This window comes from Acanthochromis polyacanthus, chromosome 5 (assembly GCF_021347895.1).
Source record: "Acanthochromis polyacanthus isolate Apoly-LR-REF ecotype Palm Island chromosome 5, KAUST_Apoly_ChrSc, whole genome shotgun sequence".
Classification (NCBI taxonomy): Eukaryota; Metazoa; Chordata; class Actinopteri; family Pomacentridae; genus Acanthochromis; species Acanthochromis polyacanthus.
This window is the reverse complement of record NC_067117.1, coordinates 840,994-980,942: the sequence shown is the minus strand read 5'-3', so window position 1 is coordinate 980,942 and position 139,949 is coordinate 840,994. Positions and strand designations below refer to the sequence as shown.

General features: G+C 42.7%; 8 protein-coding genes and 6 long non-coding RNA genes across 31 annotated transcripts in view; 9 read left to right on the top strand and 5 right to left on the bottom strand.

The window, feature by feature from the left end:
• Window positions 1-20,137, bottom strand: part of LOC110970621 (DDB1- and CUL4-associated factor 1-like) — a 33,012-nt gene extending 12,875 nt beyond the window's left edge. Inside the window, 17 exon segments of the mRNA XM_051948556.1 lie at window positions 422-577; window positions 659-823; window positions 947-1,023; window positions 2,072-2,196; window positions 2,285-2,454; window positions 3,070-3,169; window positions 4,553-4,662; window positions 5,570-5,749; window positions 8,069-8,227; window positions 9,676-9,777; window positions 11,890-12,276; window positions 12,589-12,726; window positions 13,497-13,610; window positions 13,780-13,853; window positions 14,452-14,528; window positions 14,600-14,778; window positions 19,948-20,137. Coding sequence (XP_051804516.1) covers window positions 422-577; window positions 659-823; window positions 947-1,023; window positions 2,072-2,196; window positions 2,285-2,454; window positions 3,070-3,169; window positions 4,553-4,662; window positions 5,570-5,749; window positions 8,069-8,227; window positions 9,676-9,777; window positions 11,890-12,276; window positions 12,589-12,726; window positions 13,497-13,610; window positions 13,780-13,853; window positions 14,452-14,528; window positions 14,600-14,778; window positions 19,948-19,980 — 2,346 coding nt within the window. The 5' untranslated portion in view covers window positions 19,981-20,137.
• LOC127534125 (uncharacterized) lies at window positions 5,776-8,058 on the top strand. Of its 8 annotated transcripts, none has more exons than XR_007942109.1 (3): window positions 5,776-6,070; window positions 6,102-6,163; window positions 7,652-8,058. It is a non-coding gene; the product is annotated as an uncharacterized LOC127534125 (long non-coding RNA). The 8 variants fall into 8 exon arrangements; XR_007942111.1 differs by lacking the exon at window positions 7,652-8,058 and adding an exon at window positions 7,466-7,497; XR_007942112.1 differs by lacking the exon at window positions 7,652-8,058 and adding an exon at window positions 7,249-7,280.
• On the top strand, window positions 14,803-20,410 carry LOC127534123 (uncharacterized). Of its 5 annotated transcripts, none has more exons than XM_051948558.1 (4): window positions 14,803-15,193; window positions 15,278-15,445; window positions 15,488-15,655; window positions 20,264-20,410. In XM_051948558.1, exons 1-4 carry the CDS (start codon window positions 14,811-14,813, stop codon window positions 20,316-20,318), a joined length of 774 nt encoding a protein of 257 aa, XP_051804518.1. In that variant the 5' UTR covers window positions 14,803-14,810; the 3' UTR covers window positions 20,319-20,410. The 5 variants fall into 5 exon arrangements, with proteins under 5 accessions (XP_051804518.1, XP_051804519.1, XP_051804517.1 ...); XM_051948559.1 differs by lacking the exon at window positions 20,264-20,410 and adding an exon at window positions 17,042-17,631; XM_051948557.1 differs by lacking the exon at window positions 20,264-20,410 and adding an exon at window positions 17,000-17,631.
• A 912-nt stretch (window positions 20,411-21,322) lies between these two features.
• LOC110970623 (butyrophilin-like protein 2) lies at window positions 21,323-31,074 on the bottom strand. Of its 2 annotated transcripts, XM_022220922.2 has the most exons (6): window positions 30,790-31,074; window positions 28,113-28,451; window positions 27,667-27,702; window positions 25,516-25,788; window positions 25,208-25,369; window positions 21,323-24,308 (listed from the first exon to the last, which is right to left on the bottom strand). In XM_022220922.2, exons 1-6 carry the CDS (start codon window positions 30,860-30,862, stop codon window positions 24,235-24,237), a joined length of 957 nt encoding a protein of 318 aa, XP_022076614.2. In that variant the 5' UTR covers window positions 30,863-31,074; the 3' UTR covers window positions 21,323-24,234. The 2 variants fall into 2 exon arrangements, with proteins under 2 accessions (XP_022076614.2, XP_022076615.2); XM_022220923.2 differs by lacking the exon at window positions 27,667-27,702 and having other exon boundaries at window positions 30,790-31,073.
• Window positions 31,075-41,235: 10,161 nt separating this feature from the next.
• Window positions 41,236-41,979, top strand: LOC127534228 (uncharacterized). Its single transcript, XR_007942270.1, has 3 exons — window positions 41,236-41,399; window positions 41,579-41,667; window positions 41,807-41,979. It is a non-coding gene; the product is annotated as an uncharacterized LOC127534228 (long non-coding RNA).
• Window positions 41,980-55,763: 13,784 nt separating this feature from the next.
• Window positions 55,764-58,580, top strand: LOC127534142 (uncharacterized). Its single transcript, XR_007942139.1, has 3 exons — window positions 55,764-55,833; window positions 57,949-58,083; window positions 58,489-58,580. It is a non-coding gene; the product is annotated as an uncharacterized LOC127534142 (long non-coding RNA).
• Window positions 58,581-66,281: 7,701 nt separating this feature from the next.
• rbbp5 (retinoblastoma binding protein 5) lies at window positions 66,282-79,347 on the bottom strand. Of its 2 annotated transcripts, none has more exons than XM_022216242.2 (14): window positions 79,136-79,347; window positions 78,246-78,271; window positions 76,848-77,020; window positions 76,611-76,751; window positions 75,530-75,692; window positions 74,864-74,973; window positions 74,202-74,321; window positions 73,382-73,535; window positions 73,209-73,280; window positions 72,923-73,040; window positions 71,749-71,818; window positions 71,161-71,396; window positions 69,029-69,256; window positions 66,282-66,484 (listed from the first exon to the last, which is right to left on the bottom strand). In XM_022216242.2, exons 1-14 carry the CDS (start codon window positions 79,152-79,154, stop codon window positions 66,432-66,434), a joined length of 1,683 nt encoding a protein of 560 aa, XP_022071934.1. In that variant the 5' UTR covers window positions 79,155-79,347; the 3' UTR covers window positions 66,282-66,431. The 2 variants fall into 2 exon arrangements, with proteins under 2 accessions (XP_022071934.1, XP_022071935.1); XM_022216243.2 differs by having other exon boundaries at window positions 69,179-69,256.
• Window positions 66,885-69,022, bottom strand: LOC127534041 (uncharacterized). Its single transcript, XR_007941971.1, has 2 exons — window positions 67,808-69,022; window positions 66,885-67,711 (listed from the first exon to the last, which is right to left on the bottom strand). It is a non-coding gene; the product is annotated as an uncharacterized LOC127534041 (long non-coding RNA).
• On the top strand, window positions 77,451-77,913 carry LOC127534040 (uncharacterized). Its single transcript, XR_007941970.1, has 3 exons — window positions 77,451-77,554; window positions 77,687-77,762; window positions 77,862-77,913. It is a non-coding gene; the product is annotated as an uncharacterized LOC127534040 (long non-coding RNA).
• A 2,137-nt stretch (window positions 79,348-81,484) lies between the features above and the next one.
• Window positions 81,485-87,350, top strand: zgc:153675 (uncharacterized protein LOC768179 homolog). Its single transcript, XM_022216246.2, has 3 exons — window positions 81,485-81,708; window positions 83,669-83,756; window positions 86,507-87,350. The coding sequence occupies exons 1-3, from the start codon at window positions 81,700-81,702 to the stop codon at window positions 86,794-86,796; spliced, it is 387 nt and encodes a 128-aa protein (XP_022071938.2). The 5' UTR covers window positions 81,485-81,699; the 3' UTR covers window positions 86,797-87,350.
• Window positions 83,779-86,500, top strand: LOC127534038 (uncharacterized). The gene is made up of 3 exons (XR_007941968.1): window positions 83,779-85,885; window positions 86,056-86,157; window positions 86,192-86,500. It is a non-coding gene; the product is annotated as an uncharacterized LOC127534038 (long non-coding RNA).
• A 1,352-nt stretch (window positions 87,351-88,702) lies between the features above and the next one.
• Window positions 88,703-95,734, top strand: hgh1 (HGH1 homolog (S. cerevisiae)). Its single transcript, XM_022216245.2, has 10 exons — window positions 88,703-88,838; window positions 89,918-90,043; window positions 90,716-90,854; window positions 90,939-91,076; window positions 92,497-92,648; window positions 92,812-92,912; window positions 93,673-93,771; window positions 93,999-94,090; window positions 94,161-94,283; window positions 94,802-95,734. The coding sequence occupies exons 2-10, from the start codon at window positions 89,934-89,936 to the stop codon at window positions 95,033-95,035; spliced, it is 1,188 nt and encodes a 395-aa protein (XP_022071937.2). The 5' UTR covers window positions 88,703-88,838; window positions 89,918-89,933; the 3' UTR covers window positions 95,036-95,734.
• Window positions 95,735-106,146: 10,412 nt separating this feature from the next.
• LOC127534035 (coiled-coil domain-containing glutamate-rich protein 1-like) lies at window positions 106,147-108,319 on the bottom strand. Its single transcript, XM_051948278.1, has one exon. It carries the CDS (start codon window positions 108,003-108,005, stop codon window positions 107,436-107,438), a length of 570 nt encoding a protein of 189 aa, XP_051804238.1. The 5' UTR covers window positions 108,006-108,319; the 3' UTR covers window positions 106,147-107,435.
• Window positions 108,320-109,929: 1,610 nt separating this feature from the next.
• Window positions 109,930-137,380, top strand: nisch (nischarin). 5 transcript variants are annotated; one of them, XM_051948264.1, is made up of 28 exons: window positions 109,930-110,162; window positions 111,809-111,892; window positions 112,987-113,169; window positions 113,548-113,596; window positions 113,957-114,120; window positions 114,257-114,352; window positions 114,651-114,746; window positions 114,988-115,140; window positions 116,419-116,487; window positions 116,713-116,898; window positions 117,108-117,236; window positions 117,315-117,428; window positions 119,416-119,539; window positions 122,504-122,616; window positions 122,916-122,992; window positions 126,844-127,080; window positions 128,413-128,723; window positions 129,554-129,765; window positions 129,855-130,246; window positions 130,554-130,732; window positions 130,812-130,860; window positions 131,536-131,674; window positions 131,944-132,094; window positions 132,177-132,296; window positions 132,482-132,643; window positions 133,246-133,406; window positions 133,979-134,124; window positions 135,083-137,380. In XM_051948264.1, exons 1-28 carry the CDS (start codon window positions 110,082-110,084, stop codon window positions 135,408-135,410), a joined length of 4,305 nt encoding a protein of 1,434 aa, XP_051804224.1. In that variant the 5' UTR covers window positions 109,930-110,081; the 3' UTR covers window positions 135,411-137,380. The 5 variants fall into 5 exon arrangements, with proteins under 5 accessions (XP_051804224.1, XP_051804226.1, XP_051804225.1 ...); XM_051948266.1 differs by lacking the exons at window positions 122,916-122,992; window positions 126,844-127,080; window positions 128,413-128,723; ... (9 more) ...; window positions 133,979-134,124; window positions 135,083-137,380 and having other exon boundaries at window positions 109,931-110,162; window positions 119,416-119,547; window positions 122,507-122,611; XM_051948265.1 differs by lacking the exons at window positions 122,916-122,992; window positions 126,844-127,080; window positions 128,413-128,723; ... (9 more) ...; window positions 133,979-134,124; window positions 135,083-137,380 and having other exon boundaries at window positions 109,931-110,162; window positions 119,416-119,547; window positions 122,504-122,610.
• The last annotated feature ends 2,569 nt before the right edge of the window (window positions 137,381-139,949 follow it).

Genomic DNA, 139,949 nt, shown 5'->3' with positions numbered 1-139,949 from the left:
TCTTGAGCTTTGTGGAAAAAAACTTGCTGTTATTATTAACAGAAAAGCATTAAACCGAAGGGAAAATTAAACATCAGAAAGCACAAAACCTTTCCGGATTAAAAAACGTTTTTAACCTCTAAACTAGTTTTTGATGTAGTATAAAGACTCCTGAACCTCTAGCAGTTTTTTAAATAAAAGTGATTTTGCCGAAATACTCTATTATTCCAGATGGAACTCTAGATCACATAGGAGGCGTTTGACAACCATCAGAAAGTTGAAAATTCAGTGGCTTTTTTTATAAGATAAAACATGTTTTTGAGTTTCAGAGGGCTGCTGTGTGCTGGAGAAAAATACAAACCAAAATGCACACATAAAGCAGCAGATAACAGAGAAAGACTGGACCCGTTCAGGCTAGTTTAGCATAATTCGGAGTTCAGACCTGCTGAATGTGTCCGCTGGTGAAGAGCGGCAGCTTGCTGATGATCTGTCGGATGGCGGAGCTGCGAGCGAGTCCAACCAGAGCTTTACAGGCCAGAGCCCGGATCAGGTCTGCATCGGTGATGGGCGTCTTCACCGACAGCAGCGACAGAAGAACCTGGAGGATGCCACAAACACAGCGTCTGTCCTCTCATGTTCAGCTTACATCAGTTTCCTAGAACTAATCGTCTGTTGCTACCTTGATGCCGTTGTTGTTCTGCACGACCCGCCACATGTGGGCCAGAACCCGGTTGTGGGGGGTGGAGGGCTGCTGGGGGTGGAGGGTCGGTCTGAGGGGGGTCACAGGAAAAGCAGCCACGGTGTTCAGGTTCTGGTCCGGAGCGCAGACACAGTTGGTTATGACCTGGATGGAACACAAGGAGTCAGACGGGTTTCATTCTACAGCATCAGGTCATTGGTTCATTTTAAGGCTTTTTGGTTTTTATCCAAAGACTTCTTCAGACAAAAACACGGAGTATCTTCTCACCTGCAGCGCCGACTTCTGGATCTCAGCGTCGTTGGTGAACACTTCGCCCTCGGCGACGCCCAGAACGATGCTCATTCCTGTGGAGACGACAAAGAAACTCCAAAATGACAAAACTCTTGAGTCGAGCTGGATTTAAAAGCTGCGTCCCGATTCAGAGGCTGCATCTGAGCGTTTGTTAAACGAGGCAGTCAAACGTAGGACGGACTTCTTGTTTCCATAACCTAGCAACCTGGACCGCCAAACTTCCATCCCGAGGATGACGACATGGTTTAAATTTTATCAGTCAAGTTGTGAGCAGTTAAAACTCCAGCTGTTGATCGAACTGTCACTGATGAATCCTGGGAGATGTTTGGCTGCATCGAACACCAACCCTACCATCAAGCATGGTGGTGGCAGCATCATGCTCTGTGGAACTGGAGCTTTACACAAAGTAAATGGAATAATGAAGAAGGGAGATGTTAGGCTGCGAAGGACGGACCTGATGCATGTCAAAATTTTATCAAGTTGAGAAGCTGAGGAGGAAGCATCTGATGCTGTCTAACAGACGGGATGTTGGTCTGCTTCAGGACTTCCTTTGGGACTGGTTTATGTTTGGTTCCAGTCTTGGTTCTCCTGGTTCTGGATGTGATTTAAAGTTGGTTTAGGATTTATTTTACTCAGGATGAGGACTGGTTTCAGACGGTCTTGAACTATTTTAGGAGTAGTTTAGGTTTGGTTTTGGTCCAGATTTTGTACTGGTTTTTGATTTTTTATGACTGGTTTTTACCATTTTTGGACAGGTTTAGGATTAATGTTGGTCCCGGTTTTAGACTTTTTTAGGACTGGTTTAGGACTGTCTTGGGCGGGTCTTTTTGAATTCCAAGAACACCAAACCTACCATCAAGCATGGTGGTGGCGGTATCATGCTCTGTGGAACTGCAGCTTTACACAAAGTAAATGGAACAACAAGGAAGGAATTGGTGACGGTTCGATCAACAGCTGGAGTTTTGATTCAGGAAAAGAAGGACGCACTGGTCGTCATTTGAAGGAGATGGAAAACCTTCGTTGTGACGCATTCAGCCTTTAAAGGACACAGCCTCTGCTCTGGGACGCCGCTAAAGCTAAAAGTGGAAGACTTTTACTGACCCACGGTGGAAACAGGCGACCGGTTTTCATCCAGGACGATGACGGTGTCGGCCAGAACCAGCTGGACTTTAGGAACCACGGTCAGGACGGCCAGGATGTCCAACGCATAACGCACCGTGTCACTCCTAGAGAAGATAAACATCATAGAGCTGTTCATAAAGCCTCAGGAAGACGAGCAGAAGAAACCGGAAACGGCATCTGAAGTCGACTTACCTGCCGTAGTACGTCCTCCAGTCGCAGGCGGTGGAAATGAGCTGCAGCATTAAAGGAATGCAAGATAGTTTGTAGAAAACCTCAACGGGCTCCCAGCGGAGGTGAGGAGGTCCACACTCGATGAGGAACTCCATCATCTCAATGATCTGCTCTCTGCTGTATGAATACGCCTGAAAAAAACACACATACGAGCATCTCACTGAGAAAAACTACTGGAAACTCTTTACCTGAACATATGGGCTACACATCATCACTAAAAGCAACATTTATTAACAAACCACTCTCCATTAGACGTTAATAAACTCATATCTGTTCCTAGATACATCACAGTGTTATAAATACTTCATTCAATATTCATACAGTTGACATAAACTCTAAAAAAGCTGCTACATGAGATGTTCTAATCATCAAAAAGAGAGATTTACACAAAAGCAGGACATATTATCAACAGCAGTATCAACAAAAAACACTCCTTAAAGTGCAAAAAAGCAGGAAAAGGATGTATTTATTCACTGTATTGTGATGTGTGTGTATTATACTAATCAATGAACTCTCTGATGTACGGTCTTTAAAAAAATAACCACCAACACAATCAGCAAGAAGCTGTAAAAACAGAAAAAGTTGTTGGGTTTTCAAGTTTCCTTCAATCCTTGCATGCCATTTGGTTCCACAGGAGAAAAGGAACCAAATCTGAGCTTAACATTGTGATTTTTCATCAAAACAAATCCTTTGCTGCTTGGAGTTGGTAGAATTAAAGGTGTGATGAAGAAAACTCCAGCAGGTACCTTGTAAAACGGCTGCTGGGGAATAATGGTGCCTCCGTCTGATGCATGGAGAGACTGCTTCACCTGCTCGGTCTTCACGGCCAGGTGGGCCTCAAAGTACCTTCACAAAGTAAACCACAATCAGCTGAGCTTCTCCAGAACATCTGCATGTTTTATCAAAGAGAATTTAAGACTAAACACTTTTAGAACATCAGCATGAAGGCGACAAAACAACAAAAACCAACAGTAGAAATAGAAACCAAAACTTGTTTGGACATTCAAGAGCAAAATTAACCCCAAGAACACCAAAGCTACCATCAGGCATGGAGGTGGCAGTATCATGCTCTGGGGATTTCTGGAAGAGCTTCTGGACTGATTCTAGACTTTCTTGGGACTGGTTTCGGACTGTTTCCAAAAGTGGCTTATGTTTTTGGTTTAGGACTGGTTCCAGACTCTATCCTAACTGGTTGTGAACATTGTTTTGGACTGGTTCAGGGTTGATTTTGGACCTGGTTTTAGAACTGTTTTAGGACTGGTTTCAGATTGTCATGGGTGGGTCTTGGATGTTTTTTAACCCCAAGAACACCAAACCTACCATCAGGCATGGAGGTGGCAGTATCATGCTCTGAAGCTGTCCAGAAGTGCTTTTGGGGGTCTGGTTCCGGACTGGATGTTGGACTGGTTCTGGACTTTGTTGGGACTGTTTATATTTGGTTTCAGATCTTTTTAGGACCGGTTTCAGACTGTTTTGGGCGGTTCTTTTTTTTACCCCAAGAACACCAAACCTACCATCAGGCATGGTGGTGGCAGTATCATGCTCTGTGGAACTGGAGCTTCACACAAAGTAAATGGAATAAAGAAGAAGGAGGGTTAAAACCTAAAGCCATCAGCAGAAGGTTGTTTTTGGACTCAGTTGGATGTTTCAACCAGACAATGAGTCCAAACACACATCAGACGTGGTAAAGAAATGGTTCCATCAGGCTGGAATGAAGGTTCTAGAATGAAGGTTCTAGAATGAAGGTTCTAGACTGGTCTCCCCAAAGTCCTGACTTAGACCCATCAAGAACCTGAAGAACCAAGTCAGAAAGACCAAAAATGTGGTGGAACTGAACCAGAATTGGTGCCGTTCCACTACATTTGTTTTCTTTGTTTCAAACTTGAGTCAGTTAAATTTATAGTGTAATGATACCGCCACCTCCATGCCTGATGGTAGGTACAGAGTCCAGACGAGTCAAAGATAAACCAGAAGATTGAAACCAGAAGAACCAAACTGAGGAGGAAACAGATAAATCTAACCAAATATTAACATTTGTGTTTGTATATTTATGAGCTAACAGATTAAAGAACCAACATTCACGTGTTTCAACGGTTCCATCATAGAACATCCAGAGTTCTAGGAGTCTCTGAGACTAAACACTGAATGATGAAGATGATCTTTGTACTTAGTGACCACCTTCCACTGACTTGCCATCAGTTAGACCACTTTAATCCACCACTGCTTTACCTGCGCAGAGCCATGCAGGTGTGTTTGGCCGTCTGTCGGCAGGAAAACACCTGATCGTCGTTCATCAGCGACGCCTCATTCTCCGTCTTCAGGATCTCCAAAGTACTGACCTGCAGGGAGATGAGGAGAAACGAGTCCAGAAGAGACAAACATCTGCTGCTGGAAGTCTTTCATGAAGACTGTTTTTAATGAAGCAAAGAAATATAATTTGCTCAAGTCTTTTGTTTTTTAAAAATTCTCCTAATGCAGTTTTCTAAATCCTTGTGGATTCTTTGTATGACCATTTTTCAACCACTTTCAGTCAATCCATGTTTCTTTAAACCTAATTTTAGCCTGAGTGGCTGCTAAAGTTTTATAAAAGCATCTGCAGCAGTTAAATGTGAAAGTTTCCAAAGATCCAACTTAGAAAGTCTGAAAGAACTTCAAACCATCCAAGAACTAAAACATGGTTTGAAAACGGAGCAGAGATTAAATGTCACATCATCTGTTAGCTTCTCTCCAGCTCTCTGCTCACTTATGTTGTGTTTTACTTTCTATGAACTCAGACTAAAGCTGCTCTCATCCAGCAGAACAAGGATCAAACTGAAGTTTATTCAGAGTAAATCTAAACCAGCCGTCACTTCAAGACACTGATCTGAAGATAAAATCCTGATTCCAGCTGCATTTTCTGGCTTTTTCAGTTTGTTCAGGGCTTGTTTTTTCCAGTGTAACTCACAGCTTTGTCTTTAAAACAACAGTCAACCTGTTCTCCATCTCAACTGAGCAGAATCAAACAGACACGCACAGTTTGTCAAGTTAAACTTACATGTTAGTGGCAGAGCTGGTTCTTTGTATAATGAATGTTTGGGAGATATAATCAGACTATTATCCTACCAGCTGCACTAAATATTACAGTAAGTTCTTTGTACCACGGAGCTAAAGGCTGCACTGTAGAGGCTCTTCTAAGATGGATCTGCTCTGGAAATGTGACTTTTTCTGTGATTAGAAGAAACAGAAGATGCTAAAATCACTTCCTACCAGGTTGACGAGTCTTCTCAGTCCATCCTGGAGGTCGAACAGCTGCAGAACCGCCCTGAACGAGAACGAGATGGAGAAGAACATGGTGGCGTGGCAGACCCCCGAGGCGTGAGATGACTCCAGCAGCCAGAGGGCGTAAGACACCGTGTCGGACAGAACGCCGTCTGGGAGCGTGCACACCTGTAGCACAGGTAGATGAACACTAACACACCTGTAGCACAGGTAGAGGAACACTAACACACCTGTAGCACAGGTAGAGGAACACTAACACACCTGTAGCACAGGTAGATGAACAGTAACACACCTGTAGCACAGGTAGAGGAACACTAACACACCTGTAGCACAGGTAGAGGAACAGTAACACACCTGTAGCACAGGTAGATGAACAGTAACACACCTGTAGCACAGGTAGAGGAACACTAACACACCTGTAGCACAGGTAGAGGAACGCTAACACACCTGTAGCACAGGTAGAGGAACGCTAACACACCTGTAGCACAGGTAGAGGAACGCTAAGACACCTGTAGCACAGGTAGAGGAACGCTAACACACCTGTAGCACAGGTAGAGGAACGCTAACACACCTGTAGCACAGGTAGAGGAACGCTAAGACACCTGTAGCACAGGTAGAGGAACGCTAACACACCTGTAGCACAGGTAGATGAACGCTAAGACACCTGTAGCACAGGTAGAGGAACGCTAAGACACCTGTAGCACAGGTAGAGGAACGCTAAGACACCTGTAGCACAGGTAGAGGAACGCTAAGACACCTGTAGCACAGGTAGAGGAACGCTAAGACACCTGTAGCACAGGTAGAGGAACACTAACACACCTGTAGCACAGGTAGATGAACAGTAACACACCTGTAGCACAGGTAGATGAACGCTAACACACCTGTAGCACAGGTAGATGAACAGTAACACACCTGTAGCACAGGTAGAGGAACGCTAACACACCTGTAGCACAGGTAGAGGAACACTAACACACCTGTAGCACAGGTAGAGGAACGCTAACACACCTGTAGCACAGGTAGAGGAACACTAACACACCTGTAGCACAGGTAGAGGAACGCTAACACACCTGTAGCACAGGTAGATGAACAGTAACACACCTGTAGCACAGGTAGAGGAACACTAACACACCTGTAGCACAGGTAGAGGAACGCTAAGACACCTGTAGCACAGGTAGAGGAACGCTAAGACACCTGTAGCACAGGTAGATGAACGCTAACACACCTGTAGCACAGGTAGATGAACAGTAACACACCTGTAGCACAGGTAGATGAACGCTAACACACCTGTAGCACAGGTAGATGAACAGTAACACACCTGTAGCACAGGTAGAGGAACGCTAACACACCTGTAGCACAGGTAGAGGAACACTAACACACCTGTAGCACAGGTAGAGGAACGCTAACACACCTGTAGCACAGGTAGATGAACACTAACACACCTGTAGCACAGGTAGATGAACACTAACACACCTGTAGCACAGGTAGATGAACACTAACACACCTGTAGCACAGGTAGAGGAACACTAACACACCTGTAGCACAGGTAGATGAACACTAACACACCTGTAGCACAGGTAGATGAACACTAACACACCTGTAGCACAGGTAGATGAACGCTAACACACCTGTAGCACAGGTAGAGGAACAGTAACACACCTGTAGCACAGGTAGAGGAACGCTAACACACCTGTAGCACAGGTAGAGGAACACTAACACACCTGTAGCACAGGTAGATGAAAAGTAACACACCTGTAGCACAGGTAGAGGAACGCTAACACACCCGTAGCACAGGTAGATGAACACTAACACACCTGTAGCACAGGTAGATGAACAGTAACACACCTGTAGCACAGGTAGAGGAACAGTAACACACCTGTAGCACAGGTAGAGGAACGCTAACACACCTGTAGCACAGGTAGAGGAACAGTAACACACCCGTAGCACAGGTAGAGGAACGCTAACACACCTGTAGCACAGGTAGATGAACAGTAACACACCTGTAGCACAGGTAGATGAACAGTAACACACCTGTAGCACAGGTAGATGAACAGTAACACACCTGTAGCACAGGTAGAGGAACGCTAACACACCTGTAGCACAGGTAGAGGAACAGTAACACACCCGTAGCACAGGTAGAGGAACGCTAACACACCTGTAGCACAGGTAGAGGAACGCTAGCACACCTGTAGCACAGCACCAAACTGTTCAGCAGCTCCTGTAAAGTCTAAGACTGTAACTGAATGTGGTTGGAGCTCATTCTTCTGGGAAAAGTGCTGAAATAAAATTCTTCTAATACCAAATCAGAAAACCTTCCATGGGTCCTGTCGCAGACATAAATCTTCTACTGTATTTCTCTGCTTATATGATGACATTAAAGGAACTCTGCTCTGCTCTGCTGACCCACTGATGGATGGTTTGATCAGACCTCAACAGGAAGTTTCCTCATTCCTATTCCAGATGTTTTCAAACAGCCAGATGTGTTCGCACCCTCTCCATGGCGTCCTGGTTGTAGGCCAGATAGTAGAGGCACAGAGAAACTCCGGTGGCCGCCATGGAAGGCCTCGGGATCTGCAGGAGCTTCTGGACGCCGCCGTGAGCGATGAACTCTGCAGCAAACTTCTTATGGAGGAGCAGCGAGGCGAGGTACTGAGGACAGGACAGCAAGGATTAGAGACGGACGACGTCTTTAAAGAAGCAAAATGTGAGTTATGAAGGACAATCTGTGGAGGAAATAGTATAGCTAGTAGATGAAAATAAGGAATCATTTTGCATTTCCTCGTTACATTTTCACATCTTCTTTTCCTTCTTCTGCTCAGTTTTAGCTGAACAAACTGCTGCTGCACATTTTGGTTTTAAGTAAAGTTAAAAAGAACTCGTGGTGTTTAAAGATGCTAACGTCACTAATCTGAAACTAACAGAGACTTAAAATGAGCAGAAAATATAATTAAAATGTTTGTCTTCATTATTTCTGAATGCAGATCAATCACAACCTGAGCTGCAGCTGCTGATTATTTTTATTATTTGGCTCAAAAAATTCAGAAAATGGTGAAAAATTATATCGTTTTCCAAAGCCGAAGATAGAAAAGCTTGAACTGATGAATTTGGAGGTTTTGGACTCCAGAAAGACGAGCTGGATCCAAATAAATTCACTATAAAAAATATCACAGCTAAAGTTGAGTCGCTTTCAAGCAAAAATGTTAAAACATCTCAGATTGTGCAGTTTTTCCCCATTTTTTCTTCCTTAAATCACTTCAAAGTAGAGCTAAAACTGAAGATATTTTCTACTTTAATAAATGAAACTCTAATTTAAAAATGAACATGCATACTGTGGGCTACCATGACAACTAATAATAATAATAATTAATAAATTCTATGGTAATTATGAGTGATTAAAGCATAAAAAATGCATGTAAATAATTTTTCACCACAATGCATTAATCATTTACCAGTTCTTAAATAATTAATTTAGCTGCAGAGTTTATTATTATTATTATTATTATTATTATTAAATGCTGTGCATATGTTTTTAACTTTTAAAATGATGTAAAATGAGGTCATACTGATGATTACTAGTGTTCTAACTGGTGCTAACATGCTGCTGTAAGGACTATACTATTCTTCTATTGTTCTTATATGAGCAGCATTAAAGACAGAATCCATCATTTAATCCGTTTTAATTAACAGGAAAACTCTCATAACTGTTCATATCACAGAAAAACAAAGAGAGAAAAGAACTTTCTTAATAAAATCCAACATTTTCCGACGCCTTCGTCTCTCTGATGGGGCAGAATTTAATTATTTATGGATCCAAAAAACATGTTTTATTTAGTTTCTCTGCATGTCTGATTAGAGTTGTGAGGAGTAAATAAAGGAGCTGCTGAGTGAAGTTTAATCTTCCTGCCTCGCCCACAGAGCTTCAGGTTATCTTCAGCCTGCAGAAGTCTGGGAGGATCGACTCTGAGACAAACTCCTGCCTCTGGAAGCCTCCGTCGTCCTTGTTTAGTTACAACGAACTAGGGCTGGACCCGAATATCCGAATGTTTATTCTGAGATCCCCTCACCGATTATTAATATATATTATGAGTGATTCTCACCAGCAGGGCGTCAAAGGTCAGCTGGACGTTTCTGGTCAGTCTGAGGTCGATGTAGTTCATCAGCAGAGATCTGGTGTCCAACTGCATGAAGACGGCCAGCAGCTGAAACACCACAGATACGATAAATTATACTTTAATAACAGGTTAAAGAGAGTCAGAGGGTGGAAATAATAAGAATAATACACTGGAAAAACAAGAAGAAACAGAAAGAATGATGATAAAACACACTGAGCTGTAGAAGCTTCGTATACGGACGAGTCAAACACAGGAAGAAATATGAGAAAAAATAAGAAGAAAAGACTAAGAATGAGCAGCAGAGAACCCACAGTGAGTTAAAATGAGCCCACAGTGAGTAAAAATGAGCCACAGTGAGTTAAAATGAGCCCACAGTGAGTTAAAATGAACCCACAGTGAGTTAAAATGAACCCACAGTGAGTTAAAATGAACCCACAGTGAGTTTAAATGAGTCCACAGTGAGTAAAAATGAGCCACAGTGAGTTAAAATGAACCCACAGTGAGTTAAAATGAGCCCACAGTGAGTTAAAATGAGCCCACAGTGAGTTAAAATGAGCCCACAGGGAGTTAAAATGAACCCACAGTGAGTTAAAACGAACCCACAGTGAGTTAAAATGAGCCCACAGTGAGTTAAAATGAGCCCACAGTGAGTTAAAATGAACCCACAGTGAGTTAAAATGAGCCCACAGTGAGTTAAAATGAGTCCAGTGAGTTAAAATGAACCCGCAGTGAGTTAAAATGAGCCCACAGTGAGTTAAAATGAGCCCACAGTGAGTTAAAATGAACCCACAGTGAGTTAAAATGAGCCCACAGTGAGTTAAAATGAACCCACAGTGAGTTAAAATGAGCCCACAGTGAGTTAAAATGAGCCCACAGTGAGTTAAAATGAGCCCACAGTGAGTTAAAATGAGCCCACAGTGAGTTAAAATGAACCCACAGTGAGTTAAAATGAGCCCACAGTGAGTTAAAATGAACCCGCAGTGAGTTAAAATGAGCCCACAGTGAGTTAAAATGAGTCCAGTGAGTTAAAATGAGCCCACAGTGAGTTAAAATGAGCCCACAGTGAGCTAAAATGAACCCACAGTGAGTTAAAATGAGCCCACAGTGAGTTAAAATGAGTCCAGTGAGTTAAAATGAACCCGCAGTGAGTTAAAATGAGCCCACAGTGAGTTAAAATGAGTCCAGTGAGTTAAAATGAACCCACAGTGAGTTAAAATGAGCCCACAGTGAGTTAAAATGAGCCCACAGGGAGTTAAAATGAACCCACAGTGAGTTAAAATGAGCCCACAGTGAGTTAAAATGAGTCCAGTGAGTTAAAATGAACCCGCAGTGAGTTAAAATGAACCCGCAGTGAGTTAAAATGAGCCCACAGGGAGTTAAAATGAACCCACAGTGAGTTAAAATGAGCCCACGGTGAGTTAAAATGAGCCCACGGTGAGTTAAAATGAGCCCACAGTGAGTTAAAATGAACCCACAGTGAGTTAAAATGAACCCGCAGTGAGTTAAAATGAGCCCGCAGTGAGTTAAAATGAGCCCACAGTGAGTTAAAATGAACCCACAGTGAGTTAAAATGAGCCCACAGTGAGTTAAAATGAACCCACAGTGAGTTAAAATGAGCCCACAGTGAGTTAAAATGAGCCCACAGTGAGTTAAAATGAGCCCACAGTGAGTTAAAATGAACCCACAGTGAGGATAAATTAACCCACAGTGAGGATAAATTAACCCACAGTGAGTTAAAATGATCCCACAGTGAGTTAAAACGAGTCCACAGTGAGTTAAAATGAACCCACAGTGAGTTAAAATGAGCCCACAGTGAGTTAAAATGAACCCACAGTGAGAAAAAAATGAACCCACAGTGAGTTAAAATGAACCCACAGTGAGTTAAAATGAGTCCACAGTGAGTTAAAATGATCCCACAGTGAGAAAAAAATGAACCCACAGTGAGTTAAAATGAACCCACAGTGAGATAAAATGATCCCACAGTGAGTTAAAATGAACCCACAGTGAGTTAAAATGAACCCACAGTGAGTTAAAATGAGTCCACAGTGAGTTAAAATGAACCCACAGTGAGATAAAATGATCCCACAGTGAGTTAAAATGAATCCACAGTGAGTTAAAATGAGTCCAGTGAGTTAAAATGAACCCACAGTGAGTTAAAATGAACCCACAGTGAGGATACATCTGAGCGTCTCCTCCCACCTCCTGGTAGTCTCCCAGTGGGGTCAGGTACTGCAGCACCAGCCTCTGCTCCATGGCCGGGCTCAGCGGCTCCAGGCTGTAGTCCGACCCGATCACCACGGAGCTCATCTGGGACCAGGAGGAGCAGCCGCCGGCCTCCTCCGTCCCGCTGGAGGCCGGGTTCAGCTTCTGCTGGGCCTTCCTGCCGTTCTCCTCGGTCCTCCTCCTCTGGTAGGTGAAGTCTGGAAGCAGCCGGGTGGAGCCGAGCAGAGACGGAGGTTGGACCTTCCTCCCGTCTGCTGCGGAGATGTTCTGGTTCTGATCGGCCTCCACCTGAAGCTCCTGGGCTCCGTTCTGCTGGTTCTCTTCAGCCTGAAGCTCCTGAAGGCGGCGGATCATGACCGGAACCTGGAGGGAACAGAGAGCGCATATAAACATATGCAGAAAAAATGAGCTAAAATATGAGTAGAAAATATGAGCTAAAACATAAACATGAGTAGAAAATATGAGCTAGAATATAAATATGAGTACAAAATATGAGCTAGAATATAAACAAAAGTACAAAATATGAACTAAAATATAAACAAAAGTACAAAATATGAGCTAAAACATAAATAAAAGTACAAAATATGAGCTAAAATATAAATAAAAGTATAAAATATGACCACCAGCTACTATTAAAAACATGTAGCCAGTTAGCGTTAGCCGCGTGCTACCCACCAGCTGAGCGTTCTGCTCCCGGTAGCCGGCTGCTACTTCCTGGTTGCTCATGGCTCTGGCTAGCAGTCCGGTGGCGTAAACGCTGAGCGGCCGCTCGGCTTCACGAGCCCAGCTGAACATCTTCTCCACCAGACCCTCCTGGAAAGACAGAAAACAGAAGAAATGAGCACTGTCCAGGAGTTTAACGTTTTACAGAGTAGAAATAAACAACAAATACATCAAATATACTTTAATTCACTTCATTTCTTCAGTTAACACTCAATGATAAAGCACCACTTATTACTGTTTATTATCCTTTATTTCATTGGGAAAAACACATTTTACATTTATGCTCATACTGTTTCTACTCACGTTTGTATTATAGGATGGATTTCTAAAATTTTAGATTATAGGTCATATTTTCTCCTCATATTTATATTTTAGGTCATATTTTCTATTTATATTTATGTTATAGGTCATATTTTCTACTTATATTAAGATTACAGGTCATATTTTCTATTTATATTTAGATTATAGGTCATATTTTCCTTCTTATATTTATACTTTAGGTATTTCCTTCTATTTAAGGCCATTATTTCTAGTCGTATTTATAATTCAGTTCATATTTTTTACATATTTTAATGTTTTAGGTTTTGTTTTTCTACATTTTTACATGTTTTGTAGCGTTTATAATTCTAACACTTTGAAGGATCAATAAAGCATTTCTGATTCTAGTTTTTATATTTTTTAGTCCTATTTGTCTGAAACCAACATGTCGTCTGACAGATGTGGATTTTAACGTTTCTTCATTAAACTCCAGACTTTAAGGCCTTTTCTGGTTCTCAGTCCACAGAAGCTCTGCTGTCATGACGTCCTCCTTCATCCACTGACCCACATCCATGTGTCAGCGTGTTTTTATTTATTCCTACCTTCTCCTGGAAGACGGCGGCCGTCTCCAGACCCGGCATGATGTTCTGCAGCAGCCGACAGGCCGCCGTGTTCAGACTCAGCTCTCTGCTGCTCATGATGTACGAGTCCAGGAGCTGAAAAACACAAAAAAACAACATTAAGGGCTGATTTTATCACACAATCCTTTAGTGTTTACATTTAGAAACACGACTTCTTAGTGTCAGAGTGAGAGCAGGAGTTCAGCTTCAGTTTTCTCCATCGTCCTTCAGACTGCAGCAGGTCAATAAAAGGAGGATTTCTTACGGCGTTGGTGAAGTCGTCGTTCACAAACAGCATCTTCAGCAACTGTCCGAGCATACAGTCTGGATCAGCACGGCCTGCAGAGAAACATCAGCGAGTGATTCACTGAAACAGGAAGTCCTGCAGCTTCTGGAAGAACTCACAATGATGGAAGAAGAAAGAAGCAGCAAAAAGCACAGAAAAAAACTGAAATCAACACGGGAAGAAATGGAGGCTCCACAAGACAAAAACAAGAAGCAAGATGACAATAACGAGACAAAAAAAATTACTAAAACAAGCAAGATGAAAATACTGAGATAATTATTGACAAAAACAAGCAAGATGACAATAACGAGACAAAAAATGACACAAACAGGAAGCAAGATGACAAAAATGAGATGAAAAACGACCAAAACCAGATGGAAAATGACAAAACAAGAAGATGGCAAAAACAAGATGCAAAACAAAGATTAGACGCAAAATGACCAAGGCAAGATGAAAAACAACCAAACGAGACACAAAATGACAAAAACAAGATGTAAAACAATTAAAATAAGACACAAAACGACAAAAACGATTCAAAAAATGATAAAAACAAGACACAAAATGACAAAAAGAAGAGACAAAATGACCAAAACGAGCAGTAAAACGAGGAGCCAGCAGGTTCTGGGGGTTCTTCTGGAAGCTTCTGATCACCTGGATGCCGGTCGTCGAACGGATCAGGATCTGCTTTGTGATACTCTGCCGTCTGCTGTTCGATGAGCTCCGATATCCTGCAGAGGGAACAGAGAGGTGAGCCTCCACAGAGATGTTCAGAGAGACCTTCAGGTCCCAGCAGACCCACCTGGTGAGCACCGACACCAGCCGCTCCGTGGATCCTCCCTGGGCCTCCTCCCATTCTCCCAGCAGAGCCGTCAGCTCCTTCTTGGCGTCCGCCGAGGCCGACATGGCGGCCGAGACGGCGGCCAGCAGCGCCGACAGCGAGGCCGGAGACGGATCGGGGTTCTGGGACGACACGGAGGCCTGGAAGACAGTTTAGATCAGAGGTGTTCAACATGAGGCCCGTGGACCAAAAGCGGTCCTCCAGAGGGTCCACCATGAGGCCCGTGGGCCAAAAGTGGTCCTCCAGAGGGTCCACCATGAGGCCCGTGGGCCAAAAGTGGTCCTCCAGAGGGTCCAACATGAGGCCCGTGGGCCAAAAGTGGTCCTCCAGAGGGTCCACCATGAGGCCCGTGGGCCAAAAGTGGTCCTCCAGAGGGTCCAACATGAGGCCCGTGGACCAAAAGTGGTCCTCCAGAGGATCCAACATGAGGCCCGTGGACCAAAAGTGGTCCTCCAGAGGGTCCAACATGAGGCCCGTGGACCAAAAGTGGTCCTCCAGAGGGTCCAACATGAGGCCCGTGGACCAAAAGTGGTCCTCCAGAGGGTCCAACATGAGGTCCGTGGGCCAAAAGCGGTCCTCCAGAGGGTCCAACATGAGGCCCGTGGACCAAAAGCGGTCCTCCAGAGGATCCAACATGAGGCCCGTGGACCAAAAGTGGTCCTCCAGAGGGTCCAACATGAGGCCCGTGGTCCAAAAGTGGTCCTCCAGAGGGTCCAACATGAGGCCCGTGGACCAAAAGTGGTCCTCCAGAGGGTCCAACATGAGGCCCGTGGACCAAAAGTGGTCCTCCAGAGGGTCCAACATGAGGTCCGTGGGCCAAAAGCGGTCCTCCAGAGGGTCCAACATGAGGCCCGTGGACCAAAAGCGGTCCTCCAGAGGATCCAACATGAGGCCCGTGGACCAAAAGTGGTCCTCCAGAGGGTCCAACATGAGGCCCGTGGTCCAAAAGTGGTCCTCCAGAGGGTCCAACATGAGGCCCGTGGACCAAAAGTGGTCCTCCAGAGGGTCCAACATGAGGTCCGTGGGCCAAAAGCGGTCCTCCAGAGGGTCCAACATGAGGCCCGTGGACCAAAAGTGGTCCTCCAGAGGGTCCAACATGAGGCCCGTGGTCCAAAAGTGGTCCTCCAGAGGGTCCAACATGAGGCCCGTGGTCCAAAAGTGGTCCTCCAGAGGGTCCAACATGAGGCCCGTGGTCCAAAAGTGGTCCTCCAGAGGGTCCAACATGAGGCCCGTGGGCCAAAAGTGGTCCTCCAGAGGGTCCAACATGAGGCCCGTGGTCCAAAAGTGGTCCTCCAGAGGGTCCAACATGAGGCCCGTGGGCCAAAAGCGGTCCTCCAGAGGGTCCAACATGAGGCCCGTGGTCCAAAAGTGGTCCTCCAGAGGGTCCAACATGAGGCCCGTGGTCCAAAAGTGGTCCTCCAGAGGGTCCAACATGAGGCCCGTGGGCCAAAAGCGGTCCTCCAGAGGATCCAACATGAGGCCCGTGGGCCAAAAGCGGTCCTCCAGAGGGTCCAACATGAGGCCCGTGGACCAAAAGTGGTCCTCCAGAGGGTCCAACATGAGGCCCGTGGACCAAAAGTGGTCCTCCAGAGGATCCAACATGAGGCCCGTGGTCCAAAAGTGGTCCTCCAGAGGGTCCAACATGAGGCCCGTGGTCCAAAAGTGGTCCTCCAGAGGGTCCAACATGAGGCCCGTGGTCCAAAAGCGGTCCTCCAGAGGGTCCAACATGAGGCCCGTGGGCCAAAAGCGGTCCTCCAGAGGGTCCAACATGAGGCCCGTGGACCAAAAGTGGTCCTCCAGAGGGTCCAACATGAGGCCCGTGGGCCAAAAGCGGTCCTCCAGAGGGTCCAACATGAGGCCCGTGGACCAAAAGCGGTCCTCCAGAGGGTCCAACATGAGGCCCGTGGACCAAAAGTGGTCCTCCAGAGGGTCCAACATGAGGCCCGTGGACCAAAAGTGGTCCTCCAGAGGGTCCAACATGAGGCCCGTGGACCAAAAGTGGTCCTCCAGAGGGTCCAACATGAGGCCCGCGGGCCAAAAGCGGTCCTCCAGAGGGTCCAACATGAGGCCCGTGGACCAAAAGTGGTCCTCCAGAGGGTCCAACATGAGGCCCGTGGACCAAAAGCGGTCCTCCAGAGGGTCCAACATGAGGCCCGCGGGCCAAAAGCGGTCCTCCAGAGGGTCCAACATGAGGCCCGTGGACCAAAAGTGGTCCTCCAGAGGGTCCAACATGAGGCCCGCGGGCCAAAAGCGGTCCTCCAGAGGGTCCAACATGAGGCCCGTGGACCAAAAGTGGTCCTCCAGAGGGTCCAACATGAGGCCCGTGGACCAAAAGCGGTCCTCCAGAGGGTCCAACATGAGGCCCGTGGACCAAAAGTGGTCCTCCAGAGGGTCCAACATGAGGCCCGTGGACCAAAAGTGGTCCTCCAGAGGGTCCAATCCGGCCCTCAGAGTGTGAAAACTACAGAGAAGACATTAACTGCAGATAGTAAATTAGTAAAACTATAAATTTAAAATCATTTCTAGACCATGACATGTTTGGATCAGAAAGTAAAATACTAGATTGTTCATTGTTCTTTTGCGTCTCATTTTTGTAATATTTTGTTGATTTTTTCAGTTTGATTTTTGTCGTTTTTCTCATGTTTTTGTCGTTCCGTTTCCTTTCAATCATTTTGCATCTTGCTTTGGTCGTTTTATGCCTTCTTCTTGTTGGTTTACGTCTAGTTTCAGTAATTTTGTGTCTCATTTTGGTAGTTTTGCTTGTTTTTGTCTGTCATTTTAGTCGTTTTGTGTCTAATTATTGTCATTTTACGTCCTGCTTTGGTCATTTTACATCTCGTTCTTTTCGTTTTTGCAATGTTTTGTCCGTTTTTTAGTCTGACTTTTGTGGTTTGTCTCATGCTTTTGTCCTTTTGCGACTCGTTTTAATAATTTTTCTTCTCATTTTTGTCGTTTTGGTCCTTTTGTTTGTTTTTGTCTGTCATTTTGGTCATTTTACGTCTCGTTTTTGTCATTTTGTGTTTCCTTTTGTCTCTCTTACGTAGTTTGACTATTTTTTATCGTTTTGTTTCATTTTTAATCATTTTTTGTCTCGTTTTTATAATTTTTTTCTTGTTTTTGTTCACTTGTTGCATTGTTTTGTGTCATCTGTCTCATCTGTTGTCATTTTATTTCTTGATTTTGTGCCTTATTTTTGTAATATTTTGTCTTGTTTTTGTTGTTTTGTTTCTTTTTTGTCTCATTTGTGTGATTTGTTGTCCATTTTTTTTGCTTTTTTGTTTTGTTTTTCGTGTCGTTGGTCTCATTTTCGTGGTCATTTATCGTTACTATGCTGTGGTTTTACTGGTTTTACTGGTTCTACTGGTCTGGTCCACTTTGGATCAGACTGGGCTGAATGTGGAACCTGGACCAGACTGAGCTGGACTCTCCTGGTTTAGATGGACCTGAGGAGCTGTTAGTTTAACGGTTCCTGTTGGTAAAACATCTGTCTGGGTTTCTCTGTAGAACCCAACTAAAACTCTGCAGAACGTCTGAACGTCGTCTTCAAGAAAGAACAAGTTGTGTGAAGAACTTTGAACAGACAAAGAGGGACGTTAAAAATCTGTGAAATGTTGATTTATTTACATTTATTTCATGTTTCTTTTCCCATTAATACATTTATCTCATCATTTAATACGACATCAATAAGCAGCAGAGATTAAACAGACGAAGGATTTTCATTCAGAATTTTTCAGACAGATTTTATTGGAAAACATTCAGAAACCAACTTTACTGTCCACAGAAATAAAACTTACTCCTCTGTTCTGTGAAATTAACGACCCGCTGATTAATGATGAGGATTAATTCATCAACAAGTATTTGGATTATCCATTAATTAGTTTAAATGTTTACTTATGTATTTAGGTGCGCTACGGCTTTTTAAAAAATCTTTCTTTATCAAAAATACTTTCATAAATTAGAGTAAATAAGTATTTTTACAAAAAAAAATTAGTTTTTCCATTTTTAAACGTGTGCTTTATATTAATGGAAATGAAATCCTGTTCAATAATATTTATTTAGGACCACGACTATTTTTGTCCACAGCAGAAACATTAAATCAATGAGTAGATTAAGCAAGAACATAAAAATACATATTAAGGTAAATTCAATCATTTTCAATAATATTTTTGTCATAAAAAACTATTTTTTATTTCTACCAAAAAAATACTTCCTATCAATGAAGGAAAATGAAATAAAGTTAAATTAGATTCATTAAGGTCCATTATTACTTTCTTTCTTTTATTTCTCAGCAGGTTTTTTTTCTAGCCTTTTTCTTGCTTTTTTAATATTTATTTATGTGTTTAAACTTCTGTCCAGGGTGTCTCCTGCCTTCAGTCAGCTGGGATAGACTCCAGCACCCCCCATGACCCTAGTGAGGATAAAGCGGTGGAATGGATGGATGGATGGATGGATGGATGGATGGATGGATGGATGGATGGATGGAAGTTTAAACTTGCATTTTGTTTTTAAATATATTTTACAGAAACCGATTCTCTAAATTCAACATAAAACGTCTGTTTACTGGGAAACTTCTGTCATCTAATGAAGGTTTTCTGCTTTATTTCCTCTTTTATGACAGAAAACTGACTTCAGCAGTGATTAATTCATCAAAACATTCATAATTAACTCGTTTATCAGTAAAATTTGATTATTTATTCTCATCAAACTGAGTATTATTTTGTGATCTCGGCCTTTAGGAAACACTGATCTTTAATTTTCTCCTTTATCTTTTATTTATTGATTAATCTATCAGCTGATTGATTGATCGATTCCAGCGGATGTTTACAGCAGAATTAAAAGAAATACTTTTAGGATTTATTATTTTTATACGTCAGTATTTCACTGTGTTCTTTGACTCCATTAAGTTACTTTCGGTGTAAACAAACTATAGTCCGTTTCTCTCTGGTAACTTCCCGTTACTTTACCCGTTAAACTCACCGGTGGCTGAATGCGGGAGGACCGACGCAGCGGCATGTTAGTGACCGGCTCCCCGGAGCTCTGAGCCCCACAGGTGTCCTCTGCGGTGCCCGGGAAGCTCCGGAGCCGCTCAGAGGACACCGACTACCGGAGGGGGAGCTCAGCTAGCAGCCTAACCGGCTAACAGCGGCACCTGTCGGTCCACCGGCATTTTACCGAACTTTACCCGCCGCTCCTGCTTCATTTCACGGGGAGCTGGGGTCGCTCGGAGCCCCCGACCGCCGCTCGGAGCTCCGTCGGGCGGAAGGCGGCGTGTTGACGCCTCATGTCAGCTAACTGCTACCGGGACTCACCTGGAGCTCCGCTTCCCGCGCTGCGCCGCTCATTTCCTGTCAGCAGCTCCGAGGAAAAGTCACCAATCAGCGGAGAAGTCTCAGAAGAAACATCGTTAACGGGAACCGGAGAAAAAACTTTCACGTTTTCAAACTTCTCCCGGCGACCGCAGACTGCGTCACCACGCGTCGACGTCCGATGACGTCACAGGGCGCACACACGGCCTCATAGGAGTTGTAGTTCAAAATGAAAAAAGGTTTTTTTTTAGTTTAGCGCACAGACAGGATGTAAATAAATAAACAGTCTATGGTTTAGACCAGGGGTGTCCAACATGAGGCCCGTGGTCCAAAAGTGGTCCTCCAGAGGGTCCAATCCGGCCCTCAAAGTGTAAAAATTACAGAGAAGACATTAACTGCAGATTGTAAATTAGTAAAACTATGAATTTAAAATCATTTCTAGACCATGACAAGTTGTTTGGGTCAGAAAGTAAAATACTAGATTGTTCATTGGTCTTTTGTGTCTCGTTTCTGTAATATTTTGTCTGTTTTTGTTGCTTTTTGTCTGACTTTTCTAGTCTGTCTCATGTTTTTGTTGTTTTGGGTTTCCTTTTCGTCTTACTTTTGTCATTTTGTGTTTTGCTTTATTTGTTGTTTTGTGGGGGTTTTGTCTCACTTATGCTGTTTGGCATTTTTTTTGTCTTATTGCTTCCTTTTTGTCTCTTTTGTATATCACTAAAAACGTTCTTTATTTTTACTATTTCCTACATTGTAGATACATTCTGCAGACAAATACCAGTACTTCTCGTCAAGTATTATTCTTATAAGAGACGTTACTTCATAGTAATCAGTTTTTACTTTCAGTGTAAATTCTTGTTGTTTCCATCAACCATGATCCATTGTTGAAAAGCTATAAAACAGAAAACTGGACACGGGTTTATAGATTTACTTCAGGAGACATTTTCTTCTTCTTTCAGGACGACGGTGCAACAAGCTGGTCTGGTCTCTCTGGAGCTGGTCTCGACTCTCTGGAGCTGGTCTCTCTGGAGCTGGACTTTCTTCTGTTCACACTGAGCCAGAGGAAGCAGCGACTCTTCTTCCAGGTGATGACACTCAGATGAAAACATGAACATGATGTTCTGCTGTAAAAACTAAAGCATTTATGATTTAAAAACTAATCATGTGTAATAATCTGTCAGGTTTAAATGAGGAAATACAGATCACTTCTAAGTGGTGAAACATAAATCCTACCAATATGAATTTTTATCCATATTATCACTTATGATGCTCAGACATTATGTATATTTCAGTCATATACTGGTATTTAGTGTCTTGGTTCTGATACCTCACACTGCTGGATTAAATCCTTCCTGTGAACAGACGACAGAACAAGATGAAGTCTCTTCAGAGGAACTTTATTGTGGCTCTTTAACAAACAGCGCATTATAGATTCAAAAAAATAAATACATTTGGTAAAAAGTCCCTCTGTAGGCCAACAATGACTGACTGGTTTACTTCCAAACATGGTAGACAAAATACTTTTCCTTTTATAAACTCCAGAATATCAGAAAGAATCTCTACTGGCTTTTCTGGACCAAACCTGATTCTGGCTGTCAGAGTGTAGCTCCGCTGAGAGCTCCCACATAACATAAGAAGATTTTCACCGAACCAGAAAAACACGGAGACTGTAACTTTACTTGCAAGGGTAACACAGCACAGTGTAACAAGTTAGAGCGAGCTACAAAGACTGCTCCCATACAAGGTTTATTTTATACACGAGCAGAAATGAAGACATGGCATAAGATAAGAAATAGCTCGAGTTACACAAGGGGGTGTGCTAAGCTGAAAGAGTGGAAATATGCTGAGAGAGACAGAGAGAGAGAGAGAGAGAGAGAGAGAGAGAGAGAGAGAGAGAGAGAGAGAGAGAGAGAGAGAGAGATGTGCAGGTAGGAGTGAGTGAGTGGTATTCTATAAAAATAGTCATATAAAACACTATGCACACACAGTTAATGCTCTCAGGCTTGATTATGATAAATGCATTTACAAATTCAACTCTAACACTGGCTTTATTTATATTTAAAGGATGTTTTTCTGTCTGCTTAGGGCAGCTCTGGGGTTCTTATGGGTTCTGTAAAGCATCTCTAGACAATCTGAATTGTAACTGGAGCTATATAAATAAAACTGAATATTCTGTCAGAATTCTATAGAAAAACAACCCCAGTTAATAAAAGGCATTTCACATAGAAAAAGGCATTGTCTGATACAATCATTTACATTATACATTAGATTAAAAAAAACACATTGAAAAAAGAACAACATAAAATAAACGCTGCTACCCTTCTTTTCTTGATATCATTAAGGATGAAATGAGCCATGATTAAAGCTGCCAGCAGAGTTGTTCAGTTGGAAAACCGTCCACCAGGTGGCGCTATGGTCATGAATGCATTTCAGTCTACAGATTTAAAGACAGGACTCTGATCTGACATTCAGAAAACTTTACTTGTGCCCAGGGGACAATTAAAAAGCACGTAGAGCAGTCAGTGCAGCAATGACATAAGAAACAGGGATAGTAAATGTAAGTGCAACTCTATAAGTGCAAACAATAATAAGAATGAAAATTAAAACGAGAGAAATAAGACAAAAAAGCACAGCTTAATAACCTAACATGTAGAGTTTGAGGCCTCTTCTTTCCAGTTACACAGCATTTCCTGTTTCATGGTGAACTGTCAAAATTCTACCATCTCCACACCGTCAGACTGTTGTTTTTGGTAACTTTTGATCAGCCATGTCTGCTGTACATCCTGGAACAATGTCAGCTCTGCTGGGGTTACTGTGTTTCAGTTTATAGCTTTAGAAAACGTGTTAAAAAGACTTAAAATCATCCAAAATATGTCGCATAATTCAAAATGTCTGGCATCCTGTTGGGTTTGGGCGTCCTGACCAGTTCCACATGAGCACCAAACTTCATAGCTGCATGTGACACGTCCACCAACTCTAAAAGCCATATAAAGGTTATTTCTAAAACAGCTGTCAGTCTCACAGATTCATTTCATTTCACAGATCCATAAAAATATATTCTACAATATTTACAGTAATGCTGAGCTGAGAAAGGAGCTTCAAACATCTGGAACTGTGCCTGCAGCTCCACAGACCAGAGGTTTCCTTCTGTTCTTCAACATTTACACAGCAGCTCGTCTCCATCTCATTAAGTTAAACCAAAACTTCTTTGGGTTTTACAGCTCAGATCTCCTGCTGCTGTTTTAAGGCTTCATGTGTTTAATCTGCTGCTGTAACAGGACATTTAAGAAACATCAGCAGAATACAGGCTGCTAGTGATGCTCATAACTCACTGCTCCTCTACATCAACAGCCACAGAGTCACACATCCAGGTTGTCCTCTGATGTCCTCTCCTGGACAGACAACATCACAGCTGTCCTCAGAGAGAACCACCTGGACAGGAAGCTGCTGCTGGCCTTCCACCACTCATCCATAGAGAACCTGCTGTTTAACCTGAGGCAGACAGAGAGGCTGTCCTCCCCTCCCTCGTAGACGTCTACTCCTCCTGGTGCCTCAGCAGAGCTCAGAACATCACCAAGGACAGTTCACATCCCGGTTCTCAGCTTTGTGATCTGTTGTTCTCTGGAAGGCGCTACAGATGCATTAAAGCGAGGACAAACAGACTAAAAACAGCTTCTATCTGAGAGCCATCACCACCCTGAACCCTCATGTCACACCCAGACAACGATACGATGTAGAACATGGAAGAAACATCACCGCCTCATTCATACTGCATATGTAAGTAGATTGTTTTGTTCTCTAAGATTTCCTGGAAAGGAGAAGCTCTGCAATCTCCTTATACCCTGTGTTCTATAACGACAATAAAGAATATTCTAATTGAAACAAAAACACCAGAAAACTGAAGTAACAAAGCTTAGAGCTCCACCCACTGACCTGAATAAATGACGTTAAATTGGCAGTTTTCTCACAAACGTAACATAAAAGCCCAGATAAAGAGGTTTCTGTGGCTTTGCTTTGGACCAGGTGAAGAAACTGAACCTGCTCTAGAACAAAGAAGGTTTTTTTTCTGAGCTTTCAGGACCTTTTAGTGAAACTATCTACGGGTTTTCTTATTGCTCCTGAAGCCTCCACTGCTGCTACACATCAGGAACACTTCAGATGGAATGCAGTTTAGCACCGAATCAGCCCAATAATAAATCAGAATCAGACCTTTTCTGACAGAATTGTGTCGCATCAGAGTTGTGTTCCTAATAAAATGAATGGTGTGTGCTGTACATGCAGACAGCAGACACTTCAAGGATCAGTCTGACCGTTCAGCTTCCCGTTAAGAGGCTGAGCTGTAGGACTCTCTGCTGGCTGATGACGACCTGCAGAAGAGAAAAAACTAAAGTTAGTTTTCTGAAGTCAACTCTTTAAACTGTGCAGAAGAAATCTGTGGAGCTCCAAAAATGGTTTGAATCCTTTATCATCTAACTGGTAGTGATGGAGTCTGAACAAACGTCCTGATCCTGAGAATCTCTGCTTCATTTTAACATGACGGTGAATAAATCACCTCCCTGTAGTGCGGAGCATCATTTACCTCCACTTCAGAATGAGTTACAGCTGAAACCACACAGTTACACACATGAGCTAACAGATGGAGGTAAAATAACGTTAATGAGTGGAGGCTGTGAACAGAGACCACATCCTCCACAAAGCTTCACGTGTTCAGTCTGTAGTTTGCTGCTCAGACGTTGTTTTGTAAACAGACAGCAGAAGGCAGGACAAAGCTGACTGAACCATCAGTGGATTCTAAACATCCTCCATCACACTGAATGCTGCAGAAAACATGAGCTGAGCTGAAGCTTTCTGCCGTCTGAGGCAGGATCAGAACGGAAACCAGAGAAATAAAGACACGAAGGTAAAGGCATGATGTGACACATCCAGTACTCTAAATACACAACAGACAGTAAAAGTAAAGTAGGTTCTGCTGCCGCTAGCCTTCATCAGCAGGAACAGTCATCATCTACGTCTTCAAGGTTTGGTTTCTAACCAACAGTTTAATGAGGAGATAAACATCAATCTGACGTCTGTGAACTCATCTGATTAGCCTAGCATTAGCATGACGACCTGCTCTGACTGTTTTTAGACCAAACTGGACACGTTGTAGGTTTTAACCACATCAACCTCCTCATCCTCACTGAAGGACTCTGGACAGGAAACGGTTCAACAACAGGTCATGTTGGTGTCTGTACATGTTTACGTTCATGTAAATATGTGGACTTACCTTTGTTAAGGCTGACTGTCATGCGGTTTGTTGCCACAAGTAAAGCTTGGCCCACAGCAAGAAGGAAAGCTCCAATTAAAGCTCCAATAAAAATTCCCAAAGCCACTCCGCTTGAGAACGATCCATGATCCACTTCTCTGCATGTTTTCTGGAACAGTTTCTCTGAAAGACATCCAGAAACCTGCAGTTGGTCTCAGAATGTAAGTGTACAGCTACAGCAGGCTGGTAACAGAAACCAGAGTGTTCATGCTCCTAGAATCTGAGACAAACCAACACAAAAACATTCCACATGCACTACAGGCTCTCACCAGGAACGGTGATGTTGCGTTTGATCTGATGGTGGAAGTTCTCCTGCTTCACCACGCAGTAGAAGGTGTTGGTGGAGTTCACCGTAGTCTGGAGGGTGACGTCAAAGAGACGTCCTGTTTGGGAAACCTCTGGATGCTCAGCAGGAAGAACGACTCCGTCACTGTCCAACCACTGAAGCTCTGGCTTTGGAGAAGCACCTTTAGCCTCACATTTCAACTGAACACCGGAGTCTGAGACGCCACAAATGGAGACGTACGGCTTGTGAGCAACACCTGAGAAGACGTGAAGAAGAAGACAGGACAACACACCTGTTAACCAGAACTTATTCCAGATTGTAGTCATCATAAATCTCTAAAATTCTGTCGGTGCGTCTGACACTGTGGTCTGAACTACAAGGGTCTTTTTTCTTTTCACCCTCTACACTGAGACCTTTCCCATCACACCACAAACTGCCATCTTCAGAAGTTCTCTGATGACTTCTCAGAGGAGTAATACAGAGAACTCAACCAGGACTTTGTGGACTGGTTCCTGCTGAACTACCTCCAGATCAACGCAGTGAAAACCAAGGAACTGGTTTTGGGTTTTAAGAGGAACAGACCAGAGAACATCCAGAGAACATCCAGAGAACAAACATTGAGGTTGTGGACTCTTACAGGTGACTGAATGTTCACTTAAACAAGAAACCGGACTGGACTACTAACACCAACACTCTCTACAAGGAAGGTCAGAGCAGACTCCACCTGCTCAGGAAATCTGATCTGGATTCAGGTAGAAACTGTCACAGCCTGATGCTGCTGGTTTAGAGATGAGCAGCTCTAAAGCTGGATGTGAGCTGCAGGTTATCACCTTAAACTACAGATCAGGAGGAATCAGCTCACAGTGCTGTCACTTCCGGCTCTGAGGATTCTTCACCGACTTCATCTGAATAAATACAGGCATGGTTGAGTCAGAAACAGCCTGACAGGGTTGTACCAACATCACATTAACCCCCCCATGATCACTGCAACCAAACCTATCAACGGCATGATCAGAATCTTTATCAAACCAGTGGGAGAGCTGCACTAAAAGAGAAACATCTGCTCACATCTGTGCATGTTCTGGATCAGCTGACAACAAATTAGTAAAACCACAAAAAATCTTTTCTTTTCAAATGTTTATGTCTCCACTAATATTCACTCAGTTCCAACCAGATGTGTGTAGGTGAGAGGCTGGAAGCCCCTCTGAACATCAGAGAGCAACAAACACAACAAGAAGACAGTAGAGCCACAGAGACCAGGAAGCAGGCCAGCCACTCAAAGAACCAGGATAAGGAGCTACACCCTCCAAGACCTGGACTCCATCCTGCAGAGACCAGCAGACAGCGGGGGGGCCTGACCCACCTGTCAGACCGGTCACATGATAAAAACAACACGTCATCACATGACGCTGACGAAGACCACAGACATAGTCCAAACATGTCAGCAAAGTCATCCTCACTAACTTTGTCAGGAATAAAGAATCTAATATTTTTAAAGAAGATAAAAAGCTTCAGATATTTCCTCCATGCAGCCTGGGAACCGTGAGGTTCCAGAAACTCAGTGAAGGCCTCTACACACTGTGTGATGTTCAGCCGTCCTACACCAAAGATACCAACGGTGACAGAACGGTGGAGATATCTTTGGTCTGGGCTCTAACTCGGCGGTCCTACGTCTCACTGTGAGACAGGTTCTAGGGTGGCCGTTGTCATGGTGACCAAAGACAAGGTGCCATAAAATTCTGCAGCTGGACCTGCTTCAACTAACCAACCAATAGAAATGCAGAATGAAATGATGGACTGATCAGCGCCTCACTGCAGCTAAACCCAGAGAGATGATTTGTGAAGACAAAAAAGGGCTCCGTTCACATTTGACTAGTTTCTCTGTGATTGAAGGAGCTCCGTTTTTTTATTTTTGATGGATGGACGGCGGTACACGCTGATGACGTTTTATTATTCATTCATGTGGACTCGCGTACATCGTAGGCTGAGATTCAGCTGTGTTTTCATCATCAATCTGCACACAGCAAACTTCACGTCGGGCCCAAAGATTATTGGATTCATGTTGTACAGCGTAGCAAGCTGGGAACTTATAGATTGATAAAATCACACAGAGTGTAGAGGTCTTCACACTCACCGGGGATTTTTCCAGATCGGTCCCTAAAGGTCGGCTCTGCAAAGGAAAACATTGATGAACTGATGAGTGTTTACTGGCCTTAAATAACATAACAGGAGGAATTCAACAGAAGGCTGTGATCTGACAGAACAACATGAAAGCTCACTGTCAGAAACACCAAGGTTTATGGAGAAAAGTTCTCCAGAAACTACAGTGGAGCTCTGTGGCAGTAGTACCAACATTTATCTCACTTTAAACAAACAGAATATGTGTTAGTGGCTGGTTATGGATCATTTAGAAAAACACTTAACATCAACAGCCCCATATCCTATATCCCTACAAATGAAGACATAAAACAGGCTGTAAATTCCTCTATAATCACCTGCGTGGTCAGAATCAGACTGCCATCATCTACAAACAGCTTTTACCAGAGAATTTACAGTTTTAGGAGTCGATGGTTCACTCACCAACGACGAGCCTCATGCTGACTCTTTGGTCCTGAAGGAAAGGAAAGATGCAGGTGTAGAGTCCTGTGTCCTCTATCTGTGTGTTTCTGATGAGGATTGAGGCGTTGCCATTGATCAGCTGGTCTGGAAAATGTGACACTCGTCCTCTGAACTGCTCATGTTGACCATCAAGCGTGTTGCCATCGTAGTCCCCATCTCGATACATGAACACATCCTTTTTATGGTCCGTTGTCTCGCCCATCTTCCAGTCAAACAACTCCTTACGGAGGTTCTTCAGAGGGTTTGGTGAACATCTCAGGAGGACGTCGCTTCCCTCTGTAACAGTCACCGTTGGGACATCTGGAGGACAAATAATAACCAGCATTTTAATCAGTTACTGAGAAGCTCCAGTTTACTACTATGCTGTTTATGCTTTTAAAATACAGTGAAGATGCTGATGGAGTGATCATTTTAAGGATCAGTGTGTCAATATCTGCAGTAATCTGTTCATCACACACCGTCTACCTCACATATAATGTTGTTTGTTTGCTAACAGGAATGAAAACAACAACAAAAGAATGAAGGCGACAGATCAGTAGATAAAGTGTTTTCCAGACACTAAGGACTGTTCAACCTTCTCATTAACACTGATGTCTGTCAGTCAGACGTCACAGCACATATTTCCTCCTCTGTTTTGACAAATTACTGCAGACATTGAAGAAAAGGAGAAGAACCCTCCATCTGTTTGGTTCTGAGCACAAATCTGTCTCTACTGACATGAAAACAGAGCAACAACCAAAAAAAAAAACACAAACACTTCAATTTCAGCACAAGTGTTCAAGCTGGCTCAGTTAGTGGTGATAAAAACAGAGATTTAACCCTCCTGTCGTCCTGCGGGTCAAACTTGACCCGTTTTAAAGATTAAAAATGTGGAAAAATATATAATCACAGTGAAACTTCTGATGTCCACATTTTAACATTTTTAGGACATTTTTGAGCATTTTTTGGAGGAAAAAAGGAAAATAAAAAATGTTTCCTTAAGAACATTCACATAAAAAAACAAACAAAATTCAACGAATTCTGGTTGATTTTTATGTGAATGTTCTTAAAGAAAATATTAGAAATTTTACTGATATTTATGGAATCCTTTAGATATTTTTAGGATTTTTTGGAAGATTTTTACTCATTTTTTGAAATATTTACAACAATTTTCTTGCCAAATTTGGGGGATTTTTTTTAAATAAAACTTTTAAGGAATTATTAAAATTTTTCTTCCTGAAGGTTTTGCAAATTTTCAGAAATTGTGGGATTTTTGGGATTTTTTCTGACAATAAATCAATAGTTTTTGGTGCCTGTAAATGAAGACAACAGAAGGGTTAAACTAAGAACGGCGGTCCATTCTGACCGTATGCTGCCTCTGCATCAGTTACATCCAAACAGACTGAATAAACTCTGTTCAGACATGAGATACGGAACATTAGGGTTTGACCAGCCAGCTAACGAGACGGTGTTCTATCACTCAGTCTGGACAACATCAGCTGTTAGTGCACTAATAAAACATCAGTACACTAATAAACAAAAGACTGAGGCTGAAACAATGATGGACCTGCAGTCTGAGGAGAAGAAGAGCTCACTGTTAGATCCTGATCAACTCTGTGTCCAGGATGAGAAGAATTTACAGTTATTAGTATTTAAAGAACTTCCTGCTGCTGAACTCCCCCTGTGACCTGCTCAGTCTCCACTGCAGATCAGGTCTACTTTTATGGACATTTCCGTTTCATTCAGGACATTTCACATCCTAAATGAGCAGCTCCCTCTCAAACACCACATCAAATCACAAATCCTAACCTGAACCCACGTGAATGAAGCGATTTGACACAGAGACTAAGAAAAGCAAATGATGTTGCCTAAAAACAGCAAATCTAAACATGTAATAACGCTGTGGAACAGGCCTGCATACGACCTACTCTCATAAGTCCCTCCATAAACTTCAGCTCATCCACAACCCTGCTGCCCGTATCATAACCCAAACCCCCTCCTACCACATCACCCCCATCCTGCAACTCCACTGGCTCCCAGTTAAGCAAAGAATTCAATTCAAAAGCCTCCTGTTCTCCTTCAAGTCCATCCATTACCTCACTCCTCCTTACCTTTCTGACCTGTCAACACTCCATCCCATCCATCAGATCCTCCTCCTCCATCCTCCTCAGGAACTCTGACACTCTCCCAGTTTTTAAATCCAAAATCAAAACTCACCTGTTCAGGACTGCAGACTCCCTCACACCCTAACCTCACTGTGCCACACCTCTTTGTTGTTCTTTATTTTATTCTTGTTATTGTATAGTTTTTAATTATTGTTGTTGATGCCTCTGTAAAGTGCCCTTGTGATCGCTGAAAGGTGCTTTAAATAAAATGGATTATTATTATTATAATAGCATCAATCACAGCTGCTCACCGGGATGAAAAGAATCCTAAAAAGCACATTTATCAAAAACCAGATAGCTAGTTGGTAGGAAATTCACAGAATATATCCCTTCTGTGCCCAACAAGTCGTGTTTTTGTCCACATTAGCTAGCATCCACAAGTACATACTAGTATTCACAAGTCGCGAGCATTTCTCTCGCTATAGATCTCGTAACCCCAGCTGCTAACAACTAACCTGCTATGTTCATATATATCCTTTTTGATAGAGATTTACCTGATTTGTGCAGAGATGAAGCTGCAGTCAGAGACACCACCAGCAGCAGAGCTAGCATGCTAAACAACGACATCTTACTGCGGGACTAACTGGGCAAATTTATGGACAAATTCAAAGCAAATTAATTATTAACTTGCTGTTGGCAGAGAGGGTTGGCGTCCAAAATAACGTGGCGACAGACAGTTTTTAGAAATTTATACAATATTCAGTCCTGCTGTCCCTTCGCTTCCGGTTCTTCTTCTTCTCACTGCTAAGCAATCTTCTTCTTCTTCTTCTGATTTCCGGCAGACTCGGTGCCTCACGGCACATTGCTGCCTCTCTTGTTGAAGTCTGAAATCGCAGCTACTATTAAATCCTTAGGGGCCAGTTGTTCAAAATAAGTAATCTGGATAAAAATTATCCAGATTTGGAAATCTCATTTCTTGCTATCCAGGATCAGGTAATCCGTCTTACTTTTATGCCGGTTTTTCAAAGCAACATTGGATTGGATCATCCTGATCCACATACACAGTTTTTGAGATTACCAAATCCAGATTTCCAGTGCTCTAAATGGGAAAACATAACACAATGTGGGCTACCGGCAATGTAAAGAACAGGTAAAACAGCCAACATGGGGTCACTAAGTGCTTTTTATTTTGAGACAAAACACAAAAATAAGATAAACATCCACTTCTATATTATTTTTTTGTTATGATCACTCATCTGAGCAACAACAAATAAATACATTAACAAATACACCGTGGATATTTTTGAAAAACTCTTAAATTGAGAAAAGGCTAGATGTCCAATCATTAACTATATAAAGAATGTTCAGGGTTCTTCATCAGAGTATGAGAGACCAGCATTTTCAAGCCCGGCTTTTAGGAGGCGGAGCTGAAGTTTAGCCCTGGTTTGCTGCAGTTTGGCCAGCTTGATTTATTTCCTCTGCCAGGAGTATCTGTGCTTCTGCTCTTTCAGTTTCTCGTTCAATGAGCAATTCTTAGGCATCATTATTAGTTGGCAATGGACGCTTCAAGCCTCTTTTCTGAGTTCCTGTGCCTGGTGGCTCTACAGGTGAAGGTCCAGGTTGTTCTGCAGTAATTGGGCTGAGATCCAGAATAAATGTTTCCTCTGCATTGAGAGGAACTGGCTCAATTTCCTCTACAATTGTAGGCTCACCATCCCCAACAACACCTTCAATCCCAAGCAGAGCTTTAGAGTTCTTACCTCCAGTAATGTCCAAAACCACATCTGTGTATTCACCTTTCTTAAAGGGTTTGTTGCCTGTTTGGGTGTTTTTCGCTTCAGCAAGGTCCTTTGTGGCTCTGGCCCGCAGATTCTTTCATCTGAATTTTACTTGCTCCAAGGTCCTCTTCTGGTCAGACCCCATTGCATTGACATTCTGCGTGATGTCAACCCAGAAGTCTTTCTTCCTTTTGTATGTCACCATTCCACCCACAACAGAACTTCCTACTATTGAGGCATAATGGTAGCCTAGCCGCGCTAGACAACCCACGGCAACGAATTTAATTCTCTGCCAGGGTCGGTCTAGTTACCCTCCATAAGGCTCGAGGCTGGATTCTCCTAAAACTGGCCGGACCAATCACCATGAAGTGTAGAGTCAGAAGGCGGGCGTAACTAAGTGACGACAGAGGCGCGATGATTCTGACAGAAACAACCGGAAACAACTAGCCTAGCCGCGCTAGACAACACACGACAACGAATTTAATTCTCTGCCAGGGTCGACAACAAAAACGACAACAGTCGTTGAGCTCCATTAGCACCGACTCTGAATAATCTTTCTGTTAACATGTCTGTAATATACTTGAGCTTCACCCATTGACTGTATAAATAAGGCTTCACCGAACTACCGCATCCTCTGATTTCCGGCGCTCTAGGAGCCTATTCGTTGCGCTGGTTGGTTGTATACCTACCCAATTGCTGCAGAGTGATTTGATAGACAACCTTTTAGCTCGCCTCCCTCCCTGTTGAGCGTGCCTAGACCCTTGTGCCTTCACAACATGGGTCTAGCACGGTAGGCTAGCATAATGGCACTTCACACCCTCCAGCAGTGCACGGGTTTCTGCCACATTGGGTCCTTTTGAGTCCATGTTTCCACCTCATCTGTTGTAGTGAGCTTAATATTTATAGGCCGTGAGCATGATTGACTTAATTGATCACAAGCCAAAACGCGCCAACTGATGAGTGGGCGGGTTTTTGACAGCCATCTTATATTAAGCCTTTCTCAGAGGACTTACAGAGAGGCACTAACATGGCAGGTATTGTCCATCGCTACCACCATTTTGGTGGAAGAGGGTACCGTCAATGGGTGTATGTTGAGCGTGCAAAGCCACTGGAGCAGTACACCACTGAAGAACTGTATGCTCGCTTTCGCTTTGGGACTGCTGATATTAAGTACATTGCAGACCTTGTCAGGCCAAAACTTCAACGGAGAACAAAAAGGAGTCACAGTCTGTCAGTGGAAGAACAAGTCCTAATTGCTCTGCACTTCTATGCATCTGGGACCTTCTACCAAGTTGTGGGTGACAATATTGGAGTGGACAAATCAACTGCGAGTGATGTAGTAAAAGCTGTGTCAATTGCATTGGCCAGCCTGGTCAGTCAGTTTGTCTCACTTCCAAAGGATGACCAGATTGCCCAGACCAAGCATAAGTTTTTCTTTTGGGGAATATGCCCAATACTATTGGGGTTATTGACTGCACTCATGTGCATATCCAAGCACCTCATGAGAAGGAATGGGAGTACATCAACCGAAAGGGGAGGCGCAGCATCAACATCCAACTTGTGGGTGATGCTGACCTCATCATCACAAACTGCGTTGTGAAGTAGCCTGGGTCAGTCCATGATGCATGTATCCTGCGGGAGAGTGCTTTATACAGAGAGCTCCAGACCAACCGACTGGATGGCATAATATTAGGAGACAGTGCCTATCCACTCTTACCATGGCTGATGACTCCTTTTTTGCAGCAACTACACCTGCGCAGGCGCGCTTCAACACTGCTCATTGCAAGACAAGATGTGCAATTGAGCGTTTAAATGGAGTTCTGAAGAGACGCTTTACATGCCTTAACTACTTGCGAGTGGAACCACAGGGAGCATGCAACATAATACTTGCATGTATTGCCCTGCACAACATCGCTACCAGGCGCAATGTCCCTCTCTGTGATGATGTTTGTGATGTACCTGGGCCCGCTGAAGAACCAGACCAACCTCTGGCATTCTGTCAGGATGAGGGACTGACTGGACGTGTAGTGAGGGATGCAATTGTTAGAAATCATTTTTGACAGGGTCATCTCTGATGAATGTTTTTCAATTAATATGCAGTGATGAATCACAGAAATACTGAATATATTACTTTTGTTTGTTATTCAAATCTGTTTGGGGAAATCCGTTTATGTCTTGGGGACAAGATCATTTTTATTTTATTTTTACTTTACTATACTGAAAGGGGTAATTGGTAGCCTATGTCTACTTTATGTACTTTATCACTAACAACAAACAACAACAAATCAAGTGCAAAATATAAATAAAAATATATACACAAATGATACAAATTGATCATTTGACCAATTGTACAGTTTTGCTACATTTTCTTCCTGAAATCCACCTTGAAATCCTACCCCCTGTTGGGATCTGGATAATCCTGCTTTTTGGGATCAAACTTATCCAGATCCTACTGAAATGCTTTGAACAACACAAACTGAAGGTTTGATCCAGATTCAAACTAGGATTGGATTACATGATCTAATCCGATTTCAGAATCCGTCTTTCCCTTTTGAACAACCCATTTTCAAGATTTGATCCAATCCGATAACCAAAATCCAATCAGATTACCTTTGAACAACTGGCCCGAGCAGATCAGTGGCTGCCAGAAAGTTCAAAATCACCCTTATGGCAAAGTCCTGTCCCTTGGACGGGCTGACGGTTTCACTGACGGATTAATTGAAAAATAATGGCGACCCCTTGTGTCCATTTCCCATATTTTTTGCCAAACAGCTTTTTTAAAAAAAAAAAAATCTTTATTTAGCTTTACAGTATACAGTAATCATAAAATAAATTAATAGTGATAACATTAAGTTAATATTAATACAAACAGCTGTTGTGTATCGACTTATTGTTGACTTCCACTCAAGTGGTCCTGGAACTAGTGTGACCTCTATTTCTCTCTTTAAAGCCCACTTTGCAGCCATATCAGCAGTCTCATTTCCAAACACTCCCACGTGAGCTGGTACCCAAAGGAAACCAACACTCCCCCCCCCCCCGCTCTCTCTATTCTATATAGAATAGTTAGTAGCTCAACAATGAGATCAGGTCTGGCACTACCTCCACTAACTAAGGATTCTAACGCTGATGCTGAGTCTGAACACACCACAATTTTTTCTTGTTTAGTTTGTTCTGCCCATTGCAATGCATTCATTATTGCAGCCACCTCAGCAGTGTACACAGAGACATCAGGAATTCTTTTGTAATACAAAAATTCAAAACTTGGCACAAAAAAGCAAACCCGGTCTTTCTATTTTTTGGATCCTTAGACCCGTCCGTATAAATCTGAATAAACCCCTCCCAAGTTGTGTCTAATGCTTTGCTCACTAAATCTAAATAGCCTGTCTTAGCAAGAGTCATCACAGAAAAGTCTACCTCTGGAGTGTTCAGGACCCAGGGAGGAATCTCACTCCATACTAAATGTGGAGCCACCCCCACCTCTTCTAATTGGAGCCTCTGCAATTCTCTATACATTTTATAGACAAAGGGCTCCCGCTTCTTCTTAGCCCCCCATTCCCAAGACTCTTCTAAAACCTGCTTAGTGGGATGTCTACCTGGATACGCTTTAATTTAGTGACATACTGCAAAGCCAACTTTGACCGTCTAACTGACAGTGGGGTTTCTCCCATTTCTACTAGTAAAGCAGGGATTGGTGTTGTTCGAAGAGCTCCACAGCACCTTTGCCTGTATTATACTGCTAAGCAATCATGGAGAAGTCCACAGATGAACACCGCCACTCCGCGGTCTGGAGTGATTACTGCACTTCACCTGAACCTAATGTTTAGACGTACACCCGAGGAGAGTTTAGTTTTATTTAGACACCTTCTGCTCATTTGGATGAAACGACGCGTTAAATGAATTTAAAGGAATAAAAAGTTCCCTGAAGTTCTGTAATATACAAACCGACAGAAACATGAACCGACCTGCCGTTAAACCCGGTTCCGTCCACTTCTTCCTCCGGACCGTTCATTAATTCTGGGAGAAAATCCTCAGTTCCAGCCTCTGGAAGAATAAAACACTCTTTAATTACGGAGAGTTTCATCCACGTTTTAACACGAATCAACTCCACATCTGTGTGCCAGGTAGCCCTCTTTTCCTTAAGGATGATGAAGCCATGAACAACCCTCCTCTGCCTGTAATTGGCTGGTACATGCTATCTTCACTGATTCGATTGGTTAACTTTAGGGATGAGCCAATCAGAGGCAGAGTAGGGCGGGGCATACAGAGGAAAATTTTGCTCACACCTCAGTGGCACTCCAGTTGATTGACAGGTCTGCTTGAAAGATGCGTGGAAATGTGAGAAAGTCAGAATAAACACCTTTCAAGTGAGTGGTACGGATCGAGCGAACCTACTTTCATGGACGATATAATTCTCATGTAAGTTTTAAGATGGTTTACAAATGAATCATTGTTTTAAACTACTGGCAACATGACTGCACATTTCAAGGAGAGGATATTTTGTCGCCAGTGGTTAAAGCTTCAGTCAATTCCAGCCATTTTCAGTACAAAAAAATCGCTAATATTCTATTTATAAATAAAAATATGACGAGAAATACAGGGAATATTGGACGAACATCGCGAGGTGCATTTCCTCGAAAACGACCGATTCGTGGATTATATACCGACTTCAAGACATGTTTTGGACAAAATAGTTTACTGGCTTGTGTTGTCTGGATGTCCAAGGTTGGATTATGGCCGTTTTTTGTGGAATATTTTCGTCTGTGTGTAATAATGAACCCGGAAATGTGAGTCGCGCTGTGTGCGTTGAAGCCGTGTATAGAGAACGGATGGATGGATATTCGTTTTTTGTCGGACAAATGTGTTTATATTACCGCTGTGGTAATCACATCTGAAAGTGGTTTATACCGGCGGATTCATGAGAATCTAAGCTTTCCATCGGTGTATAGTGTTTGTATAATCGCGTTTGTATAATCTGTTTATGCAGATCTCAAAGTGTACCGCGGACGGGACACTGAAGCGCAACGGGTTAAACTGAGTGTCGGGCCGAGTCTGACTAACGTTTTGAAAGGCTAACGTTATTCTAACGTAAGTCTGAAGCTAGCTACATTGGGATAATGTGGGAAAACCTCTAGGCTGGTAGTTGATTTTAAAGTAAGTAAAAACACAAGAATGGGGACAGGTAGTTTAAGATTCGACCTAAAACAATATTGAGGTTTTATTCATGATGAAATATGAACAAGGATGCACTGTCAACTTCATATTTGAAGTATTTTATTTAAATAAATGTTCAAAAGTAACTGAAACACCATGTTTGCCTCATGATAAATACATGTTACATTAATCCAGTAATAACTACAAACTGCTCCTAATCAAGTCATGATAATTTTATAATAGTGGGCAAGTAGAAACGACTGAATAAATTGAATAGAGTAGTCTTCTATGTCACTGTTTCTAAAACAGGGCGTTTTTCTGGATTAATTTTTTTTTAAAAAGGTGAAAATTAAGAGTATACCCACTTCTCCAGGGACCACTACACCACTGGGCCACGCCCCTCAGAGCGGCATGCCTACGGAGACACTAAGCTAGTGGGGCAAAGTTTCAGTGTTTTCCATTGGTCTGTCTTCTTCTTCTTCTTTTCCTTTCAGCTTTTCCCTTCAGGGGTCGCCACAGTGAATCAATTGCCTCCATCTAACCCTGTCTGCTGCATCCTCTTCTCTCACACCAACGACCTTCATGTCCTCTTTAACCACATCCATAAACCTCCTCTTTGGTCTTCCTCTAGGCCTCCTGCCTGGCAGTGGGAAACTCAGCATCCTTCTACCAATATATTCACTCTCTCTCCTCTGGACATGTCTGAACCATCTCAGTCTGGCCTCTCTGACTTTATCTCCAAAGCCTCTAACATGTGCTGTCCCTCTGATGGACTCATTCCTGATCCTATCCATCCTGGTCACTCCCAAAGAGAACCTCAGCATCTTCAGTTCTGCTACCTCCAGCTCTGCCTCCTGTCTTTTCCTCAGGGACACTGTCTCCAGACCAAACAACATGGCTGGTCTCACCACAGTTTTCTAAACCTTTCCTTTCATTTTAGCTGAAACTCTTCTATCACACATCACACCTGACACTTTTCTCCAGCCGTTCCATCCTGCCTGTACACGCTTCTTCACCTCTTTTCCACACTCTCCATTGCTCTGGACTGTTGACCCTAAGTACTTAAAATCCTCCACCTTCTTGATCTCTTCTCCCTGTAACCTCACTCTTCCACTTGGGTCCCTCTCATTCACACACAGATACTCCGTCTTGCTGCGGCTAACCTTCATTCCTCTCCTTTCCAGGGCAAACCTCCACGCCTCCAGCTTCTCCTCCACCTGTTCCCTGCTCTCACTACAGATCACAATGTCATCTGCAAACATCATAGTCCATGGAGACTCCTGTCTAACCTCGTCTGTCATCCTGTCCATCACCATAGCAAACAAGAAGGGGCTCAGAGCTGATCCCTGATGTACTCCCACCTCCACCTTGAACTCCTCTGTTACTCCTACAGCCCACCTCACCACTGTCTTACAGTCCTCATACATGTCCTGCACCACTCTAACATACTTCTCTGCCACTCCAGACTTCCTCATACAAAACCACAGTTCCTCTCTGGGCACCCTGTCAGAAGCTTTCTCCAGATCTACAAAGACACAATGCAGCTCCTTCTGACCTTCTCTGTACTTCTCCATCAACATCCTCAAAGCAAATACTGCATCTGTTGTACTCTTTCTTGGCATGAAACCATACTGCTGCTCACAGATGTTCACCTCTGCCCTTAGTCTAGCTTCAACTACTCTTTCCCATAGCTTCATCGTGTGGCTCATCAGTTTTATTCCTCTGTAGTTGCCACAACTCTACACATCTCCCTTGTTCTTAAAGATGGGCACCAGCACACTTCTCCTCCATTCCTCGGGCATCTTCTCACTGTCAAAGATCCTGTTGAACAACCCAGTCAGAAACTCTACTGCTACCTCTCCGAGACACTTCCATACCTCCACAGGTATATCATCAGGACCAAGTGCCTTTCCACTCTTCATCCTCTTCAATGCCCTCCTCACTTCATCCTTACTAATCTTTGCTACTTCCTGGTCCACAACAGTCACCTCTTCTACTCTTCGTTCTCTCTCATTTTCCTCATTCATCAACTCTTCAAAGTACTCTTTCCATCTTCCCATCACACTATTGGCACCTGTCAACACACTTCCATCCTTATCCTTTATCACCCTAACCTGCTGCACGTCCTTCCCATCTCTGTCTCTCTGCCTTGCCAACCTGTACAGATCAGTCTCTCCCTCCTTACTGTCCAACCTAGCATACAAGTCATCGTAAGCCCCTTGTTTGGCCTTTGCCACCTCTACTTTCACCTTACGCTGCATCTCCCTGTACTCCTGTCTACTCTCTTCAGTCCTCTCAGTGTCCCACTTCTTAGCTAACCTCTTTCTCTGGATCCACTCCTGCACCTCCTCATTCCACCACCAAGTCTCCTTATCTCCTTTCCTTCCAGATGACACACCAAGTACTCTCCGACCTGTCTCCCTGATCACATTTGCTGTAGTTGTCCAGTCATCTGGAAGCACCTCCTGACCATCCAAAGCCTGTCTCAACTCTTTCCTGAAAGTCAAACAACACTCTTCCTTTTTCAGCTTCCACCATTTGGTCCTCTACTCTGCCTTTGCCCTCTTCATCTTCTTCACCACCAGGGTCATCCTACACACCACCATCCTATGCTGTCTGGCTACACTCTCACCTACCACTACTTTGCAGTCACTGATCTCCTTCAGATTACACCGTCTACACAAGATGTAGTCTCCCTGTGTGCTCCTACCTCCACTCTTATAAGTCACCCTATGTTCCTGCCTCTTCTGGAAGAAAGTATTCACTACAGCCATTTCCATCCTTTTTGCAAAGTCAACCACCATCTGTCCTTCTGCGTTCCTCTCCTGGATACCAAACCTGCCCATGACCTCCTCATCATCTCTGTTTCCTGCACCAACATGTCCATTGAAGTCTGCACCAATGACAACTCTCTCACTTCTAGGGATGCTCTGCATCACTTCATCGAGGTCCAACCAGAATTTCTGCTTCTCCTCCAGCTCACATCCTACCTGTGGAGCATACCCACTAACAACATTGAACATCACACCTTCGATTTCCAGCTTCAGGCTCATCACTCGATCTGACACTCTTTTTACCTCCAGGACATTCCTACCAAACTCCTCCTTCAAGATAACTCCTACTGCATTTATCTTCCTATCTACACCATGATAGAACAACTTGAACCCTGCTCCTAAACTTCTAGCTTTACTACCTTTCCACCTGGTCTCCTGGACACACAGTATGTCCACCTTCCTCCTCTGCATCATGTCAACCAGCTCTCTACCTTTTCCTGTCATAGTTCCAACATTCAAAGTCCCTACTCTCAGTCCTAGACTCTTGGTGTTCCTCTTCTCTCTCTTCCTACGAACACACCTTCCTCCCCTCCTTCTTCGACCAACAGTCGTCCATTTTCCACCGGCACCCTGTAGGTGGACAGCACCGATGGCGGTCGTTGTTAACCCGGGCCTCGACCGATCCGGTATGGAAGTCATACATTTGATTCGCATGTTTGATTTGGCCAAAGTTTTACGTCGGATGCCCTTCCTGACACAACCCTCTGTATTTATCCGGGCTTGGGACCGGCACAATAAGACACTGGCTTGTGTCCCCTTGCGGCTACATTTCATTTTTGTCATCACTGTGTTGGCTTTTATCCACATTATTTATCTTGGATGAATTTTGTTGTTTGAAAGGTATGGGAAGAGGTTGGCTTTCTGGACTAAAGAAGCCAGAAGCTGCTCCAAGGAACCCTGAAGCCCGTTTACAGAGTGCCAAGGCGGGGTGCTGTCACTGAGGAAGTTCCACTCCATATGCAGGCTGTCACTGAGCGCACTGCAAAGGAAGCAAGACTGATGGACTTCATGATCCAGTCACAGGGAGCTGAGCAGCATTTGGTGGTACTTGGAAAATGTTCCTGTTTTCTCATCATTGCAGACTGACTCAGAAAGGATTCACTTAGGGCCTTTGTTATAATATTATCAGTAGACAGAACATTTTTTGCTGTCTTTTGAAAGAATTCCTGAGTTCCAGAACTTCATTGTTTCTGTACTTTGGGTTGCCCTCAGGATGTACTTGGTGGCAAATGTTCTACCAGGATTCATCAGGAGTCTTGTTGCCAGATGCCTTTCTACCTGGACAGTGAGGAACAACAGGACAAGCTTTTTGGGTTCCTAAAGGCTGTACTGCACAGAACACCAACACAGCTGAGCTTCACAGATGCAGTGCAGTTCATCTGTGGTGTTCTCTTTCCAGAGGTAGGCTTTGTCATGTAATACAGTTCTACATGTTTCTGCTCCTGCACTTTATAGGCTCAATAAATATCCAGCCTTTTATGGCACCATTTGTGTATCTGCCTGTCTAACACGGTTTGCTCTGCTGTAAAATGGTAAATGTCAATTATATTGCTTAAAAATGAACCCTTTTCTTTTGGTAGGCCATCATATGTGGGCTGTCTATGCAGGACAATCTGTCCCTGCAGGAGGCTGAGCAGGTCTTCTTCAGTGGTGCTGCTTACCATCAAAGGTAAGAGGAAAGGATGCTTTTTTAATTTACACAATGCACTACAATGTTTTTGTTTTTTAACTGTTTACTAATACACGTAGTCAAAGTGTACCAATGTCTGTGAATGTGTCCTCTTAAGTGTATTTCTGTCATCCTGCAGTGATAATGTCTGACTACTATTTCAGTGAAGTGGAGGAATTCTCCTGAAGGATCAAAAGACCTGAAGAAAGAAGGCAGACTGTTGGTATGTGCTGCTCATTTCAAAGGAGCTGTATTGGCATGAACTGTTAAAAATAAAATATATTTTATTAACTAAGTGAAATATGTTCAGTTTATCAGATAAATCAGTGCTATATCTACTTATGCTTCTTAATGTCTGTCTGTCAGGAGGAAGTGAGATCAGAGGTTTTGCAGCGGGAGTCACTGACTTCACTTACTTGTGTGTGTGTGTGTGTAGCTTTTATTTTTATGTCATTATCGTGTAAAATGAATATACATCTGTCTGAGGAGTTGCCCTTGTGTTTTGTCTCTTTCCTGTTAGATCGAGACTCCACAAAGGCCATTACAGACGATTCCATTAATATTTTATCTTAATAAAAAGAATATTTTGATAACTTGTGACACTGTAATAAGCACTACTTGTGTGAATTAAACATTTAAAATCATAGGTGAACTACATGAACATGAAGTAGTCCTTTGTGTGGAATACTTGGTGTGGTCCTGTGGTATCTGATCTGTTACATGTATTACCTTGTGTAATTTGTATAATTTGCATAATTAATTGAAGGAATGCGGTGATCACGTGTACTCTACCTATGTGTTCTCATGTTTTGTAGCCTATAGAGGGGGATACATTTTCTGGCAGGTGCAGACATTGACGCTGAAATAATCTGTATCCCCCTATAACTTTAGCTGTGATTAAAGAAACTAGTCCTAATTCACACATGTGGTTGTGCATGATGAGAAATGTCTGCAGAATAAACCACAGGATGTTAGCACATCACCTGAGTAATATAGAGAGGGGGTACATTTTCTGGCAGGTGCAGACAATGAGGTTGATATAATCTGTATTCCCCTCATAACATGTTCTGGTAGATCCTCCTTTATTGTCATTTGTCTGTGTTGAGAATTTCTGAATAAATGCTCTGAAGTTCTGATGGTCAACAGAGGGGGAATTAAAAACAAAAGTAAAAAACAAACAAACAAACGCCAATATCTGAAGATAAGATACCCTGGTGGAATTGAGCCTGGCAGTGTGATAAAATGCTCACAGTGGTGTTGATTTTACTGTATCAGACTTTGGACAGATTGCTCTAAAGATTGAATTACAGAGCGTTTGAATCTAGTTCCCACCCAGAAGGTATTGAGCCCAGGTTTAGTTAGCAGGGTGATCGAGTAGCAACATTACACTTTATTACAAAAGGGAGAAGGAAAAGACATTGTTAGGCAGCGCGATGAATACTATTAACTGAGCAACACGCCATGTATAGCAAAAGCATTTATTTAGACAGAAATGTCACGTGCTGCATTACCAAACATGTTTGACAATCAAATCATGATCGTAACAATCCAAGTTTTGTTTTATTAATAAACTACGCTGATATCTAAACACGGAATTATAACTCCACCCTTCCGAATGCATGCGCGCTCCCGCGGCAGGGGATACATTTTCTGTCGGGGGTAACTACTTTGGCACGACACCGGCACAAAAAACCATTCAAATTAAATGCAACCATTCAACCCAAAATCAAACAAATCCACAAAATAAAACACATATTCAACATCAAACACACAATCAGCATCCGACTCCAGAGTCAAGTCATTCACACATATCCTAAGAAGCATGCTTTCAGCCGCACCTTTCTCTTCTTCTCTTTTCTCTTTTTCTCTCTTTTTCCCTTATCACCTAAATCTGTGCTACCATGGAGCATAAATAACTCAGTCAAAAGCTACTTTAGGAAACCATACGTCTACGACACCGGCGGTTGCGTCTGTGTCTCTGCAGCTCTGTCTCAGCTCCATCCGTCTGCGTCTGTCTGTGTCTGTGTGTGTTACTGGTGTGTGAGAGGGCTGATGAGAGCTGTAATGTATGAATGAAATATGTCAGTGTTTGTTGAAAACACACATATAGGTTGAGCTTTCATAATTCAAACGGAGATACGTTTTTGTTGATATCGAAGACGTATAAGCTTTTGTCTGCTAAACTTTATGAGCCCCATTGAGGACTTTTTGTTAATTTGGTAACATAATGAAATGAATGAGCCTTATAAAGGACTTTTGTAAATTGATAATGCATATGAGCCTCATGGTGGACGTTTCTGTACTTGTTATAAGCATATGAGTCTTTGCTGAGTCCGAGAGATCAGCGAGGACATTCTGTTTGCAATAAGCATAAATAAAACATCTTAGAGGAAACACACACAGGGAAAGAAAACCTCAAAGTTTTCAGGGTTAGATGTTGTGTGTTGTGGATGGCAGTGGTGGATGGACTGGTGGTTGACTGGTGTAAAATCTTTCATTCTGAATTTGAGTTTAAAAGTTTTAAATAAGGGGAAGTGAGGCTTAGCCTATCTTTAATTGAGTGTTGCTAGTGGTTTTTGTGTGTTAAATGTTCTGTGTGTGTGTGTGTCTGTGTGTGTGTGTGTGTGTGTGTGTGTGTGTGTGTGTGTGTGTGTGTGTCTGTGTGTGTGTGTGTGTGTGTGTGTGTGTGTGTGTGTGTGTGTGTGTGGTGCTGCAGCTGAGTCCGGAAGGCTGTAGGATGCAACTGATATATATATAGAATATAATTCTTCTTAAATAAATATAGAGAGGCTGTGATTGGTTATAGAAGAGTTAATGACATGTGAGGAGAGTTTTCCACCTCAGTGTTGATACCAATGATCCCTTCTGCAGGGGGACGTTTATGATTTTGTAAGACCTTATGAGCCTTATAGGAGGACTGTTTAGTTCATAATATGTTTGAGTCTTATAGAGGATGTATGTACATCTGAGAATTATATTTGAGCTTTTGTGGAGTCTGAGGAGGAGGAGAGACCAGTGAGGATATTCTGTGTGCATGAGCATGCATACATGTTTGATGATTAATGGTAACAGAGGAAGACATTTTCTGATGGAGTTTGTTAGAATTGGGGGAAACAGAGTCTGATTTCTATGGGGGTTAGTGGATTGACTGATTGATTGGTGTTCAGTTTCTCTCTGTCTGTTGTTTATTTCTGCATGTGTGTGTGAGTGCATTGGAGGAGACTTTGAATAACCACCGTGGAGTCTTATTGAGAATGATGATGCAGAAGAGGGGTTGAACTTATTACTCTGGTAATGAGGTGCTTTTTGCATGAGGTTGATTTGATTTTTAGAGGTAGTTGAGGTAGGATGGTCTCACTCTGAAGTCCAGTACAGACTGGAAGTGGTGGATAAACTTAAGAGGAGGAGCCATGGTGATAAGTCTCTGAGTGTGTGAGGAGCAGTGAGGGAACCTCCTCCCTTTTCTTCTCTCCTTGTGTGAGAGAGAAGAGAAACAGCAGGATGTTATCCAACTATCAATAGATTTACATACATACTCCTTTGATTCTTGAAATTCACAATGTATTTAGTGTAAAATTAAGTATGGTTAATTTAGAATCCATGAGGAATAAGAAATCTGTTTAGTAGTTTTCTTCACAGAGACTCTTAAGAGAAGACATTTGTTGGGAACAATTAAAATGACTTAAATGTTGACAAATATATGCAGATTACAAGAAGTTGTTTTTGGTTTCATGAAACATTAACCTTGTGTTTGTTTTCTTTGTGTATCGTCTGTTCTACTATGGTGTGAGCATTGAGGAGGAGACTGAGATGATGGAAAGCTTCTGAATTCAATCCCCCAAAGAACTGATAGAGGACAGCTGATGGTGTTCTACAGCCTGAGGATGTGGATGACAACAAGTGTGGCTCCAACGTCATCAAGGCTAGTGTGCTTCTATCCACAAACTCTTTCATTTACTCATGTGCACACACCTACTTATTTCTGATACTGGTGACACACGTTTAGTCTGTTTTTACAGAAACACTGGGGGCCTATCATGATGTTGCTTTTACAACCTGATTCAGATAGTTTTTAGTTTGGGGTTAATAAACACATGGGTGTACACGTAGAGGGGATGTTTCACTGATTTGGGAAGAAGCTTGACAACAGACTGACCATCTGAGGCATTTAATTGATTTAGATGATGATTAAACATTTGTAGAGAGGTTAATTTGGTTTAAATACTGTTGAGAGTTGTGGCTTTGATGCTGTGGAGTGTATAATGGGAAAGATGGATTGTGAAGTTAAGAGAAGGATTGCAGAAAGTGAAGAAAGAGGGTCCAGGAGAGGATGAGAGTGAGGATGGAGACAGTGATGGAGACTGAGGAAGTGAGAGACAGTGGGCTTTAAGGCAAGTTGAGAATAGGAAAGGAAAGGCATCAGAGAGGATGTGTCCAGTGACTGTTAGGAGAGAATCTGGATTACAGGCCTTGGTAGAATACAGAGATGTCAGACAGAATTGAGAAGTTTCTGACTTTTCAAGATGGGGCACATCTTTGGATTTCAAAACTGGAGGAGGTTTTGGTGGGGTGCAACCTGCCATGAGAGACATCAAGTGACTTTTGGTCAGTCTCCTGGGAGTTCCTGTGATGGAGGAACTTCTACAACAAGCAGGTCTGAATAGTTCTGTGGCGCCTGCTGTGAATGATGCAGAGCTCTTTGCTGTCAGCAGATCTCGGATGTGGAGAGCGTTGAGAGATACGTTCTCAACAAACATACATCCTGATAAGATGTTGAGTGAGCCACTGGGTCCAGAAGAGAATCTGGGGGCCTATGTGTCTGGGGGCTCATCAGACGTGGAGAAATGTCAGAGGAAATGACCCGGATGTGAACCAGAAGGAGAAATTCATTCTGTGGAGTTTGTTTGTTTGTTTGTTTATTAAGAACCCCATTAGCCTCTGACACAGCTCAGAGGCTATTCTTCCTGGGGTCTTTCTCATATTCATTACAAACAATGCACTTTATATTATATATATACACATACACACACATACACACACACACACACACACACCTACATCCTTCTACACACCTATCATACAGTTTAACAAAAAATTACCAAGAGCTCAATGAGAAAATCTGAAGAAAGAGAAACAAAAATACAAAAACATAGCTGCATATTACAATGTTAACAATAATAACAAGTCATCTTACATTCATTGTAAGTTCACTGTAGTATTTCTTTTGTGTCCATTATTGTGTAAACAGAAAAAGTTTCAATTTCTTTTGAAAACAAATTTTGTTGTTCTCTGCAATAAGAAATCTGGGTAAAGCATTCCATGCAATCATGGCTCGATAACTCAGTTCGTTGATTTTGATTTGTTCTGCTCTGAGGCAACAGACACCTTGTTTCACTTGCTTGGCGTGTATTATAATTATGAATACCTGAAAAAAATTCTAATTTACAATGAATAATTTTTGGCATTTTTGAAACAATAACATTTCTAATAAATGTTATTAAAAAGTACTTAAATCTGCATTTAACTGTCAGCCAGGTCAAGTTATTATGCATTGTTGTTACATTAGTTCTATAAGGGCAACCTAACACAATCCGTGCTGCCCTATTTTCAGCTACTTGTAACTTGTGTATATTATTTTCACTCGTATTAGACCAAATGACTGATGCATAGTCTAAATAGGACAGTACTAATGATTGAACTAGCTGTTTGGTCAACCACTGAGGAATCTATTTTCAACAGTATTTAATGGTTCCCATACTTCTCCCCATTTTCTTTAATAAATGATTAACTTGACTGGTCCAGGACAATTTAAAATCTACTACTACACCTAATAATTTTGCTTCCTCTACTTGTTCTATGAATTTACTTCCTTGAATTAAGTGAAGCCTGGGTGCATTTCTCATATTGAATACAGAACCTATTGCCATGCATTTTGTTTTCCCAGTATTAATAATTCATTTATTATCTTGAATCCATTGTGTAATGGAAGCCATTTCATCATTTAAGATGCTATTCAGTTGACCTACAGTTTGTGCAGATGCATATACTGTTGTGTCATCTGCATAAATAGCCATGGTTGCATGTTGTAACACCAGCGAAAAATCATTGGTAAAAATAGAAAATAACAAAGGTCCCAGACAACTGCCCTGGGGCACACCACAGTCCATCAGTCAGAATAACTTCCATTAAAATAAACCTTATACTCTCGATCACAAAGATAACTTTCAACCCATTTCACAACTGATGATGTAAATCCATACAATCTTAATTTATCTAATAAAATATTATGATCCAACAAATCAAAAGCCGCACTTAAATCTATAAATATTGTTCCAATTATCTTTTGATTATCGATTTCCTCAAGCCAGTGATCAGTAATCTGAGTAAGTGCAGTTGTCGTGGAGTGTCCTGCTCTATATGCGTGTTGATAAATTGTATTCGAGTCATTGTTTAAAAAATATTTCTGAATTTGATCATATGCAACTTTTTCCAAAATTTTACTTAATGACAGTAACAAACTAATTGGTCTACTGTTTGGACCTGAAAGCGGCTCTTTATTATTTTTAATTAAAGGAATTATTTTTGCTGCCTTCCATTGGGACGGAAAAACACTTCTTTGCAGACTTATATTAATGATATGACTGACAGGTAAGGAAATATAATTTACCGCTAACTTCAGAAATCTTATGTCAATATTATCAATACCAGAAGGTTTGTCTTTACTTGCTAACAAAAGCTTCTTTATGTAATCCTCTGTGACCTCTTCAAAGGTAAAAGTATTGTCTTTATTTTGCATGATATTGTTTTTTATTAAATCATATGAAATATTTACAGTTTGTCGAAGCCCCAAAGTATTCCTAAGTGTTTGGATTTTATTTTTATAAAATGTACTCAGGTAATTGGCAATATCCCTTGGTTTAGTGAGATATGTTTCATCTCCCTCCAAGAAAGTCGGAGTAGTTAGCATTGTCTTCCTTCAGTTCATTTAATGTTCCCCATAGTTTTACACTATCCAACTTAGCCTCTTGAAGCTTTTTTTATGATAGTACAGGCGCTTTTTAGATTTATTAATTTGGTTACAAAATTTCAATATGTACGATATTTATTCCACAATCTTATATCATTAAATTCACTTGCCTCCTTTTTTAATTTATCCCTTTGTTTCATTAAGTCTTTGAGTTCTTGGTCCAGCCATGGAGCTGAGATGTTTCTCACTGCTTTTTTCCTCAAAGGAGCATGTTGATCAATCACTTGTGTTATTAAGTTGTCAAAGACCACCACTGCCTTACATGGATCTAATTCTTTTATTACCTCTGACCAATCTATGCCGCTTATTTCTGTCATAAAATTATTTTCATTAAAATATTTAAGTATCCTTCTACAAATAAATTTTTGTCCTGGTTTAGGCACCTTTGTTTTCCGTATAACAGCAATTAAATTGTGATCACTACAACCAACAGGAATAGAGACCGCCTCAGAGCATAGCTCTGGTACATTTGTAGAAAGTAAATCAATAAGGGTTCTTGAAAAAGAACCATCAATTTTTAAATTTTAAATTTTAAATGGAATGAAATCCAGAGGGGCTGCCCCTACCAGTGAAGCAGCCAATAGTGACTGATCCTTCAGCAGATTGTTTAGTGTTACACTCAGTGATAGGTTTATGATTACACAAGATTTCCACAAAGATTCAAACATAGTTTTCATTTTATTAATGGGTGCTGGAAGATTCTCAGTCTTTTGTGAAGTCTTTTGTTAAGTCTGTTGTTCAGTTTTTGTTCAGAGGGGCCATATGTGGGTGCATTTGCAGAATGGAGTATTAAAATAGCCTTAAGGAGCCATTTACAATCAGCAATGTTGAGGTATTTGTAAACAACAAATAAAATTAATTAAGTAAACAGAAAGTAATGGTGTGTTGACATACTGCTCTGTTGACATCTGACAATATGGGGGTTTGAATTAGTTGATAGGGTATCATCCAAATGAGCTGAGTAATTTCCATTTTGAATATCAGAATTTATTATAAGCATTATGTTCTTGGGTGTCATCTACAATAGAGATGTTCTACTCTCACAGGGGATTTGGTTTGATGAAAGGGGGGATTGCAATGTGTCATACGATGAACTGGTGATGATCTGATGATATTCTGATGATAATCTGATGATAATCTGGTGATACTCTGATGATACTCTGATGATACTCTCATGACAAAGTGATTTCCAATAAGACATCATGGAGTGTTAGTTGTTTTGCAGGATACTGCTGGGTGCTTTTTGTCTTCCCAGGACGCCATCTGGGAGCTTGCATAGAGAGTGGCTGTCTGGAGTTCACTGCAGCCAAATGGACTTGAATGTTTGCATATGGACGATGGAATGGACAATAAAGATGGATGGAGAACTCTGAGCATGGACAATGTGACGACAACACACCACGACTGGAGCTGTTATTGAGGAGTGTTGGTTTGATGCTCATGTGTTCTTCTGTAAGCTTACAGTGTTGTTTATCATATATACTCTGTTTTATCATTAGATGTTTGTTCTTACTGATGTTTCCCTACGTAGAGGAATATAGAATTAGCAATACTTTCAGTGTGTTTTATTTTAGCCTTTGAGTTTTCATGATTTTATAATTAGTAAGATGGGGGTTTCATTGGTTTGATGTTTTTGATATGAGGTGAGTACTTTGGGATCTCAGGTTTTTTATTGTTTTGATTGTTTAGGGACAGTGGTGTTAGGCAGGTGCAGGTCCATTTGAGGGCCCGATGGGTCGACCAGCCTGATTTTGGACATATTTTTATCTTTCTTTCTGGGATTCCCACATGCATTTGCTTCCATTCATTTCACATCATCCTTTGAATCTCCCTCTTTTAATTGGTTGGAGTGTAGTATGGTCGCCTAGGCAGAGGGGCCGTGAGAGAATTTCCTGCCTTGATTGTTTGATGGATAATTTGGAAAGATGGCTGCCAGGCAGGTTTTTGCTCTCACATTAATCTACAGATTTATGATATTGTTAATTTAGGCTGTAATCAGTACGGACAGAATGGACATGTCATAAGCATTTTGTTTGTGACCTTTATGTACTTGATGTTGTTGTACTTTTCGAGGCTCTGTCAGCCTCGAAGGGGGAGATATGTGGTATCTGATCTGTTACATGTATTACTTATTAAGTTAGTATAGAATCTGTTTTGTTTGTTCTAGTATTTGATATGAGTTGCTTGTTATATGTAGTGTCTGCTCTGGTGTCTCTGACCACAGATGGAATCTGCATTATATTCTACCCATGCCATGGGAAAGTGTTCTCCTGTTTACAGAGCCCTGTTGGAGGTGTTTTTATGAGGGTTCTTCTGTCCAAAACACTGATTTAGGGATTCTTCAGCTGTTGTAGACAATGGGGAGTTGTTTGGGGATGCTCTCTGCTTTCCCCATATGGTAGGCAATAAAGAACCATTTGTTTTAACCCCTCCTATATGTTGAAAACCTATAAAACCTGATTGCTGGTCATTGTCCAGCAAGGGGGATTCAACTGGCCGACTCCTTCCAGGCAGGTTCTGTCTGTACTGATGCTGCTCTTTCTTTTAATAAAATACTTTTAAAGAAAGTCAGTGTCACGGACATTTCTCCTTCACCTGCACATCATGGACACCAGAGAGAGGAACAACAACAGTCCAGAAAGAGCAGCCTCTGGCTCTGTAGAAAAAAATACAGGGGTTAAAATGAACGGGAATTCTCCTTGAATAAGCCTTTTGTGTTGTAAGTATATTTTGAGTGAAATCACCAATTTAAAACGTAAATTGTGGTAGTATTCGTATTTGTGTGGGCGTATTCGTGCAGCCTCCGGTAAGTGGCGCTCTCTGTGGTCTAAACTTACCAGAAGTGTAGGGCTGTATTTGTGAGGGGAGTATTTGTGCAGCATCCGGCTGCAGACACATACTATTGTAAGGATGGGTGATGACTAGAGTCCCTATATTAAGAGAATTGCGACAACTGGGGATTTGACGCCATTTTATTTCCATTCACTGCCATGCACCCGTGACTAACCCTAACCCTAACACCCGTGACTGTGTGTGTACTCGCTTAGTTTACGATATGTGTTTTATTTGGATTTTTACATTCTAAGCTTTCTAGTCATCGTTCAAAAGTAAAAAAGGATGATTGCTTATCAATAATAAGGTTTTTTTTTACAATTTAGAGGACACAGGAACTCTACTGGAGCCTATCCCAAATATGGGACGCGCAGCGCGAGGTTCACGTTCACGAAAACTAGCTATTTCTGGATTGTTTACTGATTTCAAGACATGTTTTGGACAAAATAATTTACTGGATTGTTTTGTCTGGATGTCCAAGGTTGGATTATGGCCGTTTTTAGTGGAATATTTTCATCTGTGACTAGTTTTGAGCCTTCAAAGGTGAGTTGTGCTGTTTGTTATTCGTTGTTTGTCGGACAAATGTGTTTTTCTCACCCGCTGTGGTAATCACATCTGAAAGTGGTTTATACCGGCGGATTCATGAGAATCTAAGCTTTCCATCGGTGTATAATGTTTCTATCATCGAGTTTGCAGCTTCGGTAAATTTAGCAAAATAGGTTTGCACATCTCAAGACGGGCCGAATACGGAAGTTTAACGGGTTACGGTACCCAACAGTCACCAGGAACACATCTCCATGCATGAAAATGGTCAAAGTCAAAATAACCACAACTGCCTAAAATCACATCAAACTTTCTATCTGTCATTCACCCATACATCATAACATTAAAGTACATACATGGACTAACCTGGCACAAAAACCATGATGAAGTCGGTTTCCATCCCACTCTGGACTTTATTTTCTCACAGTTTCCTTCTTTCACTATTACTGGGAAATCTAAACATGTGGAATCCCTTCTCCGATCGATTTGTGCACCCAAAGGCACAACAGCCCGTCATTCTTCAGCTATTTAGGAAGCGAAAAAGGACCTAGAATTACTCTCTGCGTTGTAAACAACGTTAACAGGAAAACCCAGCGTTCATGAATTGGAAACAAAATGGCGCCTATAGATCACGTGACCAAAATCTTTTGGACCCGTCATGTCGCCACTCTCTTAATATAGGGACTCTAGTGATGACCCCCCACCACCCCAGCACCACCACCCCCCAGTCGCAAGCCAGCAAAATCTCACTGTGACCTGAGATCAAAACGTGAGAGCCCTAAGAGTAGCTTCTTTAGTTTCAGGAGCACCACATGGTGCTATCCCAGGGACGATAATTATTAGTGATAATTAACGTCAGCTCTGCTCCATTCCGACTGAGGTATTGCTAAGATAAGGCCGAACAGCTTCCAAAAGTGCTTAAATTCATCTGGCATCCCATATTCTAACTGGATTTGGGATTATTATATTCGGAATAATGCACATTTTCCTGACAGAGCGTTTTACTCATGGCAAATTGTACCATTAGTACATTTGGTATGATAGTGTGTTCAGTGTAGTTATTCAAAGACATCCACTCCTCAAAACAAAACAACCGCCCCCCCTTGCATATATTTATTAAATATGATAATCACAGGGTTAAACAAGCAAACAAGTTTTCAAACTCACCACAGCCATTGTCAGATGGAACTGCACACCCTGGGTCAGAGCTTCCACTTGGCACAGGCGCAAATTTAGCATCTGCAGGTTTTTTTTAACCTCACAAAGGTGTGCTGCACATAGACATATATACATAGACGCATCATAGGCTGTCGAGAGACGTGCTTACAGCGCCGCCATCTTGAACCGGGGCCAGTGGAGGCAGCGGTGCATAGAAGTCTATGGAGGCAAGAGGTACAGCTGAATCTAAAAGTGGAATTATTCGCTGAATTTTGAACCGATTGCCAAACGGTTTGATTTTTAGAAACGTCACACGTGTAGCTACTATACAAGGTGCTCGGATATTTTTTTACAACGCTGGTTTTGCCACTCAACACTTAAGCTACACACTATCTCCCTCTGACTCCAGCATAGTTATTTAAAGATGCCGGACTTCTGTTCAGCCTATGGATGCTCTAATGAGCGCTGTAAGGAAACAAGAGCATGTGGGATTACTTTTCACATGTAAGATGTATGTAAGGAATAATATATTGTTAGCAGGTTGTCATAGCTAGAGTGAAATAAACGCCGAGAAGACGGATAGAACCCCATCAGCTCCGTGTCTGGCTTCTACCCATGATCTAACAGCTCTCTACATCATCCTGTGTATTACTCAGCTGATTACCAGTGAAATAACTGATCTGAGACAATTTTTTGTTTAAAATTCGATGTTATGAATCTAGTGTTCCTAGCAACTTACTGCAGTAATTGGTGGGTTAGAATACAGCATCTGATTGATCTAATAATAGCCCTGATTTATGATGGAACTATTTTTGTTGTAGACAATTCTTTATCTTTGGCTACTTTTCTCACATGTTTAAGCTTTCCCAAAGAACGTGATTTATACACGTGATATAATAGTAATAATAACAGTAATAATAATGATAAAAACAATAGTAATAATAGCAGTAATAATAGTAATAATAATAATGATTGATATAATATTAATAGTAATGATAATAGATAGATAGATAGATAGATAGATAGATCTCTTTATTGTCCCAAAGGAAATTTGTTTTCACAAGCTGTCATGTCACACATCATAACATACATACAAGGACAACATTCACAATATGACACACAAAAATAGAGTTCAAGTTCAGCGCGGTGGCTTATTGAGGATGACGATAGCTGATGGAACAACACTTCTGTTGTAACGGACATAATGCCATTTTAGTGCTCGAAATCTGCGTCCAGAGGGGAGGAGCTGGAACATGTGATGAAGAGGGTGTTCAGTGTCCGAAATGATTGATCTGGTGAGACGGGCTGTTGCCTTATCATTAAGTTCAGATATGTTAGGTGTGGGTTGATGTATAATTTTAGATGCAATACGTGTAATTTTAACAAGTCGGTTTCTGTCTGAAACTGATAAAGTATAAAAACAGGAAGAACAATACAACAGAATGGACTGGATTATACTTTTGTACAGCAGCAACAAGAGATGAGGAGCAACATGAAGAGAACTAAGTGTACAGACAACATGTAGTCTTTGTTGTGATCGTTTATAAATATAATATTATATAATAATAATAATGATAATTATTCACAGTAGTAATAATAGCAGTATCTATCTATCTATCTATCTATCTATCTAGTCTGGCGTTTGTTACAAGCAAACCCTGTCAAAATTGCTTGAGAACTGAGCGATTTATGACAACTTTAATTGTATAAGCACATCATTCCTCTATGGAAGTAATGCATTGTAGGAGCTAGTGGTCCCATTCCAAGATGGCGGCGCTGCAGGCACATCGCTCGAGTGGGCAGCCACAGTCAATGAGGCGTCTAGGTATATATATCACGATAGACTGCAATTTAGTAGAGTTGGAGTTTCTACCAGTAGAGATTGCAATCACAATCTCTACTGGTAGAAACTCCAATCCCACCAGTAAAGATTTGTCAGGGCTAAGGTTAGACTTTTAAGGTTAGGGGGGTCAGGGCAGGGGTTAGATTAAAAGTTCCATTTCTACTGGTAGAGATTACAATCGCAAACTCGACTGGTAGAAACTCCAATTCTACCAAATCGCAGTCTCTACCCTGACATATATGTCTATGGTGCTGCATGTCTGTGCAACTCTGGGCCGAGTGCGAATGGTGCGTTCAGGAGCGTCGGAATTTTCTATACTGCTGAAAATAACTGGGGTTACAACGGCTTACATGTGAAGAATTTGAATGTGGTGGAGACAAAATGACCCCTGACAAAAAGTGGGGGGGACACATCCCCACCGTCCCCCCCTAAACTGACGCCTATGGAATAAATGAATGAGTTTCTGGAGCCATGAGGAAGTTTCAGAAAAAGCCCAGATCCTGTGAACGCAGCTCCACCTGAAACACCGTCCAACCAGTCACACTGCATACTCTGATAATGAAGGGATGAAGGTGTGGCAGCGCTCTGAACACTCTGATAACTGACAGGAAGCAGCGTTGCTTCACTTCATTCAACGAACGTTTGACTGGGAGACGAGTCCAAACCTGCTGTGGACAGAAGAGCCGACTGGTGGAAGAGAGCTCAGTTAAGGGAAGCTCTGGTTGGTTTCATCAAGTTCTCAGTGAACGTGTGATTGTTGGAGGTGTGTGGTTTAGTTCCAGTGATGGTGAACGTGTGATTGTTGGAGGTGTTTGGTTTAGTTCCAGTGATGGTGAACGTGTGACTGTTGGAGGTGTTTGGTTTAGTTGTAGTGATGGTGAACGTCTGATTGTTGGAGGTGTTTGGTTTAGTTCCAGTGATGGTGAACGTCTGATTGTTGGAGGTGTTTGGTTTGGTTCCAGTGATGGTGAACGTGTGATTGTTGGAGGTGTTTGGTTTAGTTGTAGTGATGGTGAACGTGTGACTGTTGGAGGTGTTTGGTTTAGTTCCAGTGATGGTGAACATGTGATTGTTGGAGGTGTTTGGTTTAGTTCCAGTGATGGTGAACGTGTGATTGTTGGAGGTGTTTGGTTTAGTTCCAGTGATGGTGAACGTGTGATTGTTGGAGGTGTTTGGTTTAGTTCCAGTGATGGTGAACGTGTGATTGTTGGAGGTGTTTGGTTTAGTTCCAGTGATGGTGAACGTGTGATTGTTGGAGGTGTTTGGTTTAGTTCCAGTGATGGTGAACGTGTGATTGTTGGAGGTGTTTGGTTTAGTTCCAGTGATGGTGAACGTGTGATTGTTGGAACTGTTTGGTTTAGTTGTAGTGATGGTGAACGTGTGATTGTTGGAGGTGTTTGGTTTAGTTGTAGTGATGGTGAACGTGTGATTGTTGGAAGTGTTTGGTTTAGTTCCAGTGATGGTGAACGTCTGATTGTTGGAGGTGTTTGGTTTAGTTCCAGTGATGGTGAACGTGTGACTGTTGGAGGTGTTTGGTTTAGTTGTAGTGATGGTGAACGTGTGATTGTTGGAGGTGTTTGGTTTAGTTCCAGTGATGGTGAACGTGTGATTGTTGGAGGTGTTTGGTTTAGTTCCAGTGATGGTGAACGTGTGATTGTTGGAGGTGTTTGGTTTAGTTCCAGTGATGGTGAACGTGTGACTGTTGGAGGTGTTTGGTTTAGTTGTAGTGATGGTGAACGTGTGATTGTTGGAGGTGTTTGGTTTAGTTCCAGTGATGGTGAACGTGTGATTGTTGGAGGTGTTTGGTTTAGTTCCAGTGATGGTGAACGTGTGATTGTTGGAGGTGTTTGGTTTAGTTGTAGTGATGGTGAACGTGTGATTGTTGGAGGTGTTTGGTTTAGTTCCAGTGATGGTGAACGTGTGATTGTTGGAGGTGTTTGGTTTAGTTCCAGTGATGGTGAACGTGTGATTGTTGGAGGTGTTTGGTTTAGTTGTAGTGATGGTGAACGTGTGATTGTTGGAGGTGTTTGGTTTAGTTCCAGTGATGGTGAACGTGTGACTGTTGGAGGTGTTTGGTTTAGTTCCAGTGATGGTGAACGTGTGACTGTTGGAGGTGTTTGGTTTAGTTCCAGTGATGGTGAATGTGTGATTGTTGGAGGTGTTTGGTTTAGTTGTAGTGATGGTGAACGTGTGATTGTTGGAGGTGTTTGGTTTAGTTCCAGTGATGGTGAACGTGTGACTGTTGGAGGTGTTTGGTTTAGTTCCAGTGATGGTGAACGTGTGACTGTTGGAGGTGTTTGGTTTAGTTCCAGTGATGGTGAACGTGTGACTGTTGGAGGTGTTTGGTTTAGTTCCAGTGATGGTGAACGTGTGATTGTTGGAGGTGTTTGGTTTAGTTCCAGTGATGGTGAACGTGTGATTGTTGGAGGTGTTTGGTTTAGTTGTAGTGATGGTGAACGTGTGATTGTTGGAACTGTTTGGTTTAGTTGTAGTGATGGTGAACGTGTGATTGTTGGAGGTGTTTGGTTTAGTTCCAGTGATGGTGAACGTCTGATTGTTGGAGGTGTTTGGTTTAGTTGTAGTGATGGTGAACGTGTGACTGTTGGAGGTGTTTGGTTTAGTTGTAGTGATGGTGAACGTGTGATTGTTGGAGGTGTTTGGTTTAGTTCCAGTGATGGTGAACGTGTGATTGTTGGAGGTGTTTGGTTTAGTTCCAGTGATGGTGAACGTGTGACTGTTGGAGGTGTTTGGTTTAGTTGTAGTGATGGTGAACGTGTGATTGTTGGAGGTGTTTGGTTTAGTTCCAGTGATGGTGAACGTGTGATTGTTGGAGGTGTTTGGTTTAGTTCCAGTGATGGTGAACGTCTGATTGTTGGAGGTGTTTGGTTTAGTTGTAGTGATGGTGAACGTGTGACTGTTGGAGGTGTTTGGTTTAGTTGTAGTGATGGTGAACGTGTGATTGTTGGAGGTGTTTGGTTTAGTTCCAGTGATGGTGAACGTGTGATTGTTGGAGGTGTTTGGTTTAGTTCCAGTGATGGTGAACGTGTGATTGTTGGAGGTGTTTGGTTTAGTTCCAGTGATGGTGAACGTGTGACTGTTGGAGGTGTTTGGTTTAGTTGTAGTGATGGTGAACGTGTGATTGTTGGAGGTGTTTGGTTTAGTTCCAGTGATGGTGAACGTGTGATTGTTGGAGGTGTTTGGTTTAGTTCCAGTGATGGTGAACGTGTGATTGTTGGAGGTGTTTGGTTTAGTTGTAGTGATGGTGAACGTGTGATTGTTGGAGGTGTTTGGTTTAGTTCCAGTGATGGTGAACGTGTGATTGTTGGAGGTGTTTGGTTTAGTTGTAGTGATGGTGAACGTGTGACTGTTGGAGGTGTTTGGTTTAGTTGTAGTGATGGTGAACGTGTGACTGTTGGAGGTGTTTGGTTTAGTTCCAGTGATGGTGAACGTGTGACTGTTGGAAGTGTTTGCTGCTTCCAGAAACAGGACGGTCACTGTGAGTGTTCAACTCTCCTCCATCTGTATGTATTTATAGTCATAATTGTTGTTTAAATCTTGTTGTAATGTATCAGGTACTTAGTTACTGATCCAGTTACTACTCAGGTATTTTCCAGACCTGAGGACTGAGCTGAGCAGTGAAGTTTCAGTTTCACACCTAAAACAACAACAATAACAACAACACAATAACAATGCAACACACCAATAACCACAGCAACACAACAACTCATATTCCCAGTGTGAAGGTAGAACTCTGATCATGAATAAAGCTGTTGGAGATCATCAGCTGGTTCTGGAGGGTTCCAGGAGGAACTGATGGATGTTCTACCTGAATGATCCTCAGAGTGTTCTATGAACGTTTGTCTGCTTTAGATTGTGAACCTTCAGAACCATGACGTCTGTTTCTGTCCACAGGTTTTACAATCTTCACCTGAAGTTTACAATCCAGACCAGAGAACTCCTCAACTGGTCCAGAGGAACCTTCATGAGATGGCATCAAAACCAAGAAGAAGGTGGAGCAGAGAGCTGCCTCCTGATTTATCTGAATTAATGAACAAACTTCAAGAAACAGGAACTTCATTCAATCAAGAGTTTAACATCAGAGAACCATGGATGAGAGTGATAGTGGAAGACTTTCTCAAGATTTCTGAGAAAGTAAAGCAGATGCAGGGGACAACAGACAACATTAGAACAGGAGGAGCAGTAGGACTTGGACTTGTGATCGTTGCAGCTCCGTTTACTGGAGGACTGAGTTTAGCTGCTGCTGGTGGTGGTATTGTTGCTGCTACTGCTGCTGTTGTTGGTGCAAATGTAAAAAAGATGTTGTCAGAAAGTGGAAGTGCAAAGGAAGCAGAAGAGCTGGGAGAAGAATTTAAGTGGATTGTTGAACCACTGAAGGGAATCCTGGAAGAAATAAAGGAGACATGTGAAAAGTTGGAGGAAAAGGCAGCTGAAGATCAGTCTGGAAAAGCTCTGACCAACATGGAGGAGTTTGAGGAGATCCTCAGACGAGTGTCTGAACTGAAGGTGCAGAGTTCAGGAGCTCTAAATGTTGCTACGTTGCTGATTCAGACAATGAAAAATCTGCTGATTCTCATGGTTAGAGTCTTCAGAGTCACTGCAACTCCTGAGAAGGACAGAGAGTTAAGAGATGCCATCACCCAGTCAGCTGATCAGAGCCAGAAGGTCACTGATGAGTTTGAAAAGATGAAAACACTTTTGGAGGAGATCCTCCACTGGTAGGGTTGGAGGTTCAGCCACTGACGGCTCTGGATGGAAACCAGCTGAAAACCAGAAATAAAGGAAGTAAAGTCTAAAAGTTCAGTTCAGTCACCATGAAGAATGAACTTGGAGATCTGAACATCTTCTGGTTCCTCCTCAGACCTTCATGCTGCATCTAGAAATGTCTTCAACACCTTCTGACCTCATGCAGCCCCAGATCATCACACTCTCACCTCCATGCTTCACCATCAGGACCATCCATCCACTGTGGTAGTCCTGGTCAGGTTCTCACCAAACATCTGGACTCCATCTGAGCCCAACTCATTGATCTTCATCTGACCAAAGAATGTTCTCCAGCATCCATCAGGCTTCTTCTCATGTTCAGGTTTAGTTGTGAGCAGCAGCCAGGTTTAGTTCTGGTCCTCTGTCCATAGAGGTTGATGTTCTGAAGGTTCCTTCACATTGACTCTGGTTTCCATGGAGAACCCTTTGAACCACATCTGAAGCATCTGGACTCACTTTGGTTCTTTGACTTTCTGCTCTGAACTTTTCATCTTCATGGAGATCCTTGGACTTGTCCTCAGATTCCAGACAGATGTTTGTTGTCACCATGTTTGATGCTGTTCTTTGTACATGGTGTATCTTTGATATTGAACCTCAACTTAGTTCCTGTCCATATTACATGTATGATATGAGCTCGATGTAACTCCCATAAATTGCACTACACAGTAAGTGGCAGTATTTATAGGGTTAACTCAGTGTAGTTTTCTTGTTGCACCAGCAGAGTGCGCTGTAGCGCTGCAGAGCTCTTCTTTTACTTTTATTTACGGCAGAGACAAGAGCAAGACATATTTCCATCGGATCGTGTTAAGCTGATAACTTCTCTAAAAAGTTTAGTTCCAGGCATTTTTTCTTGGAGTTTTTGAACTGTGGAGACTTTTCCCACTGAGAGAGCAGAGATAAACCGCTGAGTGACATCTTTCTGATTGTTTCCGTTGGATTAAGCTCCGGTTGTTTTTTATACTGGTTGAAGTGGATGCTGAACGGAGAGCCAGGTTCCAGTGAGCTTCCAAAGTGAGGAGTGGATCAACACGCGTGGAGGGTGGAGACCTCCACTCTGCTTTATTGTGCGGCAAGGGAAAAGGAGAAACTCGTCTCTTCTGAAATCCAGCTAAGACATTTCAAACAAAATCACACTACCCGGGTAGATGAACTGAACTGAACTGAACTGAACTGAACTGAACACACACACACATACACACACACACCACACATCATCGCATTGTCCATTTTTTTTATATTTTTCTCCTATTGTTTTCCAAGTGCACTTGGTAGAAAATCGTTTACACTTACTGTTACTGTTCTGTTGGGATTTGTGCTGAGTTGAATGGTCATTTATGACCAGTTACCATTTAAGGTTTATCATTTTAATAATAAATGTTAAATGAAAGCTGTTCACTAAAATATTGTCCTTGTCCAACTATCCTTCTGGAGCGAACCTAACGTTACCATTGTTCGAGACAAAGCCCATATATATATACTAAGTTGTGTTATATTTTTTTGAGATTTGAGATCGTAGTAGTTCACATTTACCCTTTTTTTTTTGGCTGCACTGATTCTACTACGTGTTACATCATGTTTTGTGTAGTTCCAGGTTTACGTCTGTACCTGCTGACAGGAATGATCCATGTATGAACGGTCATGTATGATGTCTGTCAAACAGATTCTCTGTTGTTTGTTTTAAAGGATTTAAAGATCAGAAACATTTACAGAGAGCAGGAAGGCGTACAGAAATCCTACTTCATGGCCCAGATTAGCCTCTTTTTCTTATTCTGACATCTTTTAGTGACATTTTTTCATTTTTTCATGCTGTTTTTTGTCACTTTACACCGCAAAAACTCCAAATCTTCCTTGTCTTATTTTTAGTCTAAACATCTCATCGCACTAGATTTAAAATAAATTCTCTTAACAAATGACATTTCAGCAGATGGAGGGACTTGTTTTAAGACAATGCATCTTAAAAATCTTGTTAAGTCAAACAATCCGGAAATTGTCTTGTTTTAATCCTCGTGTTGTCCTGCAGGTCAAATTGTCTGTTTGAAAATGTGGGAAAAAATATATTTTCAAAGTGAAAACTTCCACATTTTCCAGTTTTAGGGGGAAATTTTTCAACATTATTTGATGAAGAAAAAAATGCTTTAAAAAATGTTTCTTTAAGAACAGTCGGGAAAAAAAGCAACCAAAATCCCCCTGAATGTTCTTAAACACATTATTAGAAGTTTTACTGACACATAAGTAATTTTAGGATTTTTTTGGGAGATTTATTCAATCTTTGAAAATATTCACAATTTTAATTTTTTTTAATTTTTTAAAAATTTATATTACTTGTCAAATTTGGAGATGTTTTTAAAAATAAAATTTTTAAGGGAAACTTTTAGGGAATTTTCTTCCTGAAGATTTTTCAAATTTTTATAAATTTGGGGAATTTTTTGCTGAATTAAGGTCACAGTATTTTTTGGTGCCATAAATGAGGACAACAGGAGGGTTAATACATCTAACATTGACAATCCTGGTAAAATAAAGCTTAAAATAAGTTTTCCTGCTAATTTTAGGATCTCAATATTCTAAATATCAGATCTTATTTCCAGAAATCTTACCAAGACATTTTTCATTTGTTCTATTGGCAGATTTTTCACTTATTTCAAGGTTCTTTGAAATAAGTTGTTTCTTCTTGTTTTGAGAGGAGCCTTGTTTCCAGTGTGTGTTATTCTGACTGTGTCCTACTGACATTTCTGCGTTCTCTTCTTCATGGTTGTTCTGTGTAGTGGAGGAACCTCAGTGTGTGTCAGGGCTAGTTCTGGAGTTATCTTTGGTTCATGTCAGGTGTGTCGGCCAGAACACCACTTGCGGCCACTTCAGAGATGAGGAGCAAGGAATACGCCGGTTGTAGATGAAAAGGCTTTACTTTGAGATTCAGCAGGCAACATACAAACTTGCAGGAGGACGTATAGGCTGAATATCTGGAGAATATTTGGTGTGTGGTTTCTATAACAAAGAGGAAAGAAATAAACAATTAACAAAACTGTCATGAAGGTGACTAATGTGTATGATAAACATCAAGTTAACCATTAATAGCACCACAGGAAATACAAAGATTACACAATAAACTGGCGCTCATAACTGCACAGGCACGGGCTTGTCAGTCATCCACAAATGATAACAAATAACTACATATGACATAACGATCGTGTAATGATCGTGGCCGGGTTCTACGGGCTCTACAACCTGCGTGCCTGTGACCGGCTCACCATCAAAGGCCAACAACAGACAGCAAGTGAACAGCAGCTCATCCGAGCTATGCTAACAGTTAGCCGGAATATACACGGTGTTAACCTGGCTTCCTGACTCGGGTGCCGCTTCGCGAAGCATCAAACTCACATACAACAACGGACATCATGAACCTACGGCAGTAGATAAATAAAACTTGCATGTTCAATGACGCACACAAACTTTATGACCCTTTACTCCGCCTGAGCACTGCTGCTCCGTAACTTCAGCACTGAGCTGCATGTGTGTGTGTGTGTGTGTGTGTGTGTGTGTGTGTGTGGGGGGTATAAACACAGTCATTTGGTATGACGCCATGAGAACTAAACACATTAATTCTAAAATATAACACTGTATATGCAAAACTTTGTAGCCTTTTCTACATTCTGTTTCCAACTTTTTGGGCCATTTTTGCATCTTTTAGTGAGAGTTTAGATCCATCATTCCATGAGACCTTCTTCCAGTCATCAGTCGTCCATTGGTGGTGTTTCATGGTCCAGACAAGCCTTTTTATTATTCTGACATCTGAACAACAGCTTTCTGCTGCAGCTCCAAGTCTTCTCTCCACAGATAAACTCAGACTTCTTCCTACGACCTCTATGAAGCTGGTTGAAGCTGTTGTCCTGTGAGCTCCTATCTCCAAGCTGTTGAGTCTTATAACTGGTCTTCTGGTTCTGTTGTGGCTTTGTGTCTTCCAGACGTCTTCCTGCCAGAGTTTCCTCCAGTTTCTGAGCCTTTTGATGGAGAAGAAAACTGGACTCACTGACACCTGGACTTTCTTCTTCTCTGTATAAAGACCTCCATGTTTAAAAGTTCTGATGGTCTGTCTCTCTTCTGTTAATTTCCTTTTCCTCTCCATTTTTACAGCAACACAATACTTTCTGCAGTACTTCCTGTTCTAATAATGTTCTGGAGGGTTCCAACACTACTTTATGCAGACAGAAGAGGTTGAAAGGAATCTAGAAAAGTTGGGACACCTGTAGGATTTGGTAGCTCCAACTTTCAAGGCTTCATCAGCCTCCATTGCTGCAGAACAGTTTTCAGTTGTGAACACGTTTCTGTTCCCTGATGAAGGCCTTTTTGTATAATTCTGACATGTACATTATTTTTCAGTTCTGGGTAACCTGACCTTGTTTTTTATTTTAAATCTGTGGCAGTTCACCACTTTGTATTATTTCTATATATTCATTGGACTTGATCTACTTGGATTTCATTAAAAAAAACGGGAGAAACTGAAGCGTTCTAAATCTTATGACTGGTAGTGTAAATCTACAGATATCTAGGGATGGTTTTAATGTTGTATAATTAATATTTTGTGAACATTTTATTTGCTGTAGAGCAGAAATTTGCTGTGACTGGACTCATTGGACAGAGTTTAAATTAGAATAGGATATTACCATGCCAGATCATCAATACCCATGGATATTAACCTTATTACAAATCAATAACTGATATGTTTTGTGGTATTGTTCATATTTTCTCTGCATTTTTTAAATGGGTTTTCCTAAATTTGTTTTGGGAGCTTTTATTTTCTTAATAACATCCAGCCTTTCAGTGATGTCACTTCCTGTCAAGTTGAGCTCTGATTTCAAGTAACAGATGATCAATGACATCACCTGCTGACATCACTGCTGCTGCGCTGTGATTGGTCGACAGGGAGCCAATAAAAACCTCCTGACGTCTTCAGATCCTGTTTGGCTCCGAGGACCAATCGATCAGGATTTGTAGATTCAGATCAGATGCTGTTCCTTTACCTGAACGTTGATCTGGGTCTACGTTAACGTTTGTGCTTCTGTGCCGTTCAGTGAAACTAAAACTCCTGATTGCTGCCATGTTTCAAATTTAAATAATTACCTGAATACGCCGTGTTCAAAAAGTTGGTTCTTCCAGAAAATCGAAGCTCGAAGATTAAATATGCGACAATCAGTTTATTCAATAACCAGTCTGTCATGAATGTAAGAGGTTCTAGAGTGTGGATGGTTCTGTCTTCTAGAGGAGCTGATCCATGGAGGTCTGTGGTGGATGGTAAAGATGTTGTTCAGGATGCTCCAACAGTTTTCAGTTGGGTTGAGGTCAGGACAGTTTGGGTTCCATTCCTCCTTAAAGCCAGGTAGAAGCTCAACACCGTTACTGGGTCCATCTACATAAATACCAGTTCAGAACATCTGTTGAACATTTTCTATTCAGTCACAGACCGTGATGTGTTCCTCCTGGCCTAAACAGGAAGTAGAACCTTTTCTATGGTGTTGTTGGTCTGATATTGAGCATTAACAGTGGAACCTTGAGGAAAAATGAGCAGCTCTGAGAGACCTGAAGCAGACGTAGAGCCCAAACCAGACTATGGATGCTGGATTCCACCATCAGAAGATGTTGCATGCATACGGTGGTTTCAGGAATCAGTAGAGAGGACGCTCATCAGAGAAGATCCAGTTCTCCAGTCTTTAGGAGTCAGAGTTCTGGACTTCTTTGTAAAGCCAGTCTCTTCTTCTTCTGCAGTTTGGTGAGTCGTGGGGTACGTTGGCTCTTAAAGCTTTCAGCTCCAATGTTTCTGTTCAACGCTCAGAGCTCTTAGAAACATCTCCTCCAAAGTTCTTCAGCCTCTGACTGAGACTTCGTCAAGACTGGAGTCTTTCACCCTCAACCTTCTCATCAGATCCTTGGTTCTTCCAGTTAGTCCAGATGGACGTCCTGAGAGAGGAAAGTCTTTGAAGGATTCTCCTTGGTTGGACCTTTACCACCACTTCTCCACCCAGAGGACACATCTACTCCCAGAGGACACTTCTGTGAGGGCTTCAGCTTCCTGATGACCAGTATTTCCTGCATTCAGAAGACCAATGACCTGTAGATGAATCTCAGACTCTGATAGAGTATCTTCTCCACCCAGACTCTTGGTCATAGTAACAACTTTTCCAACATCTGCTTGTGAATTTTCTGCATTTTGGTCAAATAACATGTTTATCTCCTGGTACCTGACAGTTGGACCAGACCAACAACCATTAGAACCTGATGGACCAGGTGGAACCCATCAAACATGTTGTCCAGTGAGGAGAATGAACTTTTGGGACACAGTGTTGGTGAATAAATCAGCTCCACAGTAGAAAGCAGTGAATCATGATGAAGGTTCACGTAAAGAAAGCCGTCAGACTCTGAGGAAAGCAGCTCATCAACTAGAAATTAGAATGTTTTAATACGTATAAAAACAACAACAAAGACAACACTACAGGAAGAGAGGGGTGGTTTCCATGGAGACGGTCCTGAATAGTCTGTACGTGACACCAGTCTGTTTTTAGTCTGAAGCTCCGTTGGGTCCAGCAGGTATCAGTCCATCCCTCCGAGGTCGTGCTGTTTGTACGACTGTGACACCAAACCTCCTGCAGAAAAACATCCAGAGTCAGAAACAAAATTCTGCTGAGGTTCAACCGGTTACAAACTACAGCAAAACAAAAACAACCGAAGAACAATCGAAGGTTCATCTGGTCAGGTTTTACTTCACTTCATTTATAGTTAATATTCTGGAACTGAAACTAAGCATTCAACATTTAGTCTAAACATCTAAAAACTGGATCCTTGTCTGGTCAAACTTTAACCATCAGATTCTACTGATGTTAGAGCCTCAACAGTTGGAGGAATGTGGACCAAAGGCTGGATTTTAGTAGAAACATGGATCCATCCATAGATAAACACTGACAGGAACTTTATGCAGACACTAGACCAGCCTGGTTGGAGATTTTTCACCTTTTCCCCCATTTTAAAGGGCCAATAATTGTTTGCTATTGTAATGCTGGGTAAATTTGAGTAATTTTAGACAAATTTCAAGTCATTTTGGACCATCTCTATCTATTTTTTTGGACAAATTTTGAGTCATTTTGGATTCCAGTCACCTTAGATTGTATTTATGACTCAGATTTGTTCTAAACAACTGAAGTTGGTCCAAAAACACATCAAAACTTGTTTAAAATGATGCAAAAATGGTTCAAAATTCCACAAAATGTGTCCAAAATTACAACCAAATTGTTCAAAACTCATCAAAATAAACAAAACAAAGCAAAACAAAGTCCTGGTGTTCTATCTGATGTTAACCCTCTGAAGTCCACCGGCAGCTCACTGTTCCTCAGAGCTTCAAAGTTAAAACGATCCAGGAGCTGCTCGGAGTTCAGACAGGATGTAGACTTATGGACAAACAGAACAGACAGGAAGTGAGCAACTGCTGCAGACAGACAGGAACTTCACAATAAAAGCCCGGGGAGCGAGGCGGGAGTGGGAGCAGGAGGGTCAAAGGCCAAGCAGGAGGCAGTCAGGAAACAAGCTTCATCCACCAGGACACGCCTACAGCCGACAGCCAACCACAGCCAGAGGGTCTATGAGTGGATCTACCGGAGGATCTACGAGAAGATCCACTGGAAGATGTAGTAGAGGGTCTATGAGAGGATCTATGACAGGATCTACTAGAGGATCCACCAGAGGATCTACCAAAGGATCCACCAAAGGATCCACCAGAGGATCTATGACAGGATCTACCAGAGGATCTACCAGAGGGTCCATGAGAGGATCCACCAGAGGATCCACCAGAGGATCCACCAGAAGATCCACCAGAGGATCTACCAGAGGATCTATGACAGGATCTACTAGAGGATCCACCAGAGGATCTACCAAAGGATCCACCAGAGGCTCTACCAGAGGATCTATGAGAGGACCCACCAGAGGATCCACCAGAATATCCACCAGAGGATCCACCAGAGGATCTATGACAGGATCTACCAGAGGATCCACCAGAGGATCTATGACAGGATCTACCAGAGGATCCACCAGAGGGTCTATGATAGGATCCACCAGAGGATCCACCAGAGAAGAGTCAGGAGGAACCACATCACTGATAACTCTGAAGTCAACCTTCTAACTTTCTCCTGCTGTTTCTGATTAAATTTTCTGTTCATTGTTTCCGTGTTTGTAAATGATCCCAAACGATCCTACAGGTTAGAGCAGAACCACCTTTGGTCCAGGTTCTCCTTCAACCTCTGCAGGTCTGAGCCCATCTTCAGGTTCAGATCTTACCACACCCTAATCTGACCTTCAGACAATCAGACGCTGGAGGAGGAAGATCTACCAGGACTCTGCTCTGGTCCAGGTTAGATATCTTCTACTCTGACTCAGCAGACCAGTTCCATGTTGGTCTGTGATCTTAATCTGATCTTCTGCCACCTACAGTATCTACAGAGATCAGAGAGAACCCTCAGAATGATGCTGGCATCTACTGCTGCTCTGCTGGAGTCACTTCTCCTGTGAACTTTCCTCTCAGCCTCAATCATCTCATCTCCAGGGTGTCCCTCTGTGTCGGCCTCCTCATCCTCTCTGGACCTCTGAACTTCCACAACATAAATTAAGTTGAATCTGTCCTTTTTAAGAGACACAAACTGAGACTTCCTGTCAAACTCTGTTGTTGTAACTCTGCTGTGTGAAGTTGAAGAGTTTATTTGCAAAAACAGATCATTCCATTTTTAGACATTTTCAGAAAACATCTTTTTCCATTGTTTACTTGAAATAATAATAAAAAAAATTTACTTTTATGTATTTTCTACTGATTCAAATCCACTTAACTTCAGTTTGATTGATATTATCTCAAGTAAACAATAAAAAGAAAAGTTTTGCAAAACAGAGTTATCTGTTTTTACAAATAAACTCTTCAGTTATTCATCATGTTCCTCACATTAAGGCCTGCAGATGACTCTTTATGTGTTCAGTTTCCGGCTGATAAATGGTGTATTTTGGTGATTCAGCTGGCTGGTTCTGACCCGGCTGTGGCTGGACCGTGGGCTGGAGGTGGAAGCAGCACAGGGAGGTTTGGAGGCAGCCGATGGAGGTCGGACTACAGGGCGGCAGCAGCAGCAGCAGCAGGGCCGGGGTGGTGGTGGGCTTACCTGAGGCCAGGGCCCCCTCTGCCCTGCCCTTCATCCCTCCTCCTCCTCCTCCTCCTGGGCCTGAGCCGCCCAGAACCTCGGGTACCACCGGGAAGGAGGGCCGGTCACCCCTGTAGGGCTTGGGCCTGAAGGGGAAGTCTTTGTCTTTACCTTTGGAGCCTTTGGGCCGGCCGGCGGTCTTCTTCTTCGACTTGCCGTCTCCCTTGACGCCCAGCAGGGGGTGAACCTCTGGGAACACAGAACCACAGCCCACATTAGACGACGGTATTAGCCTCGTTAGCACAGTGGACATTTGAGCTGATGTTTCCGTTTCACTCGGTTCTGTTCCATCAGCGACCGTTACTCAGGAGCTCCATCCACACTGCAAAAACTCCAAATCTCACCAAGTTTTATTTTTGGTAGTGTCTACAGATACAGACCCGTACCCGTAGCCTGTGGGCTACGGATACGGCACTTTCCATTTGCCAGACAGATACGGACCCGTACGTGAGTCTCACGAGTCAAGAAGCTGCTAACCACTGCAAACTGTTGAAAGGTAAGCAAAGGTTAAGGTTAGGGTTAGTGTTAGGGTCCGTACCTGTAGTACCGATGCTACGGGTCCGTACCGCGAGCGTCTACCGGGAGTCATGTGACCAGATCTTGCATATCTGATTGGTAAATGGAAAGTACGGGTCCGTACCTCCAGCAACTACCTTTATTTTTAGTCTAAGTGTCTCATCCCACTGGATTTAAGATAAATTCTCTTAACCAGAGACATTTCAGCAGATGGAGGGACTTGTTTTAAGACAATGCATCTTAAATATCCTGTTAAGTCAAACATTCTCGAAATTATCTTGTTTTGAGTTGAATTTTACATGAAAACTCAAAACAAGTTTAACCCTCATGTCGTCCTGCGGGTCAAAATGACCCGTTTCAAAATGACCCGTTTCAAAGTTTGAAAATGTGGAGAAAAAAACAATTCACAGTGAAACTTCTGATGTCCACTTTTTCAACATTTTTGGGAAATTTTTGAACATTTTTTGGTGGAAAAAAAAAATATTAAAAATGCTTTTAAAAGAACGTTCACAAAAAAATCAACCAAAATCCAGCAAATTTCACAGAATTTTGGTTGACTTTTGTGTGAATGTTCTCAAATAAAATATCAGAAGTTTTACTGATAAATATGGAATCATTTTAGATATTTTTAGGATTTTTTTGGAAGATTTTTACTCATTTTTACAAATATTTACAAGAATTTTCTTGCCAAATTTGGAGATTTTTTAAAAATAAAACTAAGGAATTATTGGAATTTTCTTCCTGACATTTTTTCAAACTTTCAGAAATTTGGAGAATTTTTTTGCTGAATTTTTGGATTTTTTTCAGAAAAGGAAACAGTATTTTGGTGCCTGTAAATGAGGACAACAGAGGGTTAAAACATCTCAAATTAGGAGGTGACATGAAAGCAAAAATCTATTTTTGAGTGAAAAACTGCTTCTTTTTTTTAAAAAAACATATCTGGTATATTTTAAGACACCTAAGCTTGAGAATCCTGGTAAAATAGAGCTTAAAATAAGTTTTCTGGCTAACTTTAAGATCTCAGTATTCTAAATATCACATCTTATTTCCAGAAATCTCACCAAGACATTTTTCACTTCTTCTGTTGGCAGATTTTTCACTTATTTCAAGGTAAAGTTCCTTGAAATAAGTTTTCTTCTTGTTTTGAGAGGGGCATTTTTTCCAGCTTAAAGAACCTCAAATAATGTCCAAACGTATTCAGAATCTGTCCAGAATGTCTCAGACACATTAGTCACTGGTAAAAAAAAACGCTGCTAGCAAACTTCACACCATCTTCCTCAAGAGACCTCTGGTCAGAAGTCCTTTATCACCCCCAGAAGTCTTTGTCATGGTGCCCATTGGTGCTGAACCCCCACAATGCACTCTGCTTTCACCTCCTCTGGTCTCTACAGGATTAAACAGGAAGAGGCTCCACCTGGTGGAACAACCAGGTACTACAGCAGATCAAAGCTACGTTCAACACTTGATCTACATGCACTGACATCATGGAGAGAATACAGGTTTTCTACATCTTTTGCAGCTTGTTGAGCCTCCAAAGAAACATATAAATAGTTAATTATCTTCAGTTCGGTTCTCACCGTCGCTGGGAACCCCCTGCAGCTCGATGGTGGTGGTCCGAGCCTTCTTCTTGGCCGGACCTCCCTCAGACGAAGGCTGTCGCTGCTTCTTGTCACCACTGGCCAGCGCCTCATCCGGAGTGGCGCCCTGAACCGAGGCGTCCGGTGGAGGACCGAAGGGGTTCTCCTCTGGATCCTCCACCTCAGGGGCGATGGGCAGGTACAGCAGAGCCTTATAGTCCTCCAGCTCCTCATCACTGCACACAGGACGGCAGATTTACTCACAAAACCAGCTGGAATTCAAGTTTCCAATAGTCCTTGAACTACTCATCGGTGAGATGCCTTTTGGTGGGTAAACTTTATCAAATCCAAACCAAAAATCCTGACATCTGATCAACATCAGTTTGTTTTATGTGGCTGAGTTAAATGAAGTGTTTGCCCCACCAAAGTCTGACGGAGTCTTTGTGAAGACAGTTTGAGGGTTGAACTGGAACCAAACTGGTTCTCAGCTGTGATTCAGAAGATCAAACGGATTCTAAGACTCAAAGTCAGGATCAGAAGATTCAGAAAACTTCTCAGGTTAAACAGATGATTTTTTTTTTTTCTCACCTGCTGCAAAAAGCCACGATGGGATCAACAGTGGTCACGTCCACCTCTTCATCCTCAGCAGCGTCTGCACCTGGAACAAGTTCAGGTCTGAGAAACCAGCAGGAAACCAGTGGAACCAGCAGGAAACCAGTGGAACCAACAGGGAACCAGTGGAACCAGCAGGGAACCAGTGGAACCATTGGAAACAGCAGGAAACCAGTGGAACCAGCAGGGAACCAGTGGAACCAGCAGGGAACCAGTGGAACCAACAGGGAACCAGTGGAACCAACAGGGAACCAGTGGAACCAGCAGGAAACCAGTGGAACCAGCAGGAAACCAGTGGAACCAACAGGGAACCAGTGGAACCAACAGGGAACCAGTGGAACCAGTGGAACCAGCAAGGAACCAGTGGAACCAGCAGGGAACCAGTGGAACCAGCAGGAAACCAGTGGAACCAACAGGGAACCAGTGGAACCAGCAGGGAACCAGTGGAACCAACAGGGAACCAGTGGAACCAACAGGGAACCAGTGGAACCAGCAGGAAACCAGTGGAACCAACAGGGAACCAGTGGAACCAGCAGGAAACCAGTGGAACCAACAGGGAACCAGTGGAACCAACAGGGAACCAGTGGAACCAACAGGAAACCAGTGGAACCAGCAGGAAACCAGTGGAACCAGCAGGAAACCAGTGGAACCAGCAGGGAACCAGTGGAACCATTGGAAACAGCAGGAAACCAGTGGAACCAGTGGAACCAGCAGGAAACCAGTGGAACCAGCAGGGAACCAGTGGAACCAGCAGGGAACCAGTGGAACCATTGGAAACAGCAGGAAACCAGTGGAACCAGTGGAACCAGCAGGAAACCAGTGGAACCAGCAGGGAACCAGTGGAACCATTGGAAACAGCAGGAAACCAGTGGAACCAGCAGGGAACCAGTGGAACCAACAGGGAACCAGTGGAACCAACAGGGAACCAGTGGAACCAGCAGGGAACCAGTGGAACCAGCAGGAAACCAGTGGAACCACTGGAAACAGCAGGAAACCAGTGGAACCAGCAGGAAACCAGTGGAACCATTGGAAACAGCAGGAAACCAGTGGAACCAGCAGGGTACCAGTGGAATCTACCTGTCTGGCATCTACCTCTCTTTACCTACCTGCCTGGAATCTACCTGTCTTGTATCTACCAGTCTTTACCTACCTGTCTGCTCAGGTTCACTCTTGTCTTCGTCCTCGATGTCAAACTCAGACTCTCGTTCTTCGTACTCGACGTTCTCGTCCAGCTCTTTGAAGTCCGGAGCAAAAGCGCTCCAGTTTTCCTGCAGACAAACCAAACGTTCAGACAAAGAGAGCAGAAAACTACATCGCTGCTACGATCACTGCTGAGGGTTTATTAAATGTCTGCTGTTGCACTAAGACAGAGTAACTTCAACCCTTGGTATGTCATGTAAATACTGAGGAATTCCTGCTGATAATTATCATCTCACCACTTGGTTCTGAGCCCAGATGGACACCACGCCGCTGGAGATGGAGGCGATGATCGGACGGACCGGATGCCACTGCAGCAGGATGAAGGAAAGTCGGTTAGCTGATTGTGAACACCCAACAAACTGAAGCCGATGGTCAGTGTGAGGTGTTCTAATGTGTGTCTGAAGCTCACAGCCACGTCCAGCAGCAGCTCTCCTCTGGTCCCGTGGAGGATCTTCACCAGGTTGCCGATGCTCTTCTCCCAGATGTAGAGGGCGTGCTGCCGGGCCGAACCGGCCACGATGTACTCGCCGTCTCCAGAGAAGCAGCAGCGCTTCCACGGAGTCCTGAACACACACAACGCCTGATTTAAAGCTCTAAAATCCTGCAGGGAAGGAAAGCTGGTCCGACTGGAACAACAGCGAACACATCTACACCCATCAGCCACAACATCAGGACCACTGACAGGTGAAGAACATCCATCATCTTGTTAGAATCCAACATTCTGCAGGGGAACCTTTGAGTTCTGACATTCATGAGGATGTCTGACATCCACCTAAACACTGCAGCTCAAGCAACGCCCCAACAGCCGTCCCTGATGTCAGTTATCACCCTCAACAGGACCATTTACCCCGACACACCACAAAAACTGCTCAGGAGTAATCTGAGGAACACAACAGAGCTAAGGTTCCACACTCTCCAGATCCAGATCTTATTGAGCATCTGTGGGATGGTCCAGGATCAGCCTGATCTAGGAAGGTCCCACCCTGCAACCCACAGGCACCGGGATGGCAACTCAGGGCCTCTGGGGAAGTCCTGTAGCAGCATCCCAGTGCCACAGGAGGTCTCCAGAGGTCCTGAGTCCATGCCCCACTGGGTCAGAGGAGGTTTAGCAGCATAAACGGGACCGACCCAGTACTAGACAGGTGGCCGTGATGTTGTCTGATCACCGTTTCTTCACCGTTTCTTTGATAACATTTAAAGACCAGCATCGTAACGCCGTGCTGACGGACCTGTTGACCAGGTCCTGGAGTTTCTGCATCGGTTCTGGCTCGCCGTCCCGCCCACAGGTCAGGATCTCTCTGCCGTCGTAAACCCTGATGATGCGATCTGCTGTGTTTATGAGGAAGCAGCTGCAGAGAAGACAGAGAACGGCTTCAGACCTCACAGCTTCATCCAAAACTTAGTGTTGTGGCTGTGTTTTTTCCACTTCAAACTTTTAAACAATTGAGATTTCTTTTGATTTGTTTCCATCGGTTAGTTATTTTGGATGTCTTTGTCAAATTTCACGTCACGTTTAAGGCATTTTTTGTATTTCTTGACAAACATTTGGCATTTTAAGCCCATTTTGAGTAATTCTGGATGATTTTTAAGTCATTTCAGACAAAGTTCAAGTCATTTTCAACAGTTTTGTCATTTTAGATAAGATTTTGCCATTGCAATCTAATCTGAAGATGATCTGGGTCAGTTCTGAACCTTGTCTGTCTGACTCCTACTGAGTCTCTAGTCCTTCACCGAGTATTTCCTGGTTTCTTTCCTCTGCGACAGAAAACTGAAGATCTCTGTACAAGACCAGACATTTGAAGAAACTCTGATCCACATTTCTACCATTTCCTTACATTTCAGAGACCAAACAGATTAATCAAGAAGATCAACAACAAAGCTCCCTTCTCACCTCCCTTTGCGTGCGAACTCGATGGACTTGATGGCGGTGGTGTTGCTGGTTCCGGTCGTGACCCTGAACGAAGCCACCAGCTCCTGAGTGTTTGTGTTCAGAACCAGGATCTGCAGCAGAAACAGCAGTGAAGGAAAACAGCAGAAACACCGACGTCCTTCAGATGAGAAGCGCTCACAGTGTTTATCTGGACTTTAGCGGACCTGTTACCGGCTCTACAGCTCCGTTTCTACTGAGGATCGGTTTATATGGAGGTCACATGATCAGAGCTCTGGACCACGAAGGTTAGTGGGTCAGGGGGTATGATGGGTCTAAAGTCAGAGTTTTCAGTCTGAAGCTGGATCTGCTTCACCTGGTTAGATCTCCATGGTGACTGATGCTGTGGGGTTAGATCTCCATGGTAACTGATGCTGTGGAGCTAGATCTCCATGGTAATTGATGCTGAGGAGCTAGATCTCCATGGTAACTGATGCTGAGGAGCTAGATCTCCATGGTGACTGATGCTGAGGAGCTAGATCTCCATGGTAACTGATGCTGAGGAGCTAGATCTCCATGGTAACTGATGCTGTGGAGCTAGATCTCCATGGTAACAGACACCCCAGAGCTAACCTTGTCCTCTGCACCCCCCTACACTCTGAGTCCTGATGGGGTCTCCGTGATGCTGACCTTTCCCTTGGCGTTGCCGGTGTAGATGTACTCGCCCCGCCGGTCGAAGGCTGCCACCACGTTCAGGTCCGAGTCGTCGTCCACCGGCAGGACGACGTGTTTGGAGTCGGACAGCGTCAGCAGAACCGGAGCCGACTTCATGGGACAAACCAGAACTTTGTCCCTGAAACAGCAGAGGGAGAAATGAATCAGTTTGGAATGGACTCAGAGCTTCATCATTCCAGCAGCTAGACGCTGGAGGAAAATCACATCTGAACTATTTCATGTATTTTGACCTTTTCTCTCATTTTAAAGAACATTGAAGTCATTTTTAAGTTTTTGTCATTTTAAACATTTCTGAGTCATTTTGGACAAATATCCGTCATGTTGGACTATTTTTTCTCACTGAGTTTGGAGATGTTTTAGGGCATTTATTCATTTGTTTGTCATTTAAGATGTTTTTGGTCATATTAAACACTTCTTTAGTGACTTTTAAATATCTTTTTGTCATTTAGGATTATGAAGTGATTTTTAACATGCTTTGAGTCATTTGGATTTTTTTGGTAATTTTTCTTTATTTTGGCCTGTTACTGAGTCATTTTGGACGTTTTCTGAGCCTCAGAACTTCATCACTCCAGCAGGTAGACACAGGACATTTCAGAAAGAAAAACAGGTTTGACTCATTCTGAACAAGATTCAAGTAATTTTGGACATTTCTGAGTCACTAAACAAATATAAATTGTCATTCTAAGTCATTTTTAACAGATTTTTACCTCATATAGGAAACTTTTAATCATTCTACACAAGCTTTATGTCATTTTGTTCACCAGATCAGTTTTACATCCATCCAGGTTCCACAGTCTGAACTCTGAATGAAATCTGACCCATTCTGGAACATTTTTCAGTCATTCTGGGGAAACACTAAATATATCTGAAAGGTTTTCATCGTTGTTTGGACCAATTGGAATAATTTTGGGACATTTTAACGTAAATTGTGGACGTCTTCTGTCATTTCAAATTGGTTTTTTTTTGCCCCATTTCTGTTAAATTCTGAGAAACTCCAGATTAACGGTCAGATTGAGCAGAACCGGACAGAACTCACATGTCTCTGGGGTGACACTGCAGCTTGAGGATGGGCGACGGGAAGCGGAACCTCTGGTCACAGTCTCCGGTCAGGACGTCCCACTGAGACACGATGTTGTCCGTGGAGGCGCTGACCAGCTTGTGTCCGTCTCGACTCCAGCTGCACACAAACACACAATAGGAAGCTGCTTCTGTCACACACAAACACGAAGCTGCAGGAATAGTAGCACGACGATAAAATGCTGCCGTGTCTCACCATAAGGAGCAGACTGGGTGGATGTGAGCGCTGATGATTTTGGCGATGCCTCGTGTCAGGAAGTCCCAGATAACGATGCGACCGTCGTTGCAGCCGACGGCCAGCAGGGTTCCCCAGCGGTTGAAGGTGCAGGTGAGGGCCATGCTGATGCAGTCCAGAGTGCCATCTGCCTCCTGACAACACCACCAGAGATTAGTCAACACCAGGAACCTCCTCACAACATCTGGTTCTTCATCTCCAGGAACTTTATTGATGATCAGAGTTCTACCTTCAGACTGGGAATATCTCCAGAGTTCCAGGTCCTTGAAGTCCACAGAGGAGAACGTCTCCTGGAGAAAGTCCTAGAGCACTCTAGAACTGTCTCCAGTTGTCGGTAGGTTTACTCTATAACTGTGTCCAGTTGTCAGTAGGTCTACTTACTTATAACAATGTATATAAGAAAAGTTTTCTATCTTATAACAATGTATATAAGAGTTATCTTGTACTTGCACCTTTCGTGACTTTTTGCACCCCTCTGTTTGTTCCTAAGAGCTCTATAACGGTAAATTTCTCCTTTGTGAGATCAATAAAGTCTATCTTATCTTACCTTACTCTAGAACCTTCTCCAGTTGTCAGTAGGTCTGCTCTAGAACTTTCTCCAGTTGTCAGTAGGTCTACTCTAGAACTTTCCCCAGGTGCCAGTAGGTCTACCTCAGAACTTTCTCCAGGTGCCGGTTGGTCTACTGTAGAACTTTCTCCAGTTGTCTGTAGGTCTACTCTAGAACCTTCTCCAGTTGTCTGTAGGTCTACTCTAGAACTTTCCCCAGGTGCCAGTAGGTCTACCTCAGAACTTTCTCCAGGTGCCGGTTGGTCTACTGTAGAACTTTCTCCAGTTGTCAGTAGGTCTACTCTAGAACTTTCTCCAGTTGTCAGTAGGTCTACTCTAGAACTTTCCCCAGGTGCCAGTAGGTCTACCTCAGAACTTTCTCCAGGTGCCGGTTGGTCTACTGTAGAACCTTCTCCAGTTGTCTGTAGGTCTACTCTAGAACTTTCTCCAGTTGTCAGTAGGTCTACTCTAGAACTTTCCCCAGGTGCCAGTAGGTCTACCTCAGAACTTTCTCCAGGTGCCGGTTGGTCTACTGTAGAACTTTCTCCAGTTGTCGGTAGGTCTACTCTAGAACCTTCTCCAGTTGTCTGTAGGTCTACTCTAGAACTTTCTCCAGGTGTCATTAGATCTACTCTAGAACTTTCTCCTCTGTGGACTTCAAGGACCTGGAACTCTGGACGTATTCCCAGTCTGAAGAAAGAACTCTGATCATTGATAAAGATGAAGAACCAGACGGCTGGTTGAGTCCATCAGGACTGACCAGACTATGACTTCCCTCTGAATCACGTGAACGTTATAAACTGTCATCTTACCTCTGGATAGTTCTGCCCAAATGATTCTACAAGAGGAAAAACAGATTTAGATTAAACATTTCTTTATTTCTTCCTCGTGAACACAACAGATCTGAGGCTCAGAAAAACACCAAGGAGTTAAATCCAGAGAAAACAGTCTTAAATCTGAGAATAAACTCTGGGGTTCCGGACAAATACACGAGGAAAACACAGAGTCACAAGACATCCAAGATTCATCAGAAAGTTTTCTGTAAATTTCTTGTTTCTCCACTGGTTGAAAACTGGATCTAGAGTTCATGTATTTCTGTAAAAAGAAACGAGTTGAGCATCGATGCTCTGACGTTCAGAAAATGAACTCAAACACATGGAATAAATGCAGATTATATCGTCTCACAGCTTTCAAACCTGGACTGGATTCACTAATAAACTGTACGGACTGTTTAAAATCTGCTTTCACGTTTACAAAACTTTTTTCTAACTGTTTCGGAGATTTTCCTCCGTTCATCTCAGCAGTTATCTCTAAACGTTGTAAACGAACAGAAACATCTTACATAGAAGCTGGTTTTATGTCCACATAGTGTTAATTAGATCCAACATAACTAAACTATCAATGACAGAAACACTCAATCCAAACACAATAAGACCACATACAGGCTAACGTTACCTCGCCGTCTCTGCTGCCGTTTTAATGAATATTTAACTTTAATATTAATCACACAGATCAGGGAACTAAATCACTGTGAACTTTTTATCAGAACCAAACTGTTCGCTTCTTTCATTTATTTTACTTTGACCCGTACTGACATGCTAAGCTAACCCTGAAAGCTAACAACAACAAGCTCCCAGCGGAAGCAGCTTCGAGGCCAACAGACGGTAAATTATCGGTAAATTAACGGTTTTCAGCTTCTCACCGAGCAGCTCCAGGTTCATGGCTGGACGTCTGAGGATCCAATGTCCTGAAACGGCCTGTTTTTACTGATATTTCCCTGAATTTAGCTCCTGTTTTCTGGGTCGGATGCTGCCGGGGGACTGGCGCCGAGCCTCCAGTGAGGACCCCAAACAATGCGACCGAGGATGTGCCTGAACGGAAAACAGCGTCCGGGACCTCTTCTTCTTCTTCTTCTTCTGTGGTTTTAACATCCTGCTGCACAGGAGAAGTCAACATAAGAAACATTTTGTAAAACTTTTCTTATTCCACCAAAAAAATGTTCAAAGATGTGTCTCTTTTTCGTTTGTTTTGTGTCGCTTGTCTGATTTTTTGTCATTTTGTGTCTCATTTTTGTTATTTGTCTGATTTTTGTCATTTCTCTCGTGCTTTTGTCATTTTTGTTTCCCCTTTCTCTCGCTTGTTTTTGTCTATTTTTTTTGTCATTTTTTATCTCATTTTGTCATGTTTTGTCTTTTTTGTCATTTGTCTCGTGTTTTTGTTGTTTTGTTTCCCAAAAATGTTGAAAATGTGTACATCAGAGGTTTCACTGTGAAAATACAGATTTAGTCACATTTTCCAACTTTAAAACGGGTCAATATGAAAAACGAAAATCCTAAAATTCAGCAAAAAAAAAAATCCACACATTTCTGAAAATTCGCAAAAACTTCAGGAAGAAAATTCCGATAATTCCTTAAAATTTTCCCTTAAAAAATCACACACCCCCCCCCCCCCCAAAGTGGCAAGAAAATTCTTGTAAATATTTTCCAAAAATGAGTAAAAATCTCCCACAAAAATCCTAAAAATATCTAAAGTGATTCCATACATATCAGTAAAACTTCTGATATTTTTTTTTGAAGAACATTCACATAAAAATCAACCAAAATCCAGCAAAAATTTGCTGGATTTTGGTCAATTTTTACGTGAATGTTCTTAAAGAAACATTTTAACATTTGTTTTTTTCGACTAAAAATTTTTTAAAAATTCCCAAAAATGTTAAAATGTGGACATCAGAAGTTTCACTGTGAAAATATTTTTTCTCCACATTTTCAGACTTTCAAACGGATCAGTTTTGACCCACAGGACAACAGAAGGTTGAATATAACATTCACAAACTAAGAATTTTAGTCTGAAATTAAACATTCCTTCTAGTCAGTGCTTTAACCAGCAGAAAGAACCAAATCTAAGCAGAAAAACGAGACATTTTATCTTCATGCCATTCAAAGATTTTCGCAAAAACACCAGATTCTGTCAAAGACCAAAAACCCTGCCAGCCTCAGAGCAGAGATTAAATCCTGAAGGAGATTTCAGGTGAACTGCAGGCAGAGTTTCACCCAGCAGAGAGAATAAACTCTCAACGCGTTTTACTGTCGTCATCAGGAGCGTTTCCATGACGACAGAAAGTGCTTTTATTTTTATCTCCTGTGGTGGATGAAGGTTCCTGAACACCTCTGATCTACAGGATCTCTGAGTTTTACTGCTGCTATGAAGCTTCTGCTCACTTCAAACCCATCAGAGACAGCGACGTCACACAAGACACGTTTCACTGATGCAGAATCCGGAGATGAATCCGGAGCCGGAAGTAGACCTCTATGTGTTTTCACAATAAAAGATCCAGCCTGGAAATAGCTGCTTTACACACCTGACGGGAGTAAGATTAATAATAATAATAATGATAATAATAGTAACAGTAATAATAATAATAATAACAACAACAATAACAATAATAGATATAAAGATAATAATAATAATAACAATACCAATATTTTTGTGAATGTTCTTAAAATATATTAGAAGTTTTACTGACATATATTTAATCACTTCAGATATCTTTTAAGGATTTCTTTGCAAGATTTTTTACTCATTTTTAAAAAAAAATATTTACAAGAATTTTGTTGGATTTTTCTTACAATAAAACTTTTCAGGAATTATTGGAATTTGTTCTTGAAGGTTTTGCAAATTTTCAGAAACTTGGGGATTTTTTTAGCTGAATTTTTGGAATTTTTTTCAGACAAGGAAAGAATATTTTTTATGGTGCCCATAAATTAAGACAACAGGAGGGTTAAAAAAATGCAAAACAGAGATACAAAGGACGGTTCATAACATCAGACTACCACAGTGAATGCATGGTTTAAACAGAGAAGAAGGGACATATAAAGTACCACAAACAGCAGAGGAATACACACTGAAGTTTATTTTTGGTTTTATAACTAATAAATAAAATAATATAATACAATACTTTATCTATTTGTAACCATCTAAAGGACAATGACAAAATCACGCGAGTGCTCTATTTTGAAGGTGTTGGACGGAAGCGCAGTGTCTCGTTGTGTTTCGTGTGTCTGTTTCTGTGTGCGCGTGTGTTTTCTGTGCGTGCGGGAGGCGCCACGTCGGCAGAAGCTGCAGCTTCGGTGTGAGCAGCAGAAGTTTTTCAGCTGCGATAAAAAGCAGCAGCAGAGTTCCAGAGTTTTACGGAAAAAAGCACAGAAAACGACAGAAAGCTGCGAAACTTGGAGCGGAACAGTTTGCTGAGGGAGCAGCGGTGGAACCATGGTGAAGGTGAGTCCATGAGTCTGGATGGAGGCAGGTAACGGGATGAAGCAGGATGAGCTATCACACAATAATCAGTGTTAATATTATTATTGTTCTAATTAAAGGAGGCTGTGGACGTTAATCTGCTCTGAGAATCTCAGTCTTTACCTGAAGATGAAGCTTTAAAACTCTCCTCAGTCTGTTCTGGGACTTTAGAGAACAGTTTGTGAGTTTACATGCACATTAAAGGCTTTAATCAGCAGTTAGCAGGAGGATAACGAGGAACACCTGGGTGACATAATCACACGCTCACCTGTGGAGTTTTAATCCCCTTTAAATATGAATCAGGTAGTTTAGTTTAACCTGTAGACAAAGGATGCCTTTAAAAGCTGATTTTAACTCCGGTCGGCACATAAATAATCCACAATATTAGCAGAAATCTTCATTGTTTCTGTAAAAATCTTTTTTATGATTTATGGGATGTGCTGAGAAACGAGGACTCCACATCCACACCAATATTCACCAGATGTTTTCCGAGCAGCAGCAGGAAAAGTCTGAGATTTACGTCAAACTCAATCCACCGACTCAGAGTCTGAAATTAACTTCAGACTCAGTCTCTGAATCTGAAGAGTCGGTGGATTGAGTTCGGCGAAAAACTCAAGACTCTGAATCCAAAATATCTCCTTTCTATTCTAAACTGCTTGTGTAGTTTTAAATGAGGTGCCACTGGCCCCGCCCCCTTCAGGAAGAAGACTCTCTGACACATTAATGAGACTTTCTATCATCTAACTTTCTCTCAGTAAATCTTTTTAGTAGCCGTTTGTTGTCAGACGACGTTATAAAATCAGCATTTAAATGAACTTAGCACCGGTTAGCATGTTAGCACGTCATCTGTTTCACCCTCGTTCTGCCATCTGACAACGGAAACATCTGGAAATGAGGATAACTTTATTGTCGCTCAGCTGGATTAAGATGTAGTTAAATGAGCACAAAGAGCAGGAGAGAAGCTAACAGAAACACCAAAGCTAACGTTAGCCACATTACTACTACTGCAACCGTCAAAGCTAAACTTAGCAACATTATTTTTACTACTACTTCCACCATCAAAGCTAGCATTAGCCACATTACTACTACCATCAGAACTACAGTTTGCAACATTACTATTACCACTGCTACCATCAAAGCTAACGCTAGCCACACTACTGCAACACAACTGCAACATCTATCATCAAAGCTAACGTTAGTCACATTACTACTACAAGTACTGCTGCTGCTACCACCAGAACACTGCTAATGCTACTACCACTGTAGCCACTACTACAACTACTGCTACTATTACTACCACTACTACTGTGACTGCTACTACTGCTACAACTATGACTGTCAAAGCTAATGTTAGCCACATTAGCTGCATGATGCTCTAACACTAAAGAGCCTCCTATAGTTATAGCTAATGTTAACGTTAGCCACATTAGCTTGCAGAATGCTAACTTTAAGGATCCTTTTACAGTTGTAACTATTGCTAACATTAGCCACATTAGCCTGCAGAATGCTAACTCTCAGGATCCTCCTATAGTTGTAGCTAGTTATAATGTTAGCCACATCAGCCTACAGAATGCTAACTCTAAGGATCCTCCTGGAGTTGTGGGGAGCATCAGTAATCTGGGTGTTCTCGGTGCATGAAGACTGTTGTGTTCACTCTAACAGCAGAACATCTGGCGAGTTTTTAGATCTTTTAGAGTTTATCAGAAGGAGGAAGTAAATAAACTAGTGGGCTCATTCTGACTGGTTCACCTGGAGACAGTGAGGGGTGGGGCTACACATCAGTGGACCCCTATTGGTTCCTCAGTTTCTACGTAGACATGATAACAGCAGTGAGTTCTCATCTTCACAACCTCCGAGGCTTTAGGTCAAACAAACTACAAAAGTGTTTGTTTTTACCATACAGGACTTTTAAAGTTGAAAACGCGTTTTCTGTGTTTTACAGAATGTGAACAGCGTCAACGTGGAGCCTCAGCCGGGGACCAGCGAGGCCTCTGACGGAGACGAACCCACCTGCAGTCAGCCGACAGACGGTAAGAACCAGTCAGACGGTTAGAACCAGTCAGTCTACAGATGGTTAGAACCAGTCAGAACCAGTCAGTCTACAGATGGTTAGAACCAGTCAGAACCAGTCAGTCTACAGACGGTTAGAACCAGTCAGAACCAGTCAGTCTACAGACGGTTAGAACCAGTCAGAACCAGTCAGTCTACAGATGGTTAGAACCAGTCAGAACCAGTCAGTCTACAGACGGTTAGAACCAGTCAGTCTACAGACGGTTAGAACCAGTCAGAACCAGTCAGTCTACAGATGGTTAGAACCAGTCAGAACCAGTCAGTCTACAGACGGTTAGAACCAGTCAGAACCAGTCAGTCTACAGATGGTTAGAACCAGTCAGAACCAGTCAGTCTACAGACGGTAGGATCCATCTCCCCGGTGGAGGCTAAGCTCTGGAGCATCAGGAGGGAACACGTTGCTGCTATTTCAGACTCAGCCGGTTTGTCGAGGGAATAAGTGTGTTTGTGTAACTGCTGTTAGATCTGTTTCAGTCTTTAGCCAACATCATTTCTAGTTCCGATCACAGTTTACTGACCTGCAGAGGTTTAAAGGTTCTGGTAACTTCTCAGCATCCTCCTCATTTTAATGGAGTTATCACCTATCTGAGGCTTTGTTTAAAGAGGAAAGGAGCTAAAAGTCTGAGGCTACACTAGAAAAAAAAATCTGAGCCACTGTTAAAAACTGGACTTCTAGAAGGTCCAAAAGCTGTAAGAATCACAGTAAATATGTGGAAATGAAGGTATTTTAGCAGATTAGTGAAGGAAAACACGTTCATTTAAGATTAAACTTTGTAAACAAACATTTTTTTAAACCTACAGATTCTTGACACAAAAATTGCAGCCATCAAGCTAAAGTTAGCCACATTACTGCTTCTACATGAAAGTTAACATTGGCCACATTACTACAACTACTGCTACCATCAAAGCTAAGATTAGTTCAGAGTGTGTTAATTTATCTGCTCCATAAAAAGAAAATTCAAAATGTAAAATATATATATATCTTTTTAAAAACAATGTCATGTGAAACTATCATTAATGTTCCTGACAAACAAACCTCATAGGAGGGTTAACACGATTACAAAGTTTTACATGATATTATGTGAAATTGAACGAAACAGGACAAAAATTGTAGAATTGAAGTGAACTGTTAAAAAAATATCCTTGAAGAATTGTTCCTGGACATCATGTGTCTGACAGCAGGTAGTTTCTGTCTTTGTCTAGAATACGTTGTAGAGTATTTGCAAAACTAGAGCAAGAGACTTCCTGTAAGGTCCTCTTAACATTTACAATACTCATGCTTCTTTCCCCAAGATAACGGGAACTAGAACCAACTCTGACCCTGAAACTGGTGCATAAAAACAGACCAGAATGTTAGAAGTGATGTTTGAAGACACACGAACTTCTACTGAATGTTCTTCCACGATGTTCTACGTCCAAACTAACAGTGGAGCTCTGGGGTGGTGAAGTTCTTGAATCTTCTTGGTTCCAGACTGAAGTCTTTCCACACCATCTGAGGGACTGAGGTGAACTTTAGTCAGACTTTCATGGTGACGTTCAGAACACCAGCAGTAGGTCAAAGTTTCCACCAGTCTGATGGAACCATTCATCTTCTGCTGCTTGAATCTTCTGTCCAGACCTCAGTCCTGATCCCTGAACGTCATCAGGTCAAATATCTAATTAGTTTTTACTTTGGTTTGTCATAAAACACAGTTTACAGCAGAAGTTAGTACACCTCTGTGGAATATCACTTAAATGTCAAATGATTCCAAAGTGAATTACCTCAAGGACTGCATTATTTTCTACGTGGAACAGCAGAACATTTCTACTGAACAACAAAAAAGAAACTCTTCATGAAGGTAGTAGTCAAAGTTCAGCCACAAAGTAGAAACTAAACTGAGTCCAGCTGTGATTCCAGTCAGTCTAACTGATGAACATGGTTCTAAAAGGAGCTGAGAACAAGAGAATGTTCTCAGCTCTGGACCTATGGACTGGATCTATCTATGTCTGCATCATGGCTCCACATGGAGAAGAACTGAACAGAGGAAGAGAAACATCTGAGGAGTCATAGTTCCTGCATTATCAGAGGTCTAGTACCACTAATCAGGAGGTGTAGAAGGAGTCATAGTTCCACTAATCAGGAGGTGTAGAAGGAGTCATAGTTCCACTAATCAGGAGGTGTAGAAGGAGTCATAGTTCCACTAATCAGGAGCTGTAGAAGGAGTCATAGTTCCACTAATCAGGAGGTGTAGAAGGAGTCATAGTTCCACTAATCAGGAGGTCTAGAAGGAGTCATAGTTCCACTAATCAGGAGGTCTAGAAGGAGTCATAGTTCCACTAATCAGGAGGTCTAGAAGGAGTCATAGCTCCACTAATCAGGAGGTCTAGAAGGAGTCATAGCTCCACTAATCAGGAGGCTCTAACTCTAACCCAGTTATGTTCCTGAAGATGTTCCTGGTTGTTTGGTGTCTTTGTGATGTGGTGGGGTGTGTTTTCCTACGGGGGTAGGTCAGTGACATTTAGGATTTCCATTTATCCAAGATGTTCCAGCAGAACACCACCTAGAACCAATATGATGGATGTTGTTCACCTGTCAGTGGGTCTAATGTTGCAGCTGATCTCTGTACATAAATAAATAAAACCCAGACTATGTTAGACCATCATTAAAGACGGTTTCAGTCCATCGTTCAGACGAACTCTGACCATCAGTTCTTCCTGTGGTTCCTTCCAGACTCCGCTAAGGACCATGGGGCGGCGGCTCCGCCCGGCGTCGTCTGGAGAGTCACCGGCGGCCTCTTCAACGTCACCAAGGGCGTGGTGGGCGCTGCGGTGGGGGGCGTGGCCTGGGTGGGTAGCAAGAGCCTGGAGATCACCAAGTCTGCAGTTACCACGGTGCCGTCAGTGGGCGTCGGCCTGGTGAAGGGCGGAGTCTCTGCCGTGGCCGGTGGCGTCTCCACGGTGGGCTCCACGGTCGCCAACAAAGTCCCATTCACCGCCAAGAAGAAGGACAAGGCGGAGTGAAGAAGATGACGACAACGATGATGATGATGATGATGATGATGATGATGAGCCAACAGAGACGCTGATCTCCGACTCCACAGTGCCTTCATCGGTTTCTAAACTCTAAACTCAGAACAAGAAACGCTTCCTGGAACGTGGTGACTTCCTGTTGAATCTCTTCCTGTTTACAGCCAGACTGAGCATGCTCAGTGTCGCTCTTCACTCTCTCCAATCTGCACACGTCTGGTGAAATGTTTCTCAGTTCCCACGCTGATTTTTAGTCTTTTTTTTTTGTGATGTTGTTGAAGTGATGTTGAAGAGGTGTGTGTGTGCTGAGGAAGCTGCAGATCACCTGCTCAGGTGTTTCCTCAGCTTCCTGTTGTGAAATATTCTGTTGAAAGTTTAAACGCTGCAGCGACCGACTGACTTTTAGAAGATTTAATCATAAAGCGATGAGCAGCCGGACCTTAAATCAGAACTCTGAGCTGCGACGTTTGGATCTGAGGGACGGAACAACGTCCTTCATGTTTGTGCTGTTATTTTTCAATTTATCAATAAAGTTCATTATATTCTGACCAGATTCTGTCTCAGTGTTTGAAGGTAAGTTAACCCTCCTGTTGTCCTCATTTATGGGCACCAAAAAAATATTTTAAAAATTCAGAAAATTTGCAAGGAAGAAACTTCAAAAATTCTTGAAAAGTTTGTTTTAAAAAATCCCCAAATTTGGTCAGAAAATTATTATGTTTTTCAAAAATGAGTAAAAATCTTCCAAAAAAGTCCTAAAAATATCTAAAGTGATTCCATATCAGTAAAACTTCTAATATTCTCTTTAAGATCATTCACATAATAACCAAAATTCAGTGAAATTTGTTGGATTTTGGTTGATTTTTAAGTGAATGTTCTTAAGAGACATTTTTAAGATTTCTTTTTTCCTCCAAAAAATATTCAAAAATGTTGAAATTGTGGACATCAGAAGTTTCACTGTGAAAATATATTTTTTTTCACACTTTATCAAACTTTAAAACGGGTCAATTTGACCTGCAGGATGACACGAGGGTTAAAAATTTAGACTTTGAAGGTTTTATTATGAGCAACAACTGAGTTTAAATCAACTATTTCCTCCTAGAACAACTGATTTTAATGTTATTTTTTAAACAGCGAAGCTCCAAAAACAACTAAACCATAAAAATACAAGAATTTTTCAGAATAAAACACATTTTCTATCCTAAATTTGACATGAGCTCATTGTGTTTTGGGGCTTTTTAATGTTAATTAAAGGATATTTACATGTAAAAACTATCAAATTGCCTTGAATATATAATATAAAACATAAACGGATGAATTTACATTATTAAACTTGAACATTTTGTCTAATAAAATCAACTGTTGTGAAATGGTGCAAATGGGTATTTATAGTTGTAAGCTTTTATATAATTTTACATTAAGATGTAAATTCACAATTATTTTTTAGATTTTCAATATTTTCATACAATTAAAAAATACGGTCAAAATAAAAAGGAAAATTTTACTAAAAGTACAGATTTGCTTCAAACTAAACACTTTCATTAAAACAGTTTTTTGTGAAAACTTTACTGAACAAATAAATCTAAACCAGAACTTCTGCTGATGGCATCTAATTTTAGAAATATGTTTGCTGTATTAAGCTTGAATTTATTGGCACCGTTTAATAAATTAATTTAAATTGTGATAAATTTGCAAATTTATTTCAACAGCCAGGCATGTTTCTTAAAGTAATTTAAAATATTTGTCTGTATTCAGCTGAATAAAGACAAATATTCAGATTTATTATGAATTAATCTGATTGTGTGGGTGGAGATGCTATACCTCTCGGTGAACGCTAGAGGGCAGTAGAACCCAGCGGGAGGCTCGAAGCGTCCCGTAATTTAGAAGAAGAAGAAACCTGGAAGTTAACCCGGAAGAAAGGCGGAGTTTCGCCGCAACGTCCACATGTTGGTGTTTCTGTGTTTTCCAGGATTTTAACAGCCGCAGGAGAACCGATGGAAACGAAATGAGACCCGGGGAAGTTCTGTAGCGGCTTAAAGGTGAGTTTTTAATGAAAAATAAAGTTTAACGGGACGTTTAGAAGCTTCGTGTGGAGAAAAGTCACAGATTTTCCACATTAAGTTTAACTGCATTAATTAACCTGATAATAGAATAATATGACAGCAAAGTGTTTCTGAATAGATAGAGTCTCAGCTTTTCTGGTGATTTTATTAATTATTATATGAAAACCACAGCAGCTGTTCCGTTTATTTAATGAGCAGAAAATTAAACCAATTGTCCAAATCCAGAATTAATTCTGTAATGTCTCAATAATAGTCAAAGAAGCGGTACATATCCTACAACTTCTGGTTTCTGAGCTAACAGCAGAGTATTGATTATTATACAGCTTCAGATTTGTCTGATCAGAAATCAATACTCCAAAATAATAAAAAACGTTTTGAAAATGAATTTTAAAATAACTTGTTCCAAATGAAACAAAGTTTGTCCAAAGTAGCACAAATAATGTCCTAAATTACTCAAGTTATTTAAAAAAACTCAATTTTGTTCAAAATGTTGTTTAAATCATCCAAAATGTCCTGGAAATTGTTTAACAACTATAAAACTATTCAAATTCATCCAAGTGGATTTGACACTTGTTCAAAATCAGCTGAAAATCATCCAAAAAGAAACGAAAATCATCCAAAATGAGTTTTTAATTTACTAGAACTTATGCTGACCAGCCTCCTACCAACACTAAGGTTTACCCAGAACGACCTTTTTAAAGTTTTCTCTGATTATCAGAAACCAGAAACACATCCAGGGAGCCAGTGGTTGTTTCTTCTGTTATAAATATTAAACTGCAGACAATTATCCAAAAGCACAGAATGTTTGGCATTTTTATTAGAAAAATTAAATCTAGCAAAGATTATCTGCTGATAAGGCGACTTATTTCATCTTTATTTCTCTATGTGAGTTCATGAGTTTATAATTTAGCTTCAGAAGGTTTCCTTTATCCGGCAAAATGTCATTTATATTAATAAATATCAGTATTAATCATCAGGATCAATGTCTGTTTGAGGTGTTGGACTGTTTCTGGGGGATCTCAGAGCTGATGGTTGGTTTTTTGGTTCTCCTTCAGTTAGAAACGACTAAAGATGCTGAGTGATGATGAAGCTGCTGAACTTCTCTCCTTCCTGACGCCGACGACTCGACCGGACGTCAAAGGACGAGCCACCGAGTACATCCTGGGACTGTCGGGACACCGGTGGGACCCGAGTTTAATATCAGCATCATATCAATACATTACAAATATATTATCACTACTAGGGCTGCAGCTAACGGAGCCTCGAGTAGTCGTCTGAGCACGATACGTCATCAAAAGTGGAAGTGAGTGCGAAATGCAACAGAAATCACCGTCCGACCGGAGCGCGGAACACGGACGGACATCGGCGCTGCATCATGCATGTATTATGTATGCACGATGAAGCACGGACATCCGCGATCTATCTTAAACACAGACGTCAGCGTTTACTATACAGCTGTATCTAAACGCAGATGTCCGCGCTGCATCCTGCATACATAATACATGCACGATGGAGCGCCGACGTCCTTCCGTGTTCCGCGCTCCGGTCGGACGGTGATTTCTGTTGCATTTCGCGCTCACTTCCGCTTTTGATGACGTATCGTGCTCAGACGATTAGTCGAGGCTTCGTTAGCTGCAGCCCTAATCCACACAATATAAGTAAAAAATCAATATATCAGGTGTTTTCAGCTCCAGTATCCTGATCCAGTGATCTGAACTCTCTGATCTCCAACCAGTTTCTAGATGTTCTTTGCTCGTTTTTTAAAGTCAGATGAACGTCTCATGTTCTCATGTAGGAACGTAAACCCTGAACGTCTTGTATTCTGAGCTTCTCTTCCTGCTTCCTGTTTCCAGTGATGGCTGCCACTTCCTTTGCTCTAAACCCGACGTCATCTCCGCTCTGCTGGTTCTGACCTCAGACCCGTCCATCGCCATCGTCAAGGACTGCTTCCACGTCCTGATCAACCTGTCGGCCGACGAGACCCTGCACCAGGTGACCGCCCATCCATTACTGAATCCGTTATTGATCGTTGATCTGGACTGCACAGACCCGATATGTCTCTGTGTTCTCTGTCAGGTTCTGGTGGACAAGGTTAAAGTTCTGCCAGTTCTGCTGAAGAACCTGGTGGATCCAGACTATGTGTTCTCTGATCAGATCTGCACCATCCTGTCCAACCTGAGCCGCCACGAGAAGACCTGCTGGACCGTGTTCAAGGTGAGTCCAGTCGGAGGTTCTGGAAGGTTCTGGAACCGCTGCTGGGATTACAAAGACAGGTTGTAATAACAGTTTTTCAGAACCAGAATGTGGAAAATCAGAAAGAACTTTTGGATCTTTAAATTTGTTACCGCAGGAAATTAAAAATGGAAAACAATCTAAATCACTTTATTGGACGTGTCTCGTTAAAAAAACGCACCAAAAAAAACTTTGAGCTTCTCAATGCCGCTGTGAAAAAGTTTTTAGAGTTCAAAATCACTCAAAGATGCAAAATCACCACAAAAACTCACAAACTCAACACAAAAAGACATAAAATCACCAGAAAAAACACTTTATTCTCTGCATCTCATTTCAAAATCACCACAAAAACATTTCATGACAAATTCAACACAAAATAATTTTATTGCACTTTTTTTGTCTTTTTAAAAACGACAAAAAATAAACTGTTTACGTGAACCAGATCCTGTAAAAAACAAATTCTTTAGTCCTCGACCCAACGATGAAGTCCTCACTGACTCCAGGTTCAGGTCCTTGAAGTCAATAGAGGAGAGCATCCCCTAGAAAGTTCTAGAGTAGACCTACTGACAACTGGAGAAGGTTCTAGAGTAGACCTACTGACAACTGGAGAAGGTTCTAGAGTAGACCTACTGACAACTGGAGAAGGTTCTAGAGTAGACCTACCGACAACTGTAGAAAGTTCTAGAGCAGACCTACTGACAACTGGAGAAGGTTCTAGAGTAGACCTACTGACAACTGTAGAAAGTTCTAGAGTAGACCTACTGACAACTGTAGAAAGTTCTAGAGCAGACCTACTGACAACTGTAGAAAGTTCTAGAGTAGACCTACCGACAACTGGAGAAAGTTCTAGAGCAGACCTGCCACCAACTGGAGAAAGTTCTAGAGTAGACCTACCACCAACTGGGGAAAGTTCTAGAGTAGACCTACTGACAACTGTAGAAAGTTCTAGAGTAGACCTACCGACAACTGTAGAAAGTTCTAGAGTAGACCTACCGACAACTGTAGAAAGTTCTAGAGTAGACCTACTGACAGCTGTAGAAAGTTCTAGAGTAGACCTACTGACAACTGTAGAAAGTTCTAGAGTAGACCTACTGACAACTGTAGAAAGTTCTAGAGTAGACCTACCGACAACTGGAGAAAGTTCCAGAGCAGACTACTGACAACTGCTTGGTCTAATCTAGAACTTTCTCCAGTTGTTGGTAGGTCTACTCTAGAACTTTCTACAGTTGTCAGTAGGTCTACTCTAGAACTTTCTCCAGGTGACATGTTCTCTCGAACCAACTGTGGGTATTAGTGGATTTACCATAGTTCTGGTTCTACCTGAGGTTCTGTCTGGCGTTGGATGAACTGCCTCCTTGTCTTTGGGTTAATCGGGTTCTTCGGGTTCTTCCTGTCTGTTCAGGTTCTCCAGGAGCAGCTCGGTGTGGCTCAGCTGGTGGAGATCTTCTGTACTGAAGGCTACAATCAGAGGGCTAAACTCCACTACCTGGGCCCTCTGCTGTCCAACCTGACGCAGCTACCTGAGGCCAGGAACTACCTGCTGGACCCGGACAGGTGAGTCGCCACGCCCACAAACACACCTGTGGAGGGAACGTTTCCTCATCAGGCTTCTAGAATGTAGTCGTTCTGATGAAAACACTAGAGTAGAGAGTCCAGGAAGACGAAAAAGCACCCAAAAAAGATGAGAAAGCACCGCGTGTTACTGTGTGCGTTGCAGGTGTGTAGTCCAGAGGCTGCTGCCCTTCACTCAGTACCAGGCATCGGTGGTCCGGAGGGGCGGAGTCATCGGCACCCTGAGGAACTGCTGCTTCGACCACCGTGAGTCTTTCCTGAAATAAGATCTGACATTTAAAATATTGAGATCTTAAAATTAGCTGGAAAACCTATTTTAAGCTCTATTTTACCAGGATTGTCAAGCTTAGGTGCCTTAAAATAAGACAGACGTGCTAAAAAATAGCAGTTTTTCACTCAAAAATAGATTTTTGCCTTCATGTAACCTCCTAATTTGAGATGTTTTAACCCTCCTGTTGTCCTCATTTACAGGCACCAAAGATATTGTTTCCTTGTCTGAAAAAATATCCAAAAATTCACCAAATATTTGTTAAACATTTTCAGACGGGCCAGTTTTACACACGGGAAGACATGAGGGTGAATGATAGTTCCAGACTCCACTTAGAATGCAGTCCTGACGACCTTTACCAGACAGTGTAAGAACATTTAAAGGAGCTAATCTGGACTCAAAACTCTACTTCTAAGTATCTTTAAAGACTGACTGAGCGGAATTCCACTTCAACACATTTCCAACATAATCCTGATGAATTCAAGCTCAGTTTCAGGATCTTTTACTCTCCACTCATCAGTTTGCTCTGAGGTTCGAGTGTAAACTGTCTTGTTGATGGTTTTACTGATTCCTGTCGCTCTTCTTGGAGTTCAGTGAGAACGAGGAGATCTGAAGGTTCAGACGTTTGGTTTCCTCATTCAGACTCTGTGTGAAGCTGAAGGCACCGATGTTGATCCGTCTTTATAAGTCTGCCACGTTGACACCCAAACATCCCATAATCTGCTCCCACCTGTGCAGGGCATCATGAGTGGTTGCTAAGCGATGCCGTGGACATCCTGCCCTTCCTGCTGCTGCCGCTGGCCGGACCAGAGGAGCTGAGCGACGAGGAGAACGAAGGTCTGGAGATGTTTGCTTTAGTTCCTGCTCTGAATCTGTTATCTGACACAAAATGACAAAAATGAGACAAGAGATGACAAAAATGTGACACAAGACAACAACAAGACGACAGAAAGCTCAGAGTTTCCAGTTTCTTCCAGGACCTTCAGAGGTGCTTTAGATGAACCATCAGGGTCTGGTTGGTTCTCCACATCAGGATGGTTCAGTTTGTGGTTGTTGGTGTTCAGGTCTGCCGGTGGACCTGCAGTATCTACCAGAGGACAAGAAGAGGGAAGAAGATCCAGACGTGAGGAAGATGCTGCTGGAGACCCTGCTGCTGGTAAAGACCTCCACCCTTCAGTCAGAACATGTTCTTCTGCTCAGCTCCTCACTGTCTGTCTCCTCTCCAGCTGACGGCCACCAAAGCTGGCCGACGGACGCTGAAGGACAAGAACGTCTATCCCATCATGAGGGAGTTCCACCGCTGGGAGAAGGACGTCCACGTCGCTGCGGCCTGCGAGAAGCTGGTCCAGGTAGGAACATCTAGTCTGGTAGCTCAGGAACACAGAACACGTTGGGTTCTTCAGGCGGTTCTCCAGGTGGCTGCATGGGCTTTTAGTGGATTGATGGAACTTAGAGTAAAAAAAAAAAAAGAAAACTGGAGGTTGTGTAGACAAACAACGAGATTGTTCAACTGGACACAAAAGCGAGACACAAAATGACAAAAACAAGACACAAGATGACAAAAATGAGACACAAAACAAACGAGGCACGAAACGGCAAAAATGAGACACAAAATGATAAAAACAAACACTACATGACCAAAAGCGAGACACAAGATGACAAATGAGACAAAGCGACAAAAACGAGACAAAAATGACAAAAACATCTCCACAGTCTTCTAGAAGAACAAAATATTTTCCTAAATTTTGTCCCAATAACTAGAAACATAGTAGAAAGGTCCTGGACCTGATGGAGCTGCTGGAGATGTTTCTGCTCAGTGAATCCTGGAGTCGTGAAGCTGAACTTGTTCAATCTTGGGTTTCTGCAGGTTCTGATCGGAGACGAACCGGAAGCAGGGATGGAGAACCTGATGGAGGTGGAGATACCTGAGGAGGTGGAGGAGAAGCTGAAAGAGGCTGATGCCAGAGAACAGGAGGAGCTTCAGAAGAACCAGGAGGAGCTTCAGAAGAACCAAGAGGAGCTTCAGAAGAACCAAGAGGAGCTTCACAAGAACCAAGAGGAGCTTCACAAGAACCAAGAGGAATCGAGGAGGACAGACTGATGCAGTAAAATCCACAAAGCACCAAATCAGAAACAAAACTGGAGAACGTTGCTGCTGAGTTCCAAACATGTTCTCCATAAAGTTAAAGATCTATCAGAAAGAATCAGAAGGTTTTCAGCTTTCCAACGGTCCTTGAAGTCCTCATCTGCAGCATGTTGTTCCATCAGAAACACAAATCAAAGATCTGGATATTCACTGAAAAACTCACTAAAGACTGTCAGGCTATCTGCAATGCTAACTGTCAGATGGTCATGCTAACTGGCACGTTAGCTGTCAGATTGTCATTCTAGCTGTGATGCTACCTGTCAGATTGTCATGCTAACTCTCATGCTAATTGTCAGATTGTCATGCTAGCTGTGATGCTAGCTATCAGTTTATTAAAGCCACATTTGATTCTTTTTTAACTCTGAATCCCAAAAATCTGTTGCTGGGCTTTAAAAAAAACATGAAATTACAGAAAGATTTGTGTGATTTTTCACTTTTTATCTGTTTCATCAGTAAAATAAGTAACCAAATCCACGTTATTCTGCGCATTGGTTACAGATGTTTTCTTCAGCCAGGTTCTGTAGATCTGAAGGTTCTGAGCTCCTCATCACATCTGGACCATGTCAATGACCAGACGGCTCAACGTTTTTTGAGCTCCTGAGCTGATATGTAGACGACGCAGGAGTTCAAATAAACGTCTGTGAGAACTTTAAAGTGACTCCTTTTCTTATTTTACTTTAACATGTTCAGGCTGAACCATCACTTTCATGGAAAAAAAAATATTCAGAAATCAGCTTTGACATGTTCAGGATCTTAATGTATGTTTTTAAAAGAAATTTTGACCTCAGTTTGGCTTCACCGACAATTGAAGCATTAAATGTGATGAGAAGCAGCAGAAAGGGGCATTATCACATATGTGTGATAATGCCCCTTTCTGCTTTCACACATATATGTGTGTGTATGTGTATATATATATATATATATACACACGTGGACAAAATTGTTGGTACCCCTCAGTTAAAGAAGGAAAAACCCACAATTCTCACTGAAATCACTTGAAACTCACAAAAGTAACAATAAATAAAAATTTATTGAAAATTAAATAATCAAAAACAGCCATTACTTTTGAATTGTTGATTAACATAATTATTTAAAAAAACAAACTAATGAAATAGGGCTGGACAAAAATGATGGTACCTCTATAAAAGATTGAAAACTATTTGACCAGAGTGACATGATTAACTCAGGTGTGTCATTTAATTGACATCACAGGTGTTTCCAAACTCATAGTCAGTCAGTCTGCCTATTTAAAGGGAGACAAGTAGTCACCCTGCTGTTTGGTGAAAAGGTGTGTACCACACTGAACATGGACAACAGAAAGCGAAGGAGAGAATTGTCCCAGGACATCCGAAAAAAAATGATAGACAAACATCTTAAAGGTAAAGGCTATAAGACCATCTCTAAACAGCTTGAAGTTCCTGTGACAACAGTGGCTCATATTATTCAGAAGTTCAAGACCCACGGGACAGTAGCCAACCTCCCTGGACGTGGCCGCAAGAGGAAAATTGATGACAAATTGAAGAGACGGATCGTTGGAATTGTATCCAAAGAGCCCAGAGCAACCTCCAAAGAAATTAAAGGTGAACTCCAAGGCCAAGGTACATCAGTGTCAGATCGCACCATTCGTCGTTGTTTGAGCCAAAGTGGACTTCATGGGAGACGACCAAGAGGACACCACTGCTGAAAAAAACTCATAAAAAAGCCAGACTGGAATTTGCAAAAATGCATGTTGACAAGCCACAAAGCTTCTGGGAGAATGTCCTTTGGACAGATGAGACCAAACTGGAGCTTTTTGGTAAGGCACATCAACTCTATGTTCATAGACTCAAAAAGCAAGCATACGAAGAAAAGAACACTGTCCCTACGGTGAAACATGGAGGAGGCTCAGTAATGTTTTGGGGCTGCTTTGCTGCATCTGGCACAGGGTGTCTTCAAAGTGTGCAAGGTACGATGAAATCTGAAGACTATCAAGGCATTCTGGAGAGAAATGTGCTGCCTAGTGTCAGAAAGCTTGGTCTCAGTCGCAGGTCATGGGTCTTCCAACAGGACAACGATCCAAAACACACAGCCAAAAACACCCAAGAATGGCTGAGAGAAAAGCGTTGGACTATTCTAAAGTGGCCTTCTATGAGCCCAGATCTGAATCCCATTGAACATATGTGGAAGGAGCTGAAACATGCCATTTGGAGAAGACACCCTTCAAACCTGAGACAACTGGAGCTGTTTGCTCATGAGGAGTGGGCCAAAATACCTGTTGACAGCTGCAGAACGCTCATTGACAAATACAGAAATCGTTTAATTGCAGTGATTGCCTCAAAAGGTTGTGCAACAAAATATTAAGTTATGGGTACCATCATTTTTGTCCAGCCCTATTTCATTAGTTTGTTTTTTTAAATAATTATGTTAATCAACAATTCAAAAGTGATGGCTGATTTTGATTATTTAATTTTCAATAAATTTTTATTTATTGTTACTTTTGTGAGTTTCAAGTGATTTCAGTGAGAATTGTGGGTTTTTCCTTCTTTAACTGAGGGGTACCAACAATTTTGTCCACGTGTGTATGTGTGTGAAATTAAGGCTTTTTATCACGTCTTTTAAAACATTTCTATTTGATATTTCCCACTTTTCTGTGTTTCCTTTAGAAATGGAGAAATGTAAGATCCATCCATCCATCCTCTATCCACCGCTTTATCCTCACTAGGGTCATGGGGGGTGCTGGAGTCTATCCCAGCTGACTCAGGTGAAGGCAGGGGACACCCTGGACAGGTCACCAGTCTGTCACAGGGCTACATATACAGACACACAATCACACTCACATTCACACCTACGGACAATTTAGAGTAGGCAAACTGCTCCGGGTCCAGGTCGGAGCTCACCACTGAGCAGAGATAGTGGAGGAGGAGCCTCTCCATGGTCTTCATGAGGTGGGAGGTGAGGGCGACAGGTCTGTAGTGGGCCAGTTCCTTGGCGTGAGCTGTTTTAGGGACCGGGACCACACAGGAGGTTTTCCACAGGACGGGGACCCGCTCCAGGCTGAGGCTCAGGTTGTAGAGGTGGCAGAGGACCTCACAGAGCTGGTCTGAGCAGGTCCTCAGCAGCCTGGGGCTGATGCCGTCTGGTCCAGCAGATTTCCTCTGCTTCAGTCGCCTCAGCTCTCTCCTCACCTGGTCCGGTGTGAAGGAGAGGGGGAGTGGGGGGGGGGGAGTGAGGTGGGCTCCAGGGGGTGGGAATAGTCCGTGAGGGTGAGTTGGGGGCCGGTGAAGGTGTCGCAGGAAGGGGAGGGTCTGCTGGGCTGGGGATGTGTGAAGAGGGGGGGGCAGAGGGGGTGGGGGGAGAGTCAAATCTGTTAAAGTAACAGTTCAGCTCGTCCGCCCTGCGCTGGTCTCCATCAGCTGTCCCTCTGGCACTCTGTCCATGTCCAGAAATGTTCTTAAGTCCTCTCCACACGTCCCGCGCGTTGTTCTGAACCAGCTTATCCTCCAGCCTCTTCCCATAGTCCTTCTTGGCCCTTCTGATCCGCCACTGGAGCTCACGCTGCACTCTCTTCTGCTCCTCTCTGTCCCCTGAGATGAAAGCCCGTTTCTTCTGGTTCAGGAGGGCTTTGAGCTCAGGGATGACCCAGGGGTGGTTGTTGGAGAAGCACCGTACCGTCCGAGTTGGCACAGTGCTGTCCACGCAGAAGTTGATGTAATCTGTGATGCAATGCGTGAGGCCATCGATGTCGTCTCCATGAGGACTGTAGAGCAGCTCCAGTCTGTGGTCTGGAAACAGTCTCTGAGTCTCTCACTGGCCTCATCTGTCCATGCCTTCACAGTTCTCTTCTGCACAGGTCCTCTTCTCACCTTGGGTGTGTAGTGGGGGAGCAGATGAACCAGGTTGTGGTCCGAGCGGCCCAGTGGGGGGAGGGGGGCAGCGGTGTAGGCGCCTTTCACATTCACATACAGTAAGTCCAGTGTCTTGTCGCCCCGCGTGTGACACGTGACATACTGTGTGAAAGTAGGGAGAAAGGCAGAGAGGGAGGCGTGGTTGAAGTCTCCACTGATCAGGACGAGCGCCCGGGGATGGCGGCTCTGGGCTTCGCTTACGGCGCTGTGGAGTCTTTCACACGCTGTCCCTGCATGAGCTGATGGTGGATGTACACGCAAAACACAATCACGTGCGAGAACTCCCTCGGTAGATAATACGGCCGCAGCGCCACCGTAAGCATCTCCAAGTCCCGCGTGCACAGCTGTTCCTCCTCTGCAGCCTCTTCTTTTCCTCCGTATCTCCGCGGGGACATGGGGCCTCTCCGTGTAGAGAAAGGATGAGCTGCGGAGGCCGAGAAGGGTCTCAGTGTGTAGCGTCTTTGTTCCTCAGAGCGGCCGCCGCTGTGTCCAGAGGGCTCACCTGAAGCAAGTCCAAAAAGTGCAAAAAACAGCACAACTCCGAATGAAAGTGTGATAAAAGTGGGTTTCCTATATGCACGATTGCACGAAGCTTCACCCACTTTCAAGAAAAATAAGAAAAAGTGCCTATTTACAATAGAAAAAACGAAAAGTAAGAAAAAAGGGTTGAGAGCTCCCGTAACCAGCTGCTGCTCGCACAGCGCCATTAACTTTAATGTGTGATTTGATGCTTCACAGTTTTAAAAGATTCAAAGATCAGACTAAAGTAGAAACATTCCCAGAGAGCAGGAAGGTGGAGACTCCAGCAGAACCTGCATCATCACAGCTCCCAGAGGAGAACACCTGGCAAGTAGAGAGCAGGAAGCTGCTGCTGATTGGACGGATCGTGTGCCAAGAGATATGGACAAATCTGAGCATCAGGGCCGGCCCAAGCCTTCAGTGGGCCCTAAGCGAAATTTACCTTGGGGGGCCCTCCACGAAAGACTTCAGTGCAAAATCTGAATATATGTCAAGTAGTGATGGGTAGATGAGACCCCATCGTGTGTGTCACACTTTTCCCTCATTGTATCATTCATGTATCACACAGTGTCGGTTTGACTAATTGGTGCCACCAGTGGATTAAGAAATGTACTGCAGCCAAAGAACAATAAAGTTTGAAACAATTTGTGATGAATGAGCGTGACTGAAGGTAATGCAACTATTTTTTAAAACTGTATGTGTAAAAATAAATACAAATAGAATTGAAAGTGTTTTTGTTTGATAGAGAAAGTAGGCCTACATGTGATAAATTGAATGTTATATTATCATTAAAATGTAGGCTTAAGTGCTTTGTGCCTGTTGTGACCACAGTCAATGTCAAGTGTTGTTTATAATTTTCTCAATAAACCCAGTTGTGTTACCATGCAGGAAATCATACTGGTAGTAATTTTTAAGCCCCAAAATTATAATTCATAGCATGTATTTCAGCAGTTTTTATGCTTTTACTTTACAGCAAATGCTTCTTTACTTTCACTTCACTGAATTACTTTTACATTTATTGGGGGTAAATTTTGACCCAATTTACTTTTACTCAAGTAATGTAATCAAGTTGGTTGATGCTCGAGGTACGGACCCGTAGCATCTGTACTAGAGGTACGGACCGTTAAGGTCACTGAAGAGCTGGCGCCGGTTAACTACTATTTGCTGCACATTACAGGCAGTTTATATGAATGACTTTGACGGCGAACATTGTATAATTTAACCAAAAATACACCGTCTCCTCTCACACTTTAGACATTGCAGTTTTTACGCTTTTAGACGCCGTGTCTAAATTGTTTGAAGTCCAGTTCCTATTAATTAGTTTACCGCGTTCAGTGGTGGAAGCGGCTGACGAACTCCATTGCAAATGTTCCCATTTAATTTCGAACGCTAATTTACAAGATAAAGTTAAGGATGTCGAATATGAAACAAACACTCGTGAATGGTGAGGAGCAGCTCTTTAATTCGGCATGAATTTAAAAAACCCACAAACTCTATTTACTGTGATATTGTGAGATTTGTTTGTGGTGATGTAACTTAGCCATTCAACAGAGTCCGCTAACATTAAAGTGACTGTGACAGGGTCTGTGTTGACAGACGTAGAAAATACGTCAGGGTTTTGTTTAGGTTGTTAATATGTAATAGTCTGTCGCTACTTTTGAAGGTAAAAAAATACTTGTAGTTTGCTGGCTGTTAGTTCCCCCATTTGTTTTGTTTGCTGTTTGTGCTTTATTAGAACAGGATCACGTGAATAAAAAGTTTTGCTATTTTTAATAGTAGTGCTGATTATATGATTTATATGACATTATGCATAATAGAAAAGAGAACAGCAGATGACTGACATGACAGGCTCGGCACGCAGATTCACCTCGAATCACGGAAGCGCCTTCATCACTCGGATTACCAAGCCGGCTCATTAATATTTATGTACGTCGGATTACCAGCCAATCACGAAGCGCGTTCATCAGCCAGCTCATTAATATTTATGTCCGGCTCATTAATATTTATGGCAGGGAAAGTGCCGTATCCGTAGGCCACAGGCTGCGGGTACGGGTCCGTATCTGTAGACACTACCTTTTTATTAAGAACTCTGGGGGGCCCCCTGGTGGTGGTGGGCCCTAAGCGACCGCTTAACTCCAGATTAAACCAGTTTAACTCCAGATTGAACCAGTTTAACTCCAGACTAAACCAGTTTAACTCCAGATTAGACCAGTTTAACTCCAGATTAAACCAGTTTAACTCCAGATTGAACCAGTTTAACTCCAGATTAAACCAGTTTAACTCCAGACTAAACCAGTTTAACTCCAGATTAAACCAGTTTAACTCCATATTGAACCAGTTTAACTCCAGATTAAACCAGTTTAACTCCTGACTAAACCAGTTTAACTCCAGATTAAACCAGTTTAACTCCATATTGAACCAGTTTAACTCCAGATTAAACCAGTTTAACTCCAGATTAAACCAGTTTAACTCCATATTGAACCAGTTTAACTCCAGATTAAACCAGTTTAACTCCAGACTAAACCAGTTTAACTCCAGATTAAACCAGTTTAACTCCATATTGAACCAGTTTAACTCCAGATTAAACCAGTTTAACTCCATATTGAACCAGTTTAACTCCATATTGAACCAGTTTAACTCCAGATTAAACCAGTTTAACTCCATATTGAACCAGTTTAACTCCAGATTAAACCAGTTTAACTCCAGACTAAACCAGTTTAACTCCAGACTAAACCAGTTTAACTCCAGATTAGACCAGTTTAACTCCATATTAAACCAGTTTGACTCCAGTTCATGAACAAATCCTCACCAGACAGACGTTCTGTTAAATGTGAGGAACGTATTTAGTTTAAATGTTGACTCTGTGAGAATGTGTGAACAGTAAACTGGTTCTGATCCGTTTTATTTTCCAGCTGATTTATTTTCCTGCTGCTGTGATTCACTGATTCAATGGAAATAACATTTGAATAACTCTGTTTATTTGAATAATTTCTGCAGTTAAAGCCCTACTTTGATCAAACCCAATGTAACACAGGGTCTGGGATAAAAGAGATGTGCATCTAATGTAATGAAATGCCTGACATGTAAAACCAATGTATGTAGCACAACTCAAGAAAAAAAATCTATCACAAAAAAGAAATAATATTTGATAGAAACATAAAAACTGCAGAAGAACGTTTCCTGAAACTGGATAAAACCTGAAGAACCTGAAAAGGTTCCACTGATAGAAGGACTTTTAGAACTCTACTCAGGAACCTGGACTGGAGGAACCCAGCAGCCAATCAGAGCCTGACTTCACCTGCTCAGGCTAAACAGCGACACACCTGGACTCAGGTAACACACAGGTGTCCAGGTGTTGCCTCCACGTTGTGTGGTGTTCACCTGCTCAGGCTGTGAGATGGTGTGCTGGTTTCTGTGAGACAGAAGACAAACTACTTCTCTGCAGTGAAGATCTTTATTCTCTAAGATCAAGAACTATAAGAATCTCCATCAAGAAGCTTCTCTGTGAGGAACATCCTCCCAGAAAACATCAGTCTGACATGAACACACCACCTGTTCACTACAGAGGAACGTGATTGGTTAGAGAACAGAAACATCATTCACTACAGAGGAACGTGACTGGCTAAAGCTGGGGATGAACCATGGTTTAGACTCAGTCCTCCCATTGGTTGATGCTCAGCAGAGCCGGCCCAAGGCATAAGCGAGTTAAACTGGTTTTGTCTGGAGTTAAAATGGTTTAATATGAAATTAAACTGGTTTAATCTGGAGTTAAACTGGTTTAGTCTGGAGTTAAACTGGTTTAATCTGAAGTTAAAATGGTTTAGTCTGGAGTTAAACTGGTTTAATCTGGAGTTAAACTGGTCTAATCTGGAGTTAAACTGGTTTAATCTGGAGTTAAACTGGTTTAGTCTGGAGTTAAACTGGTTTAATATGAAATTAAGCTGGTTTAATCTGGAGTTAAACTGGTTTAGTCTGGAGTTAAACTGGTTTAATCTGGAATTAAACCGGTTTAATCTGGAGTTAAACTGGTTTAGTCTGGAGTTAAACTGGTTTAATCTGGAATTAAACCGGTTTAATATGAAATTAAACTGGTTTAATCTGGAGTTAAACTGGTTTAGTCTGGAGTTAAACTGGTTTAATCTGGAGTTAAACTGGTTTAATCTGGAATTAAACTGGTTTAATCTGGAGTTAAACTGGTTTAATCTGGAGTTAAACTGGTTCAATCTGGAGTTAAACTGGTTCAATATGGAGTTAAACTGGTTTAATCTGGAATTAAACTGGTTTAATCTGGAGTTAAACTGGTTTAATATGGAGTTAAACTGGTTCAATCTGGAATAAAATGGTTTAATCTTGAGTTAAAATGGTTACTGTGTGTGTTGTGTTACTTTATGTGTTGTCGTTCCTCCATCTCGCATTGATTTCAGGGTTAAGGTTGTTATTCAGCTTAAGGAAGCAAAGCTCAGAAACACACCAACAGGCTCATTATTCCCAGTATTCCCAGTATTCCCATGGCACCAGGCTGTTAAAGCAGCGTGGATGGACTAGTTCACGAAGCGTATCCCTCCGTCCAGAGCATCTCTGCTGGTTCTATGAGGAAATCAGACAAGAAGAACGCAGGAAGTCAGAAACAAAAACTCCCCACAAACCCAGCGAGTGTTGCTACACAGCGTCTGCATCTTTGTTTGCCTGCACGGTCCTGTCACAAGTTACTAGTTACAGACTGCTGCGCACTGCACCGGGGCATTTAAAAATGTCTAACCCCGAAACTCCACCACGTCCTCCTAAGAAACGCAAACGTCTGCAGATGTACAGATGTGAGTGGCTACGTGCGATCAACCGGGATAACTGGTCGCAGGCACAAATAAAGAATGCGGCTTTGCAGTGCACATTTCATTTCAGGTAAACGGTCATTCAGTTTTGATTTACATTTGTAAAATCCTTTAACATCATGGAAATGTTACATCACCCAATATAAAAATTAGATATGTAGAGAAAAGATCCCGTGGATAGTGCTTTATATCATTATCGTGCATGTGAGCGATAATAGGGTGTTTTGTCATTACCGCAATGAACATATTTGTTGACTGAGCCTTGTTATTTTGTTTTACGGGACTTTGATAATTATAATAAATACATTTTTAACAGGTCGTGCATCTGACATTTCAGACAGTCCTGATTTTGTGCCTTCGGTATTTGCTCACCGGCGTGACAGTGCCAACAGCACCAAAGCTAAGAACAACATTGACAGGTAATGTGTACACTCACACCACGTTTCTGATACTAGATGGTATGTGAGTTCTTGTACGTGACCGCAAAGCACGAAATTAACAGCATCAAGGAATTTGTATGCCTTTAAATTGTCTTTCGTGTAAATGCTTGGCGAGTTGATTAAATATATACTGACAGTCAACAGAAACTTTGAGGTAGAAATGTAGGCAGAATTCTACTTGTAGGGGGGTTGTAATTATTCATTGTGGATTTACTGATGATCCAGTGCCCTGGTAGTTGAGATAATGATGAGTTGTCATTTTGTCATGATTCATTGCACATGGGTTGGTCACTTTGCAAAAGTGAACCAAATACACACCAAGCAATACTCAGTGAGTATCTGCACAATGTGAGAATGGGTTTGAAGGCCTATATAAAGGCCCAAAAAAGGCCACCATTGTTAGTCCAGTGAACAGCATCATGCCGCGTCTATCACATGAACAACGTCTCCGGGCACTGGGTATGGTGGAGGCCGCTTTGAGCTACAGTGATGTATCCAGGCGTATGGGCTGTTCCCAACCCACAATCAGAAGCCTGGTCCAAAGCATGCGCCGACGGATTGCTGCCTGCATCCAAGCAGATGGAGGCCATACTCGGTAGTGACTGTTGTGACTTTGTGTTTGGCAGGTGTCGTTTTCTTTTGTGAAATTCTTTATTTTGAAATCATTCTTGAAACTTTAGATTTTTGTTTCTGTATGCCAATATGCTAAACAAATGATTCATATGAAGAAAATCCAGTTTGGGGCTTCAAAATAAAAATTATGTTGAAAAATATGGTCTCAAAGTTTTTAATGACTGTCAGTGTACATAGATGTCCGGCCACTGAATGTTAGGCCATTGCCTCATATCCCGTAACCACTCTTGTTGCAGCAATGAGTGCGGGTCCGGTAGTTGCGTACCTGTACTAAGTGTCAACTTGTTTAAGTAACAGGTACGATCGGCAGGTGACAGCTCGTCAAGATACGATTTCTGAACAATAAGTGTCGGCTGTGCCATTGTCTTTCTGCACCGGGTCTGTGCGCATACCGACGTTGACGCTTGTGTTAGTAAACACTGCAAGCCGTCTATAGAGTCTGATTGGTTCTCATATAATCCCCTTTAGCTGCTGCAGAACGTCTGAGGAGCCTGAAGGCCTCAACAGGAACATCTAGTGCTGTTTACACATGTACTTTCTGCTCATTTTAGTTTAAAAACATGGAATAAAAAACTGACATTTTCTGTCACTATTTCCTGTTTATTTCAGTTTTTCTGTCTCTTCTCAGCTGGAACTCCGTCCTGCTGCAGGAGCTTCATGTTTCTCTGCTGATTTATTTCTGTCTGTGACTCATAAAAACCCATCATCATCATCATCATCATCATCATCATCATCACAGAAACACTCCACCCAGACCACTGTTCCTTCTTTATTCCTTTTATTCATCACAGGCAGCAGCAGCCAATCAGCTGCAGCCTGACCCGCCCTGCTGGCTGCTGATTGGCTGCTGGGGCTCACTCCCACATCCAGCCCTTTTCTCTTTGTGTGAGCAACAACAGCAGACACACAACCAGACACACACACACAACACACACACACACACACACACACACACACACACACACACACACACACAACACACACACAGCATGGTCTTGTGTAGTTTTTGTGTCATTTTTGTCATTTTGTAACTTTTTTGTCTAATGTTTTGCTTTGTTTCATGTCGTTTGTCTCAGTTTTGTCATTTTGTGTCTCATTTTTGAAACGCTTTGTCTTGTTTTTGTGGTTTTTTTGTCTGATTTTGTCTTTCCTCTCTTGTTTTTGTCGTTTTCTCTTTTTTATTGTTTTGTGTGTCCTTTTTGTCCCGCTTGTGCTTTTTGTCTTATTTTTGTCTTTTTGTGTTGTGCTTCAGTCATTGTTGTTTTGTCATTTGTGTCACTTTGTTGTTGTTTTTTTGTCCTGCTTGTGATGTTACTCTACTTGTTTGTGGTTTTGTTTCTTGCTTTAGGTCTCATTTGTGTAGTTTTCTCTCTTGTTTTTGTCATTTTGCAACTTTTTGTCAAATTTCTGTCTCTTTTTTGTTTTGTTTCGTGTCGTTTGTCTCATTTTTGTCATATTTTATCTTGTTTTTGTTGTTTTTTGTCTGACTTTTATTGTCGTTTTGTTTCCCAACACACACACACACACAAGTTGGGCTCCTATCCTAGTGGGGACTTACCATTGACTCCCATTCATATCTAACCCCTAACCCTAACCCTAACCCAACCCTAACCCTAAACCTAACCTTAACCCAGACCAAAACAATGGCTAACCCTAAAGAAACATTTTTGCACTTTCACTTTTTCAGTAACAACAACATGGCCAAGAAAACACTGTTTAAACTTGTGGGGACCGAAATGAGGTCCCACAAGTGACATAGTTTTCGGTTTTCCTACAGTTGTGGGGACATTTGGTCCCCACAATATAGCAAAAACATGGGCACACACACACACACACACACACAGCCCAGTACATCCTGTGAGTTAAACCTTAAAGCATTGTTCTTTACAATCTCATAAAAAATGCAGAAATGTCACACAAAAAAACACAAAGCTTGAAAAAGTTTGATTCTGCTAAAGAACCTCCTTCTGGGAATGTGGTCTTTGAAGGCTCCTGGACCTGGTTCTGGTCCACAGACCTGCTGAGAACAAAATGTCTCCTAAAGTCTCCTTCAGGGCGTCAGAACGTCACAGAAGTCCACAAAGTCCTTCTGCATGAAGTTCTGGCTCTGCAGCAGGTCGTCCTCAGAGGGGAAGTACTGCAGGCTATCCTCCTGCAGAACCTGGTCCAGAACCAGCTCCTCCTGGTCCAGAACCAGACCCTCCTGGTCCAGAACCAGACCCTCCTGCAGAACCAGGAAGGGTCCTGGGGTGCTGGACCCGTGCGGGTTCGGACTGTCCAGCAGAGCTCCTCTGGCATTCTCCAGGACCCCCAGGTATGAGTCCATGTCGGTGAGGTCTGGGTCGCTGTCGGAGCTGCAGCTGTCGCCCCCTACCGAGTCGGACCGGAGGTGCATCATCTGGTACTTCTCGTGCATCAGGAACTGGTTGGTGTTCTTGGGGGCCCGCATGCCCCGGGCCCGGTTCCCCTTCACGTTGACGGGTCTCAGCACCGGTCCGTTCGGTGCACAATGGCCCCGGGACCCGCCTCTCCCCGTGGCCCGCCGCCCCCCGCCGCTCCGGGACAGTCCGGGCTTCCTCCGCTCCTTCAGCTCCTGCAGCCAGAACCTCCGGCCCGGCATCTCTCAGGACGTGGTCTGGGTCTCACATGGTCCGGGCGGCAGAGAGCCACTCCGGGTCCAGACCTCCTCCGGTTCTTCTACCTTTTCACAGTCCGTCCGCTGCTCTTCTTCAGCTCCGGCTGCTGCATCGCCTGCTGGTCCTCCCCCAGCTTGGCTCTGGGCTTCGGTCTCTCCTCCGGTCCGGTCCGGCTCAGTCCGGGTGCAGCCTGCAGGGAGAACTGAGGGGCTGCTGAGGTCCGGGAGTTAAGATCCAGTCTACCACAACCTCAGAGCTGCATCAGCTGATCCATCTGAGCCGCCCCGCCCCCTGCTGCTACCTTATAAGGAGCTGGACGAGTCCATTCACACAGACTGGAGGGGGGGACTGAACCACCGAGCTTTACCACACATGACCTACTTTACTCACTGTATTAATACGACTGTTTGATCTGTTAGTCAGTCTGTCTGTCTGTCTGTCTGTCTGTCTGTCTGTCTGCCTGCCTGTCTGTCTGTCTGTCTGTCTGTCTGTCTGTTTAACACAAAGATCCTCCCTATAGACTGATGGTTCACTCCGCCTCGGTTTTAATAGCTGAAATCTGAACCACAGCTGCTGGAGCCCTGCCCCTCTGACACACACACACACACACACACACACACACACACACACACACACACACACACACACACACACACACACACACTGTGTATTCCTATCTTTGTGGGGACATACCATTGACTCCCATTCATATCTAATCCCTAACCTCATTTTGGTCCCCACAAGTTTAAACAGTGTTTTCTTGGCCATGTTGTTGTTACTGAAAAAAGTAAAAGTGCAAAAATGTTTCTTTAGTGTTAGGCATTGTTTTGGTCTGGGTTAAGGTTAGGGTTAGGGGTTAGATATGAATGGGAGTCAATGGTAAGTCCCCACAAAGATAGGAATACACAGTGTGTGTGTGTGTGTGTGTGTGTGTGTGTGTGTGTGTGTGTGTTCAGGTATATCCACTACTCCTGTCCCTGGTTTCTGCTCGGACATGTTTTTCTCTCCTGCTTCTTGTTGTTTTTCCTTTTTTTTCCCTCCTGCTGCCCCCTTCAGGCTGGAATCTCCATCTGCTGTTTGTGTTCCAACAGTCAGAACTGAGGCTATAGCGCCACCAGGTGGTCAGACAGTATGTTTATCACAGCAGCAAGACGAAGTTCTAGTATGAAACTGCTGGAAACAGACAGAAATAGACAAAAATAAACAAAGCAGCCAAACAGTAACAAAAGAACAACCAAAAACGGTCCAAAAACCAAAAAAATTGCAACAAAACTGTCAAAAAGTGATGAAAAAATTATTAAAAACAGATAGAACTAAAAAGTACACACAAAACTGACAAAAAGTGACCAGAAAAACGACTAAAACACAAAACAGCAGAATAAAACACAAAACAGCCATAAAATGACAAAAAAAAAACCCCTCAAAAATAGACATAAAATCAGAAACATAGACAGAAAACTTACAAAAAGTGATGAAAAAACTCCTTCAAAAGTCAAAGATGTCTGTGTGTCACACGGACATCTTTGACTGGAGAATCTCAGTCATCATCATTATCATTATTAGTTGTAATAGCAGTAGTGTCAATAGTAGTAGTGTTAGTAGTAGTAGCAAAGCGGTAGTATCAGTATTATTATTACTATTTGTAGCAGTAGCAGCAGCAGTACTATCAATAGTAGCATGAGTAGTAGTACTAATAATATCAGTAGTTGTGGTATTAGTAATCGTAGCAGTAGTATAGTAGTAGTAACATTATTAGTATTTCTAATGACTTGTTCTGATTTGATTGTTACTACACAAGTATTTGGGGTTTTTATTTATTTAATATGGAATAAGAAACATTTCATACACTGATCGCGGGTCGCGTTTCAATAAAGTTTAGAAAACAGTCAGCGAAGCGGTTTAAATAAAGTTTTTTGAGCAGTCAGCTGCTTCACATCACAACAAACATGGTGGCGGGAGAGCAGACGCCGAATGTCCGGTAAAACATCCGGTAAAATACCCGGTAAAACACGCTTAATTTGCAGGTTTTTACTCTCTGAAAGATACGCTTCGGTGTCAGGATGGATTCTGCGCCGTTTTCAGAGGAGCTGTCAGAGAGGAAAGTGTGTGTCGTGGGCTCGGAGCTAGTGGAAAACTACACGGTGAGTTAGCTTAGCTGGTAACCTAGCGTTTAGCTTAACCGCTAACTTAGCCTCCGGTCTGAGGCTGTGACAGCACCGTAATGTTGACGAATTTATTCCCCAGTGAATGTATTTGCTGTTCGTTGTGTGGACTTTATGTTAACCTTACTGCGGTCAGCGGGGCTTTATTCTCCTCTGGCTGGAGCTAACAGGCTAACTGCTAACAGGCTAACTGCTAACTGAGCAGTTCGTTTAAAGTGTTTTCGCTGCAGTTTTCAGAGCCGACAGCTTCTTCCTTCTTTCCGACATTTTAATGTAGAGTCCTGCAGATCTGTGGAACCAGAAATGACAAAAATCTTCTCAAAATGATTCAAAAATCGTCTAAAATTGCTTAAATCTTTTCAGAAGTGAACTGAAAATTATTAAAAATGACACAAAATTTGTCCAAGACGCTTTCAAGATTTTCAAAAATGACATAAAACCGTCTAAAATAACTGGAGAATGATCCAAATAAGTCAGACTTTTTCTGAAATGATTAAAAATGATCCAGAATGATTTAAAATCTGCAGACTGACTCTAAATTTGTTGAAGATCTTTTCAAAATCCTCCAAAATGACTCAAAAATCGTCTAAAATGGCCTAAACTTGTCAGAAGTGAAGTGAAAATCATTAAGCATGACTGAAAATGTGCAAAACGGCACAAAATTTGTTCAAGATGCTTTAAAAACATTCAAAATTTGTCCGAAATGACTTGAAAATGATCTAAAATTAGATGTCATTTGTTCAGAATGACGTGAAAATAGTCTGATCTGGAATCAGTCAGAATTTCTCTTAGATGATAAAAAGTGATCCAGAATGACAGTGGAGTCTGAAGCAGCAGCAGGTTCTGAGTGTTTTTTCTTCTCTGTGGTTCATTTTAAAGTCTCTGTGGAACCAGAACAACACAAAGAAGCACTCAGAGATGAGCTAGAAAGACAAATCATTAAAACAAAGTAGAAATGATCTTCTGAAGATGACAGAAAGTGGGATCAACGTTTCAGCTGCTGAACTATTTCCTGTTTTATGAGTTTCTGTCGTCATGTTAGATCACTCATGACTTCACTGAGGAGCTCTGAGATTCTTTTTGTTTTCTACAGAATGGAATCAGAGCCAGGTATGGACACATTTTCTGCAGTTTTGTGTAATTTTCTACTCATTTTAGACAAATTTAGAGTCATTTTGGATCATTTTAAGCATCTTGGATACATTTAGTGTCATTCTGCAAATGTTCAGTCATATTGGATCACCTCTGGTCTTTTGAGAGAAATTCTGACTGTCATTTCTTACATTTTGAAATAATTTTGAACAATTTTTGAACCATTTTGGGAAGTTTTTTGTCATTTCTGACAACTCTTGTTGATCCAGAATTACAGAAAACGTTCCAGAAATGATCTAAAACTGCAAAAATTTGTTCAAAGTATCATTAAAATCGTAGAAAATCTTTATTTACTACATTAATCTAATATAGAAAGAAAACAGAATGATCTTAATCAGTGTACCGCGTCGCTGTAACGTTGTATTGGGGTTGTGGGTTCGACCGCTCTGCTTCTACCTCCCTCAACTGTTTTCATACAGCTGATTTCTTTTCATTCCTTTACATCGTGTCAAAGTCCTTCTGTGTTGTTTCAGGTTTACATCATCGACGTCACGGACGGAAAGCACCGATGGACAGTCAAACATCGCTACAGCGACTTCCACGACCTCCATGAGAAGGTAGAAGATCAGACAACTGGAAGCTTTCTGACCGTTTCCTTCATCTCTTCATGTCTAAATTCATTTATTCGCCTGTGAAATATCCTGAAACGAGTTGATTCAGAGTGTCAGAAGGAAAACATCCTGCAGAGGAAACGGATAAAATGTCCTGAAGACTGATGAATAATTCAGATTCCTCTTTCTGTCAGAGATAATGTTTAAACCACCAACTTATAATAACCATCATGCATTTCACCACTAGTGAATTATATTCTGTTCCAAACTATATTCATCTGCAAAAAAGGAAACAGAAAACCTGTAGGTAAAAAATAAATATACTGTGGGAAAAGATATTTTTAAAAATGCCTTAAAAAGTATGCAGTATATAAAAATAGTTTTAAATTGCTAAAAAATGTACACTGCAAAAAATATTTAGAAAATGTACAGTGTGCAAAAATATTTTTAAAAATATATAATGCACAAAAATATTTTTCAAACTGATGAAAATATACAATGTGCACTAATTTTTAAAAAATAATACATAAAAATATACAGTGCATAAAAATATTTGTAAAAATGTTACAAAATACACAGTGTGCAAAAGTTATTCTTAAAAATGTGTAAAAAATGTACAGTGTGAATTTTTAAAACAGTATATACAGTGTGCAAAAATATCTGGGGAAAAACGTATATATACACACAGAGTGCAAAAATATTTTTAAAAATATGTTAAAATAAAGTGCATTTTTTTAAAATGCAGGTTAAAAAATACAGCGTGAAAAAATATATTAAAAAAGCATGTATACAGTGCAAAACATATATTTAAAAATGTAGGTTGCCAAGTACACAGTGCGTAAAACATGTAGGTTAAAACAGACACACTTGTATCTCTAAAAATCTCTAAAATTCAGCCTTGACATGCAGTTGTTTGTCTGTAATGTAAACGTGAAAATAACAACTTTCATTGTAAAGAATCTGTGCTTCATCTTCTCAGATAATCCATCAATCATCTGCAGTAGTTTCCCTTCACATCGAACAGAGCCTCGGTTTTCTCCTCCATGTCTGCTGTTTTTATCTGGCCATCGGTTAAACACATTCTGGTTTGTTTCCTGCAGCTGGCGGCGGAGAAGAAGGTCGACCGCCGGCTTTTACCCCCCAAGAAGATTCTGGGGAAGAACTCCAAGAGTCTGGTGGAGCGCCGGCAGAAGGAGCTGGAGCTTTACCTGCAGACGCTGCTGCTACAGTTCCCTCAGGCCACGCCCACAGCGCTCGCCTGCTTCCTGCACTTCCACCTCTATGTGAGTGAAGTCCTTCAGCAACCGGCTTCAGGAGGTTTTACAGCAGAGGGCAAGAAGCACAGAAGATGCTGATTCTGGCGCTTAAAGTCCTGGAAGTCCTGGAAAATCACATGATGATCAGTTTGGAAAAGTCCCGATTAATAAATAGAAACTCCACATCTAACACTGGATGTGAAACATTGAGAAAGAAATACTAAAACCAACCAAAATTTACAACAAATATGTAGCTTAAAAACTAAATGTTGTACAAAAAAAATGTTTACAAAATATGTTGGTTAAAAGATGAGCAATGGACAAAATCTAACATAAATGTAGGTAAAACATATACAGTGTGCAGAACTTTGCACCCTAGTAAATAGTTTTTAATGTGTTTTTCAGGAGATCAACGGGATCACAGCAGCTCTGGCTGAAGAGTTGTTCCATAAAGGTGAGTTCTGCTTATGTCCTCTGATTCATTCAGACTGAACTGATTAAAGTTCATCTGTGGTAACTGTTGCTAAGGGGCTAGATCTCTGTGCTAACTGATGCCGAGGAGCTAGATCTCCATGGTAACTGATGCTGAGGAGCTAGATCTCCATGGTAACTGATACTGAGGAGCTAGATCTCCATGGTAACTGATGCTGAGGAGCTAGATCTCCATGGTAACTGATGCTGTGAAGCTAGATCTCCATGGTAACTGATGCTGAGGAGCTAGCGTTACTGAATGTTACTAAAACCATTGAATGAAGACGTTACATTGTCACACCATGTTTGTTTACATATTTGTTTACATGTTTGTTGCGTGCAGGTGAGCAGCTGCTGCAGGCCGGGGAGGTCTTCTGTCTCCGTCCTCTGCAGCTCTACTCCGTCTCCCAGCAGCTCCGTCTGGCCAAACCCACCTGCTGCAACGGAGACGCCCGGACCGACCTGGGACACATCCTGGACTTCACTTGCAGACTGCGCTACCTCAAGGTGAGTCGGACCATCCTCCCCTTGTCCTCGTCCTCCCCCCGTCCTCCCCGGTCTCCCCCGTCCTCCCCCGTCCTCCCTGGTCTTCTCCCGTCCTCCCCCGTCCTCCCTCGTCCTCATCGTCTGTCTCTCTGCTCAGATCTGCGGCTCCAGAGGTCCGGTGGGGAGCAGTGACATCCAGGAGAGCAGCCTCCCCTTTGACTTGTCCGTCTTCAAGTCCCTGCTGCAGATCCAGGTACCGCTGACCCACTTTACTGTCTCCATGGCAACCACAATCTGCTGCTCTAATGTCTGAAGTCGACCTTTCTGCTTCTGAAATGTCAGACTAGCAGCTTTAGAACCAGAGGCTCTGCAGGAGAACCTCTGAGAGCGAAGCTCCTGGGTTGCAGTGTTTTCAGATTCCTGTGTTTTCTCCAAACAGGAAGGAAAGTAATAGTTAGAACCTGAGAGGCTGAGTGAGACCATCTGTTGATCAGAGACACCAAAGTCCTGCTTAGTTAGACATTAACATGTCTGTGTGTGTGTTTATGTAGATCAGTGACTGCAGCTCGGAGCAGATTGAAGGTTTGTCGACTCTCAGGACGAGTTTGGAGACGATGAACGTCCACCAGAGTACACAATCCATGATGGTACGCAACAATACAACACAACAACAATACAACACTGTAGAAACACAGCACCATCAGTGTGTCTCTGTGTAGTGAATCTATGATGTACACAACACAAACACAACATGTGGTGTGTGTGTGTGTAGAGATCTGTGTGAACAGCTACATCATATTTGTGTAGTGATTTGTGTTTGTGTAGAGTATGGTTTTGTGTTAACGTGTTAATGTGTGTTAATGTTTCTGTTGTGTTGTGTTGATCCAGTCAGTTCTGGTCCCAGAGGCGGCGGAGTTCCCCCAGTGGGAACCTGAGGGGGTGGAGTCTGTGTGTCCTGTCACGGCATTGGTGCCGGTGTGGTGTCAGCTGACCACCCTGGACCTGAGTCACAATGACATCAGCTGCATAGACAACTCTGTGGTGAGACGCACACGAACACACAAAACTTCTCAAGTATGTTGTCAGAAACCCAGAAAACCCTACAGGTAGGGTCAGTTAGAACCCTACAGGTAGGGTCAGTTAGAACCCTACAGGTAGAGTCAGTTAGAACCCTACAGGTAGGGCCAGTTAGAACCCTACAGGTAGGGTCAGTTAGAACCCTACAGGTAGAGTCAGTTAGAACCCTACAGGTAGGGCCAGTTAGAACCCTACAGGTAGGGTCAGTTAGAACCCTACAGGTAGGGTCAGTTAGAACCCTACAGGTAGAGTCAGTTAGAACCCTACAGGTAGGGCCAGTTAGAACCCTACAGGTAGGGTCAGTTAGAACCCAACAGGTAGAGCCAGTTAGAACCCTACAGGTAGGGTCAGTTAGAACCCAACAGGTAGGGCCAGTTAGAACCCTACAGGTAGGGTCAGTTAGAACCCTACAGGTAGAGTCAGTTAGAACCCTACAGGTAGGGCCAGTTAGAACCCAACAGGTAGGGTCAGTTAGAACCCAACAGGTAGGGTCAGTTAGAACCCTACAGGTAGGGTCAGTTAGAACCCTACAGGTAGGGCCAGTTAGAACCCTACAGGTAGGGCCAGTTAGAACCCAACAGATAGGGTCAGTTAGAACCCAACAGGTAGGGCCAGTTAGAACCCTACAGGTAGGGTCAGTTAGAACCCAACAGGTAGAGTCAGTTAGAACCCTACAGGTAGGGTCAGTTAGAACCCTACAGGTAGGGTCAGTTAGAACCCAACAGGTAGAGTCAGTTAGAACCCTACAGGTAGGGTCAGTTAGAACCCTACAGGTAGGGTCAGTTAGAACCCAACAGATAGGGCCAGTTAGAACCCTACAGGTAGGGTCAGTTAGAACCCTACAGGTCGGGTCAGTTAGAACCCTACAGGTAGGGTCAGTTAGAACCCTACAGGTAGAGTCAGTTAGAACCCTACAGGTAGGGTCAGTTAGAACCCAACAGGTAGGGCCAGTTAGAACCCTACAGGTCGAGTCAGTTAGAACCCTACAGGTCGGGTCAGTTAGAACCCTACAGGTAGGGTCAGTTAGAACCCTACAGGTCGAGTCAGTTAGAACCCTACAGGTCGGGTCAGTTAGAACCCTACAGGTAGGGTCAGTTAGAACCCAACAGGTAGGGTCAGTTAGAACCCTACAGGTAGGGTCAGTTAGAACCCTACAGGCAATTAGAGCCCTACAGGTAGAGTCAGGATGCGTTCAGGTGTTCTCAGGTGTGCTGACTGAGTTCTTTCTCTTCTGTTCTGCAGAGGTTGATTCCAAAGGTGGAGTTCCTGGATCTGAGCTCCAATCAGCTGTCCTCAGTGGAGAACCTGCAGGTGAGTGGAACTGTGAGGAGGTTCTGGTCCAACAGGATCAACGGATCGTCTCTGTGTGTCGGTTAAAGTCAGGATTAATCTGAGGATCATTTAGAGACCTGGTGGGATGAACTCGGACCCATCCACACTGGTTCCACAGCGGGGGTTTGGTTCTACAGCAGGTGTTTGGTTCTATAACAGGTGTTTGGTTCTGTGAAGTTCTGACCTACCTGTTTGTGGTTCCAGCACCTGTACAACCTGGTCCACGTGGATCTGTCCTACAACAACCTGCAGGTTCTGGAAGCTGCTCACACCCGTCTGGGGAACATTAAGACCCTGAACCTGGCTGGAAACCAGCTGCAGAACCTCAGTGGACTCTCCAAGCTCTACTCTCTGGTCAACCTGGACCTCAGCCACAACCAGCTGGACCAGGTAGGTAGGACCAGGAGGTCCTGGAGTTTCTAAAGAGGTTCCGAAGGTTCCCCTCTGAACTACATTTTTTTCTGCTCCTGTCTCATTTTGCTTCACTGTGGTTCAGGTTTAAAGTTCTGCAGCTCTGTGGAACCAGAACATCATGAAGGAGGAGAGAACTCGTGTAGAAGAAGTTGTGTAAATAACCCAGATGTTCTGTTTCTGTCCAGCTGGAGGAGATCAGGAACATTGGTTCTCTGCCCTGCCTGGAGAAGCTCAGCCTGGCCGGGAACCCCATGTGCATCATCCCCGACTACAGAACCAAAGTCCTGGCCCAGTTTGGAGACCGAGCAGCTGAGGTACCACCAGAACCTCCATAGAACCTTCAACGGTTCCTTAGCTGCTGATTGTTCCGTTAACTGTGGTTGTATCTCCAGGTGTGTCTGGACAGCAGAGTGACCACAGAGAAGGAGCTGGACACCGTGGAGGTTCTCAAAGCCATCCAGAAGGCCAAAGAGGTCAAAGACCGGATGAGCAGCGGAGACAAGAAGGTAGACCCAGAACCAGGGAGGTTCTCCTAGTGTTCTACTGATGTTCTCCTAATGTTCCACTGAGGTTCTACTGAGGTTCTCCTAGTGTTCTACTGAGGTTCTGTAGTGTTCTACTGATGTTTTCCTAGTGTTTCTACTGAGGTTCTACAAGTGTTCTACTGATGTTCTCCTAGTGTTCCACTGAGGTTCTACTGAAGTTCTGTAGTGTTCTACTGATGTTCTGTAGTGTTCTACTGAGGTTCTACTAGTGTTCCACTGAGGTTCTACTGAAGTTCTGTAGTGTTCTACTGATGTTCTGTAATGTTCTACTGATGTTCTCCTAGTGTTCCACTGAGGTTCTACTGAGGTTCTAGTAGTGTTCTACTGATGTTCTCCTAGTGTTCTACTGAGGTTCTACTGAGGTTCTCCTAGTGTTCTACTGAGGTTCTCCTAGTGTTCTACTGAGGTTCTACTAGTGTTCTACTCAGGTTCTCTAGTGTTCTACTGATGTTCTCTAGTGTTCTACTGAGGTTCTCCTAGTGTTCTACTGATGTTCTCCTAGTGTTCTACTGAGGTTCTACTAGTGTTCTACTCAGGTTCTCTAGTGTTCTACTGATGTTCTCTAGTGTTCTACTGAGGTTCTCCTAGTGTTCTACTGAGGTTCTCCTAGTGTTCTACTCAGGTTCTCTAGTGTTCTACTGATGTTCTCTAGTGTTCTACTGAGGTTCTCCTAGTGTTCTACTGAGGTTCTCCTAGTGTTCTACTGAGGTTCTACTAGTGTTCTACTCAGGTTCTCTAGTGTTCTACTGATGTTCTCTAGTGTTCTACTGAGGTTCTCCTAGTGTTCTACTGATGTTCTCCTAGTGTTCTACTGAGGTTCTACTAGTGTTCTACTCAGGTTCTCTAGTGTTCTACTGATGTTCTCTAGTGTTCTACTGAGGTTCTCCTAGTGTTCTACTGAGGTTCTACTAGTGTTCTACTCAGGTTCTCTAGTGTTCTACTGATGTTCTCTAGTGTTCTACTGAGGTTCTCCTAGTGTTCTACTGATGTTCTCCTAGTGTTCTACTGAGGTTCTACTGATGTTCTCCTAGTGTTCTACTGATGTTCTCCTAGTGTTCTACTGAGGTTCTACTAGTGTTCTACTGAGGTTCTACTCAGGTTCTGTAGTGTTCTACTGATGTTCTCCTAGTGTTCTACTGAGGTTCTACTGAGGTTCTCCTAGTGTTCTACTGAGGTTCTACTCAGGTTCTGTAGTGTTCTACTGATGTTCTCCTAGTGTTCTACTGAGGTTCTACTGAGGTTCTGTAGTGTTCTACTGAGGTTCTCCTAGTGTTCTACTGAGGTTCTACTGATGTTCTTCTAGTGTTCTACTGAGGTTCTACTAGTGTTCTACTGAGGTTCTACTAAGGTTCTCCTAGTGTTCTTCTCAGGTTCTCCTAGTGTTTTACCGAGGTTCTACTCAGGTTCTGTAGTGTTCTACTGATGTTCTCCTAGTGTTCTACTGAGGTTCTGTAGTGTTCTACTGATGTTCTCCTAGTGTTCTACTGAGGTTCTGCTAGTGTTCTACTGAGGTTCTATTGAGGTTCTAGTAGTGTTCTACTGAGGTTCGTTCTCCTCGTGTTCTACTGAGGTTCTAGTAGTGTTCTATTGAGGTTCTGGTAGTGTTTTATTGAGGTTCTGTAGTGTTCTATTGAGGTTCTACTAGTGTTCTAGTAGTGTTCTATTGAGGTTCTATTAAGGTTCTAGTAGTGTTCCATTGAGGTTCTGTTCATAATGTACTAGTGTTCTGTTAGTGTTGTGGATGATTCCTGATTTCTGGTGATTTCTCATCATTTTTGGTGATTCTTGATCATTTCTGATGGTCTCTGATGATTTCTGGTGATTTAATGTGATCTCTTAATAATCTTGTAGATGATTTCTGATGATCTCTGATGATTTTGTATGATCTTTTAATAGTGTTGTAGATGATCTCTGGTGATTTCTGATGTCCTCTCTGTCTTCTTGTCAGATCAGTGAGGACACCAGACCTCCTGCTGCTCCTGTCCTCTGCTCCTCCTCTTCCTCTCTGTCCTCCTCTGCTCCTCCTGCCTCCTCCTCCTCCTCCTGTCCGGCCCAGCAGGCTTCCAGCCAAGGTAATCATGTATGTATCAGGCTGAAGGAGGTTCTGCTGGTGGGTTCTTCTGGAGGCAGCAGCCGGACAGTCAGTAAAATGAACTCATCCTGGTCTTAGATGTTTGAGCTTCCAACACAGAATCTACAACAGAACAGACGTCAGCAAACAACCAGAACCACTCAGAACCCAAACTTAGTCTTACACTGGTTTGTACTGTATTTATACTGGTTTCCACTGTATCTGGACTAGTTTTTAGGCTGGTACTGGTTTTAGGGTGTTTTGAGCCACATTTTCTGCAGGTTTTGGACTGGATTTTGGACTGGTTCCAAGGGTGTTTAGGTTGGTTTTGAACTGGTTTTAGGCTGTATTTAGACTATATTCTGGATGGGTTTAAAGGCGTTTTAGACTGGTTGCACACTGGTTTTGGGCTGGTTATTGGAGTGGGTGTAAACTCTCTGTAGACTGGGTGTGGACTAGTGTCAGACTGGGTTTTGGACTGGTTCTGGGACTGGGTTTAAACTCAGTTTAGAAATGTTTTAGGCAAATTTTTAACTGATTTCTGACTGGTTCTGGACTGGTTTTCAGCTTTGTTTGGACTGGTTCTGGACTGGTTTTCAGCTTTGTTTGGACTGATTCTGGACTGGTTTTCAGCTTTGTTTGGACTGGTTCTCAGCTTTGTTTGGACTGGTTTTGGACTGCAGTTAGACTGAAGCTCTTTTCCAGTCAGAACAGCAGAAATCAGGTTTTAGAAGAGTGTTTACTGTGGTTCAATCTGTTTGTTCCGTGTAGAAGCAGCTGCAGAACAAAGGTAGGAAACTGATTAACCTCCTCTAACCTCCTCTGGAGTAGTCTGAGGATTCCAGTGAACACAGGATGTATGAACATACGTGATCTAGAAACACCAGAACATCTACATGTGTGTTGGAACAGAAACATCTGAAGTCCGGCTGCTGCCTCCAGTAGTTTAGTTCAGCTTTGCTGTTTTACACACGTGGACAAAATTGTTGGTACCCCTCAGTTAAAGAAGGAAAAACCCACAATTCTCACTGAAATCACTTGAAACTCACAAAAGTAACAATAAATAAAAATTTATTGAAAATTAAATAATCAAAATCAGCCATCACTTTTGAATTGTTGATTAACATAATTATTTAAAAAAACAAACTAATGAAATAGGGCTGGACAAAAATGATGGTACCCATAACTTAATATTTTGTTGCACAACCTTTTGAGGCAATCACTGCAATTAAACGATTTCTGTATTTGTCAATGAGCGTTCTGCAGCTGTCAACAGGTATTTTGGCCCACTCCTCATGAGCAAACGGCTCCAGTTGTCTCAGGTTTGATGGGTGTCTTCTCCAAATGGCATGTTTCAGCTCCTTCCACATATGTTCAATGGGATTCAGATCTGGGCTCATAGAAGGCCACTTTAGAATAGTCCAACGCTTTTCTCTCAGCCATTCTTGGGTGTTTTTGGCTGTGTGTTTTGGATCGTTGTCCTGTTGGAAGACCCATGACCTGCGACTGAGACCAAGCTTTCTGACACTAGGCAGCACATTTCTCTCCAGAATGCCTTGATAGTCTTCAGATTTCATCGTACCTTGCACACTTTCAAGACACCCTGTGCCAGATGCAGCAAAGCAGCCCCAAAACATTACTGAGCCTCCTCCATGTTTCACCGTAGGGACAGTGTTCTTTTCTTCGTATGCTTGGTTTTTGAGTCTATGAACATAGAGTTGATGTGCCTTACCAAAAAGCTCCAGTTTGGTCTCATCTGTCCAAAGGACATTCTCCCAGAAGCTTTGTGGCTTGTCAACATGCATTTTGCAAATTCCAGTCTCGCTTTTTTATGAGTTTTTCTCAGCAGTGGTGTCCTCCTTGGTCGTCTCCCATGAAGTCCACTTTGGCTCAAACAACGACGAATGGTGCGATCTGACACTGATGTACCTTGGCCTTGGAGTTCACCTTTAATTTCTTTGGAGGTTGCTCTGGGCTCTTTGGATACAATTCCAACGATCCGTCTCTTCAATTTGTCATCAATTTTCCTCTTGCGGCCACGTCCAGGGAGGTTGGCTACTGTCCCGTGGGTCTTGAACTTCTGAATAATATGAGCCACTGTTGTCACAGGAACTTCAAGCTGTTTAGAGATGGTCTTATAGCCTTTACCTTTAAGATGTTTGTCTATAATTTTTTTTCGGATGTCCTGGGACAATTCTCTCCTTCGCTTTCTGTTGTCCATGTTCAGTGTGGTACACACCTTTTCACCAAACAGCAGGGTGACTACTTGTCTCCCTTTAAATAGGCAGACTGACTGATTATGAGTTTGGAAACACCTGTGATGTCAATTAAATGACACACCTGAGTTAATCATGTCACTCTGGTCAAATCGTTTTCAATCTTTTATAGAGGTACCATCATTTTTGTCCAGGCCTGTTTCATTAGTTTGTTTTTTTAAATAATTATGTTAATCAACAATTCAAAAGTAATGGCTGTTTTTGATTATTTAATTTTCAATAAATTTTTATTTATTGTTACTTTTGTGAGTTTCAAGTGATTTCAGTGAGAATTGTGGGTTTTTCCTTCTTTAACTGAGGGGTACCAACAATTTTGTCCACGTGTGTAACAGAACATCTGTGACTTAAACTAAAAGCTGCCTTCATGTGATGCTCTGGTTGGTGACATGCAGCACTTCCATGTTCCTCTGAACTAGAACTGGAGAGAAACTGATCAAACTAACCTTCTGCTTTCACCGCTCAGAGAGGAAACTCACCTGAAGCTTTTCATTCTGCTGTAGAAACTTTTCACTGAACACTTTCATGCTAAATTAACAGAACTTTACTGTGCTGATGACAACCTGCAGAAAAATGTGTTTTAAACTGACACACATCATGACTGGAATTAATTAATGAGGGTAATTAATGACAGAGTTCCAACAGTGTTCTGTCCTCAGGTGTTTTAAACTCAGGTGTGTTTTCTGTTCCAGAAGTGACCAGCCCAGAAGAAGCCGCCGCCCCCCCCGCTGTTCTCCCCCCTGTAGACGCTACAACCCCCCCTGCTAGCTTCAACGCCCCCCACCTGTCTGCTGGCCCCGCCCAGGTGAGACACACCTTGAGCAGCTGTAGGGGAGGGGCCTGTTTCCATGACAAGAGTACGATCGGAGAGTCGTCTTCAGAATCATAGAATGAAGTGAATCTGATGAAATGTCGTAGCTTTTATGAAACCGAACATCACGTGATGAGTTTAAAGATCTTCAGAAAGTTGGAAATCTGATCGTTCTCTGTTTTTACCGATAAATGGTGTCGTTTTGTTGCTTCTATTATGTGAAGTTTCCAATCTGTCAGAAAACTAACATCCTAGATAACCGTTAAACTAATGGTTCTGTTGTTTGTCTGCAGGTCCAGCAGTCGTCCATCAGTCTGTCTGAACTCTGTGGAGCTTCCACTGATGTTCCTGCTGCTGATATCACAGTCTGGTTAGTATCAAACATCAACACAGTCAGGTTAGGGTGGCGATTTCATGTGGAATACTTCTATACTGGGAATATCTCCAGAGTTCCAGGTATTTGGAGTCCATGGAGGAGAAGGTCCCCTGGAGAAAGTTCTAGAGTAGACCTACTGACAGCTGTACAGTTGTCAGTAGGTCTACTCTAGAACTTTCTCCAGTTGTCTGTAGATCTACTCTAGAACTTTCTCCAGTTGTCTGTAGGTCTACTCTGGAACTTTCTCCAGGGGACGTTCTCCTTTCCTGCTTCCAGTCTTTAAGTTTAGTCTCACTTAGAACATTCCGGGTCCTTGAAGTCCATAGATGTGGGTCCAGATTTATCACTTTTAATAGACCTTTTGCCATCATTTCTGAGCCTCAGAACTTCATCAGTCCAGCAGATAGAATCATAACATTTAGGAGGAGAAACACATCTGAGGTCTGGTAAAACTGAAACTACAATAACTACAGAAGCTGAGACAGAACCGCAGAAAAGACCAAAAAGGTGCAACATAGAGGTAAATAAATATACCACAAAAAGTGACAAAATCTCCACTGAAAGATGCAAAATTATCACAAAATGGCCCCAAATCACCAAAAAAATAGTGAGTCTACCACAAAACGACATAATCTCTCCACTAAATGGATCAAAATTACCACAAGGAACATCTGGTTCTTCATCTCCGGTACTTTTATCAGTGATCAGTTATGCCTTCATTGTGATTTTAGACATTGTTGAGTCATTCTAGGCAGATTTTAAGGCATTTTTAACATTGTTTTTGGCAAATTTTGAATGATTTTATACAAGCTTCATGTCATGATGTTCATATTTTCATAATTTTGGACACATATCTACGTATGTCAGGGGTCTCAAACTCGCGGGCCAATTGCGGCCCGCGGGACGATAGTTTGCGGCCCCCATCTTAATATGAAAGATTAATGTTATTGCGGCCCGCAAGTTTGATGTGAATGACACTTTACAGTGTTGTGCGCGGAGCTGAACGAACCCACCAATCACAGTGGGGTATATGGCTCTTGAGGGCGGGACATCGGCCGGGCTTGTTGTGACTTCGCGACATTAGCTTACTGCTGCTGAGCGGGACAGACAGTTTTATTCACAGAATGAATACCAAGTTACTATAATGCCAACACTGGCCAGAAGCCCACAACCGGTGAGGGAGGGGGGAGACAGGCTCCCGGAGGGGCGGCAGTAGAGGGGGGAACGCGGCGGCGATCCGCGGAGCGCGGTCACGTCCTGCAACTTATCTCATTCATACAGATCACCTGCAGCGGCCGTGACGGATCAGACTGCAGGCAGGAAGATACTGAACCAGAGACAATTACAAAGACTAATGCTGTAAAAAATAATCATTCATCACAATCATGATTTTTAGCTTCTATCACTATAAGAGAACAACTGACCGCGGCCTTTAAAATGTAAAAATGCGCTCCCCTTTTAAAAGACGTAGCGCACTGACATGTGCTGTTTTCTCCGCTCACAGAAAACAACATATGGACAAAATCGATCGCTTTCATATTGGACTAATCTGAAATGAGGACACTTCATCTGACTCTTTTAAATAAGTAAATTTTGCTCTCATGGTGGTCTGATCACTCAGCCACTGAACAGCATGTACCATAGTCTGCGCTGTGAGGCGTTCAGGGAACATCGATAAATATCTCTCGTTAAGCAACCAGGTGGGACCAGATGGGTGCCATGAACTTACAATGTGCAGGGTCCTGTATTTACTTGGTATCGGATCAATACCAAATCTTGCAGTATCTCACACCACTAGTTTTTAGTGTTATTAGGCAACGGTCCCATTTTCTGTTTACATTTTTCTGGCATTTTATGCACTTTGGTGAAATTATCATAATTTATTTAGTTTGGTTGCACTTTTTGTTATGTATTACACTTGAAAACAAAATCTGTTCTGTTGTGACGTATGACTGCAAAATTTATTCTCCACAAAACTTGTGTTATGGAAAGCCCAGCTCTCGCAGACAAACCTTTGGCATTTCCCAGCATCGTGGATGCAGGCACACCATTCAGTGGTGAGAAGTATGTTGAGGTCATTTTGAAGCTGCAGGAGGAATTTGATCACAGATTTGCAGGCTTCAAGACGCACAGAGCCACATTTGAAATTTTTGCAGACCCATTCTCCTTTGATGTGCAAGATGCCCCTCCTGTGCTTCAGATGGAGCTCATTGACCTGCAGTGCAATTCTGAACTCAAAGCCAAGTTCAGGGAGGTGAGTGGAAAAACAGACAAGCTTGGACAATTTTTGAGAGAATTGACCCCCAGCTTCCCTGAGCTTTCCCGAATGTTCAAGAGGACCATGTGCCTTTTTGGGAGCACATAGTTGTGCGAAAAGCTCTTCTCCACCTTGAACTAAGTCCAAGTACAGGTCCAGACTTACTGATGAGCATCTTCAAGCCCTACTGTGGGTCTTAACTGCTTCCTCCCTCAAGCCAAATGTGGCTCGGCTGTGCGAGAAGAAGCGCTGCCAGGTCTGTAGCAGCAAGAAGTCGGCAAGAGAAGCCATGTTCAGAACAGTCCATTGTCAATGTTCCATTCATGTTCAGGAAGTTAAAGGTTAAAGAACTGTTAATACAGACATTTGAATCTGAATATTAAAATAATTAGATTTCTCTGGTCAGCAACTATATGTGCTTTCTATATCTGCTGTATTATTATTATTATTATTATATTTATTTATTACTGATTGATTTATTTTCTTATTAATTCTTAATTCGTTTATTTTTTTCATCTTATTTTGTGTTAAAAAATAAAGATATTTGAGAACATTGGAATGTTTTTATCAGAGCTTTTCTTGTGGAAAACTTGAAGCGGCCCAGCCTCACCCAGCCTCTGCCTCCAGCAGCCCCCAGCTAAACTGAGTTTGAGACCCTGACGTATGTATTTTTGAGCTTTTTCTGATGAAAATTTTCAACCATTTCGGAATTTTTGTTGATCATTTTAGACATTTTTGAATCATTCAAGGCTGATTTTAGGTCATTTTGGACGAATATTTGTCATATTGGACAATTTTTTGACTCATTTTGGAGATATTTTAGGGCCCTTGGACATTTTTGTCATTTTTAACACATTTTAGTTGATCTGAAAAGTCTTTGTGTCATTTAGGACCATCTTCTGAGTGATTTTTAAGATGTTTCCTTTATTTTGGACAAGTATTGAGTCATTCTGGACATTTTCTGAACCTCAGAACTTCATCAGTCCAGCAGATAGACACAGGACATTTAGGAGGAAGAACCACATCAGAACATTTTTAATTGTTGTGTTCAAGTCTCAAGTAATTGTGGACATTTTTTATATATACTTCTGATAATTTTAAACATTTTAGAGTCCTTCTGGGCATATTTTAGGCCTTTTTTACCATCATTTTTATCAGTGGATTCATTCTCAACAAGCTTCACGTCATTCTGTAATTGTCTCTTCATAATTCTGGATGAATATTTATGCATTTATGAGCTTTTTGTTTATCCTTTTAGACATTTTTCAGTCATTCTGGATGAATATTTGTTATTTTTTGTTCTCTAATCCTGCAATTAATCATATGACAGACAACCTGCTGCAGTTCATTGTTTGTCCTGCTGGAGACGCTGTTGTCCACAAAATCACATCATTTTACTGCTTTAGAATGGAGTAGAATGTCCTGTTTGTGTCCCACAAGAGGAAAACCTTTGGTCTGTGTGGTGGATGGTTGATAATGGACCAAGAAAGCATTAAAAACCACGGAAATAACAAAAAAGACAAACATTTCTGGATCTTTATTGATCCAAATGTGTCTCTGAGCTAAAATCTGTTTTTCTGTCCTGCAGCTCTACCTGCTACTCCTCCATCACCTGTTCCTCCTGCAGCGCCCCCTGGTGTCCGCTGCTTCCTGCTCACCTGCTGCCGCTCTCCGCCTCCAACCAGGACTTCGTTACCCAGCTGTCCCAGCGGCTCGGCTCCGCCCACAGGAAGCAGAGGCTGGAGGGGGAGGTGGAGGAGGAGAAGCCTGGATCTGGAGAGCTTCTTCAGTCTGCTGGGGATAGAACGGAGGTGGACGGTCTCAGGTGAGTCACCCAGCTGGTTCCACTGGTTCATGCTGGTTTCCAGGTTATTTCTCAGATCTTCTTCAGAACTTCTCAGGTGTTTTCTCCTGTTTCCTGAGTTCATCTGTAGATCTCTAAGTTCCTCCTTATAAACGGTCCGTTTTATGCTCAGTGAGTCTCTGAACTACAATCAGAAAACAGACAAAATACACAAAAGCAACTAAAAAAAGACACAAAACAGACAAAAAGATAATACAATGTCAACTATAGACAGACCAAAAACAGACAAAATATACACAAAAAACGATTAAGAAGATGCAAAATATGCATCAAACGACAAAATGTTAATAAAACATCAAATATAAAGAGACTAAAAACACAAAAAAACAACTGAAGACACAAACCACACAAGTTAAACTAAAAAGAGACTAAAATCAGACGGAATATACAAAAACGACAATTAAAAAGAAACACAAAATGACTACAAAGTTAGTAGAAAAAAACTAAAAACAGTTAATTAAATTTCAACTATATAGAGACTAAAAGCAGATAAAAGATACAAAAAACAACTGAAAACAGACAAAAGATTTAAAAAAATTTCAACTATAAAGAGACCAAAACCAGACAAAAAGTTGATAAAAATAACAGCTAAATAAGGACCAAACACAGTCAGAATATATTAAAAACAGCTGAAAGGAGAGACACAAAGCTAGACAAAAAGTTCATAAAAAACAAGTAAAGAGGCAGGAAACCGGTAAAACGTGAATAGAAAAAACTAAAAACAGTTCAGTAATTGTAACTATAGAGACTAAACCAGACATAAAATTAATATTTAAAACAGACGTAAAGTTAATTACATTCTAAGTATAGAGAGACTAAAACCAGACAAAATATACAAAAAAATGGGTAAAAGGAGGCAGAAAAAGCTAAAAGGTTGATAGAAACCAACCACGGTTATGAAGAACTAAAGAAACGTAGAACATCTGGTCCAAAAATACAACCAGAACCAGCAGGTCTGAAGGCTGCATTATTATTAATCTGCTGAAGGGTTGGATCAGGGTGTGGTCTGAACTGGTGTAGGAGCTCTCCTTCATGAAACGGAGATGATCTGAAGAACATCTGACAGCTCTGGTTCTGATGGTTCTGCTCCTTCTGATGGTTCTGCTGGTTCTGCTCCTTCTGATGGTTCTGCTCTTTCTGATGGTTCTGCTCCTTCTGATGGTTCTGCTCCTTCTGCTGGTTCTGCTGGTTCTGCTCCTTCTGCTCCTTCTGCTCCTTCTGCTGGTTCTGCTCCTTCTGATGGTTCTGCTCCTTCTGATGGTTCTGCTCTTTCTGATGGTTCTGCTCTTCCAGCCCCGGCTCCAGGGACGGCTACTTTGAGATGGGTCTGGGCGACTCTCTGGAGGAGGTGTTCTGCTCCTCCTCCATCGGCCTGCAGGTGGCGCCCAGTGAGGAGCAGCAGCAGCAGCAGCAGGAGGAAGAGGAGGAGGAAGAGGAGGAGGAGGAGGAGGAGGTGAGGGTCAGCAGGGTTCTGTGGTGCTGCTGTGTTCTGGTGGAACATCAGGAGGAGCTGAAGCAGAGGGAGGCCTGTCTGGTTCTGACCCACCACCTGCTGGGTCTGCTCTTCCTGTCACCTGACTCCACGGGGACCAATCAGGACGCAGGTGAGCGGCTGGTGTTTGTTTGCAGGATTTCGTCTGTAGTTTCTAAATATTAAATCAGTTTATTACAGTTGACAGCTCTAGTTTTTGTCGTTTTGTGTCTCGTTTTTGTCTCTTTGTGTTTCGTTTTTGTCATTTTGTGTTTCGTTTTTGTCATTTTGTGTCTCGTTTTTGTCTCTTTGTGTCTCATTTTGTGTCTCGTTTTTGTCATTTTGTGTCTCGTTTTTGTCATTTTGTGTCTCGTTTTTGTCATTTTGTGTCTCGTTTTTGTCATTTTGTGTTTCGTTTTTGTCATTTTGTGTCTAGTTTTTGTCTCTTTGTGTCTCATTTTGGTCGTTTTGTGTCTCGTTTTTGTCATTTTGTGTCTAGTTTTTGTCTCTTTGTGTCTCATTTTGGTCGTTTTGTGTCTCGTTTTTGTCATTTTGTGTCTAGTTTTTGTCTCTTTGTGTCTCATTTTGGTCGTTTTGTGTCTCGTTTTTGTCATTTTGTGTCTAGTTTTTGTCTCTTTGTGTCTCATTTTGGTCGTTTTGTGTCTCGTTTTTGTCATTTTGTGTCTAGTTTTTGTCTCTTTGTGTCTCATTTTGGTCGTTTTGTGTCTCATTTTTGTCATTTTGTGTCTAGTTTTTGTCTCTTTGTGTCTCATTTTGGTCGTTTTGTGTCTCGTTTTTGTCATTTTGTGTCTCTTTTATGTCATTTTCTGTTGGTTTTCCTCTCAGTCTGAGGAAACACTGCCTGCAGTTCAGCCTTAAAACTCTCTCGATGCTGAGTCGGTCCTGGAGAACCAGAACCGTTCTCCAGGTTCTGATCAGAGTGAATCTTCTTTTTGTTGTCAGACCAGAGCCAGAGCGGGTCCATGGAGGAGGTTCTGTCCAGGCTTCAGGTGGACCTCCTGGTTCCATACTCTCAGCTCCAGCTCTCCTCTCCAGACCAGCTTCCAGACTCCTGTCTGGGCTTCGGGCTCCGAGCCGGGCCGACCCATTGGTACATCTTCTCTGAGGCCCAGCAGCTCCGGCAGACCAGAACCGAGCTGACAGCACTGATCCAGGTCAGAGGAGATCTGTGGATCATAGAAATGTTCTACTGAAGCCCATTCACTCTCATTGTTCCTTGACCTGATCAAACGTTCTCCTTCAGGTCCAGACCGTAGAGGTCCGGTCCGACCCGGAGCTCCCTCTGCTGATCCCTCCTTCCCTGATGAGCTCCTGGGAGCTGGAGGAGAGTCGTGGAGCTCAGGGAGGGTTTGCCGCCCACCTGCTCACCTCCTCGGCCCCCGACGCTCACCTGGCCCTACCCCGGGTTGCACCTGGAGAGCCGCCGGTCCTCCTCTTCCTGACCCGCCGACACCTGTGGGTTCTAGAGATGGACCTGAGGCAGCTGGCAGAGAAGGAGAGGAGCGGCTCGGACCCGGGTCAGGCCTCCTGGTGCCGACTGGTCCGGCTGCCCCTCGGTTCTGTGGTTCTTCACCCCTCAGAGAGAGAAACCCAGCTCAGAACCAGGACCTGCCCTGACCCACAACACCTGCACAGGTATGGTGAGGACCGGTACAGGCACGGAACCAGGTCCAGGGTTCTGTAGACGTTAGGTTCAGTCACTGGGATCTTTTAATTGAAGAGCTGCTCTGTAAATACTGCAGTCAGAGAAACTGAAAATGTGACTCATGTTCCAGTACTTTTTCTGTCCTGTACTTCATTTTTGTCTCATTTGTGTTGTTTTTGTGTCTTGTTTTGGTCATTTATGTCTTATTTCAGTGATTTTTCGTAAATCTTGGTTGTAATAATTTTTCTCTACTGTAATTTCCTTTTTAAACCTGTCTTTACATGTTCTAACCCCCAGGAGGCGCCACTGTGTGGATCTGCTGCTGGCTGATCAGAGGCTGCTGCTGCTCTTCCCCATGGCCCAGGACCAGAGCTCCTTCCTGGGGGAGCTGAGCCAGAGGAGAGCCTCTCTGGAGGGGCTGAAGTTGGTGGCTCTGCCCCAACCCTGCAGGAGCTGCCACCCTCACCTGTCGGCAGGTAAGCCCCGCCCTCTGTTTCATCCAACAGCAAACATCAGAGCTCATTTTAACTCGCTGTCTGTGCCGTTTGTCTTCAGGACGATACAGATGTTGTTCCAGCAGCAGGAGGTCCAACAGCTGCAGCAGGTAACTTTCTGATGAAAGAAAGTTCTAGAGCAGACCTACTGACAACTGGAGAAAGTTCTAGAGTAGACCTACCGACAACTGGAGAAAGTTCTAGAGTAGACCTACCGACAACTGGAGAAAGTTCTAGAGTAGACCTACCGACAACTGGAGAAAGTTCTAGAGTAGACCTACCGACAACTGGAGAAAGTTCTAGAGTAGACCTACCGACAACTGGAGAAAGTTTTAGAGTAGACCTACCGACAACTGGAGAAAGTTCTAGAGTAGACCTACCGACAACTGGAGAAAGTTCCAGAGTAGACCTACCGACAACTGGAGAAAGTTTTAGAGTAGACCTACCGACAACTGGAGAAAGTTCTAGAGTAGACCTACTGACAACTGGAGAAAGTTCTAGAGTAGACCTAGAGTAATATAACAATAAAATGTTAAGTGTGACTCATAAAGGTCGTTGTGGGTGAACTTTAATGTTGGTAGGTGTGTGGTCAGAACTATTAGAGACGATGAAAGGAGAAACCATAAAATATTTAGATTGTTTCTATTAATGAATAGAATGAATAAAAAATGTGTTTTTACTCCTTTAAATCTGAAGATGAAAATCCAGCTGCTGACCTTCAGCGTCTGTAGTCTGGTTGTTGGGCTTGTTCTGTCCTGCTGCTGATGTTGAGATGTTCTCCTCAGCTGGAACTCCTCCCGTCCCCATGTGGAGGAGAACCATCCGTCCCCCCACCTCCTGCCGGGTCTCTCCCCAGGACTGAAGCTCCTGGCCGGGCTGGGCGGGCAACAGCTGCTCGGCTACTTCCACAGATTCATCGCTCTGGTAGGATGACCGTGAGGAGATGTTCTCTGTCATTTTAACTCATGTAGGCCCATGTTTAAAGTTCTGCAGCTCTGTGGAACCACAACGACAAGAAGAAGAACTCAGAGACATGTTCAATCAGTACGATTCAAACCAGAAACGAAAAACAAAAGAAAAACTAGTTTAATAAGAAACTGCGCTCAGCATGTCCACCATGTTAGTAGCTTCACATCATGTTCTGGTGGTTTCTTCTCCTCTCAGGTGTTTCTTCTCCTCTGTTTCTAAACCAGTCTGAGTCAGAGGATCTGAAGCAGGTTCTGTGGCTGTCGGTGGTTCTTTATAAATCTCCAGAAGCTGAACTCACCTGCTGCCTTCTGCTGTCCACCGACCACATCTACTTCCTGCTGGAAGACTCCGCCTCCACGCTGACGCATCACTCAGGTAGAAGACAGACAAGTAGGAACCAGACAGGTAGGAACAGGTGTGTTAACTGGACTCTGATCTGGTTCTTCTGCTTCCTCAGTCCTGGAGGTCTCTGATGCTGGAGATCCAGACTCCATCCTGGTCTGCTGCCTGTCCATCAGTCTGTCTGAGCTGCTGGCGGTGAACGTGGGTCTGTTCGACCAGTACTTCAGAGTTGTAGGTGAGAACCTGGACAGGTGGAACCTCTGAACGTTGTGGATGTCATGTCTTCAGTTGGAGAATGTTCCTGAGGACGTTCAGTCTGCTTTTACTTCAGTTTTTCAGCTTCTGATAAATGATGTGACTCTGCTACCTGCTGTTGTGCTATTGGTCCAAAGTCTGAACTCACCTGGTGTCTCTGTTCAGGTAGATCAGCTGATCACATCGTCTGCTGCCTCAGCAGGGACAGTTACGGAACCGGAGTCTTCCTGCAGGAGCTGATGGCAGCACTGAGCCTCCAGCAGCAGCTTCCTCCTCCAGAGCCCTCCGACCAGGACTTCTACTCCCAGTTCACCCACACCTGCTCAGGTAGCAACCCCTGCTCGGGTAGCGACCCCTGCTCGGGTAGCGACCCCTGCTCGGGTAGCGACCACTGCTCGGGTAGCGACCCCTGCTCGGGTAGCGACCCCTGCTCGGGTAGCGACCCCTGCTCGGGTAGCGACCCCTGCTCGGGTAGCGACCCCTGCTCGGGTAGCGACCCCTGCTCGGGTAGCGACACCTGCTCGGGTAGCGACACCTGCTCGGGTAGCGACCCCTGCTCGGGTAGCGACCCCTGCTCGGGTAGCGACCACTGCTCGGGTAGCGACACCTGCTCGGGTAGCGACACCTGCACGGGTAGCGACCCCTGCACGGGTAGCGACCCCTGCACGGGTAGCGACCCCTGCTCGGGTAGCGACCCCTGCACGGGTAGCGACCCCTGCACGGGTAGCGACCCCTGCTCGGGTAGCGACCCCTGCTCGGGTAGCGACCCCTGCTCGGGTAGCGACCCCTGCTCGGGTAGCGACCACTGCTCGGGTAGCGACCACTGCTCAGTTTTCCAGCTCCTTGGTTACCTGTCCAGGTGATCTAAGACTCTCTGAGATCATGTGGATTCAGTGGAAGGTGAACAGGTGTGTCTCTGACCCCTGTAGGTAAGATGCAGAACTACGAGTTGGTCCACAGCAGCCAGGTGAAGTTCATCTACCCCAGCGAGGAGGAGATGGGAGACCTGACCTTCATCGTAGCAGAGAGGAAGACTCCGGCCAGCTGCTCCAGATCCTTCAATGTCCTGCTCTACCTGCTGGTGTTCCAGGTGAGAAGGTCTTCAGAGGATGGAGATGTTTGTTCCAGCTGTTATTCTCTGAATAAATCTGAGTCTTCCCTGGATCCGTTTGTAGACCAATGATTTTTCATCAGATTTAGGTTGTTGTACATCTTTTTCTCAGCATTTAGCAACACTTAGTTATTTTTATGTGTTTTTGCAATTCTTAATTGTTAATATTTTGGTTGATTTACATCTTTTAGTGTTAGTTTTGCATTATATTTAATGTTTTTATATGTCTATGTGGTTTTACATCTTAATTTGGTAGTTTTATGTCTTTTTGTGGTTGTTTTATATCATATTTTGGTAGTTTTATGTCTTTTTGAGTTGGTTTTGGTCACATTTTGGTAGTTGTCCATGATATTTTGGTAGTTTGTTGTGTAACAGTCCTCACAGTTGTATTCCAGCTGCACTGTTAAAAATGATGCTTGTTTTCTGGTTTCTGTATGAAACCTGCTAACTTCCTGTCGCTGTTGTTCATCAGTGTTTCATTTGTTCTTCAGTGTTTTACTGTAGATGTTCTATCTGCAGTGGATCCACATTAACCTCCGGTTCTCTTGCAGGTTCAGGTTCCGTCCAGTCAGAGTTCTGGTCCATCTGCTGTCCTCCAGCCCAGAACTCTGATCCTCACCAGCACCGACGTCTTCCTGCTGGACGAGGACTACGTCAGCTACCCGCTGCCAGACTTCGCCAAAGAGCCTCCATCCAGGTGAGAACTGAGCAGGTGTGAGCACTGACTCAGGGTTTGGTTTGTTCTCCTGAAGGACTGATTTGTAACGTCGTAACAACCTGAGACTAGAACCAGCGGCTCTGTGTCTTCCATCGTGGAGCTCTAACGTTGTCTGCTCGGTTCAGACTGAAATGTTGTTTAGCAACAAGAAAAAGAAGAAGAGGAGACCAGAGAGAACGATGAGAAACAGGAAGTAGAGCTTCGCCTCAGACTGAGGAGGAAACCAGACGGGGTGACGGAGCAGGACAGGAAGAATCCGTCAGAGCTTCAGTTAACATCAAATTCAAAACAAATCCTTCAGGTCTGACTCGGAGAGAAACCGAATCCTTTAAAACTAGTTTAACACCTGAAGTCTTCTGTCTGCAACCAGAGAAAGAAATGTTGATTTGGTTCTTATTTTACAGTAAAGTGTTTCCATCTGGTCTCCTGCTCTGAGGACACTGATGGATTCAAGGTCCTGAACAGCTCACACTTCATTTTTTAGAGACTACGATTAATGAATTTTAGCTATTTGTTGTTTATGATTGAGGAAGTATTTTTTCCCTCCTGAACAGTCCACCGTAGGTAATGAGTTCATAAAAATAATAATAATACATTTTATTTGGGTAGCGCCTTTCAAAACACTCAAAGACACTTTACATCAGCAAACAGTGCAAACAGTCGATAGGAAAGTTATCGATCTGAGGGTTCTTGGTGTTTTTCAGGTACTGAGGATTAAAATGTTGTAACCTTTTTTCTGTGATCAGACATGTACTTTTGTCAAAATTATACCTGACATGTTTCTTCGTCAGAGGTGTCACTAGGTGGTGTGTGACGTAGTTAAAAACCAGCTGATGTTCACTGGGGCGGAGTCGACCTCTCACAGTTTGACAGGTTCCAGTTAGCGTCTGTCAGGATGTTGAGTCTGAGCTGGTCTTGGATCTGTTTGGTCCTGCAGGGAGCGCTACCAGCTGCGTGAGGCCCGGCGGATCCGGGACCTGGACCGAGTACTGCTGGGGTACCAGACCTACCCTCAGGCTCTGACGCTGGTGTTTGACGACCTGCCCGGACCCGACCTGCTCTGCCACCTCACCATGGACCACTTTGCCGCCGGCGGGGAGGAGGCTCTGCCCAGAGGGGGCGGGGCCAGCAGGGGCGCAGAGGGTGAGGTCCAATGGTGCGTCTTCGTGCCTGGAGCCGACAGCAGAGAGAGGCTGATCTCACTGCTGGCCCGCCAGTGGGAGGCGCAGTGCAGCCGCGAGCTGCCCGTGGAGCTCACCGGCTGATTGGCCGGTTGGAGAGTCATGTGACGGAACCTGGAGTCAGGGTTGGTTGGTTTAAACTGTCACATGTTCTCCAGGTGTTTCTGTTTCACCTGCAGCTCCACAGCAAGTTCATGTGTCCAGAACCAAGAAGGTTTGAGCTAAAGTGTCCTCAGAACATCTGGACAACGTCCACCAGGAAGCTGTGTCCTCAACATCTGGTGGTTTTTACACTCTGCTGAAAAATCACAACATGGTGACCAGAGGAGGAGGAGACCAGACAGCAGCTACACAAAATAACTGAAACTACACTTAGAACTACCCGAAAGACACAAAACGACTACAGAGAGACACAAAGAGACACAAAACACCCACAAAGAGACACACAACGACCACAGAGACGCACAACGACCACAAAAAGACGCACAACACCCACAAAGAGACACAAAACGACCACAAAGAGACACAAAACGACCACAAAGAGACACACAACGTCCACAAAGAGACACACAACGTCCACAAAGAGACACACAACAGCCACAAAGAGACACAATAGCCACAAAAACACCTTTTTTGTTCTCTGTGGTGGAAGTCTTTGTCATGGTGCCCGTTGTAGCTAAACTCCCACAATGCTCTCTGCTATAAACTCCTCTGGTCTCTACAGGATTAAACAGGAAGAGGCTCCACCTGGTGGAACAACCAGGAACTACAGCTGATATCAGGACCTTCTTCTGACTAAGTAACATGTTTTTAATGGGTTACCTTCTAACAGAACTGATTCCTTTCCTACTGCACTGTTCCAATGAGCACACCTGAACAGAACTTTATAAAAACAGAACTGATCCGATGGTTTTATTGGAAACATCCTGAGGCCTTTAGTCGACCTTCTAAAGACCACTTCATAGTTCTACTGAAACATCGTTCTGCTGATATGGAGGTTCCTGAAAGGCTGTGACTTTTCTCTTTAGGGTGAACAGAACACAGGATATCTGGAGAATTTAGAAATTCCCACTCCTCCACAGTCCTCCAGAGAGACAACGATGATGATGGAGAACCTCCCCTAAATTCCTCAGAACCACTTGTTTAGAAGTCGGTGAGTTTCAAGTGTGGATCTTCCATCTGGACCCTCCTGGACCTGGGTAGATGATGGCGTCCTGATTACACTCATGGACCTTCTTGGACCTGGGTAGATGATGGCGTCGTGCATCCAGGTAGAAATCATGACTTTACAAAATGGCAGGAATCAGGCTCCACCCACAGGTTGTGTCTACTGAAGACACTGGACCTTCTTGTGAACAAGCTCCTCACATGGAGCAGATGTTCTGTTTGCTAGCAGCCAGACTGGTGCTGACCAGCAGAGGGTGCTGCAGTTCGTCTACAGGGTTCTACTAGATCTAAATCAACGTTACCTTCAAGAAACGGCTCTGGAGAAACCTTCCTCAGATCAGTTTCACCTCCAGACAACGCGTCGCTGTTACCCTAGCTTAGCACAAACACTGGGAGCAGAGTGAGCCTCTGTATCTTTAAGTGTCTCCAAAGTTTTTTTTTGATTTATTTGCTGTTATTTATATAAAGTTGCTTTAAAACCAAAAATCTCTGGTGAGGAAACCCAACCAGAACACTTTATTTCTCGCGCATTGTACCCAATGGAGCAGTATTATTATTATTATTATTATTATTATTATTATTATTATTATCATTATTAGCGACTGTATATTGAAGCTTTTTATTATTATGATATTAATATAATAGTTCCTTCTGGACAGACGGATGATTTCCATCCTGGAGCTGATTTTCTACTAAACATCTTGATAATGTTTCTGAAGTATCACATCTAGTATTATCATGGAGCGTTTATCTTTTTTATATTTTCTTTATTTTAAACAGTTTTTCGTACGTTGTTGTTGACATGAGGCCGGTCCGTTCTCCACCTCTGTTCTGTACGTCGTGTTAAAGGGGAATGCCACTGAATTAAAGTGAAAATAAAACCTCTACTTCATGGTTTGCAGTTTTTTTAAATCAGCAGCAGTTGAACCAGAAATCAAGTTTCTGGGAACCGATGAGTCAGTTTCTGTAGAAAAGGCAACTAGAGCGAACATCTGGTTTAGCATCAACAGAACAAGTTAGAACCACATTTTATAACTTCTTAATTCCAAAAATTCAGTCTAGTGAAAACCATAGAAGAACGAGTCTGCTCCATAAAGAGACGCTGAACCTGAGTAGAAGAGAAATTTGAGCTTTCAGTGAAGGAACCAAAGCTGAAACTGTTCAAGAAGGGTAGTTTAAGTTCACACAATCAGGCTAACCGTTAGCCCAGGAGTTGCGCAGCTTGACAGTTAGTTAGCCTGACAATTAGTCTGACAGTCACTCTGAAATTTAAACTGACAACTAGTTAGCTCTACATTTATTTACCCCGAGTTAGCTTAACAATTTGTTAACCTGACAGTTGGCCTGTCAAATTAGCTAGCCTGACTGTTAACCTGACATTTATCCCGACAATTTGTTAGCTTGACAGTTAACTTGTCTGCTAGTTAACCTGACAGTTTGTTAGACTGATAGTCAGCCTCATAGATATATACAAACACTAGATGTCTCAAGACGGAGTCGGCGTCGTCGTCACTTGGCGGCCATCTTAGGACAGGGGACTGCTCTGGCGCACTGTACTGTAGTCAATGGTAAGGTGGATGATTTCCTCACTTTAACACTCAGAACTCGCTCAATTCTTGATTGATTTACAAACGGTTTAGTTTATTACAAGCCTTATTAACGTGGCTATGATTCAGGCTCAATTCCGAAATCGCAGCTTTTCGTTTTGAAAAATGCGGCATAGTTGTGTGTCTTTTCTGCCTGGCTACTCACATCGAAGATGGTGTTACTCACAATCTGATTTTCAATTATTAGGTTTTCCTGAGACCAACGTTTTTTGAGAACCGAATCTTTAGGTGAAATTACATTCTTTGTGGTTGTGGTTGTATTTATTTGCTTGTTAAGAGACTCTGATTGAGACCTTAGACTTATTGTTTGTATACATCTATGCCTGGATTAGTTAGCCTGCAGCCGAAATGCATTGTGGGTAATGTAGGCACCAGGTTCATGAAGAGAAAAGACAACATCTCTGTTTGTTGTGCATTGATTTTGGTTGAGCTTTGTTTTTATCTGTGCATTAGAAAGCTGATAGTAATAAAGAAGTGCAATGCTAAATAATAAAATTATATTTACATCCATTTATGCTGAAAAAAGATATGTGTTCATTATTATATGAATTCAATGGTTTTAATTATTCTTATGTAAGCAGTAAAACAAGTACATCTCTGACGTTTATAACAAACCAAGCTGTTGTAAAATCGGTTGAAAATTGAGCAATCTACAGTGATTTTAAAATCCATGCTCCATTGACTTTAATGTTATGAGTGATCGAGCAGCCCTGTCCCAAGATGGCCGCCATGTGGCGACGTCGCTCCCCATAGGCTGACAGCGCTCATGAGCCATCTCGTGTTTGTATATATCTATGGTCAGCCTGACTGTTAGCCTGATGCTCAATTAGCCTGACCCTTACTTAGCCTGTCAATTAGTCACTCTGGCATTTAAAGTGACAACTAGTTAGCTCGACATTTATTTACCCTGACGGTTAGCCCAACACTTGGTTAACCTGCTGGTTAACTTGACACTTCGTCAGCCTGTCCAACACTTAATTAGCCAATAACAATGGAAAAATTAACAACAGAACCAGTTACCTTGGCATTTATTTACCCTGACAGACTAACAATTTGTTAGCCTAACAGTTAGCCTATCACATTAGCTAGCCTGACTGTTCACCTGACATTTAGCCTGACAATTTGTTAGCCTGAGACTTATTTAGCCTGACACTTAGTTATCCCATTTAAAGTGACAACTACTTAGCTCAACATTATTTACCCTGACAGCTGGCCCAGCACCTAGCTTGGCAGTTAGCCTGACACTTACTTAGCCTGTCCAACACAGTTAGCCTGCCACTTAGCCCGACAGCTAGTCGCTCTGACAATTATAGTGGCAACTAGTTAGCTTGACATTTAGTTCCCTGACAGTTAGCCAAACAGTTTGTTAGTCTGACAGTTGACCGATCATTTGATTTGAGCTAGCCTGACTGTTAACCTGACATTTATCCCAACAGTTTGTTAGCTTGACTGCTAGCTTGACAGTTAACTTGCCAGCTAGTTAGCTTGACAGTTAGCCTGATGTTTAGTTAGCCAGGCAATTAGCCAGACTGTTAGCCTGGTAGTTTGTTAGCTTGACAGATAGTTAGCCTGACATTTAACCCAACAGGTAGCTAGCCTAAAAATCAGTTAGCCTGACAGTTGGCCATCCGAGCTAACTGTTCGACAGTCTTTGTAACTGAAACCTGGATTATCTGCTGAACAAAGTTTATAAAAATTGATATTTTATTTACAGCTTATTTAAAAGAGGAGAAAAAGTTCTTGAAGTAAAACATTTTATCATCTTTTAATCCAAGCAAAAATCACAGCCGGACCAGAATAAGAGGATGAAAAATAATTTATCAACTAGTTCTTGCAACCTTAAAAAGTT

Excerpts from the sequence above, each read along its gene's own strand:
- zgc:153675 (XM_022216246.2), top strand. Across the intron at positions 83,757-86,506 it reads CTGCAGTCAGCCGACAGACG|ACTCCGCTAAGGACCATGGG; the intron begins GTAAGAACCAGT and ends GGTTCCTTCCAG.
- LOC110970623 (XM_022220922.2), bottom strand. The coding sequence starts at position 30,862 with ATGTCGTTGTTTAGCATGCTAGCTCTGCTGCTGGTGGTGTCTCTGACT. Across the intron at positions 28,452-30,789 it reads TTCATCTCTGCACAAATCAG|ATGTCCCAACGGTGACTGTT; the intron begins GTAAATCTCTAT and ends TTTGTCCTCCAG. Across the intron at positions 27,703-28,112 it reads CAGCATGAGGCTCGTCGTTG|AGCCGACCTTTAGGGACCGA; the intron begins GTGAGTGAACCA and ends TTTCCTTTGCAG.
- rbbp5 (XM_022216242.2), bottom strand. Across the intron at positions 77,021-78,245 it reads TTGGGCAGAACTATCCAGAG|GAGGCAGATGGCACTCTGGA; the intron begins GTAAGATGACAG and ends TGGTGTTGTCAG. Across the intron at positions 69,257-71,160 it reads GCAGGGGGTTCCCAGCGACG|AGGTTCACCCCCTGCTGGGC; the intron begins GTGAGAACCGAA and ends CTGTGTTCCCAG.
- nisch (XM_051948264.1), top strand. The coding sequence starts at position 110,082 with ATGGATTCTGCGCCGTTTTCAGAGGAGCTGTCAGAGAGGAAAGTGTGT. Across the intron at positions 111,893-112,986 it reads TCCACGACCTCCATGAGAAG|CTGGCGGCGGAGAAGAAGGT; the intron begins GTAGAAGATCAG and ends TGTTTCCTGCAG. Across the intron at positions 133,407-133,978 it reads TCTACCTGCTGGTGTTCCAG|GTTCAGGTTCCGTCCAGTCA; the intron begins GTGAGAAGGTCT and ends GTTCTCTTGCAG.
- LOC127534035 (XM_051948278.1), bottom strand. The coding sequence starts at position 108,005 with ATGCCGGGCCGGAGGTTCTGGCTGCAGGAGCTGAAGGAGCGGAGGAAG.
- LOC127534123 (XM_051948557.1), top strand. The coding sequence starts at position 14,811 with ATGAGGCCCGTGGACCAAAAGCGGTCCTCCAGAGGGTCCACCATGAGG. Across the intron at positions 15,446-15,487 it reads TCCAGAGGGTCCAACATGAG|GCCCGTGGACCAAAAGCGGT; the intron begins GTCCGTGGGCCA and ends GTCCAACATGAG. Across the intron at positions 15,656-16,999 it reads TCCAGAGGGTCCAACATGAG|GCCCGTGGACCAAAAGTGGT; the intron begins GTCCGTGGGCCA and ends GTCCAACATGAG.
- hgh1 (XM_022216245.2), top strand. The coding sequence starts at position 89,934 with ATGCTGAGTGATGATGAAGCTGCTGAACTTCTCTCCTTCCTGACGCCG. Across the intron at positions 90,044-90,715 it reads CTGGGACTGTCGGGACACCG|TGATGGCTGCCACTTCCTTT; the intron begins GTGGGACCCGAG and ends TCCTGTTTCCAG. Across the intron at positions 90,855-90,938 it reads CCGACGAGACCCTGCACCAG|GTTCTGGTGGACAAGGTTAA; the intron begins GTGACCGCCCAT and ends GTTCTCTGTCAG.